The sequence below is a fragment of the Petromyzon marinus genome, chromosome 49 (genome assembly GCF_048934315.1).
Source record: "Petromyzon marinus isolate PM22_M1 ecotype Great Lakes invasive population chromosome 49, UKy_Petmar_22M1.pri1.0, whole genome shotgun sequence".
NCBI classification, from domain to species: Eukaryota; Metazoa; Chordata; class Hyperoartia; order Petromyzontiformes; family Petromyzontidae; genus Petromyzon; species Petromyzon marinus.
The window spans coordinates 2,815,779-2,959,071 of NC_133715.1; the positions used below are offsets into that span (position 1 = coordinate 2,815,779).

General features: G+C 49.7%; 1 protein-coding gene across 2 annotated transcripts; it reads right to left on the reverse strand.

Moving 5' to 3' along the window:
- Window positions 1-31,065: 31,065 nt before the first annotated feature.
- On the reverse strand, window positions 31,066-112,298 carry LOC116952967 (uncharacterized). Of its 2 annotated transcripts, none has more exons than XM_076074581.1 (7): window positions 112,036-112,298; window positions 71,107-71,355; window positions 59,640-59,759; window positions 43,482-43,719; window positions 38,662-40,007; window positions 37,932-38,060; window positions 31,066-32,208 (listed from the first exon to the last, which is right to left on the reverse strand). In XM_076074581.1, the coding sequence occupies exons 2-7, from the start codon at window positions 71,341-71,343 to the stop codon at window positions 31,222-31,224; spliced, it is 3,057 nt and encodes a 1,018-aa protein (XP_075930696.1). In that variant the 5' UTR covers window positions 71,344-71,355; window positions 112,036-112,298; the 3' UTR covers window positions 31,066-31,221. The 2 variants fall into 2 exon arrangements, with proteins under 2 accessions (XP_075930696.1, XP_075930695.1); XM_076074580.1 differs by having other exon boundaries at window positions 112,199-112,296.
- Between the last annotated feature and the right edge of the window lie 30,995 nt (window positions 112,299-143,293).

The following is a 143,293-nucleotide window of genomic DNA, read 5'->3' on the forward strand; positions in this document are numbered from 1 at the left end:
GCATCAGCGATGGTTTGATGTGGAGTGGGGGGGCTGGTGTGTGTGTGTGTGTGGAGGGGGGGCACTCCGGCAAGTGACTGACAACCACGAGATGGGTCCATTCCCACGGTGTGGCACACCTGAATGCGCGCTCCATCGCCTCGCAAATCGAAGATTTCCCACGCGGGCAGGACGTGTCGAGCTGGGGGAGTGAAGCCGCCGACGTCAAATCCTTGATTTAACAACTCACGATGCAATGAATATATTTAAATGTCGTTTGTTGCTGCTGTTGCTGTCGTTGTTGTTGTTTTTAATGTAAACGAAATGTGCATTTTCGCAACGCGTTGTGAGCGCCTAAGGCTGGCAATCACAGGCAGAGTTTGACTTCCATGTTCTGTGGGGATGGGTGGAGGGGGATCGCTTTGTCCCTCACATTAGGAATTGCGGGTGCATACAATTAATTACTTTAAATCTTAATCGTAAACCACTGAAAATTTTCTTTGGTTCTTTCGGTAAAGTCACGTAGAATGAGAATAAAATAATAAATTAATAAAATAAAATAACACAATAATATTTTATTTTATCAATTTTATTTTATTTCATCAATTTATTATTTTATTCTCATTCTACGTGACTTTACCGAAAGAACCAAAGAAGATGAATCATTGCAGTCACGAAAGCTTTACACTGAAAATGTATTCATAAATGTGTCCAGTTTGCGTGGGGGGGGGGAGCAATGTATGTTTGTTGAACTTCTTTCGCGCCGTACGTAGCCAGCCGTGGCTAATCGGAGGTGCGGGAGGAAGGCCAAGAAATTAAACGCAAAGAAAAATTGTCCTCAACAAATGAGTTTTCCAACGTGGATTTAAACTTGCGCAGACTTTCAAAGTGCTGCGCACACGTGGTGCGTTATCACATTTATATTTATATAAAGCGGAGGACGGAGGGATGTTTTTGTTGTTGTGTGACTCACATTGACGCAGCGTCGACCAGATGAGGTGATGGGGGAGGCCAGTTTGAAGTGCTCAGGGGGAATTGACTCCAAAAGTAGAGCGACATCAAGCGGAGATTTTATCACACGCGGGGGCTTGGGGTGCGGAAAGTTGGTGGTGGAGGTGGGGGGGAGGAGGTTAAAGTCGTTTTTTTTTGTTGCTGGACCATAGCGGTGGAAACGTAACCCATGAACAAATACCGAGTTGACCCAACCTGTAGAAACGATGGCTTGGTGTCGCGACAACAACTCACGCGTTCCGCGCCGTTTTTTTTTTAATCTTTTTTTACGTCAAGTTAAAGCGCTCCAAAAATAAAAGGAACACACGCAGTGTTCTGTTTGTGACGTTGAGAAATCGTTACGCGAGTTGGCCGGGTGGGTGATGAGGCTAGCACAGTAATGCCTCGACTTTTACGTCGTTTCGCAGACACGTCGTCACTTTATTGTTCACACCGCTAGCGCATGAGCGTCGCCTGAGCCCCACGTTCACGTCGCTGACAGCATCGTCGCCGTTAGACGTCTCTCGTTATCCGTCGCCTCTCAGCCTTCGCCTCCTCCACCACCCACTGCTAGAGCCCCGTACGAGGCTTTGATTGACCCCGTTTCGATATTCGTCATCGCACCTTTCGTGAACGCATCCCCGACGCAAGGTGGGGTATTGCCATAGAGCGTTATAAGAGGCAGCGATGATCAGAATCAGAATATGTATTTATACCGCAGGCGGAATCCGATGAGCTATGAAGCTCTTTTTCACAGATGTTTCGCAAACTGCATCGTGCTGTCCAGCGCGGTGGTCACCACTGAGAGCACAGAACCAAACCATCGAATTGAATTCGAGTCCCCACGCCCCAAGTTCTTTTCTCTCCGCACCTCCGATTAGCACGGTTGGCTACGTACGGTACGAAAGAAGTTCAAAACACATACATTAATTTGACGCGCGACAAATTAATTCGCTCGATGTAAAATAAAATACCGTGTGCCATTTGTACGGACGAAGCGGCCCATTTAAGTATTTCGTTTCGTGTGCTGTCACTGCTGACACGACGGCTGTGGACTACGCTGAACCGCGCTCGGATGCAGTACGGGAGATGTGCGGCCTACCACGTTGTTCCATGAATGGAAAATCAAAGATTCACCAATCTGCGACTGTGGTAAAGATCAAACCATCAAACACATCACAGGTGAGTGCGTCATCCATGCACACCCTGGCAGCATCGCTGAAATCCTTACCGCATCTACTGCCGCCTTGGATTGGCGGAAGGACCTTAACATTAAACTCTGACATCGTCCAAACAATCCATACAGCATCTACTGCTGCCTTGGATTGGTGGAAGGACCTTAACATTCAACTCTGACATCGTCCATACAATCCATACCGCATCTACTGCCGCCTTGGATTGGTTGAAGGACCTTAACATTCAACTCTGACATCGTCCATACAATCCGTACCGCATCTACTGCCACCTTGGATTGGTCGAAGGACCTTAACATTCAACTCTCTATACAAACTGTTGCTTACATGCTATACGAAAGAAGACCGCTGACGCAGGGAGGTGCATTGAGAGCTGTGCGACTTCCAAATGTAAATGTATTCGTCTCAAGGCTTGATGTCAGTCGCACAATTGGAGGGGAGGTGTGGGAGTGGGGAAAGCCAGAACTTTGAAAAGGAATTAGCTTATACAAAAGAAGAGTCGGCAGTGATTGGCATTCATCAATTTAGCAAACGCGTAGTGTCCCCAAGCAACACAAGGGGCCGAGTTTCATGCCAAACAAAATTAAGGATGAACCAGATATCATTTAAAATTAAAATAAACGTAACAATATTATTTGGGTCTTTCGATAAAGTCACGTAGATAGGTTCAAAGAAAATAACAAAAAATAATAAATTATAATAAATTATAATACATTTATTTTTAGTTCTTTTCTTTGAACTTACGGAAATACCCAAAGAATATGAATTCCTGCAGTCACGAAAGCTTTAAGTAAAGATATAATATAATATGTTTAAACTGGACTCCCATGGTGAACCGGACTTCTATGGTGAACTGGACTTCCATGGTAAACTGGACTCCCATGGTAAACTGGACTTCCATGGTGAACTGTACTCAAATGGTAAACTGGACTTCCATGGTGGACTGGACTCCCATGGTGAACTGGACTTCCTGATAAACTGGACTTACATGGTGAACTGGACTTCCATAGTCAACTAGACTTCCACGGTGAACTGGACTTCCATTGTAAACTGGACTCAAATGGTAAACTGGACTTCCATGGTAAACTGGACTCTCATGGTAAACTTGACATCCATAGTAAACATGACTTCCACGGTGAACTGGACTTCCATGGTGAACTGGACTTCGATGGTAAACTGGACTCCCATGTTAAACTGGACATCCATAGTAAACTGGACTTCTATGTTGAACTGGACTTCCACGGTGAACTGGTCTTCCACGGTGAACTGGACTTCCATGGTGAACTGGACTTCCACGGTAAACTGGACTCCCATGGAAAATTGGACTTCCAAAGTAAACTGGACTCCCATGGTAAATTGGACTTCCATGGTGAACTGGACTCCCATGGTGAACTGGACTTCCATGGTGAACTGGACTTCCATTGTAAACTGGACTTAAATGGTGAACTGGACTTCCATGGTAAACTGGACTCCCATGGTAAACTGGACATCCATAGTAAACTGGACTTTTATGTTGAACTGGACTTCCACGGTGAACTGGTCTTCCACGGTGAACTGGACTTTCATGGTGAACTGGACTTCCACGGTAAACTGGACTCCCATGGGAAACTGGACTTCTATGGTGAACTGGACTTCCATGGTCAACTGGACTTCCATGGTCAACTGGACTCCCATGGTAAACTGGACTTTCATGGTAAACTGGACTTTCATGGTGAACTGGACATCCATGGTAGACTGGATTTCCATGGTAAATTGGACTTCCATGGTGAACTGAACATCCATGGTAGACTGGAATTCCATGGTAAATTGGACTTCCATGGTGAACTGGACTCCCATGGTAAACTGGACTTCCATGGCAAATTGGACTCCCATGGTGAACTGGACTTCCATAGTGAACTGGCCTCCCATGGTAAACTGGACTTCCATGGTGAACTGGATTTCCAGTTTCAAAGACAATGCATATATTATAAGGTAATATTTCGTTTGCATGTTCACCACAATTATGTGTGGTTAATGCAGACTTGATTCCTTGCAAAAGGTATACATTTAGTGTTCGAACATCTTAACAACTATTTCTTTACCAGAAAGGATAAAATATACTCTTAGTTTTCATAAATGAGATGATTTAAGAGCGCATATGTATTCATCGACGTAAAGGGAAACATGGAACCAATACCTGTTGTTATTGGCAAACACTAACATATGGATACCACATTTTATGCCAATAGTTGGCTCGGAAGGTGGACTGCCTGGGACACGGAAGGTGGACTGCCTGGGAATACCCAGACGTTGCAGTGCTTCAGCTGAAAAGGTGACCAGGAGATTGCCACCTCAGTGTTTATCCCCTGGAACCTGTGCATTTCTCTGGGGTTTACTTGCACATAATTGAATTGTCCAAATATGTCAATCCAGAAACCTTTAAAAAAAAAACAGTCTTCGCACTCAATTGCAGCCTTCCTGGGTAAACAAATGTCTTCATTATTACTGTGCCCATTTGAGAATACATATCCTGTCAAATGTATCCTCTCTTGATTGCTTTTGTCTGGCCATCGACTAAAGACGGTCACTGCATCACGATGCGTTTCTGCGGCCGTCTGGAACGGTCTTCCTTCCGATATGAAGAAGCCACTTGAGCTATGTACTCTGAAATCATCTCGATTGAAAACTCATCTTTTTTTTAGAACTACGTTTTGTGTTCTGTTTGTTATCCTTCCCCCCGCCCGCCCCTGCCGCCCCTGCACGTTTGGCTACGTACCGGTGCGAAAGAGGTTCAACCCACATACTACGTGTACTGACGCTGTGCACGGCCAAGTGTAATCGTGCACGGCACATCGCGCGAGTGCTGCGCCCACGCACGTGGATTTTGCCGATAATCCGCAAAGGTCACGGTGGATGGGGGGGGGAGGGCGTGTCGTTTTGACTATCTATATCAGGTTATGCGACATTGCTGTTTTTTTTGTTGTTGATCCAACTGGTTCCACTGTCAGCTGGCGCCTGGGCTGTTGTGCATTTTTTACATTCCGAATGCGAAGCGATAGCGAAGCGGTACACCTCAAGCCAAAGCTACAGTATATGAGGGGAGAAGCTGCCCCCCCCCCTCCCCACTGCCAAGAGCTGGCTCAAGGATGGCATCTCGCCCCATTCTGTTCAATAAGTATTCAGAATGGTACCCCCATCCCACACCACCCCGCGTGCCCCTCCCCCCCCACGCTCCCAACAAACATTTCGAGTGCGAGAAAAAAAGCTGTCATTAAAGGCTATGTGGAAGACGAGTAAAATACTTTCTCAGGGTCATAATGTGCTCTGACTGGCTTGACTGTCTCCGTGAGCGAATGTCTGACACTGCACCGATTCAAGACCACTGGGGATCTTAGGCTTGAATCTGGGTTACGGCCATGTGTGATTAAATCGGTTCCCAAGGTATAGGCGGAGGGGCTCTATTGCCCCTCAATTTGCCAGCCTTGGGAGGGGGTGGTGGTAGGCACGGTAGTCTTGGGTGGAGAGTTGGGAGGCCACTATTGGAGAGGAGCCACTTGACGAAATGAAGGGAATGTATGGCAACTTGGGGGAGGCCTTCGCCAGCATTGAGGATTCACCAGGCTCACGATAACGCCTACAAAACAATAGACTTTAGGCCGCTCCACGACATATCCTTCTTGGCAACGAAGTCGGAGACTATTTTACTCCGTGTGTATTGCTATCAGCACGTGCATTTTATTTGTACTTTTAACACGTACAGTCAGGATTACGTTTAGCCTGGTCTATCCTGGCTAGGTAACGATATATATTGTTTTGCCCTGCACACCACATCCAGTATACCTGTTTCTACAGCTGTGGCTACTGGTGCCTATTTCCAACCTCAAATATATTCAGCGAGAAATGAAGACTCGATCTCCAGGATATCGAAATTGCAATGTACTATACATTATAGGGTTGTAACAATGCACACCAACCACCCACTCCCTTGCAATTCTGTAATCCAGTAATGCATCCCTGAGAGAACACGAAGAAGTACGTATGCTGGGCTAGTGAACTTTATTGAAGTAGAGGTGGCTGTTTGACCCAGGGGTCAGAACACTGAATTGGAACTGCTGAGATCTTGGGTTTCACTCCCGGCACCCACCTCTGATTGAAAAGGGTTCTCGAGTGCAGTGAGTTGATAATCTCAGCCCGGACATCAATGGCTGTACAACCAAACCATCGCGTTCTTGACTTAATTTGTATACATTCCAGCTTTTGACGTAGAATGCCAGAAATCGGTTTGACCGTCACGTGTTGAACATTGCTCCCAGTGCCAGATAGTAGGAGGGATAATGCTGCCCACGACCGTGGAGACAGAAGCAACTTAAAGGGATCTCAGGGGTAGCTCTGTATTATCCGCTTCCGTGGGCCGTTTGTTTGCACAAAGGACTGCGCCGTTTCGTGAGAGATCCACAACTTGACGCCGATAGCAATTTTCTGGAAAACTACGCAGGCAAACATTTGGAATGTAATATTTTTTTTACTTGCTTCCAAAGCTGTTCATCGGTTTTTTTTTTATCCCGCAGATGCATTCCCCAATACATTGTTGAAGGAGTTCAGAAAGCGGGAGGCTTCTTTGCCTCACCCCAGTATTCTTAACTAATTTTCAGAGGGTGGGGCACCTTCGCCGATAGGACATCATCGGTGTGAGGGCTGTCACACGGCCTGCCAAGGGTGTATTGTCGGGGGCAGCACATCAGGGGGCCGCACTGAAGGCCACCATTACTAGGATCAGAATTGGCACTAATATTTGGTGCATCTTCTTAGTTCTTTCGGTAAAGTCACGTTGAAGGGAAACAACAAAATACTAAAATATATATAAAACAATAAAAATTCTCACGACGTTTCGACCATAACACAAACGGTCGTCTTCCGTTTGTGTTATGGTCGAAACGTCGTGAGAATTTTTATTGTTTTATATTTATTATTTTGTTGTTTCCCTTCAACGTGACTTTACCGAAAGAACTAAGAATATGAATTACTGCAGTCACGAAAGCTTTAAATCAAAATTTGGTGCATCGTCAAGTTTTTTTGGGTCAAATCGCGTAACTGTAAATGTGGCGTAAAACCACCTCCACCCGACACAGCCAATTAGTCAGGTTTGTCACGTGAACATAATGTGCCAATTAGTTAAGTACTAATTGGCATGCTTCCGTAACTTATTCATTGACACGTTTTGTTCACGTGACACATTTTACTAATTGGCTCTATCTGGTGGAGGTGGGGACTACGAGACAAAGTTACCCGATCTAAACCCCCAAAAAACAAAACGTGACTGCGAATAATTTTGGTCGCGAAAGCCTAAGTGTTAAATTTGGTGCATCACTAAGTTTTTTTTTTGTATCAATCCGTGGCTCCATTTAAGTTGCTTGAGGCCCAAAGCTCTCTTCTCCTTTTGCCTCTTCCTCAAGTTACCACCGCATGTGAGGGAGGGCAGTGCCGTTGACGTGCGCCTACGGCGGCAATTTAAACATTCGCGCCATTAATAATTTGTGGATCGACCGCCAGTCGTTGCACACGCGACGCCAAAGATGCCTCCATGGCATCCTACGGTTAGACTTCGTCAGAAATGTCACCGTCAGCATCTGCGACCGGTCTCCTCGCGATCGAGAGGTCAGCTGGAGGGAGACGGCTGCGGTGTCACTTTGTGAACGCGATTCGCGCCCCCCCGTCCTGATGCGCAAACTCCTGCAGCAAATTGCGCAACTTCAGTCGGCGGTCGACGTTCGAGATGGACTGCGACCCTCAAAGGAATGGCGCCGCCCCCCATGGTCGCCCCTCCCCCCAACCCCCCCCCCCCACCCCTCCGTGATCCGTGGATCGAACACATCACTCGAGACGCCGGTGTATGGCAGCCAAGAGCGGTGTTATGCGAACGCTGTCGCAAGAGGTCACACGTTTGGACGCAATGGTCCGTCGCTGACTCAGCGTGGCGAATGAATGAATAAATGAAACGCATAGTCACGTTCCAAGTTTGTATTTCTATTTTTACGATGTGGGTTCTCTGAAGATGAACATGACTACCCACACACGTTCCCGCAAGCATGATTCACGTGCTGCATTTGTAGTGCACAGGTATTTATTTTGTAAGAATGTGATTTCTTTACGTATATGGAAAGCACCCTACGACACAAGCTGATGATTACCCCCATGCTGGGTTATTCTTTTTCCTCTGCTGGTGTCTGAGTCCCCACGTGAGTGCCGTCGCGGACAAGTGAGCAAGAGCAAATATTCCCACAATGCAATGTGCCGGCAAGATTATCATTTTAATTTATCGTAAAATTAGATTATTTACCGGTTATAATGTTGTTTTTAATCGTTAAAGGGCGTCTGTTGCTAAATAGCTACTGTTAGATAACAATGTATGCGCCAATTTAAAACAAACTGATCAGCATGCAAACATTACTTTGAAATGGTATTCTCATCAGGTTCCCATGATGTTACTGTGAGTGCAGTATTCAACTCTTTTTTCCATAATAGATGTTTTTTTGGGTTAGATCGCGTATATACATGCCCGTCTGAAGTTTGCCAGTGAACATCTGAATGATTCAGAGGACAACTGGGTGAAAGTGTTGTGGTCAGGTGAGACCAAAATGGAGCTCTTTGGCATCAACTCAACTCGCCGTGTTTGGAGGAGGAGGAATGCTGCCTATGACCCCAAGAACACCATCCCCACCAAGATTATACGGCTTACCAAAAATACATGAAGTAGATACACGCCTTCGTCCCATCGTCTCCACTATCAACTCCCCCACCTACAAACTGGCTCGTTTTTTGTCTGAAATCCTGCGTCCTTTCACTGGAAAAACCACCTCTGTGGTACAAAATTCGACTCACCTGGTATCGACAATCAAGGGTATTTCCCTGTCCCCAGACGACCTGCTTGTCAGTTTTGATGTAGTTTCCTTATTCACCAAAGTTCCTGTACCTGACACCATCGCAATCATTGAAGACTTGGTTCATCAAGGACTAAACACTGAGGTACCCCCCCAGGTGAGACACTGTTTAACCAATACATACTTCACTTGGAATGGAACTTTCTACAAACAAACTGAGGGCACCCCCCTATCTCCGGTTATAGCTAACATTTTCATGGAGAAATTTGAGACTGACGCCATCCAGACTGCCACTCGGCGCCCAACCTTATAGAAGAGGTACGTGGATGACACTTTTGTCATCTGGCCACATGGCCGGCCTGCTCTAGACCAATTCTTCGACCACATCAATTCCATACACCCAGCCATCAGATTTACCATGGAAGTCGAAAAAGATGACAAGCTACCGTTTTTGGATGTCCTAATAAAAAAGAGACCTGATGGTTCAATGAGCCACTCTGTCTACAGGAAAGCTACCCATACGGAGAATTCTCTCATCAAGACTCTGTACCATAGAGCCCAATGCATATCCGACCAGGAACACATAGGCAGTGAACTCAAGCACGTACACCAAGCTCTTAAGGCTAATGGTTACTCCGACTATACAATCCGCAAAGCTATAACTCAAACCATGAAGAAGGACCCTCTTGAGGAGCCTTTCAAAACCATCACTTTACCCTACATTGCTGGGATCACAAAAAAGATCTCCAAAATCTTGAATAAACACAAGATCCAGGTCTGCTTCAACACATTACATAAAATCCGTGATCTGGTTCCGTCTGTAAAAGATGTGATTCCGGACATACAGTACCCTGGTGTCTACAAACTAAGTTGCCTCTGTGGTAGTAGTTACATTGGAGAAACCAAACGCCATGTCTCGGACCGCATTCGTGAACACAAAGCAGACCTTAATCACGGTAGGACCAACACCTCGGCCGTGGCAGATCATTGTTCTAATTCAGTAGGCTCACATGACATTGACTTCTCCAAGACAGAGGTTCTTTTTAAGCCATCTGGCTACCATGAGGCTATCCACATATACAAGCACAGAGACAATTTCAACCGAGAAGATGGATTCTGGCTTAGCAATCATTGGAAGGATTTGATAAACCATTTCAGGTCTTAATTGATTGCTCACGCTTATGGTGGCTTTCAGACAGCATACATTATTTTTTTCGTCTCCCCCCTCCTCTTTTCAGAACATAGATGGACTCGTCTTTCTAAATAAACTGCCAAATCGCTGCGCGTGGCGCTAACGTTTTTTTAATAAATAAATACAACGTGTAAAATAAATAAATGCGGACCGACACTTCTTTCAAATGTTTCTTGCCGTTGGTTTTTCACACCTGATGATGACCGTTTGTGTTATGGTCGAAACGTCGTGGGAATTTTGATTGTTCTATATATATTTTATTATTTTATTGTTTCCCTTCAACGTGACTTTACCGAAAGAGCTAAGAATATGAATTACTGCAGTCACGAAAGCTTTAAATCAAAATTTTAAACCATCCCCACCGTCAAACATGGAGGTGGAAACATTATGCTTTGGGGGTGTTTTTCTGCTAAGGGGACAGGACAACTTCACCGCATCAAAGGGTCGATGGACGGGGCCATGTACCGTCAAATCTTGGGTGAGAACCTCCTTCCCTCAGCCAGGGCATTGAAAATGGGTCGTGGATGGGTATTCCAACATGACAACACACGGCCAAGGAGTGGCTCAAGAAGAAGCACATTAAGGTCCTGGAGTGGCCTAGCCAGTCCCCAGACCTTAATCCCATAGAAAATCTGTGGAGGGAGCTGAAGGTTCGAGTCGCCAAACGTCAGCCTCGAAGCCTTAATGACTTGGAGAAGATCTGCAAAGAGGAGTGGGACAAAATCCCTCCTGAGATGTGTGCAAACCTGGTGGCCAACTACATGAAACGTCTGATCTCTGTGATTGCCAACAAGGGTTTTGCCACCAAATATTAAGTCATGTTTTGCAGAGGGGTCAAATACTTATTTTAATTTATATCATTTTTGACATGCGTTTTTATGGTTTTTTGTTGTTATTCTGTCTCTCACTGTTCAAATAAACCTACCATTAAAATTATAGACTGATCATTTCTTTATCAGTGGGCAAACGTACAAAATCAGCAGGGGATCAAATACCTTTTTCCCTCACTGTAGCTCAGTGGGCCTTACCTGGTAAAATTAAAAAAACATAGTTTAGTTTATAGTTTAGTGGTGTAAGCAGGCAATTGCATGGATGCTCATTTGCCCTTGACCTGTCTATGCGTCCATAGGCAGAGTCTCGTTGACCTATCCTGTGACAAAACAAAATACAGCACAGCACTTAAAAAAAATAGGTGTTGATGGCCAAGGCTCGCAATTCATGAAGTTGTATCTCTGAAATATTAGCTGCTCTAGTTAACCGCAATGACACGTGTTACACGTAATATTATTAATAAATAAGAGTGCGTGGGCTATGTGTCTGTGTGTCCCCAGGTGAACCAGCTGTGACATTCTCTGACAACGGTTTGTCAAATAAAAGATTGCGAGATAAGAAGTTTACGCCACAAACCAACATGGAAAAAATAAACACCCCATCGCCTCGTGCGTTGATGTTCCTTCCTGAATGCATATATTGGTATACACACAGTGGGCCCGACATTCAGGCGTCAGTCAGGTGTGAGTACTACTCCGAAAGTGGACTTTGGCACAGTGGGTGAGGGTGGGGGGGATGCAATTGCGCCTCCTCCCTCACCCCCCCCCCCCCCGATCTTGAAAATGTATTTATTAAAACATGGGCATTTCATGGACCTAACAACCCACACATGGGAAGTTGTTACTGTGGGGGCTGATGCCCCCCTCCTCCTCTCCCCCTTCGACCTCCTCGCCTTCACGCCAGGCTGCCGCCGATCGAGTCATCGGCCTCCCCGCACCAGCGTCCTCTCTGTGGGACATGGCTCGTGGCTGGCTCTCCACCGCCTCACGTTATTCTACCCCCCCGTGTAAACCACCACGCACGCTGCGGGGGCTGCGGGCGCGCGCACACCCGGACCTGCTGCTCACCACGTGCACGCGCTGCACAATAGCTGTATGAATAAACACGCACCGTGTACCACGCGGCGCAGCTTCACTCGGACCCACGCTCAAATTACACACCACGCTGACGCCTTCTCCACACACACAGAAGTCACATGACGTCGGTGTTCTAGGCTAAAGTTTATTACTGGCGCGACTGTAAGCAAACCTTGCGTGGCCCGGAACCAAAACCATCCAGTGAGCAGCGTCCCAGCTGTGCCCCACCCTCCTCACCCATCTCTAACTAAGTCCTCTGGGAGCCCTCACACTATCCCTCACTCCTCTTACGTGCTCACGATTTCTCACGCACGTGCTGGGAGTTGGAGGTACGAGGGTCCAGGCGGTCCCTGTCTGGGTCGTGTCCTAGCTGCGCTCGTCAGCGTCACTCGGACGCTCGAGTGGCTGGAAGGCTGGCTGCGTCGCTCGCTGACTTCATCAGAAGACCCCACGTTGTCCTCCTCCCCCTTTTATGCCTTCCCACATTAAAGGGATCCCTGGCTAAGCTGGGCGGCCCTCTCGACCAATCAGGGTGCTTCCCTGCATTCCTCAACTTTTTGTGCCTTCCCTTCAGCCCGCTCGCTGCCTCGCCCCCCCCTTTGCCCTAGTCCATCGTCTACGTACTCGTCCTCCTCGTGCTGCCCCTCCTGCAGCTCGCTGGGAGCTCGGCTCCCCCCTGAGGCCCCCTTCCCCTGTGCTGGGTATGTCCTCATTGCGGTTCTCAGTGAGTTCGCCGTGGCCATACAATTTTAAGTTAATCCACGGCGCCGCAGTGTCATTCGGCCTGGGGGGGGGGGGGGGGAGTCTGCCAATTCCCTGGCCCTGACAAACCGTGGAACACCCCCACGAAGGGGGCTCTTGGGTAAAAACTCAGGGGGCAGGTGACCCCCCCCCCCCCCACGAGGCCCTACGTGAGTGTATTTGTGTGTTCAGAGGGGGGTGCTGGGGGAAGAGCAGCATCGGCCCCGTCGCTCGGAGGTGGCGGCGTCGCGGCCACGGAGTCAGCAGGACGACCTCGCTGCTGCTGCGGCATCACGGTGGCAGGCCCGGCTCCGACGGAGCGGCTTCGCTGCTGTGGCATCACAGTTACATCCGCTTCTGCTTGGGCAGGACACATCGTGGCTAGACGGGACGATGGGCCGATGGTCACGATTTAGCAAAGGATTGGCAGCCAAGGAATGGAACGCGTTCAGGATCAGAATATTTATTCATACTGGTGGAATCCGATGAAGCTATACAGCTCTTTTTCACAGATGTCAGTAGGGGTACAGGGTCACAACGTTACGACGACAACAACAAACATTACAAAAACCCGCGATAGGAGTGCAAAGTATAGGAAAGGTAAGCCAATCACTACAGAAAAACTAAAACAAAATATTTTTTATTTTATCAGGTAAAGCCCACTAAGCTATACAGGGTGTTTAAAATACATGGACTAAATTTCAAAGCAGTATATTTCACGATGGGAACATGTTACAATTACACAAAAGATACAAACGATTTAATGAGTTATGAAGTTTTCCTAACCATTTCATTAATGCTCTATGTGCCCTCCACCTTTTGCACGGACAACATCGAGACGATAGTTGAATTCGTCCCCAACGCCTCTCTTCTCACGTTTTACTCTGAGGTGCGTGGTCGCCCTGTGCTCTTCCCCTTACATCAACAGCAGCCTGTTTCCTCAAACTGTCGGTACCAACGACGAATGCTCTTTGACATTGGCGGATCAATGCCAAAACGCCGTTGAAACGCACGCTGCACCGCTATTACGGGTTCACTCTTCACTGCAGAACGCAAAAAGCCCCTTGTGTAAGCGAGGTCACCGTCTTGCGAATGACTGAGGCTAGGGGCTGTTTGTACGCTGGGGTCACCATCTAGAGAGTGACTGAGGCTAGGGGCTGTTTGTGCGCTGGGAGAGGCATCGAACGGTAATCATTTGAAACTCTATGCCCCGCCCTCTCTATGCCCCGCCCTCTCTATGCCCCGCCCTCTCTATGCCCCGCCCTCTCTATGCCTCGCCCTTTCAAGTGGTAAGAGTTTCATCCATGGGCGGTTCGTGGTTGCAGAGATATAGCGATTTCCAATCGGGTCTATCGTATTTAAACACCCTGTATATAGCTTATTTTTTATAAGCGACCTGGCGACAAATGATAGCTCGACAAAGTAGCTTATCACGTGGAGATTTATTTCTGCATCCTTCTACAATGTGGTTGAACGACGACACTGGTTAAGGACCTTCATTGCTTTTGGTTTATTTAAGGCGATAATGATGATGTTGAGTAGTGCGTGTTATTTGCATTAACATATAACTCTGTAATGTAACGTACATGAACGATGAGACTTGTGTCATCTTGTGTTCTGATTGATGCGAGAGCTTTGATGGGTTGCCGTGTTGAGGTCTTCTTCTTTCGTATGGATGAATAGCAGCAGGTTAAAGATGTAATTTTAAATGTCGTTATCCACGCAATTGTCTGTTCAGAAGCAAAGTGGAGGATCTCGTCAATTCTTCGTTTTAAAGTAGTGAAGACAGCAGCAGCAGCAGCAGCGGAGTGTTTACGGTGCGGTCGATAGTTTGGGATTCGTGGCTGCGCCACTCGCAGGCCGCTGAAACTTTGACGCGCAATTTTACGCACCGGGTGGGGTGCATCGGCCACGTGGCCCCTGGCGGTCCTGATTCAGTCGATGGTCGACGATTGGCGACGTGGAAGGTTGAAACCAGGGGAGGTTCGATGGTTCGGGTCCTGTACGAGGTGTTTATTTTTGACGTCGCAGCGCATGCAAAGTATTGTCGCGACGTGGAACAGAAAAAAACTGTCCACAGCAGCAAAAAAGTCGTTTCCCTGATATCTACAAAGGCGGTCTCTGGCGCTTAAATGCAAATACACGACGTTTTGCCTGCAGCAGGTTTCCCTTGTCTCTAGTCTTATCGCAACCTCTTGACTTCCTGGATCTGGTCCCGATGATGTAGTTTCACAGCGAAACGTCCTTATCTGATTGCTCACTTTGGTTACGAGGATTCTTTCTCACCTCACCGGTGAGCTGCGACACACAGTAGTTGGTGCGTTCAATGCTTGCGTGTGCGACAATTTAATTCGTTTGGCTGTGTCTGGTGATGGAGGGCATTACGACACAGATTTTTACAGATCATCATCTTCCTTATTCTTCTTCTTTCTGATTGTGTGTTTGGTGTTGTAAATAATCCCCCGGGGCCCGGCGTGGTAGCCGAGTAGAGGAGTCCACTTGTACCACGAGAATATTCGCGCGTTGTAATGGGGCAGCCATCGGTGATGTGCCCCGATGGTTTGCACCTCAGTACATTCACGGTCTGGTCAATCAATTATGAACCATAATATTAACACGTAGGCTTTCGCGACCAATGTTATTCATAAAAAAAGGTTTTTTGGGGGGGGTGGGGGGAGGGGGTTGATCGCGTAAGTAGAAATGTTTCATTAACCCGCCAAAATCGCCCGATGATGCTGGATGAAATTACCAGCGAAGCGTCGGACTCAAATTGTAAATGTTGTAGGTTTACTCTCCAACACACAGGTGTGCTTAAGTAGTAACTAATTGGCACGTTTTGTTTACGTGACAAACCTTACTAATTGTCTGTGTCGGGTGGTGGCGGGTTAACGACACATTTATATATTTACGCGATCTAACCCCCCCAAAAAAACCTTCATTATTGACCAAAATATTGGCTGCGAAATCCTACGTGTTGCAAATGTGGGTTTGAGTTCATTTTTAGCAGTGAAATGTATAGATGTATTCCCACAGGGACAGTGTACTGTAGGTGGCATGTATTATAACAGTGTTGTGTGTTAACAATTTTCTGGGTCAACCGAAAATTGGGCTTAGACGTGAACATTTTGGATGATCCGGAAATATTTTTTTTTTAAATGTGACGGACGTCACGGGAAAGTGACGGCATTAATTGTGATGTCACTTCCATTCTATTTTCCTTCAAAAGTGGTTAAGTGACGTTATTTTGATGATAGGCTTATGACACTATTGCAAAAAAATCGTTATAAAAATATCAAAAGGTTTTCATTCAAATGTTTATTTTATTGACTATATTATTCCACAGTTAAAATTACAGTATGAAAAGCTACTAAAGTCAGCACATAGACAATGCCAAGTGATTCACATCGAAGCCGTTTAAATCCGACAATACGAGAGAAGAAAATAAATGTCGGAAAAGAATTGGGCCTAAAAAATAAATCTAAAAACGGGATAGCCAAACAAAATGAAATCAGAAACCTATCCCTAGTGCATTCCCACCGAGTGCAAGGCCCGAATAGTGTGGCCCACTGCTGGCACCATGAGCGTAAGGCCCTGCCAAACGATTGGCAATATGAATCAAAACATATGGGCAATAGGCTCAATCTGGTTTGTACAAGTGGCAGTCATTTTATTTTTCTTTCTCAAAAGTATTCATCTCTGGCGTGGCGTACGCAAGCAAAAACCAAAATCTTCCCAAGGGCTGCGCACTTCTGGGAAACGTGGCTTCACTCGCAATCAACAGTTGATTGCTTTATCAGTTAATGGGATCTTTTGGACGTGGTGGTGGTGGGGGGGGTTGAATGCAAACCTCAGAATAGCCAAGGGCGCAGCTTGCAGTGTGAACGTGTTTGTTCAATTGTTGAACGCAGTTCTCGTCCTGTTACTAATCATTGCACGGCTCGGATACTGCAGTACAGCAAATATATTTGCGCTGTATGAACTATGATGAATGCATTACAAAATGTGCATCCCCGATGATAAATATGTGATCGTCTTCTGCTTTCGTAAGGCTGATGGAGGTGCAGTGCAACAACTAGAATTTCACATTCAGGTGGTCAAGCCAGATAACCGCGTCAGGAGCAGCTGAGTAAGTGTATCATCACTGTGATGTCTCCTTTCGTATTTGTGGGTCGGGGGCATTGCGTCATCACACGTGGTCACGGTCTGTTCTGACTGACCACAGCCGTGCACGACTGGAGAGTTTTTCATTTCACATGTGTGCATCAGGTATCCACATATGCCATGGTTTGTGCGGATGCGGCTTAATATTTAATTGGTAGCTTCAATAAAAATAGCTGGCGTTTGCTTATAATGTGTATGTGTTTATTGAATTACATATGGAATATAATTCAAAAATGTCTATACACTTTAAGACATGCAATAAAGTTGGAAATAAAATTAATAAACATACATCGATATATAATTGTTTTATCACAGTTGCTGAGCACAGACCCAAAGGTCCAAAACCGCAAACGACAAACAACAAACAGCCCTCGTGAAAGTATTATATATTATAAACAAAAATAGGATTCTGGAATGAATCAAGGTCAAATGAACGATCGGATAGAACTGAGTCAAGCTGTAAGAAAAGCGTTGCCACCTGCAGTGTGGTGAGTGGCTGAGTCTGTTGTTGTGACCTGCAGTGTGGTGAGTGGCTGAGTGAGTGGGTGAGTGTGTTGTTGTTGTGACCTGCAGTGTGGTGAGTGGGTGAGTGAGTGGGTGAGTCTGTTGTTGCGACCTGCAATGTGGTGAGTGGGTGAGTGAGTGGGTGAGTGTGTTGTTGTTGTGACCTGCAGTGTGGTGAGTGATTGAGTGAGCGGGTGAGTCTGTTGTTGTGACCTGCAGTGTGGTGAGTGGGTGAGTGAGTGGGTGAGTGTCTTGTTGTGACCTGCAGTGTGGTGAGTGGGTGAGTGAGTGGGTGAGTCTGTTGTTGTTGTGACCTGCAGTGTGTTGAGTGGTTGAGTGAGTGGGTGAGTCTGTTGTTGTGACCTGCAGTGTAGTGAGTGGTTGAGTGAGCGGGTGAGTGTGTTGTTGTTGTGACCTGCAGTGTGGTGAGTGGGTGAGTGGGTGAGTGTCTTGTTGTGACCTGCAGTGTGGTGAGTGGGTGAGTGAGCGGGTGAGTGTGTTGTTGTCGTGACCTGCAGTGTGGTGAGTGGCTGAGTGAGTGGGTGAGCCTGTTGGTGATGGAGGAACCATTGAGTGAACTTCGTGGGAACCATCGTAAGTCAATGATAAAAAGCGATATCCGCATGAAATCAAGAAACAACAGTCGTACAAATGTGGTCCAATTGCGCCGAGGGGGGAGGGGGGGTAAGGTATCGTCTCTTATAATTAAAACGCGCTGAGTTCTCCAAGTACGTTAACTAATTATTGCTTATGTGACCCCTCCAACTGCTCCGCAAGACATGTTATTGCAGCTCTGTTTTTTGTGTTTTAATGGATGTGGGGTTTTAATCGTCCATCTCCGTGCAAAGTGTACGACAATTGAATACAAACCATTGTGAACAACGCCTAATCAGCGTCAGCCACGGTCTACCTATCGCTGGACGCGAGGCTTTAATCCACAGCTGTCAACCCCTTGTCAGTGCCCTACCTCATTATAGACCAAGTCAGACCTTATTGGTCACCCCGTGCTCCTTATAAATCTCAACGTTAATCCTACAAAGTCGCATCACAAGGGAGAAACACAAACAAATGGACAGAAATTATTTAAAAAAAAAACTTGTGCCCGTATAGAAACGTCTGTACGTCGTATGGGCGTGAAAACTCAATTTCCCTGTACAAGAATCCGGGTAAATCATAATGGGTTGACAGGTATGTTAATCGTCCATTTTACACGTAGGCTTTCGCGACCAATATCATCCATAATATAGTATTTTTTGGGTTAGATCTCGAAAATATAAATGCAACATATTGATTTGCTTTAATCGCCCATCCCGTACGACAATCGAATACAAACTGCAAAGCAAAAAAAAACCCAATCACGAACCCTTGAATAAACAAACGCTCCCAGCATGCCATCGAATTATACCAAATAGCCCCGACGAGCCCATTGCAAATTAACGAAACAAAAACCTTGAGGGTCCTATATGCTGTGGCAGATGGATTCCATCATCATCATCATAATCCACGATCTCACGAGCGCCATTATTTCCACTTGGTTTATTTTAAGTGCGCCTTTCCTAATACTAAAGGCCCCCCCCGCCCATTAACATTTGAGCACAGTGCAATTAAAATAGTAGCTTGGTTAGTTCACATCCATACCTTTTATAACATCCATTTAGTTTTCGTCTGTAAATGCCAAGCAACAGAGGTTATGTTTTAAGTTTAAAATGTTTTGTCTTCTCTGGATGTCTTCTCTGACACATTACCTCGTTTGACTGCCACTCCGATGTTAGCCTTCGATTAGCGCGGTTGACTACGTACCGTGCGAAAGAAGTTCAACATATATACAACATACATAGCCTCCACCACCAGCCATCATCTCTTGTACATGCAATGATCGTTCTTACGAACACCCGACTTACAAACACCTAACTTACGAACGCTCGACTTACGAGCGCCTGACTTACGAACAAGCTTCCATGAAAAAAAGTTAACATTGACGTAAAATGTGAACTCGCACTTTCAAACTGAACGGTGACACTATTTTGTTCAAAGGAGCGATCCTCCTCAAGATTGAATGGTTGTGTATGTGTGTGCACATGCGCGCACGTGTGTGTGTGTGTACATGCGCGCACGTGTGTGTGTGTAAAAGTGAGTGTGTGGGGAGCGGGAGTGTAGTGGTTAGTGCGCTTCGCTACAAACCCGGCGAGCCGGGTTCGATTCCCGCTCACGGCCAACACCAGTGACGATTATCTAAACCGGTCCTAGGCCTATCTAAGTCGACTCAACCTCAAATGAGTACCTAGTACGGTGTGTAATCATCGTCACTGGGGAGACAAAGGCAGCCGGGCGTGACGTTGGCCATTCACCCCTTCGTGTACCGTGCCGGCATTCATTGGCGTTGCTCGCTAACAGCACTTGCCCCCAACAAACAGCTGATCGTTGGGGTTGGGGTGTGTGTGTCTTTCTCTTTGTGTGTGTCTTTCTCTTTGTGTGTGTGCGCGCGTGACCCGTGTGTGAGCAATTGTGGTGACTCATTGCACCTCTTCCGACAAGCAAGCCAGCATCAGGACTCAAGGTAAGTGAAAATAAAAGGTTTTTTTGTCTACTTATGTTACTCTATTTTTTGTTTTAATTACTATGCAGATTTTTTTTAACAATGTTACATGCTATTCTTTGGTTCTTTCGGTAAAGTCACGTAGAATGAGAATAAAATGATAAATTGATTAAATAAAATAACACAATAATATTCTCACGATGTTTCGGCCACAACACAAGCGGCCTTCATCAGGTGAAGGGACGAGACTGTCTGGAGGACAGCGCTGGAGTGAAAAAGCCACGCTCAGATCGCAACCTTTAAGCTGTGTGAGAAGAAACAAAGCGCCCTCAACTTTAGCAACACGGATAGCTACGGGCCCCGTTCAGACGGACGAGTTCATCCATGGTTGGAACAGAGGAGGGGGAGAGATACAGCTGCGAGGCGCTGTTATACTCCATGCTGTAAACCATATCATTAACCTTGGTGTGAGAGGTATTAAGAGTCAATGCCAGTGAAAGAGCTGCGGTCTCAGAGTCGCGGCAACTCTTCAGAAAGGTGAGAGACTCGATTAGTTGAGCCTTCTTATCCCGGAGTCTGTTGAATGATCTCAAGGTTGTGTGGAATCCCTCTCCGTAGAGGCGGTTAAATTTCGATTTAAAGCTTTCGTGACTGCAAGGATTCATATTCTTTATGCTAATGTACATTATTTATTATTAATTGTAAGTTTAACAATGGCTTCCCTTGATGTTGAACCGTAGCACATTTAATAGCACTGACCGTTATGGGCATTTAAATACGGTGCATTATTTAGTTGCGACTTACGAACACTTCGACTTAAGAATGGGTCTCAGGAACGAATTGCGTTCGTAAGCCGAGATTACCCGTAGTGACGTGTGTCCTGCCCATGTCCATTTACTACTATCAATAGTAAATATGCCATTGTCGTCCCGGTTATGTGTTCGGAATTTCCAGGGTGCTGTTAGGAGTTCCACCAACACCCAACTAACGGGAGACATGGTGGCCTTCATGGAGACAGTTGGCGATAGAGGATGCCTGTGGGTGAGACTCTTATAATGAGGCTCTCAGCAACCCAGACTCTAAATCCAACACAAAACCTAACCCTATCTGCAACCCAAACACTGACCACACCGTAAACTCTACCCCTAACTCCAACACGAACTCCAATACAAATACAAATCCTAATTCTAATCCCTAGACCCCGCCTCTGTTTGTAGTTAAGATACAAATGAGGTATCACCATTTGGATATTTCATGGTGCAGGATGTGCATCGCAACCATTACACACAGTGGTTGCCACTAATAAACCACAACGCCTGCTGATCTCAAGGACCATAAATCATCACGCAAACTCTGGCCATCCTCGCTGCGGCTCTTGGCTGGCTGTCGAATTAAGACGGTCACTGCATCACGCCCTTTCAGATGCGCTTCCGTGGCCGTCTGGAATGCTTTTCCGTACGATATTAGGAAGCCACTGGAGCTTTTCACGTTTAAATCATCTCGATTGAAAGCTCATTTCTTGAGAACGGATTTTTGCGCTTAGTTCGTTGTCCGTCCCCCGCACCTCCGATTAGTACGGTTGGCTACGTAGGGTGCGAAAAAAGTTCAACATACATATAAAGTACGGTGGGGGGGGGGGGGTCCTGGCTTCTTTGGCACCGCGCCCTCGCTTTGTGAAGGACACCGGGGTGAAGAACTTTGGCCAAGCTGAAAAGTTAACACTCCGCCTCGGTAGGGGAGCAAAATCCCTTTGCTTACGATCACACCCCAATCGCCCACCTCACAGCCCACGTGGGTCACAACCCAGGGCTTCATTCCTCACTGAATATTGGTGGTGGTGGTGCGGTGTAATCACCATTAAGCATGGGGGGAGACAAAGGTAGCTGGGTGTGTATGGTTCTGACGACGCGTTTACAAACGCACGCACACACGCGCGGTGTGACACACACACACACGCGCGGTGTGACACACACACACACGCGCAGTGTGACACACACACACGCGCGGTGTGACACACACACACACACACGCGCGGTGTGACACACACACACACGCGCGGTGTGACACACACATACGCGCGGTGTGACACACACACGTGCGGTGTGACACACACACGTGCGGTGTGACACACACACGCGCGCGGTGGGGTCCTGGGTGTACACCCATCACCAGAATGAAAGAATGGCAGACGCATCTACAGATGACTAGTCAATGGTCAGAGGGCAGATCAGCTCCACGGTAGGTCCTGGTGTCAAGGACATGGGCTCGCATCCGCTGGTCCGTCACTATGTAGTCCAGCAGATGTTCTTGCTTGGACCCGGCATGCATTCATGATGTTGTGTGGATGCGCCGATGCCAGAACAGTGTGTTGGTAATTACGAGCCCATGGGCTGCACAAAAATCTAGCAGCCTCCTACCGTTGTTATTGAGCTGATCTGGCCCATGCCTTCCAATCACTCCAGACCAGGTGCCAACATCATGACCAACTCGGGCATTGAAGTCACCCAACATGATGACTCTATCCCGAGGGGCCACTTTAGCCAGCACCTGTGACAGGAAGTCATAGAAGGCACCCCTCCATGGATGTTCGTCTTCGGTGGTGGCATAAGTAACCACGACCACCACTCCTCGCCTCCGATTGATGGGAAGGCGAGCCCAAAGTAGCCTGGGGCTTACAGCTTCCCACATCTCACCGCCACGCTCCCACGCCCCCTTCATTCTATTGTTCAGAAAAAGAGCCACACCCTGTTGTTTGGCAGCCTCCTGCCCCGAGTAGAGGACTGTCCACGACTCATGGTGGCAGGAGCCAGAACCGGTCCACCGGACCTCCTGAATGCCGCATAGATCCAGGCGGTACCGGTCCAGCTCCCGACAGAGGAGTGGCAGCTTCTCCTCCGCAGTGAGCGTTCGAACATTCCACGTGGCCATCCGTAGTGGATTTTTGTTGTTTCCGGAGCCCCGAGAGTAAAGATTCAATCTCCTGGCTTCGCCAGATGGGGTTTGGCCAGGAGACGTCATAGACACCTGTCCCCCCGGGGGCCTCCGGTACAAGCTTATTAGTTACATATTTCAGTCGTGGTTTAGTGGTAATTTATTGAAGGTGGAGGGGTTACCAGCCCCTCGCACCCGTCCAGAGCCCCAATTTAGCCACTGTGGTGGTCACAGACGCCATGAGGGGAGAGGGCCAATCGGAATTGGCCCTCCCCCCCACAGCACTGTCCACGACAGCGTTGCCCGTCAAGCACCAAGAGGAGGTAGGGGGTTGTTTTGCCACACACACTCACACACGCACGCACTCACAGAGCAATTCATAAGCGGTCACATGACAAATATTGCAATGTTGTTTTATTGGCTTACCCGTTTAACATAGTACATTTCTCTTTATTTAACGATGCCCTGTGCAAAACAATAATACTACCACACAGCCTCCGGACTCTCGTCACTGCCTCGTTCTTTCGCAAGTTAACATGTAGTACAAAGCCATTCATACACTCTGCAAAAATATAGTATCTCAATTACGTTCCAAAACCAAACAACAATCTCAGCACAAAGACGTTTCAAGTAAAACATCGACGTGCACTCGGCCCTCTGCCGACTTGTTTCCCATATTCGGAATGTGACAAAAAAGGTTATTGCCGAAAACGATTTCAACCGCGCAACACAGAACTCTCAGAAGCCACATTGCCGATGAGAAAACAGAAAAAGATACTTAGGTTGTCCAAAATGTTGATACCATCAGTCGCCCATCCTTAATTATTCCCTTAATTTGTGTCTCTTCATTCTCCCCGCTTGACTCGTTTCTTTTAAACATTCCGATGAATGTTGACTTTTGTTATTTAAAAAATATACATTTATTTCATTATTGCATGGTTTTTTTTTTCGACAAGGGGCTGTTACCGTACACTCTGGATTATAAAATTTAGATTTTTTTTTTACATCAAAAGTTGGGTGTGCATTGTATAACCTGGTAGTGAGTTAACCAACCTGGCAGTTGATTTTCTTTTTATTGAAATGGTCATATTGCTAAAGACTTAACTGCAAGGGCAGGGTGATGGGCAAAGGTTGTGCCTTGTTTTTCCTCAAAAGAACAAATCTTCCCACAATGCATTCTGCCGGAAACATATTATAACTTGACTTTTAATATAAGTGCGGTTATTTAGCAATGATACGTTTTTATCATTAAAGGGTCTGTCTGGTAGTCAACAGCTACTATGAGGTAACTATTCATATGCCAACTTTAAAAAAAATTGTCATTAAAAATGGTGTTTGAAATGTGATTATCGTGAGTCTTCATGGTGTTAAGTGCAGTCTCCAACCCTTATTAACCCTATCTCTCTGGTCTATGTGCTATGAAGGGCCCTTGCCTGAAACGTCGCTAATTATGTTAATGCGTTTAAGGCCACGGTGTTGTTGACGATGGTGTATTGAGGGGTCTTTTTTGTGTGATAATCTGGTGGGTGTGCGTGTATATGACCAAATCTGCATAGTTTGGATACCAGACAAGCTTGCGGTTTGTCTTACTTGCCGAGTGTCTTATAATCCAGAGAATGCAGTATAAACAAGGTGGCATTGCCCCCCGCAACAGGATTATAGAAGAGGATTATAGCTTAGTGAACATTACACGCTTGGCCCATCTGTAAGCAGAATATTGTGTAAGCTGAGCTTTAGAATTAATTACCAGGCTTCTGTGACCTAACACTGCAGACTTGTCAACTGGCGAAGGCACAATCATCGGCGCTCAATAGCCGTGCCTCAATCCTTTTTTGTGCAACCAGCGAAAAATCCAAAGTTTTTTTTTGTGTTACGTTACAGCGTCGCATATCCGACCGTGTCCGCATATCCACCCTGATCAATGTAACGGTCCACACCCAGTGATCGTCTCACACGCAGCGAGTGCCTTCTTAACCCAACACGTGCAGCCAAGAAGCACTCCCCATCCATAAGAGGTGTTTTTGGGTGACATGGCGTAAATATAAACGTGTCGTTAAACCCGCCACCAACCGGACGTAGCCAATTGGTAAGATTTGTCACGTGAACAAAACGTGCCAATTCGCTGCTAGTCCAGCACAGCGGCGTGTTGGAGAGTAAACCCACAACAACATTTATCATTCGAGCACCGTGACGTTTCGCCGGTAATTACAACCAGCGTCATCAGGCGGACAGCCACAGAGTTGTTTCGGTCTTAAATCGAGGGGATACCTGTGATGTCGTCACACTTGTGAGCCAATCAGGCGCGAAGGCCAGGAGGCGCGGGGATGAGGGAGTGTTCCCATTGGCCATGTTTCACCTTGTGTGTGCAAATTGCAACTATCATTTGAAATAGACGTTCAAGTATCGAAGACTAATCGCACACCCGCCTGCATCTCTCGAGTTACCCCAACGGGTCGAATATGCAACTCTCTCATTTTACACCTCAGGTTTAAACAAACAAAAAAAAATGTTCATCCATTCCCACACGCAAAAAAAAAAACCGATGTTCATTTTTCTCGCTTTAAAGTTATCGTCGCAAGGATCATAGCTGTTTGTTCAATCGAGGCTGTTACCTTCCCCAAGAAACCATTAGCAGTAATTGCACTTGTAGTTTTCGAAGCGTAATCATCTCAGCCCCAATGTTTTCGTGCGCGGGGGGTGTAGGTCGGGGGGGGGAGGTGGGGGGGGGGGGGCTCACGTTGGCGTATGCCGTCGCGTGTGGGAAGTTGTGACGGCAGCGCGGCCGGGCGGAGAGGGCCGACCGGCCGAAGGTGCCGAGCGCGTGGACCGAAGGGACGACCACGCGCCAGAGGATTGCACCAAGTCTAGTTTCCACCCAACAACAATGTCATGGACTCCACCCTGATACAATCGGCTTGCTTACCGCGTCCCATTTTTTCTTACTCTTGTACAGATATTGGGCTTCGAATAAGCTGAATGAGATTATTCTTTTTTGCAACTGTAAAAAATAAAAAAATTACTCAAGAAATGGAATGCAAGAACTAGCGTGCTCTGTGCGGCAAAAAACCCCTGGCCAAAAAAAAATATACAATTATTTGTTAATCCGTGATTGTGAATAAAATACGAGCAAAAAAAAAATAGGCGAACGACAGGGAGTAGGGCGTGGGGGGGGGTGAAGGTTTTTTTTCTTTTGGGAAAACGAATTCGAAGATGAAAAGCAACTTGGCAACGCGCCTGGGCGGGCAAGTCTTCACGATCGGTGCGCGTCGCCCGCCCGCGGGCCGGCAGCGTGCCCGCTCAGAAGAGAAGCGGATGAACGTGACCAACGAATGCCGACGAGCGAGCCAGCGAGGATGGAGGAGATGCGTGCTCCGGACTGCCGCGGAGCGCTGAACGAGAGAACGACGCGCACGGCGAGCAGAGAAGAAATGCACATCGGTGACGAGGACGACGGCGACGATGACGACACTGGCCGTCAGGGGAGGTGAAGTGGGATGGGCGAAAGGAGGAGGTTTCCAGCAGACAAGACTGGCGCTGTGGACTGGCGGTCAATGGAGAGAACGCACCCGAGACACTGACCAACGTGGAGACGGAGCGATGAGATGGGGTTTGTGAGATGGATCACGGCATCGCAATTCTGGAGGCTTTCATCAAGCAGTGGATAGACAATGGCTTACGACGACGGCGATGATGGATCCATGATTTATATCAACGACGACGGGATTTTTTTTTTTACGAGCAGCAGATACATGTAAGCAAAACAAAACGAAGATTTTAGAGATTTTTTTAAACCAACAGAGCAAGGAGAAACTTAGCGGAGTACACATTTATGGATGTGACATTCATCCGAACACACGTGGTCCGTTATTAGGGGGGGTCTTGTTGATAACATCCTCATGAAAGTTCCGGTCCGTCTTCCCGTGACAATCGAAAACAGTGCAAACGTCAACAAAGCCACGAACTGTGACATCGTCATCCATCGCCACCGCTTGGCCTTCGAGAACGTCAAAATGCAATGAACGTTTCACGAGCACGGATTTAGGAATGCGGGATAACAACCGCGTCCGCAGAGGGGTGTTCACACAAAACGGCGGACGAAAGCAGCAGCGTCATAAATAAGATTGGATTCCCTGAAATATTAATAAATATAACCTTAATCAACGACTGATAAAACGGTGACACCATGTGTACAATTGAATATACTTTTCCCACGAGAATAAACGAAAAATGTAAAATGCAGTTATTCTTTTTTAAAGTGCAGAAAGGATAAACATCCACAGTTTTCAGTAATCAAATATATATTAAGGAAGAAAGTACACAAATGGTTATGCATCAAGTACCCAACAGAACCATCCTATATAAACACAACGTTACTATGCAATGTACAGGTATCGTAGTTACGGTATGTTAAAAAAGTATACATGACTTATCTCCAACCGATATGTTAAATAAGGAGTATACCAAAGTCTGTTAACAGTCAGGAATGATAGAGGGACCTTCTGTACACCTCATATAGGTCAATCTGATCGAAGCAAGTCCATTTAATGTTCCAGAAAAATGGCAGAATACATTGGGGAAATTTTATAAAAATGTTTTTTTTTTACAAAATGTTCTCATTACTAATATATAATTGCCCAAATCTGGACAAATTTAAATCACTGCTCCCCACTATTGTGGCCAACTGGTATGATACCTTCCAAAACGGATCACAGAGGTCACATGACTACACGAGGTTGTGCGCTCTGCCAACCAATCATTGATCACCGGCACACACTTGGCAGGGCAGATCTCCATCGCTCTGTGCCACCGTAAAAATACGTTTATGGCGGCGACCCTCAGAGGAGAAGGTTGCCTTCCAAATCGCGCGTCGTGGGCCTTAAGACTGCACCATCTTTCCCGCAGCCGGGATTGGGAACGCCAAAGTTTGCAGCAATTGCAAGACGGAGGGGGGGCGGGGATGGAGGTTATTCCAGGGTAAGAGTTCAGGTGTGTTTGCAAAGGTCATGCACGAGTGTTAACAGACTTAGGGTACACGGCCACGCACGCGTTCTCTTTATGTATAACCCTGAGTTAAGACCGACAATGTTTCCCTAAAGGTACGTACAGCATCAGCCCTAAATTGTAATGCACTTCATATCAGCTTTGTTGCAATATTTAAACAGAATTCTTAATGAAACGAAGGTATTATTGCTATTTATCTTATTACCAACTTAGAGAAACAAATATAATAGTGAAAAGTATTATTTTTATTGCCCTTTTTAATTCCTAAACTATCGTGTTAAAAAGAACACCAAGATATAAATACATATATGTGTATCTGCAACACGTACCTATAAAAAAATGTTCAAAATTAACGTATAAATCTCTCGGTAAATATTACAAACCCTTTCCACTGATAAATGTCCCAACTTCGATGCTTCCGCTCCAGAAGGGCAATAATTGGCCACGTCATTGCACACGAGTACTATTTCACTCAATCTTTCATAAGCCATTGTGATTGCCACGACAGGTTGTGTTTCAGCAGAGCTTTCATCGTGTTTTCAGTCAAGGTGCCGATGTGTGATCGTGCCTTCAATTAAATATTCACACTGCTCAGCAGTGGCACAACAAGAATGCTTAGATGGGAGGGGGTGCACGCAAGAGATGAGCGTCAGTGATGTACAAAAAAAAACAAAGACAAAAATACCCCCCACCCCGTATAGCCTTAACAGACTATTTTGGGGCAAGTGCTGTTAGCGAGCACCTACGAAGGCTCACTCGGCACACGAACGGGTGGGTGGCCCACCAACACCACGCCAGGCCGCCTTTGTCTCCCCAGTGGCGATGTTTGCACACCGCACTGGGTATTCATTTGAGGCAGAGTCAACCTAGGGGAGGCCCAGGACCGGTTCAGATAATCATCACCGATGTTGGCCGTGAGCGGGAATCGAAGCTCGGGTCGCCGGATTCGTGGGACAGCGCGCTAACCGCTGCACCACCGCTCCCCAAAGACACACACATACGTGCGCGCACACACAAATACATATGATGCTACTGTTCACAGTACAGTACTTCATGTTCACCCTACGTACGGAGTTGCACACACATATACAGTATAGAACGCATATATGAAGGGTGCTCAAAGGGCTGAGAACAGAGACCAGCCCTATCCTGTAGGTAAGCCATCACACATTGCAGACTCGTACATTAACCGTGCCAAGTGCAGCTCTTTCCTGTTGGAGGGGATTGGTTTCGCATGGGAAAGTCTCCATTGTCATCTTCGTCATCGTCATCATCATCATCCTGCGCGTTTGTCACTTTGAGAAAAATAAAACAATCGCACACGCACGCAGGCGCCCTCAAGCTCCCACGGCCGTACTCGACACAGCTCGAATAAGGAACTTTTCATACCAAAAAATATATATCTAGAATTGGTATGAAATAAAAAAAATGCCTTCATGTCGGCTAGCCACGGTGAGTTTTTCAGCATCGGGCCCTCAATCGCGCTTCGAAGATTAACCCCCCCCTCCCCCAGGTTGCGATTTGCGGGAATTGCGGGAAATCGCAACCCGTGCCGTGAATCTGCCACCGGGGTCAAATGGGCGCAGCCACGGGACTCTGACCTCAAACTGGAACACATCCCAAAAGTGCCAGGGGGTTCACTCTCCCCGTGGTGCTTAAGCTCCGATTAGACGTGGTGCCTACTCCCCACACTCCTCCACTCAGAGTAGGTGTGGTGCCTACCCCCCACACTCCTCCACTCAGAGTAGGTGTGGTGCCTACCCCCCACACTCCTCCACTCAGAGTAGGTGTGGTACGTAACCCCCACCCCCCACTCCGGGAATTCAGCTATCACTTTCGGTAAAGGCAAAAAATGACCGACGCTGATATGATCAAGAGGCTTTCCCCTTTTCTCGGTAAACATTTTTGCGCAGATTCCTCAAGGAGAGTGCTGGCCGGGTAAACAGCCAATCGCGCACAACGGCGTCTGTACAACACAACAACGGCGTCTGTACAACACAACAACGGCGTCTGTACAACACAACAACGGCGTCTGTACAACACAACAACGGCTTCTGTACAACGAAACGAACGACCACGCACGGACATTCGACAGCTCAACATTCTCCCCATGAGCACAACACGACGCATCGGATCCCGTCGGAAAAAAACAATTCTGGTGCCGTGGTGTTGTTCCTTTTTGTTTAAATTGCGTGTCGTCATTTTTTCCCCTCCTCCTCCTCCTCCTGTAAACATTCAAAGCGTTCAACTTTGGTTCGTTAACGATTCCCTGCACGGTTTTTGTTTGTTTGTTATTACATTGTACACGTTCTACACCCGTTTGCATTGCATTTAGAGTTCGTAAAAAAAGTAAGTGATTTTGCAAGGCTCCAGCCGAGCAGCAGGCGTGTGTGGTGGTGCTGCTGCGCACGAGAGAAAGTGTAAACTCACGACTGCCTCCTTGTCCCGTCTCCTTCGTTTTTCCTTCATTGGTCATTCGATGTCAAGGGTGGAGCTCGGTAAGTCAACCTCAATTGGGGTGGAGGGGGCTCCCAAAGGAAAATGACATCATCGTAAAATACACAGACACAGATCTCCCGTCCTCCCAGCCCCCTCCACCACCGCCAGCCACGTGTAGCCTTAACGCGCTGTTGGGGCAAGTCCTGTCCACGAGCAGCACCTAGGGGGGAGTGGGTGGCCCGGCACCGCTCCCGGCCGCCTTTGTCTCTCCCCCCAGTGGCCATGGTTTTACGCACCGGGTACTCGGTTCGAGGCCAAGTCCCACCGGGGTTGAGCCCCAGGACCGGTTCAGATAATCGTCACCACCGGTGTTGGCCGTGAGCGCGGGGAATCGAACCCCGGGGGGTGGGGGGGGGGTTAGCGGGCTTGTAGCGCAGCGCGCTGACTGCTGCACTCCCACACTGCTCACCCACATCATCACCACCACCACCACAACAACACACAGAGACAGGCGTGCGCAGCAAAGTGGAGTTGCGCATTTCCAAATGCCTTTGCCGAGACATGCCCAGGGTGTGCAATGAGGCCACGGGCTTTGTTTTGCTTTTGATTGTTTTGTATGGAGGGGGGAGGGCGATCCCCCCCGCCCCCCCCCCCATTGACACCACTTACAAAAGGCTGTACCAATTAACCGTGCCATAATAAATGTTTGAAATCAAGAACCCCCCCCCCACCAACAACAACAAACACGAACCAACTCGCCTAGCGCTCTCGCTCCCATTCAGGACACAAATCACGCATCGGCCGGCTTATGCTCTTCCTTGATTTTGAGAGAAGACGGCGAATCCGGCAGCGGCTTCAGTCTCCAGCCGGAATGCACCGTGGGAGACCGACGTGCCAATACCGTCGCATCGTCCGTTCCTCGCGCGGCGGAGTGACGATCTGCAGCCGCGCTGCTGCCGAACGGCGAGGGTCGAGTTTGGTCCGCGGTGGTGCCGATGGCGCCGTTGTTGCCGGCGACCGGCGGCGGCGACGGCGACGGGACCGACGTTGCGCGGCGCTCGTCTTTGACGTCCGGCGGCGAGTGTCCATTGCTCTGCTGCTGCTCCTTCCGCTGGGTCAATTTCCTCGCCGGCTGCCCGTCGGCGCTCGAGAAGGCTCGGCCCTCCAACGACAGCGCCTTGCAGAACCTGCTCAGGATCCTCGCCTCCACTTGGGCTTCGACCTTGGAGTCTTCCCCGGCTCTCGCGGCCTCCTCGCTGAGGTCGAACGCTTCGATCTTCTGGTTCACCAACGCCAAGTACTCCGGCGACACGTCAGGGCGCGGGTCCTTCGGGAAGCCCGGCCGGGGGTCGGCGCCGCCGGGACCGGCGAGCTGGCCGGGGCCCGCCGCCCCGGACGGCGGATGCGCGGCGGCAGCTCCGGGGTGGAAGCTCGCGAGGGCGTCTTGAGAGGGCGCGAGCGTCGCGTAGTCGGTCGCCGCGGTGGAACGGTCGGCGGGCAGGGGGCCCCCCCTGGCTTCGGCTGACGTCGCACGCTTGTGCTGGGACGGGCAGAAACCTCTGAGGTGCATGGTCAGGCTGATCTGGTGGATGTAGCTCTGCTGGCAGCCGGGGCAGCGGTGGGGACGCTCGCGAGCGTGCAGGTGGCGGTGCTGCTTCAGGTGGATGAACTGCGTGAACTTGGCCGGGCACAGCTTGCACTGGAAGGGCTTCTCGCCCGAGTGCAGGCGCAGGTGGGTCTTCAGGTTGCTCGTGCTGCTGAAGCGCTTGTGGCAAACCTAAATCGGCCCGCCGGGACAGGGCAGGGACGGGGTGAGACGGGGCGGGGGCGGACACACGTCAGAGTCAACGAGCGAAGCAAAATATGCAAAACGTTTTGACATCAAGGTGCTGCGAAGCTTGCCAGGAGGTGGCAGCACAGCTGTGAATTCTCGAATCTATCGCCGCAGAGCTTTTGAGCGTTATCCCCTTACGTGCTTGAGTTTTCTCCAGGTGACTCCAGTTTCCTCCCATAAGCCAATGCTCGTGCATGGTACCGGCCAAACGATCGCAACGCCGGCTCGGACCGAAACCCTTCTGGGTGAATAATTGGCAATGAGCAAGAACCGCTGTCTCCTGTATTCAATAATCAGGTCCATCGTTTCTCTTGCCTCCTCACAAGGGCACCCGCGAACCCCCGGACCAGCACAAGCTGCATTCCACACCCCTCCTGCACGTCCGTCCTCGCGTTCAGCGTTGCAAAAGAGAGCGCGGTAAGAGCCGTCGCAACACAAGCGCAGGGAGCACTGGGAAACACGTGACACCGGTGAACGCGAGTGGGCGGTGGTTGCAGGCTCGTCGGCACTGCACAGCCGAGTTCCGTGGAAATCAAAAACACGCAGAGTTTATCTCGCGTTAATTGTGGGGTTATTTTGTAATAAAAAATAATATTAATAATTGCGACGTCAAGTTTTGCGTCCAACAGGTTACGTGGCTCTCAATATTCAAAATTGGCATTGCTAATTAATAATTAAATATTATTAAAAATAATTACCACCACCCCACCTATTCTAATAAAAATGTATATTGACGTATTTCTGGCTTCTTAGTGGGAATTTTATCTGCAATGTGTACGTCATTTGTTTCACCATTGTTCGCAACTTTTTACGCATGCATACGGAAAGGGCGGTCTGGTAGTGTATCCGCGCAGAGTGCATTGCGCGTTGAACCTGGTGTCCTGAGTTGGATTCCGTGGCCGGGCTTGACAAGAGTGAAGAGAGTTGTTATCTAAACCGGTCTTGTGCCACCCCCAACCCTTCCTTCACTGACCTGCAATGACGCCATGGTGGTGAGATGTTAACTACCTCGCCAGGTGTACAAGAGGTTGTGGCTTCGATCCTAACCCTGACACCTGCTGCTGTATATTTTGAGTTTGCGTGTCTCTCTCTCTACCCGTGGTCCTCGTGGATATTTCTCCGAGTCCTCTGGTTTTTCCCTCCACATTTATGAATGCGTTTATAATATTTGGCTGCTATACATTTCCACGTGATAAGCCACTTTGTTGAACTATCATTTGTGGCCAGGTCGCTTCTGAAAAAGAGCTACATAGCTCAGTGGGCCAACCCTGACGTTTGTATATTTGGAGTTTGCATGTTCACGCCGTGGTCGCGTGGTATGTATGCGCGTGTGTGAATGGGGTGTGATTGCGTGTGTTGGGGATAGATGTGTGTGTGTGGGTGTGCATGAGAATTGAGAGCGTGTGTTGCGGATGTGTCACCTTCATTAGGTACTCGCTAACAGCACTTGCCTCAACAATCTGTCAAGGCTATATGGGGAATCTTTGTCTTTGGCTGCAGATGGGGTGTGTGAGCGTATGTGGGCGTCTGCGGTTGTCACTTTTCACGATTTATTGCACTTGCGTTTTTCACAACACTCCTTTCCCATTTACGCTGGCCTTGCCTAACCCAGTTCTCCGAAGTACAAATTAGACCGCATGCTTCGCGCAAACAAAAACATAATAATAACTTTGGCCAGCAGAAAAAACATCGGAATCCTCAACAATGCAGGGCAGTGCACAGTCGCCTTTGCTTTGTCACTCATTTCAACCCACACGCTCTTGAGCAACATGACGAGTGCTCTTTAAAATCATGATGAATAGGGCATCCTAGGTGGCACAATTCTTATTCTGGTGTTTTTTTTTTATATTTCTGAGTCAGGTACAGCTCTGAGTCCCACGTCCGTCATTCATTCTTGTGCTGTGTTAAATACAACTCGGAGTTCCACCACTGTCATTCATTCTTGTGCTGTGTTAAGTACAACTCGGAATTCCACCACTGTCGTTCATTCTTGTGTTGTGTTAAATACAACTCGGAGTTCCACCACTGTCATTCATTCTTGCTCTGTGTTAAATACAACTCGGAGTTCCACCACTGTCATTCATTCTTGTGCTGTGTTAAATACAACTCGGAGTTCCACCACTGTCATTCATTCTTGTGCTGTGTTAAATACAACTCGGAGTTCCACCACTGTCATTCATTCTTGTGCTGTGTTAAATACAACTCGGAGTTCCACCACTGTCATTCATTCTTGTGCTGTGTTAAATACAACTCGGAGTTCCACCACTGTCGTTCATTCTTGTGCTGTGTTAAATACAACTCGGAGTTCCACCACTGTCGTTCATTCTTGTGCTGTGTTAAATACAACTCGGAGTTCCACCACTGTCGTTCATTCTTGTGCTGTGTTAAATACAACTCGGAGTTCCACCACTGTCATTCATTCTTGTGCTGTGTTAAATACAACTCGGAATTCCACCACTGTCATTCATTCTTGTGCTGTGTTAAATACAACTCGGAGTTCCACCACTGTCATTCATTCTTGTGCTGTGTTAAATACAACTCAGAGTCTCACGTCTGTCGTTCATTCTTGTGCTTGCGTTAATTCAAGAAGGCAGGGACTGCAAGCCACGCGGGTCACCCTTGCAGCATGGATTTCCGTCGCCAATTAAGGCCCACGTTGTAATTCAGCTTTGTTATCCCATTTACAAAAAGGCAAAGGAAGCAGTTGACAAGGAAAAATGGATTGTGTTTGTCCACAATGCCCCATCCCCCCCCAGAGGATTAAATCTTTTGGGAGTCATCAGCAAGGCACGGACACACGGCGCGAGCGATCTCTGCCGTCGCGCGCGAGTGGTGTGCGCCGTGCGAGGTAATCGCTCTCCTCGTGCCGTCGAGGCTTACAAGGTGAGCGAGCCCCTGCCGCTTCGCCAGGTGCGATCTCGCTCGGGATTGCGTGGACATGAGTGAAACCGAATGAACAACTACATGGATAATTAGCACGGAGAAACCGCCAACAATTGTGAAGAGCCGTAGAGTTCGGAGCGCTGCTGGCGTTGTGCACACACTCTCACGGTGTGCTTGAACTTCTGGAGTACATTTCTCGCGATCACAGCGGTGTGAAAGGCGCACACGCGGCGATTACACGTTGTGTCTTACGCCATCGCCTTCACAGTCCCCCTCCCCCCGCCGCCGCCCTCTCCGTGCCCCCTTAAGCGTCTCGCCATTCCCCTCCGACACGCAGGTGAAAAGATAATCAAATTTTGTCACGGCCCGAGCAAAAGTTTCTGGTTGCAAACAAATGCGCCCGGGCAGCCTCAGCCAGTCGTTTAATAACCATAAAACATCCCGCCTATCAGGATCTGGGGTTTTTTTTTTCTTTCAATAGCCCGAGCGCGCCTTAATAACAATGAGGAAGGGAGTATTTTTAGGTTGTGTTGCTATGTGCCGTTCGCCTGTGTCACCAGCACCACCACCCTCAGCCTCGAATCTTAAAACGCCTCTCAACAATGTGCGCGCGGATGTCTTCGCCAGCACGGGGCTTGCCACAACTTGCCCGCGCCATGGCGGGTGGTACCGATAACCCCAGCGACAGCAAATTGCCCGTCCTTCTACTTCTTCTTACAACGTGTGTCTGGATTTTTTTTTTTAAATGTTCATTTACCCCGGGCTCTGCTCCGGTTCGACTTCACGCTCGCGGAACGTGTGCACATTGAACATCTTTCGCACCGTACGTAGCCGCCCATGGGTGTTACCGGCATGGCACCGTTTTTTTGCCGAGCTCTTTGGTTATCAGGGCGCGCATGTCCGGCGGAAGGACTGGCGCTGGCAGTCGCCAACTTGACGACACCGTGCACAGAATTCGACGGCGAGTAGCAGCGTGCCGCATGCCACACTTTCAGTTTTTGACTTTGTTGCCCACTCGTGCCCACCTCGGGTAACATCGCGTTCAGCTCGGCGGGCCGCGTGCTCAAGAGCCAATTTTGCCTGCCGCCGTGAACGTAGTGCCGTGCGTGTGTTGATTCTCGGCCCATGGCGTAGCTATCGAGTGCGTAGGCGGTGCAACTGTGCCGGGTGCCAACGAGGAGCCCCTGTGTTGGGCTAATGAGTGGTGGAGATTGGACGAGGGGGTGGTGGGCCCATTGAATTCCTTGCACCGAGACCCACGTCAACCACGGAAAGTTTTAATTCATCATCACCATCAGAGATAATTCTATGTCCATGCTTTGGCCCTGTACCCAGCGTGCATTGTTGGGCATTTAATATGAATATTCAGATTCTTTGCAGTCACTAAAGTTTTAATATGAAGATGAAGACAGCCAGGGGTGCATGGCATTGATTCCACTTCTCACTAACGTGATTTTCCAGCCTCAATAGGTGCCCACAAAAATGGGCTGCCACTGTGATGAGATGTTCACTACCCTGACGCCAGTATATTTGGAGTTTGCATGCTCTCTCCCCGTGGTCGCCTGGGTTATTCTCTCTGGTTTTCCCCTCAACATTTTAGAAACATGCAATAAGAGTATTTGGCTGCTCTAAATTTCCACGTGATAAGCCGCTTCGATGAGCTATGGTTTGTGGCCTGGTCGCTCCTGAAAAAGAGCTATGTAGTTCAGTGGGCCTTACCTCGTAAATAATAAATTCATAAGAGGTTTTTGGGTTAGATCGTGTAAATATGTGTGTCGTTAAAACCCGCCACCACCTGACACAGCCAACTAGTAATGGTTGTCACGTAAACAGAACGTGCCAATTCGTCACTAGTACAGCACACCGGCGTGTTGGAGAGCCACAACATTTACAATCGGAGTACGACGTTTATATATTTACGCGATCTAACACAACAGAAACCTCTATTGATATTGGTCGCGAAAGCCTGCCACCAAAAAAAAAGAAAAATGTGAGTTTAAAAATATCACTTGCACTGGAAATGTGAAGGAAAACTTTGCTGGTTGTACGGTGACCTGTACCTGGTGGCGCGGCGTCTCCTGTTCTGTGTTTAAGAGCACGCAAATTAATTTCATACGCTAGACCACAGCAGGACCTACCCCCTTCAAAAAGACCCTAGAGGCGTTTTGGTTGCACCCATCGCAGATTAGCCTGACCGTGCACCTCTAAGGCTTCTGCCCGTCCCAGCACAAGCGTGCGTTGTTAGCCGATGCCCGGTGCATGCGGCGGCCCTCAAGCCACCCACGACTGTTCCCGCGGCTGCTGACTCGGGCCCTCTCAAGACGGCCATACGAGTTTCCGGCTCGGCACTGCCTCGAAAAAATTACGTGCGCATGAATAGCACACGCACGTCACTGCAAGGGACTTCTTGTTGTGGCGAGAAGTGACCGAGGTATGTGTGTTCACGTTACCAACCCGGCAACCCCCGAGTATCGATATCCGCTCACAGTTACCAACACCAGCGATGATTAAATGAACCGGTCCTGGGCCTGCACCCGTGGTCGACTCAGCCTAAAATGAGTACCTGGTGCGGTGTGTAAACATCGCCACTCGGGGAGACAAAGGCGGCCGGGCGTGGTGCTGGCCACCCCCTTCGTAGGCGGTGCTGCTCGCTAACGGCACTGGCCCCCAAAAACCTGTAAAGGCTAGGAGGGGAGAATCTTTGTCTTTTGTTGCGGGTGCGTGGGGGGGGAGTGGGGAGTGGTTGAGGACCCCGCACCCGACGGCCACGGCTGCCCCATTACCTGGCACTGGTAGGGCTTCTCTCCGGTGTGCACCAGGTGGTGTTTCTGCAGGTGAGCCAGCTGGGTGAAGCCCTTCCCGCACGTCTGGCACTTGAACGGCCGTTCGCCGCTGTGGACCCGCAAGTGGACCTGTATGGGAATTTGCGAATTAGGGAAAACAAAAAAACGCGTTAAAAATCGCGGGCGCGCACGGATCCATTTTCTTGCGTTTTTACATCTATGGAAATGTTGGGGGGGGCAACGGTGGTGCAGCGATTCCACCCAATCGCACGACGAACTTCACGAGTCCCATTCGCAGGCTCGGCCAACATTGACGGGCGAAAAATCGGAACTTTACCAGCGTGGTGAAGAACGGTCAAACAACCCCAACGAGCGGCACAGCATCAGGAGGGCCTTCATCCAGCGGGAGGATTGACAGAGGGCCAATGAGTGCGCTCATATCGTTTTTGTTCATAATGTCGCTGGATAGAGAAATTGCCAGAATCTAACCCTCCGGAGGGGGGAGGGGGGGGAGACAATTTATATTCACATCAAATCCACCAGGAGAGAATCAGAATCAGAATATTTATTTATGCGCAAGGAATCCGCTGAGCTATGAAGCACTTTTCGCAGATGTCCGGAGAGGGACGTCCGCAGGCCTGGCGTCGACCCACGACCTCCGACCGCGCGGCGCCGCCGCCAATGGCCAAACGGCGGTCACTCCGAGGGCCGTCCCACGACGCGTCCCCACCTTGAGGTTGGAGAGCTGGCCGAAGGTCTTGCGGCAGACGTTGCACTCGTAGATGATCTTGCCGTTGTGCTTGCGGAGCGGGTACGGCAGCGAGCGGTAGCCCAGGTGGTGGTGCGTCACTCGCGAACCGCCGAGCGATCGCGAGGCGCCTTCGAGGGCGTCGCCCGCGACCGACGACGACGACGACGACAGCAGCAGCAGCGACGACGACGACGCGGACGACGACGACGAGTCGGGCGACGCGGACGACGTGGCGCGGACGACGCCGCCGCCGGGCGAGCGGCGGCGCGCGCCCGCCGGGTTGCCGCCGTAGGGCGAGCGCGACGGCAGGCGGTGGACGCCGCCGCCGCCGCCCTCCGCCGCCGCGGACGTCAGCTGGAAGGGCGCGGAGGGCGAGTAGACGGCCGGGGTGCGGGCCGGCGACCCGCGGTAGGGGATCGCGTAACCGCCGGGGGCGAACGCGCCCGGCGGCGGGCGAGCGGCCGACGAGGCGTGGCAGAAACCCGCGGCCGCGTTCTCCTTGTGGGCGTGCACCGGCTGCGAGAAGGCGCTGGTGGGCGCGGGGACGAGCCGGCCCGGCTTGTGGGACGGCGCGGGCGCCGGTTCGCGGCCGGGGCCCTTGTCCGCCGGCCTCGGGTGGGGGAACATCGACTGCGGCAGGACCAGGTGGTGCGGCGCTCCGCTCTTGAGCGGCTGGCCGTACACGCGGTGGTACATGTCCGGCACGGGCACGTGCATGCCGTTGAGGGCGCCGATGCCGCCCTGCAGCAGGAAGAACTTGCCGCCAAAGTCGTGGGGGGCGCCGACGCCCGGCGGGTACGACGGCGGGAGGGGGAACGGCTCGGCGGGGTGCCGCAGGAACGGCTGGGGCAAGAACGGCATGCGGGGCTGAGCCAAGATGCCGCCGAGGCCCTCCTGGCCCGGGTACGCCCGGGCGACGTGCGGCAGGTACCCCGCCGCTTTGGCCGGAGCCGAGGTGGAGGAGACGTCGTGTGGCGTGTGCCGGCGGTGGTGGTGGTGAGCGGCGGAGGGGTACTGAGGAGACGGTAGCCTCGCCGTGAATTTGCCGGACAGCTTCGCCTGGTCGGGCCTCATGAGGTCGTCGACGCTGAACGGCACGTGGCTCTGGGTTCCCGCGCCGCCGCCGCCGCCGCCGCCGCCGTTGTAGGAGGATCCCGTGGGGTAGCGCGGGTGAGGGCACACGACGTCGCCGCCCGGCCGCTTGCCGAAGCCGACGGCCCTGCCGCCGTCCTTCTGCGCGCCGGGGCTGCTGCGCGCGTCACCGCGGCTCGAGCTTGGCCGCCGCGGCTCCATGTCCGTGGTGGGGTGGGACTGGTCGAGCAAGTCTGCGCATGGCAAGAGAGAGAGATGGGGGGTGGGGGGGGGGCGGAGAAAACAACTAAATAAAAGCGCGTTGGGATTTGGCGATTTCAAACAAACGAAAACCGCGCGCTGTAAACTTCCGCGCGACAAGCCACCTCGTTGAGCTGTCATTTGTGGCTGGGTCGCTTCCCCGGTACCGTGGCTCTGTCATCAGGATCACCATCACCATCATGCGTGGCCCTTTGCATTGCGAATACATTTATCCAGCATGCATTGTGGGTATTTGCACACATGTCAGCTGCGAGAAGACAAAGACAGCGGGGAATGCATGCCATTGATTCCACTTCTCGCTTGTGTGATTTTCCAGCCTCAATAGGTGCTCGCAAAAATTGGGTGCGACGGTGGCGAGATGTTAACTGCCTTGCCTGGTCAACAGGAAGCCGTGAGTTCGATGCAGACTCTGACACCTGCATATTTAGAGTTTGCATGTTCTCCCCGTGGTCATTTGCATTTTTCTCTGGGTCGTCCGGTTTTTCCCTGCACATTTAAAATCAACATCCGTTTATAGTATTTGGCTGCTATAAATTTCCACACGACGATAATCCACTTCTTTGAGCTATCATTTGTGGCCGGGTTTTTTTATTTTAAAAAAGCTATATAGCTCAGTAGGCCTTACCTGGAAGAAAAAAATGAGTTTAACGGCTTAGTTTAGTCAACCAACGTTTGTTGCAGCACGTTTCTATCGAGACGGAGTGAGGGAATGGTTCATCGGGGGACCATCACGAAATTTCATTAATTATACAATGCACACCTGCGTATTAATGCACCGCCGATTAGCAGGGTTGTCTACGTACGGTGTAAAAGAAGTCCAATGTACATACGTATATTTGAAACTCGTACAAGCACAAATATATATTTGTGCACAGTTATGTTTTGTAGCGTTGCTTTGAAATTCTGGACGATGGCCAGCGGGTCAAGACGAACGATGGAGCAGCAGCCAAGGGTGAGAATGCACGCGAGGGGCTCGCCCACCGCGGAGATGGAGCAACAAACCGAGCTCGTGCGGAGTTTTTTACACCCCAAGAGGAGAGAGCGATGGCCTAGAGCTTGGGGAGGCCTTCATCCAGCAGTGGATAGATGATGGCGGACAATGATGGGAGGTTTTTTTTTACCTCATCAAAATGTATTCTCAACAAATATGTGTTTAAAAGGAGTGCCATTTAGATTGTAGCCATACTCTTTGGTTCTTTCGGTAAAGTCACGTAGATACGTGACTTCACTGAAAGATACGTGACTTTACTGAAAGAAACAAAGAGTATGGATTCCTGCAGTCACGAAAGCTTCAAATCAAGACATCTGGTAGCACGAGAGAGAGAGAAGAGATAAGAGATGGCTTTCACCCTCATAAGGACTCATTGTAACAACCACAGGCGACTCGTGTAATACGGCGGCCATTTTGTACGCAGAATGTTTCACGTGGCACCGAGACAATGGAGCGTTAACATGTTATTATCGCCAACATGCTCAGGTGTATGTAACCGCTATCAGTCCGGTGTATTATATGTACATAGAGGCCCACAATTTTTAAATATTATTGACGATGGTCACCCTCAAGATCACCTATTTTAGGAAGCCACTGGAAAATCATCTTGATTGAAAACTCATTTCTTGAGAACTGCTTTTTGTGTTTAGATTGTTGTCCTTCCCCCGAACCTCCGATTAGTGCGGTTAGCAATGTCCGGTGCGAAATAAGTTCAACATCCATACATCCTTTTGGTCAAAGTCGAAAGGTCATCGCAGATAATTTGGTTCATGCTAATATACCTTACTATCACTTCCTTCCTTCTGCCAGAGTACAAAGCTTTGCATATTCAATAGCCCACCTCGTAAGTTATATATTATTACAGTGTCCCACCATCAGCCCTTAGGTGTTCCCCATGGTCTTTTCCCTCTGGGAATAAACAAAAGTGTCGATGCATTATCGATAATCTAAAGTTTGACAAGACACTTAACATTAGCTTAATGTGACTTTTTTTTACTAACCCTTGTGTAGGTGTGTGTGTGTGTACGTGTCTTTGTCCGTGTGTGGCGGTTAGTGGTTAGCGCTACGCTGCGCTATGAACCTGGCGGCCCGAGTTCGACTCCCGCTCACGGCCAACACCGGTGACGATTATCAGAACCGGTCCTGGGCCTCCTCTAGGTCGACTCGGCCTCAAATGAGTACCTGGTACGATGTGTAAATATCGCCAAGAGGGAGACAAAGGCGGCCGGCGTGGTGTTGGCCACCCACCCCCTCGTGTGCCGTGCCGGCCTTCATAGGTGCTCGCTAACAGCACTTGCCCCTACAGTCTGTTAAGGCTATACGGGGGATCTTTGTCCCTGTGTACAGCATGTATGCATGTGGGCAGTAGTTGGTGCGCTGTGCTATGAACCCAGCGACCCGAGTTCGATTCCCGCTCACTGCGAAGAACGGTGACGAATATCTGAATCGGTTTTGGGCCTGCCCCTAGGTCGACTAGGCCTCAAATGAGTACCTGGTGCGGTGTGTAAATCTCACCAATGGGGAGACAAAGGCGGACGGGCGTGGTTCTGGCCACCCACCCCCTCGTGCACAGTGCTGGCCTTCATTAGGTGCTCACTAGCAGCACTTGCCGCAACAAACTACAGTATATGCAGGCTATACGGGGGATCTTTGTCTTGTGTGTTTGATGCATACACGCTCCTGTGTATGTTCATGTGAACGATGCTTTGTGTCTCTGGAAGGCTCCATTGAGATTACGATCTCTTCAAAAGGCAGTCCTAACCAGGAAGGTGAAATGCCAATGCAAAGCTATGAAGAGTTTACTCTGTTAATGTGCAGGTGTGGAAATACTTGTTTTGCTATACGAGGGCCACATGCATATCTCTGGTCACCCATTTCATATTTTACGCAGCTTTTCCTTAATTCCCTTCTATTTGGAATACAAACTATCCATTGTTAGACACACGTGTAACGCTTGCGCAACACGGACAACTGGTGCATGTGGACGTTTTTTTTTTTAAAGTGGAATTTTGTCCTCGTGATATGACTATCACTGCGCTTAATTAAATGTGCACACAAGTACTGACCATGTCAGGCTGTGACCCAGCAATTCTTTCCGAGAGCGAATGTCGAAGCGAGGACCTGAATTACTCTCGTCCGTTGAAAAAGTCTCAAATCGGCGCTAAAATAACAATTTGGACGCAGCTTTGATCGCCAGCTGCGCAGGAACAATATGCTGCTTCACCACTCCACGGGCTCAAGAGGACCTCTTTTCCTCACTGCATATTTTTGCATCATGAATCCTCGCCGAGGGCCGTTAACCTTGCAGCCGGCGAGCCTGTGCCATGAAAGTTCAGCGTAACTACCGCTCGCCGCATCGCTCACTGCACCGCTCGCCACAGCGCTCACCACACCGACGCTCGCCGCAGCGCAACACCACGGCGCTCGCCTTGCGCCGCTCAGCACGCGCGCTCACCTTGCAGCCGGTGGTGTGCCTGGCCCATGCGCCGCGTGTACTCTGGCGAGTACCACACGAGCAGCTCGCGCCCGGGGGAGACCCCGCGCAGCGTGTAGAAGAAGACGTCGGCGCCGTGCTGGCACGCCACCAGGTTCTGCTCGCGCCGCGACCGCGCCGGGTTCACGAAGCGCATCCAGTTGCTGCGGCTCACGTCCCAGCCGTCCACAAAGTGCTGCAGCTCCCCGTGCCGGTAGATCTGGCGGACGCACGGACGCGCGGTCATGCACTCGCACCGGCCACGCCGCGCGACTTTGCGCGGGCCCGAGGATCGTAGCACCGAGCTAAAGCGTCTCGTTAATGGCGATGGCGGTGATGAGAGATCTGTTGGACGGACAGACAGATGGGTAGACGCACGCACGCACGGACGGACGGACGGACGCACGGACGCGTCATGCACTCGCACTGGCCACACTTTGTAACGTTGTGCAGGCCCGAGGATCGTAGGACCGAGCTAATGCATCATGGTGAGGGATCTGGTGGAACGACAGATGGGTAGACGCACGCACGCACGGACGGACGGACGGACACGTCTTGCGCCGGCCACGCTGTGCGACTGTGCACAGTCAAAAGCTCTCAGAACCAATTCAAAGCAGCGTGTGAGTGACTGCAGAGCGCGTGTCACTCACTCTGCAGTCTCGTGTTAAGGCGGTTACATCGCTGCCTTTTATCCAAAGTAAGTCCCGCACACAACCGCCTACGCACAATCTTTTTTTTTTTAGCAGAGATGAAGATCACCTGCCCGGCGTTCTGGACTTGTCAAGCAAGCGCTGTTAGTGAGGGCCACTTGGGCTGGCATGGCCATGAGCAAGGCGGCATGGCCCGGCGCCGGTTCAGCCGCACAGACCTCGTGCATTCTGAACCGGTGTGGGCCCACATTGTGTCAGGCACTCATTTGAGGCCGAGTTGACCTGGCGGAGTTTCAAATCGGGATTAGTGCACCACCCCACCCGCACGGGCACCTTGCTGCGCATAGCCAGGAGTTAAACCTGGAGAACTGGGTTTGTAGTTCACGCTGCGCTCACTGACCACCACTGCGATATGCTCTGCAACCAGTACACACGGACAAAGACAAAGATCCCCCGTGTAGCCTTAGCAGACTGTTGGGACAAGTGCTTTTAGCGGGCACCTATATGAAGGCCGGCACAGCACACGAGGGGGTGAGTGACCAGCACCACGCCCGACAGCCTTTGTCTCTCCAGTGGCGATGATTATATATTGCACCGGGTGCTCATTTGATTCCGAGTCGACCTAGGGGAGGCCCAGGACCGGTTGAGATAATCGTCACTGGTGTTGGCCGTGAGCAGGAATCGAACCCGGGTTCGCCGAGTTTGTAGCGCAGCGCGCTAACCGCTGGACCACAGCTCCCTTACAAGGATAGACACACACGCGCAGCTACGCATGGACACACACACGCACGGACACACGCACAGCTACACACGGACACACACGCACGGACACACGCACAGCTACACACGGACACACACACGCACGGACACACGCACAGCTACACACGGACACACACGCACAGACACACGGACACACACACATACAGCTACACACGGACACACACACTCACTCTCACATGGCTCTGCACACACACACAAGACGTGCAATTTTTGAAAAGTGGTCTCATTCAGTGCCTCACTTGAAAGGAAGATACTTAGACATTACCTCACGTTTAAAGTTAAGGAGTTAAGGACAACAGGGTTAAAAAAAAACCAGATTTTCTTCTTTTTGGTTTCTCAAAACTGCCATAATTAGGCTTTCACCTGTTTGCCAGTCACCTCTGAGTGCTTTGCCCTTCAATGCAAGCACAACAATGCAGTTGTGCCCACGCATGAGCAAAGCCCTGCGGGTGCCTGGGTGTGTTTGACTGGCATCGATAATAAAAACCAGCCCTAAGCTGATAAATCAACAGGGCGTCGCCACACACACACACACTCTCGCATTATCATCTTTGACTTTGTAATCACGATTTACGAATCCGAGGAGGCAGATTGCCATGCACACTGTAAAAAAAAATCTAAACCCTGGCTTGTTGCACTCCGTAGGGAGAGGAGAGTCCTGGTTCTGCTAACTGAAAAGTTCTGGCAAGTTGCGATCATCAACGACATTCAATGCATGCAAAAAAGCAATCAATACCTGTACGCACGGTCCCCATTCCAGTAGAAGTGAGAGGGCCTTAGCCATACATATTTATGTGCATGGTGCTTCAAAAAAATGTTAACACTTTTGATAAATTGCAACAATACCTACACGAAATGTGCTGCTGCCTCCGGGCCCTAGAGACCACCTGAAGAAGATTCCAGGCAATGTGTTGACGACGACGGCGGACAAGTGGAGCTATTAACATTACATTCGTTACCATGTTACAATGTGTTAGCCGTTTTTTCCCCATTCAAAACGATAGTCCCATGGGAGCGTTAACATTTTTTTGAAGCACCCTGTAATATGGTTGGCCAGAGACAGACGACTTTGCAGCAGCGGGCGTTTGAGCGGCGATAACGCAGTGCCGACGAGTCTCAATAACGACGAAGCCGGTCTACTTGTGCCTCACGGCTGCCCTGTCTGTTCAAATATATTCGATGGAGGCCTACGATAAGCACAACCGCATTGCCGCCCGTCAGGAACAGCTGCTACGATTTTTTGCATAGTCCACAAAGAGGGGGGGGAGGTATATGCTTTGCTGGACTCGTTTTTTTTTGCGTGTTGTGCATAACTCATGGTTTTCCGGCCTGAAATAGTTGTAGATGTTGTGATGATGTTGTGATGACGGGTTCTGCTCGTCAATTACATGTTCGACATAAGTTACGTGTATTTATTACACGTAACTTATGTACTACACAGTGTTCTCGGTATATGTAAAACAAACAAAAATAAACACCTTTAATTCGCAGGTAAAGCCCACCGAGATATTAGATATTTTTTCAGAGGCGACCTCGCCACACAAGATCGTCATGATTATGCGTGGCAATTTATAGCAGCCTCCAAATAATCCGAACGCGCGATGTTGTTTCTAAATGGGGATGGTGGCAGAATTGGAGGACCCCCGTGAATAAAAAATCCCCGAGATCGTCACGGGGAGAGGGACAGAGAGAGAAGATAACACGCGGAATCCAAATATACAAGAGGCGTCCTCGTCAGGGTCGTGATCGAATCCACGATCTCCCCCCCGCTGCGTAGCAGGCGAAGGGAGATACCATCTCACCTAGATTGAGATTATTTAGATTATTTTAGCGCTATATATTATCCAAATGATGGTGCCACTTTGTCGAGCTCTCATTTGTGGCCAGGTTGCTTCTGAAAAACAAGTGAATACCTCAGTGGGCTTTGGCCTGGTAAGATGGAGATGGTTTAGTTGTTCTATTTGTGCGTCTTGATTTGAAGCTTTCGTGACTGCAGGAATCCATACTCTTTGGTTCTTTCGGTAAAGTCACGTAGGTAGAAAATAATAATAATAATAATAATAGATCACGACGTTTCGATCGCAACACAAGCAACCGTCTTCAGGTGGGACAACCACAGCAAGAAAAAACTGCTGAAGTAGGCCTACTTTAGCATGATGACGATTGCTTGTGTTGCGATCGAAAAGTCGTGATCTATTATTATTTTTCGACCTACGTGACTTTACCGAAAGAACCAGAGTATGGATTTGTTTACCTTTCCTGTACTTAGTACTCCTATCGTGTGTTTGTGCTGTTTGTTGTTGCAACAGTCTTACCCCGTGCCCCTACTGGACATCTGTAAAAAAAAAATGTTTTATAGCTCATCGGATTCCTCCAGTATAAATAAACATTCTGATTCTGACATTAGTGTGTGTGTGTGCTCGTGTTCAATAGGAAATGATACAAAGGTACTCACAGTGTGGTCACAGACAAGTGTGGCACACTGCCCAGGTAGCGTGTTGTCACATGTCATCCAGATGCGACTCTCACCCTATATGAACGAGGACTGGGCGACATGATGGTCAGCATAGGAAAGTGTAACAGTGTTGATCTCTACTTTCTATGACCCTGTGTCCATGCTCCCTGCATTCAACAATCGGCACTTACCATGTTTTGTCAACTAACTCCCCCGCGACTCATGTGGCATTGATAGACGCTTATCCGGCAGTGGATTAGCAGCGGCCTGTAGATGTGTGTGTGTGTTTGTGTGCACACTGGTTAGCACTAATGGACATCCGTCAGGAAGAGCTTCATAGCTCATCGGATTCCTCCAGTCTAAATGAAGATTCTGATCATAAAGAAAACACATTCTGAGCACACTGCACTCTGAGCCCAGCCACCCAAGTTCGATTCCCGGCTAAGTCGAACGTCAGCAGCGAGTGATCTTTGAACAAGTCTGCGGCGGGCACCCACCGCCCCCCCTTCACCAACCCGCACTCACCAGCACGGCGAAGTATGACCAAACAACCCCCCCCCCCCCATGACCGGCGCGCTTGTAGGCAAGCCCTCCTCATGCACCAGCGGATTGTCAAAGCGACCGCACGTGGCGTTTGTGTGGTGCGTGCGCCGCGCAAACCGCGACGCGGCCTGCATTTTGTGCACGCGAAGAAATGTTTTCGCGGAACCGCGAAACGAATAAAGTGTGCGAGGCCACCGTGGCGGATGACTCTGGCACGAAAAGGAGTCGCAACCTCGAGCGCGCAACGCGGGAAACTCGAAGGCCACGTCGAAGATCATCTCGGCGGCACGCGTCTCCGCACGCAATTTACACCGCGCGGGGCGGAACGTTGGAATGAATGAACAACCCGAGCGGCTGCCGCCGATCCTCCCTCGTGCCCTGCGCTCGCAGCCACGGCTGGAGTGCGGGCGGGCAACGCGACCACCCCCCCCCCCCCCCGCCTATTCAGGGGAACGGGAGAAGCACGCTACGGAATCTCAGCGCCGGTACCGACGCTGAGATTCCGCAGCGGCGCAAGCGAAGCGATGGCGGATGCGCGGGGGGGGGGGGCGGCTTTAGCTACCTGCGAGGGGACGAGACGACTGGGGGGGGCTGCATTCTGGGGCCAGGGCGATTCGTGGGCCGTGATCTTTGGGGATGGAGCACGTTTCACCGTGGCGGTGGCGCGGGCTCATTGGGGGCCCGGAAACAGATGTTGTGCGCGTTTGGAGTGTTTGGCTACTGGTGTACATGGCCCACGTGATGATGATGATGAGCCACTTCCTTGAGCTATCATTTCAGATAGCCAGGTCGCTTCTGAAAAAAGAACTATGTAGCTCAGTGGGCCTTACCTGGTATATTTGGGACACCCCAATTATATTTGGACTCTCTCCCCGCCAGCCCCTCCACTCCTCCTTTTAATGCACAAATCACAGTGAAATGACCGAAGAGTTGCAAACGAGAGATGCAGCTGTAGTGAGATGAGAGAAGGGAAATTCTGATATTGTCAAGATGAGGGAAATTAAATAGTGGAGGGGAAGGGGTTAAAAATGTAACTCTCGTTATTATGTTTATTTGCATTTTAATATTGTTGCTGTATTACTGTGTTAATGAAAACGAGATCCCCTTGAGCTGTTTGAGACAGAAGGCTTTTGTTCGGTTTTCTTTGGCCGGGAAGCGACACATTCCAACACTATTGTGTCGTGACGTAGCAAACACGGCGGCGTGTAGCAAAGTATCGACAAGGCTCCAATTATTGCAACACACCACTCTACAGGACGTCTGGCAAAAAAACATGACCAAGCTGCAACGTGTACAAAATTCGTTGGCACGTGTCGTGACGGGTACTGTCTGTCCAGTGCTCGCCAAGCTGCATTGGCATCCTGTTCCCGAACGAATGCATTATGAGGTCGCACTTATTTTTCTACCTACGTGACTTCACGTCACTATATTATTTTCACGATGTCATTCATTCGTGGCGCAATCATAATCCCTTTCCCAAGTTACCCCACCACTACTCAACAGCTTTTGCGCAAACCTCACTCCTACGCTCAAGACTGCAGATCCACGGGTACTAGGTGCGACGCTGGCAGACAGCACATCGGGGCCTTCATCCAACAGTGGATAGAAAATGGCTGACAATGATGATTTGGATGTGATAATGATAAGATACATACTTACCTTCGTGCACAATTTAATCTGCATATAAATTAGAATTTATAAAGCTACGTCATGGGACCTTTTTTGTCAGTTTCAAATTATGAAAAATAAAAATAGGGTTTACCCTTTCTGGAAATAAACCAGGAGGTGTTGAAGATGTTCCAACACCAAACAGAAACCTCTTGCATGGAATACAGTTTACTGCATTAACCACACACGGTACTTGTGGTGAACATGCAAAACAAACAAACACGCTCTGATAATATTATATGCATTGCCTTTGCAACTGATTGGCCTACACGAGAGACAGCCTCTTTAAGGCCTAGTCTCACCGGTGTCAGACCAGAGAACGCCAAAGGAAAGGGTAAAACTATTCAAATGTTTTCAATAAAAAAAGCTTTCCTCTCAAATTGAAGGGACATTTTATTATATTTACGCATCTAAAACTAGGAACCAGTGGAGTCGCTGACGCACCGCGTGCTATGAACCGGGCGACCCGAGTTCTGATTCGCGGCTACAGCTGAGGGCGAGCGATTGTGTTAACGAACCTGGGACGCCCTCTCACCTGATCCGCACTGACCAGCTTGGTGAAGTATGGTAAAAAAAAAACATTCTGACCAACTCGGCATGGCCAAGCCCTCATCCAGCAGTGGATTTATAAAGACGCAGGGGAGTCTGTAACTCAGCGAGGACTATGCAGTTGTTCTGCTTCCAGTAACCTGTCTTATCATCGGAAGCCACTCCATTTGTAAAGAATACGTCGGAGCGTTCAAGTGATAGAACTTAACGTGGTCGGTCCTTTGTCGATCCCCGTTGCTGAATCACGCCCCCCCTCGCTCACGTTGTCAGTCATGGGGGCCGCTCAACCATACCTCTACGCGCGGGCTGGTGGTCACGTTGTGGCGAGATTGTGCGAATATTCATCATTAATTTGTGTTTCACTCCTGCTGCGGCATATTCCACTTCTGTGGACGTAGCAGTGCCCCATTTCACATCACGCAGTGCACTTGCCCCGACAAGCGCCGCCTATTTATATATTCGATTTTCCCTTTTTTAGGCTACACCATTGACGATCATGTCTTGATGAGGCCTACGACATTCGCCAGTAAAGCCTCCACACACACACACAGACACGCATACCCCAAGTTCCATTCAGACAGCTTAAGTTCCATGCATAGCGAAGGATAGAAGAGGTTTCATTTTGTGAAATGCCCCCAGCACAATGGGGCCTTTGTCACTGGAAATCAAACCTCTGAAGCGGCTATTTGCTCTTTTCATATCCTCAAAGAACAGGTTCTTCTCAATATTTTGGGCGCATGACGAGCTTCCATTTAATAGGCATCTCTTGCCGTAAAAGTCCAGTTTACCACGCTAAAGCAAATAACGCGTACAAAATGTATTACGGCGTCGTGGTAGCGCTACGTGCCACTGTGGTGGTAAGCGTGGATCGGTGGTTGTGCGAGCTCCCGCGCTACCGGTTGTCCGATCGGAGCAGCTCGGCGGGGTTGAGCCAGCGGCTCGCAACCATAAGGCTGCAGGTTCAAACCCTGGCTTGGGGGTTAACTCGGCCCATCAAACTTCCAATGCAAGGTCGTTAAAGTAAAGTACCACATTGTTGGTGGAAGGCAACAGCGGCGGTTGTCTTATGGAAAGACTTGCACCCCCCCCCTCCCAGCATAGGAATGTGGAATTTGCACCACTGGCTCTTAACATGAGATGACCACAATCTTCATGGACATCTGTGAAGAAAAGCGCTTCACAGCTCATCGGATTCCTCATCCAGTCTAGATAAAGATTGGAGCAGGAACTCATTTTCTTACTACTGGTTCAGATAACACTCGTCAATGATGTTGTCCATGGCCAACACACCCACACGGCCACCCTCCACCCCTTCACCAATCCAATCTATACTAACCAGAATGGCGAAGTAGGGTCATTACAGGAAGTACAGTTAAAAAGCGCCCTCCCCCCCCACGACTGGTGTGCAAAGGATCGATTGACAAGGGCCTTCACGTGCGTAACTTAACATTTAATTTACACGGCATCTCAACGTCACCCCTTGTCGAGCACAAAGAAATGTTAAAACGCACAAACTGCGGTCCGCGTCACCATGAGCCACGCAGACCCGGTCCTTCAAGAACCCCAAGTCGACTGCGTTTACTCTTCGACCATGCTGTCCAGGTTTTTGCGGTTGTACCGCACAGCTAAAATAAACTTTTTTTTTTACTTTACCACGTAAGGCCCCAACTGAGCTATGTTTTCAGAAGCGACCTGGCTATCGCAAATGATAGCTCAAAGAAGTGGGCTTGTCATCGTGTGGAAATGTATATAACAGCCACATACCCTGAACACACATTAATTCTAAAATGTGGAGGAGAAAACCGGATGACCAGCAGAAAACAAAAATGCACTCGACCACGGGGAAAGAGAGACACGCAAACTCCAAATATATAGCAGGCGTCAGGGTTTGGATCGAACCCATGACCTCCTATGCACTAGTCGAGGCAGTTAACATCTCATAGCCACCGTGATAAAGATGATGATGAGAGAGAGACACGCAAACTCCAAACATAGAGCAGGCGTCAGGGTCGGGATCACCAGCACAGACATTGCTTGAATTCCAAACACCACCTTGAGTCAGTCTTGCCCATTTGTGTTTACGATGGGATGGCCTGGTGATGAGAATTCATCCGCAGATAACTTTACAAACATTGTGGTGCCAGTGATGCACGATGGCCTACCTAGTTTTGAGTTGAATATCGCTGGGATTTTCTTGTCTGTTGGAGGTTTGTAAGTGAATGGCGCCTTTATGTAACAGTTTCACTTTGGCACTGTTGGAGACTTAGGGTGTGACTTGCAAGCAAGCAGCAGCAGCTCAATTCGCAATCAATGAAGACGCAAGTATTTACACCTTGCATCGGTGTCACGTGTTGTCACGTGGTTTTTCAATAAACTACAATTGGTCATCTTTGTAACAAACAACAAAAAGAGATGCCGTTTTTCTGAAGATATATCGCGGACGTGAATGGATAATTCGGCGAAGCGTGCAAGTTAAATGTCACATCGTAAATATTTGCTCGTATAGAGAGCCCTTTCTAAATCCTCACTAATCCGTGGACAATAAACATAAGGAGTGCACGTGTATATATACCTATGTGCGGAGCGCATGTATCTGTGTTTAACAAGAGACTTAAAGAGAAAGGCCACTTTCGATCCCCCCCCCCACCTTCCCCCGAGTATTTTTAAACTTTCCCCATTGTTCCGTCCGTCTCTTGGCTGTGTAAAAAGTGAAGTCAGGACGATAGAATGCTGTGGGTTTAAGAACAAAAAATTACTCTTCGAACAATGTAAGCACGATTCAAATGCCCGTGGCATCAATCCAGAAGGCAAGCGATCTGGTGCGGTGTCACGGGCGGGTGGGTAGGTACGCGTGTATTTATAGACGGGCGTTGTGTACACTCGCGCAATAAATTAATAAATAACGCCGCTCAATTCCGTTCCTCCATTCCTGCCTGGGATAAAGACAGCGGTGGTGTGTAACAAAAAAAATTGTCCAAAAAAATACTAAACAAAATCCAAGCTAGCCTCTTTTTTTATTATTCGCTCTTAAAGTGAAGAAAAAAAGTGAAAAACCTTGCCGTGGAATAAGCTCAACATTCGCTCAAAATATTTTCGGCCAAGTCAACAAGAGCTGTCAGCGGGAATTTAAATCCCGCTGTCTTTATGCAAGTATCTTGAACTTATTTTGCACCGTACGTAGCCAACCGTTGCTAATCAGAGGTGCGGGGAGAAGGACAAACTAAACGCAACAAAGAACAGTTCTAAAGAAATTTGTTTTCAATCTAGATTATTTAAAAGTTCATAGCTCCCAGTGGCTTCCTAATATGCGACGGAAGAGCGTTCCAGATGGCTGCAGAAGCGCATCTGAAAGCGCGCGATGCGGTGACCACCGCCTGTGTTCGATGGCTCGACGCTGCGAGGATGACCGGAGTGTATGTACTCGTTGGTGGATCGATGCTTTTAGTATGGGTTAGTAAAAGAGGACTTTACAAGTCCGATGATATTATTGCTTAATTGCAGTGCTTTGGTTACTCCACTGTTGGACGTGTACCTGCCGGATGACGCATTCTTGAAATGTTCCTACATACTTTTGGTTCGCTAAGAATTTGATGGCGAGCGATTAGGACGAAGCAATGTGGAAGACGGGGAAGAAAGAGGGCGTAGCGATGCAGAGAGTAGCAGTTGCGCTGGTTCGAACGTGCTTGTGCCGGACCGAGGAAGGTGTCACTTGGGTGATGCGTTGAGAGCGAGTCTCCACCAGTCCTTGATTGTACGCTGGCGTTACATTTCCAATGGCTGCCCCCCCCCACGCCTCGTGAATGCCACTCCGGAAACCCTGAGTTTACTTGATTGAACTTGAAATGAGACCAACTCCCCCACCCCCCCTCTTTCCCCCCTTTCCTTCCCCGAAGAAAATGGATCTGACGCACGTCGCACATAACGCTTCGGTCCCTCACGTCCGCGTTGGTTGTCTGTCCGAGCCGCCTATCCCGCTATGCACCACTCTCACCTGTCGCGGAAGTTGTACACCACCCCCCCCCCCCCTTCCCGTGGTTGGAGCGATACAAACATTTTACAAAAAAATAAAATGGCCGGTTGATATCGTGACTATGTCACACATTGTATGAGGCGATCGCCTATCGCTGTCGAAAATGACTTTGGGTGAACGCGTGTCCATCCAGCGCCGCTTTCGTCACACAATCGCTGTGCGGCCGCTCCGATGTCATCAACCGTTCGCCGTTTGTAAAGCAAGCGCGTACCCGGGGCAGTTAGGTTTATAGAGACATCGCGTTGACCGTTCAGAAAAAAAACGAAGCGATCTGGGACAGGACACTTTGCTGGAAGGGAATGACGGCCGGTGGTACGGGCCAGCCACAGCCAAAGGATGGGACATTCCCGGGGAGTAACCTCCAGCGGACGACCACCAGGGGGGAGAGACGGAGAAATGAAATCGGTTAATTGGCGGGAGCCAGATAGATTGCCGCGTTGCAAGACCGCGCGCGGGAGATGGCGATGGCTTGGGATCCATGTGCCAGCCGGCTCTCGCACAGTATAATGTCGTTCGCTTTGTACGACCATTATGATGTGAATGTCTGTTTGTTCAAATGAATAAGGGCCATCCAACCCCCCGTCCCCTCCCTCGTCCCACCACCTGCCCCCCCCCCTCGTCCCACCACCCCCACACAAAATATCACCCAACAAATATTTTTTTTGGCAGCGTTATCAAACATGTCGACTTTTTTTTAACCGTTCAAATCGGAGGCTCTTGAACCTGCAGTTGTTTGAGATCTTTGCGCAGACACTTAACAACGAATTCGCCTGCCCAGCGAGTGAGACACGGTGAGGGCTCGCATTGTAAAGTCGTGGAGTTTTTAGACCGTGCACGTAAACACAGGCTGTCTTCTGCTGACGTGTCGTTGTGGCTTTTTTCTTCCTCCCAAGAAGTCAAACACGAAAAAGAGCAAAAGGACGCATTTGGTGCTAGGGGTGCACATTGCTTGGGGTGCAGATGTAGTGGAGTAGGAAGGTGCGTAGTGGAAACAGCGTGATTACATGATAACACAGACATTACGGGTTATGTTGGGTCAGCCTGTAGCGAAGGCAAATACAGTACAGGTTATGTGAGGGCAATTAAGCTGGGAGAGCCAAGGACGGCTGTGATCGGTTGGTGCTGTTGCGAAGGCTGGAGGGGCGTCTTGAAGTCTGGCGAGGAACAGGTGCACGGTCACGCGGAGTGCCGTTGGGACGCGGGTTAATTAATTGGGGAGTGATGAGAGCGGGGATAAATTGGGGGGTCGGCAATTGGAGCGGGGAGTTGAAGTTGGAGAGCTTGGAGTGAACAGCGGGAATTGAAGTTGGAGTCAACGGCGGGGAGTTGAAGTGTGGAGAGCTTGGAGACAGAGAGTTGGAAGGACAGAGTTTAGGGGAGACGGAGTTGGAGACGGAGCTTGGAAAACAGCGTAGCGATAGCGGAGCTGAAGAAGAGAAGCAGCCAGCAGTGGAGAGAGCGTAGCGATAGCGAAGCTGAACAGAGACGAAGCAGTTAGCAGTGGAGAGAGCATAGTGACGGTGATAGCGGCGAACAGAGACGAAGCAGTTAGCAATGGAGAGAGCATATTGACGGTGATAGCGGAGAGCAGAGACGAAGTAGTTAGCAGTGGAGAGAGCATAGTGACGGTGATAGCGGTGAACAAAGACGAAGCAGTTAGCAGTGGAGAGAGCATAGTGACGGTGATAGCGGCGAACAGAGACGAAGCAGTTAGCAATGGAGAGAGCATATTGACGGTGATAGCGGAGAGCAGAGACGAAGTAGTTAGCAGTGGAGAGAGCATAGCGACGGTGATAGCGGAGAGCGGAGAGGAAGAAGTTAGCAGCGGAGCAAGCGAAGTAATCGTGGGGAGTGGAGAGGCAAAGGTGGCGAGCGAGTCGAATGAAGCACGGCGAGCGAGCCGTGGCGACATGGATGCTGTGAAGTATTGAGGACATGCGGAGAGTTGTAAATAAAGCGGTGTTCGAAGAAAGACAAAAGTTGTCCGAGTGAAATCGAACACTACACAAATATAACTCGTTCTGATGATATCGCTCCACATTCAATGTGTGCGCAAAGCACAGCAATGAAATATAACCAGCTCGATGGCTCAGCGGTGGAGCGAACGGCTCGTCAATTCAGAAGGTTGCGAGTTCACATCCTGCCTGGAGTTTGAAAACCACTTTTGCATGGAAGTTAACAGTGGTTGTACGTATGTGTGTTGTTGAACTTCTGTTGCACCCCACGTAGCCATCCGTGGCTAATCGGAGGTGCAAGGGGAAGGACAACAAACTAAACACAAAAAGCAGCTCTCAAGAAATGAGTTTTCAATCTAGATAATGGATAGACTCACAACTCCCGACATAGGAATATGGAATTTCCACCACTATCTCAGCGATGTACACGGAAGACGAGGACTGTCCACAATTCGCAACTTTGTTGAATGAAGCACAGCGGTGGCATATGGTGGTTCAGCGCAGCGCGCTACGAACCCGGCCACCTTCAGTTTGACCCCCAGGCCACGGGCTAACATCAGTGGCGAGCGATGTGAGAACCGCTTTCTTGCCCTCGCCTTTCTCACTTCGCCAGTCCACACTAACCAGTGCGACGTGCATAGTCAAAGAACCCGCCTTCATCTATCGGTGGCTTGAGAATGGCTGGAATTTAGTTTGGTGAGATGCGTTACTTGCGCAAGCCGATAGCAATATGTAGATGCGTGAGCGCGCGTTACACGTTTGTGTTAGCGTGCGTGCGGGTAAGTTGCAGTGAATGCGGGACTTTCCCCACAGTAAAGTTGATGGGCAACACTAAGAAGGAATTCAAATAAAATGCACAAACTTTGGTAAGGTTGTCTAGTCGATTGCTCTCCACAGTGCCGTGTTCTTGGCACGCACATACCAGCGCTGCTGCTACTGCTGTTGCTGCTTAGCCACGAACCGTGGGAGAAGCAGCCACGAACGACAAGGAGATTGTTTACGTTTTAACTGTGGTGCAGAGATTCATTGGTGCCAAAAAAACAACAGCAACAACTTAAAACCCTTTGGCACGCATACCTGAAAATACTATAGCCCTCATCGTTCATTTGAAGCTGGACAAACCGGTCTCTTTAATATTAATAATATAAATATTATAGACCTTTCCAATGAGCTATTACTCATGAACACCACTCCTATATTTTAGCAGCAGCAGTAGTTCAACACCAGAGGCAACTGAGCAATTCCCTGAGCAGGGTCCACCCCACCCCCCACAAATATGCCCTGCCTCCCCCACTGAATTTTGAGATTATGAATAATGCATGGCCTCGTATTAATTACAGTCAGTACACTGCAGAGCGATATGGTGATGCGCGGGAGATACGTTCTGGAGATGCTCATGAAGAGAAAATTAACGAACTCGCCTCGTATACAGGAGGTCGTGGGTTCAATCCCGACACTGATGCCTGTGTGTTTCAAGTTTGCGTGTTCTCCCCGTGGTCACGTGGATTTTTCTCCGGGTCCTCCGGTTTTTCCCTCCACATTTAGTAACAACATCACGCGTTTAGAGTTTTTGGCTGCTATAAATTTCCACTTTGATAAGCCACTTCGTTGAGCTATCATTTGTGGCCAGGTCGCTTCTGAAATAGAGCTACATAGCTCAGTGGGCCTTACCTTTTAAAATAAAAATAGTTTAGTTCATAGTTTTAATAGCAAACAGATCATCGACAATGCAAACAAACGTAAGAAAACGCACCAGTGTCATGAACTTATAAAGGTTATGGCGATAAGCAAGGCTAATATGTGTGGGCCAAGAGGGCTTGAAAAACATGTTGCATTTACGGGGTAGGGAATTGAGAATTGAGGGCAAGAGATCGCATGGGAGACAGGGAAGCGAGGTGCCTGGACAACACACATGGAGGTGGTTGGAGCTTCACTGGCACTGGCGAAGAGACAAGAAGAGATGGAGAAGATGAACATATCGCCGGGCCCTGGATTGGGGATGACACGCGATGACGACGATGACAGTAATGATAATGATGATGAAGATCATGATTATGACAACGACACGCAAGTGGCACGTGTGGGTTCAAGGTCAAGCACCGCCTCTCCAAGCTCTCCGCTGTCATGTCATCTGTCACCCACGACAACAATGGAATGCTCCGTGCAGACGTCTCTCGCGGTCGGGGGAGGTGGGGCCCACCATTCTTTGGTCAGTGGCCCTAACCCCGGCACGGCGAAGGAGCTTTGAGCGCTCTGCATGCTGGCGGAATTCACGTGATGCAAACACCTTGCATCACGTGACAAACACCTTGTATTCTAATCTCGGTTGGGTTTTTATTGTAACTCCTTGAATTGTCTAATCATCTGTATAGTGGATAAAGGAGTGAAGCTCTAATGCTCATCTCGCTGGCATGCCTCAGAGGAGGTTGGTTGTAGATAAAACGGCTAAAAAGTCAGGCGCGTGCCCAGCAAGAGTTTGTACGGAACAAATGCAAGTTGTGCCGATAACATTCCGCCAACAGATACGGGATTTATTGTTGCGTTATGTTACCCCCCCCCCCCACCTAACAGGGTCCATGTCCCGGTTTCAATCAGTGAGACGGCCAATCGAGCAACATGGGGCCCAACTTGTCGGTCACGTGACAATTCTCAGAGGCGGACACGATCGCCGTGCAGATAGCTCAAGGGGCCGGCTTATGACGATTGCCCCCCCCCCCCCCCCGCTCTGTCACGCATGTACGCGCGTTGAACTTCTCCCGCCGCCGCACGTAGCCAACCGTGCTCATCGGAGGTCACGGCGGAGAGCCGGCGCCGGCGAGTCGCGCCGATCAGATCTCTGGTTACGGCCGAGCCGCCTCCGATTAGCACGGCTGGCTACGTACGGCGGCGAGAGATTGGTCCGCGTACACACATGCACGGCTCGCACAAGTTCTCAAGGGCAGCGAGCGCCACGGTTCCGGGTGCCGCCGCAGAACGAGAGTACGGCGCAAACGCGATCGTCAGACGCACAGGGGAGGGAGGGGTCTGGTTTTCTTTTCCTGCTGTACGACGAACAGATACACGAGCATGCAGATGGCACACGAATCAAACAGCTACACTGACGCGCTGTTACGATGACACGTGGATAGATAGATAGACAGGTAGGCAAGAAGGCTAGCTGCGAACTATTTGAACGATTTTTATTTTACCACGTGAGGCCCACTGAGCTGTGTAGCCCTTTGTCAGAAGCGACCTGGCCACAAATGGTAACTCGACGAAGCGGCTTATCGTCCTGTGGCAAATTGATAGAAAGCCAAATACTCTAGAACCCAACATTGATTCCAAAATGCACGCGACCGTGGGGAGAGAAAAAAGACGCAAACTCCAAATATACAGCAGCAGGCGTCAGGGGTTGGATCGAACCCACGCACTCCTGCGTACCAGGCGCGGTAGTTAACATCTCGCCAGAAACACAGGTAGGCAGGCAGACCTGCCGCATATCTATGGTCGTTCCGTCAACTGCGGACTCACCCTCCAGAAATACTGCCGGTTTGCCTCCTTCGGGACTGCATCCTCGGTGTAGATGTCCCCCACGAGGGGACCGAAGCGCGTTCCCTCGGGGATGTATTCACTGCTCAGCACGCCGATGATCTGCAAATGAAGCAAGAGATGAGAGACAGCGGGGAGAGGGGGGGGGGGCAAGGCAAAGCTGCGGCCGACCGCGCAGCCACGCAGGCGCTAAGTGAAACATCGAGTGGCTCTCACGCGATGATGACCCTGGTGTCAATGAGCGTGCACGCATCTGGCACTCGGCTACGACACGAGGAGGGGGTGTGGGGGTTGAGGTCTTGCTCGACGGAGCGGGACGGTCTGCTCGCCCCACGTGGCTTCCCGAGTATCGATCGACGTCACTGCGGTTATCCGAAAGCGGCCCTGAGTCTCCCGGTTGCAGGATGCGTCGCACGCGCAACTCGCTCATCTTGCTCGAGTTGAATAAGAAGGCTAAACAATTCACCGGATGACACGTCCCAAGTCGTTTGTCCGTGCCTCCACGTGAAATATGTTGTTGTTGTTGTTGTTCTTGTTGTTTTTTTTTTAAACACGCACATCCCATCAGTCACAAAGGCCGTCTTGGAATGCGTAATTTCAGCAGTAGTGTCAGCAGTTCAATTAAATAAATTTCGGTTGTTTAATTGCTCAGTTTAAATCAATGCTGCTGAAATTATGCACTTCCAGACGGCCTTTGCAGCTGACAGGGCGTCAAAAAAGAAAAATCGTGGATTTGTTTCTTTTTTACGTGGAGGGACAGGCATGTGAAGGAGACATATAAGCCTGCGTGAATTATGTTGTTATTCCTTTTCTCCACAATGGTGTTCGTGATGATTGTGTAAACAAAAAGAACAAGCAAATGGGGTGGGGGTGTATTCATCCGGCTGCAACCACAAAACCAGCGAGCTGCAAGAGAGTTTGTGGGCAGCGTGCGGGCAAAGTCGATCGCACGCTCGCTCGTCGCGCATTGCAAACGTAGGTGACCGTCACGCAAACCAGAATAAATAAGTACGCGCCACAGTCGGTCAATTGGTGGGACACGTGTGGTGGGGTAAAATGTGGGTAAGCCCACTCTCTTCCAACATGCCCGGTTAACCTAGACGATTGGACCAAACACCCCCTCTAGAGCAGCGTCCGTCACTAGTTTTCAGGGGGGGGAGGGAGGGCCACTTTCGCCGATAAGACATCATCAGTGTGCGAGGGCCACCACACATTTGAAACCATTGTGGGGTTTGACAGCAGCGCGATGATGATGGGGTGTTGTCACTCTCTGTGTATGGTCGGTGGGCCACACGTCAGGGGCCACCAAGGCCACAAGGGGGGCCCACCAGTGGCCCGACCAGTGGCCCGCGGGGCCTTGCAGTGAAGAACACTGGGCTAGAGTTGACCCTAGCGGATGCTCTTTCCGCCAGCAGTGTTGTGAGCAAGCAATTGCAGGAGCCGCCCCTTTACCTCGGTGTGTGGAGAGGAACTAACAGTTGTGATGAACTGCAGTGGGTGGGTGTATTTGTATGTATTACCTACTAGAATCACCCAGAAATGTCTGTCCGTCCCGCGCTTGACATCACTCCACGAGGCCCACCGCCCCCTCATTAATATTCATGAGTGGGTGGATTTTTACACTAACGCACAAGGTCGCGCACTCCACATGCCGTACCCCTCTCCTCATTAATAATCATGAGTGGGTGACGTCACTCCAAATGCCACACCCCTCCACAATAATCATGAGTGGGTGACGTCACTCCAATGCTACACCCCTCTCCAATAACCATTAGGTGACGTCACTCCACACATGGGGCAACCCCCCCCCCTCATCCCCTCATTAATAATCATGAGCGGAACAATTTTTCCATTGAATATTTCAGATTTACTGCAATATACACTCGTCCTTGGACGGGCAAAAAAAGCTCGTGTGTGTATGTTGAACTTGCAGTGATGTAATTGTATTTAGGAGCCTTTAAGGGAGCCACACGCATTGCGAGGTAAAATACATGCGAGGTAAGGTGATGCACTGGCATTGCTAGCAAACGTAAAAATGAAGGCATGAAAAATATTAACCCAAACGATTTAAGCCACAGTGATTGAGTGTGCATGCAGGCATTTTTTTTTTTTACTAGACCAATGAAAATTCTATCAACAAAATAAATGAACATTTTACAGCTGTCAGATGCGTCAACCAAAAAGATCATCAAGCAATAACGATGGATGTAGAGAGAGCTGAGCATTCGGGTGCCTCTAAAAATATGCTCTTGCAAAAAGTGACGTTTCAGTTTTGTTTTTTTCCAGGGTCACGCCGTCTCAATTTGTCCCTCCTGGTGTAAAAGTCAACAGCTGAGAATCACACTCCATACTCTTTGGTTTTTTCGGTAAAGTCACGTAGGTAAAATAAAATAAAAGAAAACAACTAAATTAAATCACGACGTTTCGGAGGCAACACAAGCTTCCGTCTTCAGGTGGAATAGTCACAGCGGTCAAGTCACGTACGTCACGTACGTGACTTGACCGAAAAAACCAAAGAGTATTAATCCTTGCAGTCACGAAAGCTTCAAATCTAGAATTAATCACACTCCAATCTGTCGATGCGAACAGCTCGCTCGGGTTCCTATTCATCTCTGCGTCTATGACCCGCCGCTGCAACTCAGTCTATCGCACCGTAACGCATTGTTCAACTCCGTCCAATCAACCGGTAAATATTGAGCAACGGTCTTTCGATTCGCACTGCCTTCAGTTTAACAACAAATGGGTAAAACCGGGAGGAGGCGTGACCTTGAAAATAAAAAACTCCAAATCTGGCCGTGGCGCCCATGTGACCATACACGACGTGGATCATCTCGCATGTCTGCTCCGTTCTATCGTGAAACACCGGAATTTAAGGACTAAATAAACATTTAGAATGCATCGTGCAAGCTGCAAATATTAACCATAATACAGGTTTATTTGGGTTAGAGTGTGTAAATATATAAAGGTGTCATTAAACCGGCCACCACCCGACAGCCAATTAGTAAGGGTTGTCACATAAACAGAACGTGCCAATTCGGCACTCGCAGCGCACCGCTTGTGTGTTGGAGAGAAAATCCACAACGTTTACAATTTGAGCATGACATTTCGCCAGTAATTACAACTAGCTTCATTAAGGCAAACAGCCAGATTTGACAAACCTTACTAGTTGGCTGTGTTGGGTGGTGGCGGGTTTAACGACACATATATTTACACGATCTAACCCCAAAAAACCCGTATTATGGATATTGGTCGCGAAAGCCTACGTGTTGACTATTATGTTAATGTGCGAATTTATACACAAGGTCCAAGGGGTTTGCTTTTAACATCTGTATCCTTCGAAGGCATCCGATACAAGTCACTCAGCCTAGAATTGAACATGGCTGCCGCTACACGCATCTCACATCACGCCAGAATTTGTACAGACCAGTGCAGTGAAGTATGGGTCAAACAAGCACCAAAGCCGACACAGTGCGTGGGGAGGGGTGAGACCTTCGCCCATCCTGCACGTACGTACGTTGCACTTCTTTCGCACCGTACATAGTCAACCATGCTCATCGGAGGTGCGGTGGACCGGCGACGGGCTTTAAGGTATCAATGGTGTCATTCCAGAATTGGTAGCGCTTGGGACACTGGCAGAATGCATTCTCTTTCAGTGAAGTTAACGAAAGTAGGAGAAAGGCAACGATTTCAAAGACACGTGGGCCCGAGCCTAGTCATTAAGTTAATGACAGGCTTGCGACGGTACACTAATGCTGTGGGAATTAAATGAGACTTGTGCGATGCAGCTGGGTGCGTTGACCCACCCCGTACCCAGGGCGAAATCCATCGCGAAAGTGCGTCGTGAATTCTCCGTAACATTTAGCATCGGGCCAGATACTGTAATTATCTCCCAGGAATAGCGAGGTGGATATTAAAGTTTGAACAATTGGGTGTATTTCAGTTCAAAATACCAAGGCCCCCGTCATGAATCTTGCAAAGTCGTGAGACCTGTAAGCCCTTGAATTATTCACGCTGCCTCTTGATCGAGTTGCAGACTCTGACTCAGCGTAGGCACGAGTAAATGTTTTTGAACACACCAAAAAAAATTCCCCACAATTGCAACTCAAAATAAGTTTAGAAAAATTTACAACTTTTAATTCACCGCCCCTCGCTGCCGTTTAGGTTGTATTGGAAAATGTGTTCGCCACCCGAAGCACTGCATGATATCTACCCTTAAATACTTTTTTATGCTAAATTAAAATGTATATATATACATACGATCGTACGGTTGTGGAAATGCTTGCTACATCCAATTCTTTTTAAGATTTTCGTGTGCGACCACAGTCGTAGCGTAATGTTGGCACACGAAATTAAACAAAGTGTGGCTTTTCGCCCGTGAAAAGTGTGCGAACCGAAGCCTTGGTTCTGCAGGCTTTGCCATGCACGAAGGTTTAGCAGTGTGTTCACCTCTGCCTCCCGAAAATAGACAGTATCCACAGTCCATCGGCAAAAAACGGCCAATATTATCAAATCTGGCCACCTTTCACCTCCGTCCCTCTTCCACACTTCTGAAGGGACCCCGAGCTACGTCTGCACAGGTAGAAGAAACATAATCAAAACATGAAAACAAATATTCTTAGCTCTTTCGGTAAAGTCACGTTGAAGGGAAACAGTAAATATATTTTATAATTTTATTGTTTCCCTTCAACGTGACTTTACCGAAAGAGCTAAGAATATGAATTACTGCAGTCACGAAAGCTTCAAATCAAAATGGAAACAAATATTTTATTGTAGTAATATGGGTGCCAATAGGCATGCTGAGACCCATTTGAAGGCAAGTTGGGCCCCCCCCCCCACCCCTGTATTGCTTTCCTTTCGCTTTCCTCCGGCTACAGACTCCGACCAGAAGCGGGTCTGCATCACCGGCCCATGGCACTTCCACTCGGCCCTGTAGTGTGGCCTTGCTTGAGAAGGGGAGGGGGGGGAGGAGGGAAGACAACAGCTAATATGGGTGGGACGACACCGTTGTCGTTGTTGTTCAACGGACTTTAAACGCGACACACTAAACAGAATGAGTAACGACACCGCTCAGCTTTTGTCCACGCTGAATTCTGCTGTGGCGCAAACCATACGAAGTTTTGTACCAACACCAAAATGAATTTGAAAAGGGGGGCCTCAGCCTTTATGAGTAGGGGGCGTGGTCTTAGCCGCCTCCACCCTCACCCCCACCTTTGACGCTATGAGGCTGCTTCTGCTTCTTAATGAAGTTGCTGGCGTTTGAACGCACTGTTTTCTCATTTTAAATAAAAACAAACATGTTATATTAAATTCCGAAACTCACTTTTAAGTGTCCCCCCCAGTCTCAAAGGGCACATCGGGCAGTGCTCGTATCCTTGGGCCTTTCTGAGCTAACGTGAGACATTCCACATTTCTGTGGAGCAAGCCAATCATTGGTGAGTTTCACACGAAGTGGTACTAATTTTGAACGAACCCCCAGATTGATGGTGGGTGGTGGTGACCTTGAACTCACAACCTTAGAAACTGCAAGTTCGGGAAACTCTGACACAAGCCAGACAAATTTGTGTAACCTTTTTGCCAAACGATTCATTAAGAGGATGCTATTGCAAACAACCCCCGAGCTACATGTGGGATTAATTAACTCTGGCGCAGGTAAGTGATTTACTGATCTCCGACTGCCATTCTATTTCCAAACAACAACAAAATCATTTTCGAAGAGACGGCGTCGCACACGTCGGCGGATCTTGCGACGAAGCGCCAATCCTACGGAGTCCAAAACGTCCCAAGAGAACAAAGAGAATGGATCAGGACGGGATTCACCAGCTCCGGAAGAGAAGGACATTTCCACGCAGGGCACTCGAGACTACGCACGAGATCCTTCGTTCGTTTGACAACAAAATCAGTGGTCCCCCAACAACAAAAAGCAATGATATTAATAACCACCCCACGCCGCTCTGCGGTTTTTCATCTTTGGACATTCACGCTTGCTCAGTCACTTGTGTCTGCCCCCGCTGTGTCTGCATTTGTCAACTAAAAAGTAGAGAAGAATCTGCCCTGGTGAGACAGACAAAAGGTAAAAAAAATGTAATTCACGAGGCAGGGGAAAAGTGAAAGCAATTCTCAGCAAAGTGCATCTATCATGCTGACTGCAGTCGAGTTGAGGTTTGGTTTGTCTAAACAGAAGCTCTGCTCTCTGCCCTTTGCACTCTCACTTTTTGTACTCTTCCCCCTCCAACCGCGCGCGGTGACATCACAAAACCCGACGGCACGGCAGCGGGTTCGTCGTCACACCTTCACGGCTTCCTCGATGCAAAACTGACGACGTGGATGTCGACTCGAATGCGCTTTTGACTTAATGCTTTCGTGACTGCAGGAATTCGTATTCTTTGGGTCTTTCGGTAAAGTCACGTAGATAGGTTCAAAGAAAATAACGAAAATAACAAAAAACTACGACGTTTCGACCGCAACACAAGCGATCATCATCATGATCTTTGAACCTATCTACGTGACTTTACCGAAAGACACAAAGAATAGAATGCACTTGCGCTCCTGGCAAAATCTGCCAAGAAGTTTCTGAAGCTAGTCCGACATGCTTTCCGGGTTTTGTACTGCATGCCTCGGCAAACGATGTCCGACGTGTCGCCCGCATTCGCTTGGGAGCTCCTTCAGGGAAGTAAACGTTCTCCGGGGCACCCAGAGCGATACCTCGGACATCGGCGCCTGTACAACATGCGGTGCGGCACGACTGTGTAGGCCTTCGTGGCGGCGATGGCAACAAACGGCGGGTCAAACCGTGGGTCGGCCCGTCCCACCGGCGCGGAGCCGTGAGCCACGCAAATGCGTCCGTCCGTCCGTCCGTCCGCCCACGCTTACGGTATGTACGTGCGGCAGTGTCCAATTCCCGAGTGCCCTTTCCCTCGAGGCATTAAACGGTTGTCCCAACAAGACCCCGCGTGCGTCTACAGCACGGGGAGAGTTGTCACCCAGCACGCAGGCCGGGACGAGAGCTACGCGTGTGTCCGTGGAGCCAGGGGCGGAGCCAGGATTTTCAGCCCGGGGTGACAGTCAACAAATTTTAATTTCAAGAATGATTAGAGAGCCAGGCTGTTGAACTAGACGCCATCGGTTGGCGACACACTCTGACAATGCAGTTGCACGGAGTCCGCCAGACCGAGTGTCGTACAATTATACGCAGAGTGTTTCAGATTTTCGATTTTTTATTTTTTTTCGGGGGTGACAATTGTCTACCCTGTCACCCCCCTGGCTCCGCCTCTGCGTGGAGCCCGTTTTTGGTCGGCCAAGACACACCGCTAATTAAATTGGTGAATATCCACGTCCGAAGCCAGACGCACAGGCAGTGGTGAAGTGGCGACTGCTATTCATTTAGAGAAAACGTAAAAAAGAGAGAACATTTTCAAGGAGGCACACTGCTTTATATTTAACTTTCATCCACTTATAGACACACAACGTGTTTATGAATATTTTAGATAATGACAGATACCATACACGTCTGTCGTGTAGAAAAGATGTAGGTATACAGCGGGGGGGGGAAATAACATGTGTCTATTTGAACAAATTCTAGAAAAAAACACACACAGTGAAAATAGTGCTTTTGTTCATCCAATGCTGTAAGATGGCCTCCCACCCCCCCCCCCCCCATGGCGTCACAAGTCGTGGGGGGGCGGGGGTTATTTGACCATACTTCACCACGCAAGCTAGCCCAGGATATGCCTCCTATCTGACGCGGAATCGTGCGCTGGGTTCCTCTTTAGACCGAGTGTCCTCCTCTTGTCACAGGGAAACGCTCAAGTGCAAAGGAATTTCCACCCCCTCCCCCCCCCCCCCCAGTCGCCGGTGCTAATAATAACAGCACCTCACGCCAAGACGCATCGGCCGCCTCGTACGATCGACCGACGCACGTCACTGCGCGTCACGTGTCTTTCCGACGCGTGCGGTTCACGCGTCGATAATTTTAGCGAAAGAAAGGAAGGGGAGGGAAGTAACGCGCGCAATTTTAGGCCTTTAAGGTGCGCTTCATGACACTTTAAACAAATATTTGCCGACGTGACGCGGGGGGCGGGGGGCGGGGGGGTTTCAGGCGGATGATGGCCTGATGGCACGCTCGCGTGTCCCTGGGCAAACACGGTCCGGACTCGTGCCAACTTTGCTAAGCAGTAGGAGGCCCATTCACGAAACTCCATCTTTGATGGGGGGGGGGGGGAGGGTGGCGACATGTACAGGTGACCGAATCCAGACGATGGTCAATACCCACTGGCACATGAGATCCTTTAACAGCCACCGGAGCGCAACGGTCCCTCGATTGTTGTTGAATAAATAAGTCGACGGAAAGCATATTGACAATCGGGGAGGGCGGGGATGGGTGGGGGCGGGATGAGCCGTGGCCGAATTCCAAACGGTTGCACAGCGCTTTTGATCTATGTGTCCCACACCACCCCACACAAGCCCCCACCGCCGGCCATCCACTCCAGCTAATTCTAATGAATTCTTTAAATGTCTTCAGACACCCGAGAAGCCGCAAAGATGCTTTTCAAAGCCAGAGAGACATTAGTCGAGGTCTCATTAATTAAACATCGGAGCGGGGTGGGGCTATGGCGTACTTGGGGGCAACGCTCCAGAAACGCTTCCCATCTTCTCTTTGCTTGGAAAATCTCTCATTCCAAGTCTCCAATCCTCCTGCAATCCTTTCTCCGGGCTGCCTTCCTTTCTCAAATCACTTTCATTGTCAGCAACCCTGCAACAACTCCTACGTGCAAATTTCCTGAGCTTTTTAATTGCTTCTTCTTTGGTTTTGTTTTGGCACGAGCTCCACGGTGCATCCCCTATGATCGTGCGGTTGTTCCTCTACGAACACCGAGAAGGATGATGATGATGCAGGAGGGAATCTGACGGCAAAGTGAAATTAATCAAACAAATCTTCAGTTTCCCTTTTTTCTTCCTTCGTATGGCCGATGTAGATTCGCAGATACACGACTGTTACACACGCCTATTAAGGTCGCGTCGTTGGGGAGCAACGCCTGGACTGGTTTAGGATCAGAACGCGCGCTGCCAGGCTATCCGTTGGGTCACGTGGCCACTGCTTCCCCTTCTTCTCCTCGTACGGATGATGATGTAGATGGAGAGACTACAATCTCACATCCAGGTGGTCAAGCCCAGAAACAACCGCGTCAGGAGCAGCGGAGTGTATCGCCGTGATGTCTCCTTCGTATTTGCGGATCGGGGCCTTGTGTCTCTACAACGTCGTATGGTCCCGTTCTGGATGACCACGGTCACACACTGCTGAAGAGTTTTTTTTTTATTTTTATTTGCATTTCTGGTGTTGGGCAATGAAATATCCGTGGTGAAAACCCGTCAGGCCAAGGTGCCTCTCGTCCCGATGCTGCCAGATGAGCCGCTGTCAATGACCGAGGATTGTTAAGGAGGTTCGTGATAAATGAAAGCCAGCAAAGAGATTTGCAACTTGTTTCTTCTTAGCGTGTTTAGCATCAAAACATTTTTTTTCACAATTTTTTTATTTTACCAGGTAAGGCCCACCAAGCCATCTAACTCTTTTTTCAGAAGCGAACTGGCTATCACAAACGATGGCTCAGCGAAGTGACTTATCATCATGTGGAAATTTTTAGCAACCAAATATTCTAATCGCATGTTGCTTCTATGTGTGGAGGGGGGAAAAACGGAGGACCGGGAGAAAAATTCCACACGACCGTCGGGAGAACATGTAAACTTCAAATATACATCAGCAGGCGTCAAGGTCAGGATCGAATCCACGACCTCCTGTATACCAGGCGAAGTAGTAAACATCTCGCCACCACGGCGCCCTTGGGAAAAATACACGGACCCCAATGTAAACAGACTTCATTCATTACTGTCCACCATCTATTGTGGCACACACACAAAAGGTAATAAAATAAGCCATTTAAACCAGAAGCTTCATCATCACCAGCCCTGATCAATCCACTGCTGTATAAAGGCCTCCCCTCTAATTTGCCACCAGAATTCACGGTCCCTCTGTGCAACAATTTGCCCATCGCATCACCAATCCGCACATCGCATCACCAATCCGCCTATCGCTCCAACTACCCGGCATCCGTGCTTCTTAGACGCGGTTCCTCATTCGCCTCCCGCGTCACTCTCGACCGCTGGCAACACCACGGACGCGTCCTGCCCAAGCCCCTCTTCCTGTTTTTTAGCAACAGTTGGCATTACGTCTTTTAAACCTGCGCGTGTTTGCCAATCCAAGTGTTACCCCTTCCTGCCTCTCGGTGTAATCCCGAGCCATGCATCTGCCCGCGCGGCCACGTTTCCCAAAAGGGAGCCATGCTTTAAAGCACAATTCTTCGTGCTCGTGGAAACGTACATTTCCTTTTAAGAAATTGGGTTCAGAGGTCGAGAGCCCCATGTGGGTCAGAACCACGCTTGGATTGTGTTTATTTTAGTAAACGATCCCCAGCTGCCAATCTTGATGCCGCTCATTGCCTTTTCTCAACTAGCTTCTGTAGCCAGGCTCACTCTCCCCCCTGGCTGAGTGTAAGCGGAATATTATGAAAGCGCTAATACAAACGTAACTCTGCTCCGCGTTTAAATACGAATCCGTTCTGGTCTCCGTGCCTGTTGGCTTTCCAGACCAATGTTTCCAAGCAGCGCTTCTTTAAGGGAGCCAACGATGGACCGGTTTTACCCGTCTGGCTCTCATCGGCACAGTCAGACTTTTTAATCCAATGCCGTTTTATAACTAGACGGCATTGGCAAGAGCGCTCCACGCAAAATATGGGAACCCCAGTTGACGTATTAAAGCTGCACCGTACACACGCTCATTTAATGCGTTACTGTGGAGCATCATGGGTTAAAGCAAACGTAATAAGAAATCCGTTGAGTGTCTCCTTGTGTCAAGAGAGAGACAAAAACTCCTTGGACTCGGAGTAGAGGAGGCAGACATAACTTAGGAGGGAGGACAACAGCAGTGGAGGACTTTGGGGAACAGGGGGGGGAGGGGGGCACCTGGGCATTAGGAGGGAGCTTGGGGAAAGTTGCGCCCACTGTGGACAAGGCGGAGGCTGCCTCGGAAGATAGGAAACAATCGGGTTTACTGTGGGTCAGGGTCATAAATGAGGTCACTGGAGTTCTCTATGGGTCGTCATAGGAGTGAGGTTACTGGAATTCACTGTGGGTTAGGGGTGAGGTCACTGATGTTCACTATAGATCAGGGGTGAGGTCACTGGGGTTTACTGTGGGTCAGGGTCAAGGGTGAGGTCGCTGAGGTTCACTGTGGGTCAGGGTCAAGGGTGAGGTCGCTGGGATTCACCGTGGGTCAGGGTCAAGGGTGAGGTCGCTGGGGTTCACCGTGGCTCAGGGTCAACGGTGAGGTCGCAGGGGTTCACCGTGGGTCAGAGTCAAGGGTGGGGTCGCTGGGGTTCACCGTGGCTCAGGGCCTCACCTGTCCCGTGTGTGAGACGTGGAAGCGGAGGTTGCGTGGCAGCGTGGCCTCGGCGCGCGGCGCCGCTCCGGGTAGAGGCCCCGGCCAGGGCTGGTCCTGCACGATGTACGTGCACGTGTCCTGCAGCTCCTGCTCGGAGCGCCCGGCGGCGGCGCCGTCCTCCTCCTCCTCTTCCTCTCCCTCCAGGGGCTCGTCCAGCGCGGCCAGACGGGGCGGCTCCCGCTCACCCATCACCATGCGCCCTCACCGCTGCAGCGGCCGCAGAGATGCGGAGACAAAGAGAGACAGAGAGAGAGAGAGCGCTCGTTAGCGACTCGAGCGTCACGCGGAGAGTACGTGCGAGTGGCGTGGCTGTCGAGTGTGCAGGCGGTGCAACTGCACCCACGATCGTGGATGGACCGGGCCGGAGGGGTATAGATGCTGGACTATGAAGAGGGGGGATATTGGACAGGGAGCCACGTTTTCATTCCTCGCCCATGCCAACCACGCCGAGTCACGACATCACGTGCGGACACTCACCCATCGCTCACTCCCTCCTGTTTCATCCGAATCCCTATCATTTCATCACTATCATCATCATCATATTTACAATCACTATCATCAAAATTCGTATCACCATCATCTCCACTGTCGGCTATCATAACAAATTCAATAATCATCGTCGTCATTGTCATCATCCAGATATCGCCGTGTGGTGGCCTGGTCCAGAAGGATTCCCTCCAGGTGAACACTGCACAGGGACCCTCCTGCTTAGATGCACCCAGCAGCAGTATTGGCAGGGTTACACAGAGTAGGGGTACATCGGAGTGCGCTGTAAATCACACGGCCATTCTATCCATGCCTAGGCCAGCAACAGCCACGATCCATCATGCTACAACAACAAAATAAAGATATTGACATAAATTCCACTGCATTGCGAACGCGGGTTTGGGGCACTATGTTTATCATACAGGGTGCCCGAACGTACCACAATGGGGATTAGTTATGATATCATGAAACATTACCGTATCACCTGGATTATAAGATTATAAGATGACGATGCGCCCCAAACTTTTGCACGGTATCAATGAAGTTAGACAAATTCTGGTCATGTGCACAGGCACGCACACAGCTGCCAGATTACCAGACTCATCCCTCCCCAAGTTTTACTTTGAAACTCCAGGCTAAGAAAAGTGTGTGCCTTATACACCGGGAGAAGAGGAAGACAACCATCTTCAAATAAATTACACAGCACAGACATTTGGTAAAAAAAAACAAATCTTCGCTTGCATTGCAGGCTACCTTCCAATTACAAACACAACCAGTTTATAATCTTGAAATACTGTTTATTATATTTTTTGTAAACGTGTATTTTCTGGGATCCCTGCAATAAATTTATTTATATCTTTGCACAGTGCTCCTCTTTTTTTCTTTGACACAGCCCCGTGCCACGGCCCATTGACGTACATTCCACATTCCTCTGGACGGGGCCGAGTGATTTTAAAAGGCAAGCCCACCACTGGCGACTCACCACAACGTGGTTCCTCACTTTGACACCCCCCCCCCCCCCCGTTCTTTGAATTGGAACTCACGGAGTTCACACTCCCGTGATTTCGCAATCTCCGTGAATCCACGTGACCCAGGATGTCTCGTAAATGCACGTTAGGTTTCGTAAATTGAAATGAATTAATGAGGTTTTCAATGATAATAATGATACTGAATTCATGGCCCTTTGGTCAACCCACGACTGGTTTAAGACCTCTTCCCGATGCAATGCCGATCGTGGGGGTTGTTTGACCATACTTCACCGTGCTGGTCAGTGTGTGCGCGGTGAAGAGGGTTGCACACAGCCGTTTCAGTCATCGTTCGACACAGATGTTAGCCGTGACTGGGACTCAAACTCAGGTCGCCGGGTTCACAGTACACAATGCACCCAACACCCGGTGCTTGTACAATAAATTGCACAAATGACGCTGCAATATTACATCCACGTTAAACTGCTAATATTTAATATTTGGTCAAAGTTTAGTAAATATTTTTCCAAAAAATCATAGCTTGTACGTTTTGTTGATTTCCTATCTACTAATATTGCACAATTTGACTTATTTGAGGCTGAGCCAACCCAGGAGAAGTCCAAACCAACCTCAAAAACAATTTTTAAAAATATATAGACACACACCTGTGTATTAACAGAACATCTGAAACTTGTAACCAATATAAATACGAGCAGAAATGTATCATCGCGCACAGTTCTGTTTCGCAGAGTTGCTTTCAAATTCTGGACGATGGCCAGCGGGTCAAGACGAACGATGGAGCAGCAGCCAAGGGTGAGAATGCACGCGAGGGGCCCGACCACCGCGGAGATGGAGCGACGAACCGAGCTCGTGCGGAGTTTTTTTTACATCGCAGCAGGGACAGAGATGGCGACAGCTTCGGGAGAACTTCATCAAAGAAGTGAATAGAACATGGATGCTGCTGCTGCTGCTGACGACGACGATATACAGTCGCAATCTTGACGTCAAATGTGGCTTCGGATGAGAACTTTGTGCCCATTGTCTTCCGGAGAATGGTCTCGTCGTGGCATTTATTCCGAATAGCGAGGAAGGTTTTGACTTCTCCCGAGTGTCGTCAGTGAGATGCGTGTCCTGATCAAATCAATACCACCGGGCGACCGAGCGGTCAGGGCATTAGCAGCCACCCGTAAAACAAAAAAAAATCATTTCAATTGAATGTCATCCGAAGAGGTTGGAGCGAACGCGAGTTATCACAAAGTGGGACGCGTGGACACGCTTGCTTGCTGCTGCTGCTGCGGCTGCTGCATTGAGTGTGGAGCCACCACCGCGCGGTGCCTCCAGTGAGAGTGGAGCGCCAGGTGCGTCGCCCGTCAGGGGAAATAAAGTCTCGAGGATTATCGTCGAGGTGGCACTCACTCACACGCACGCGCAAGCACGCGCGCAAACAAAGACAAAGTTTCCCCCGTATAGCCTTGAGCAGGCTGTTGGGGCAAGTGCTATTAGCGAGCACACTATGACGGCCGAAACGGTACAGGAGGAGGAGGAGGGTAGCCGGCAACACGCCCGGCCGCCTTTGTCTCCCCAGTGGCGATGCCCAGGACCGGTTCAGATAATCGTCACTGGTGTTGGTGCCGTAGGCGGGAATCAAATCCAGGGTCGCCGGGTTCGTAGCGCAGCGCGCTAACCACTACACTACGGCTCCCACACACGCACACATACACACACACACGGAGCGTGATGAATGGCAAGCGCGAGGCGCAAAGCCACGACGCAGAGCACTGTCTCTCTCTCTCTCTGTCCCGCGAGGCCCAGCGCCTCCAATTCCTTCCTCCTCCAAGTCGTACGCCGACACAGTACGCGTGCAGACGGTCACACAACACCGCGTTTGTGTTGCCAAGAGAGCAATACCAGCAGCGGTTCCAGAGCTGTGGTTCGTGGAACCGTTGCAGAGTGCATTTATTCAGTCATTCACGAAACACCAGAGTTCCTGATGGAAGAGTTCGGTTTCCTTTTTTTTTAGGCTCGAGGGTGGTCCCGCGGATCCATGCAGGATGGTGCACGACACGCTGAATACATTGAACACCGCCCTTGCAAGGGAGGCCAGGTGTGCTTCTATCCCATGTGTGCTTGTAAAATAAGGTGCTCATTTCCCTCAACATAAGCAGCAGAATACAGGCGGGTGCTGCTCACATCAGCAATCCGCTCATGCCAGGTGTGCTTAAATCCAGCTTCTGCCGGATTTGGTTGGCGGTCGCACATGGTTGCCATACGAGCAGAATGATACTTGCCATAGAAACGTGGAATTTCCACCACCGGCACAGAGGGGCCACTCACAAAAGGTGGGAACGGATCCCACGCTCGCTGTGGAGCGGCGGCACTGTGCCGTTTGTACATAATCCCTCGCTTTCGCTCAAATCGCCCCGTCGCCAATTGTGGAATGAGACGAGGGATTGTGTCAATCGGAACGCCTCGCGGCAAGCAAGCGATGTCACCTTCCGGGTTTGCGGTAGAACAAACCCGGAAGGTGACATCGCAGATCCACTTCTGAAGTCACTTCAATAGATGCCTTCATGGAAACTATGGACATGCATTTGAATGCCCTGCGAAAGGAAATTCATGACAATCTCCATAAAGCCGATTCTTTGTTTTTATCACAACTGGAAATGAGCCAATTTAAGTAAAAACAAATTTATATTTAATGCTATGGGATATTTTTTTGTGCAGTTGTTGGAACGTTCTGGTCCATCGTGCCCCGACTGAAGATCTGTGAAAAAAGAGCTTCACAGCTCATCGGATTTCTCTCCAGCATAAATAAATATCCTAATTCTCATCATCTCGCCGCACTTCAGAACACAGTTCGATCACAGGAGGCTGAAACCCGGATTTGAACCCAGGCAGGTACTGTCGGCTCGATGCCCTGACCCCCCCTCCTCAGCCACCCGGCCACCCGTGACACTTTGACATTCACGAGAGGCGCCGTGTCTCTATTCACTAACTGGCTCTGCTCCGTGTATTTTTGCGCGAGGTGTAACTCCACCGCGCCCTTGCCCACGCGCCCACGCCGCTCAAGGGCCCGGCGTCCAGCGCGATGACATCACCGCGCGTCGACGCCGCGGGCGCTCTTTCAGAGACGACAGCGGCATGCGGAACGCGTTTAAATACACAAGTTGGGTTTGGAGATATGTTTGGGTTAAAGTTTGGGGGGCAAATGTTGTTCGTTCGGGAAAATTTTAAATTTTGCAGGCATAAACTAAAACTGTTAAACTATTTTTATACCAGGTAAGACCAACTGAGCTATGTAGCTCTTTTTCAGAAGGGACCTGGCCACAAATGATAGCTCAACGAAGTGGCTTATCGCGTGTAAATGTATAGCGGCCGAATAGTCTAAACGCATGTAGATATTTTGCTTTCGCACGACCAACCGTGTGTGAGATACAGAGCCTGGCAGACGCACAATTGCGCATCACATACATCGATCCACTCCCATTCAGTGAGACACTGTTTAACCAGGCGACAGACCATTTCGGGCCGACGTGGTGGTGAGATGTTAACTCCCTCACCTGGTATGCAGGAGATAGTGGGGTTCGATCCTGACCCTAACACCTGTAAATTTGGAGTTTGCATGTTCTCGCTTTCGTGGTGTGGATTTATTTCTGGGTCCTCCGGTTTTTCCCCGTCCGCATTTAAAAACATGTGTTTAGATTATTTGGCCGCTATAAATGTCCACACGATGATGATGATGATGAGCCACTTTGTTGAGGCTTCATTTGTGGCCGGATCGCTTCTGCAAAAGAGCTATGTAGCAAATTACAATTCTGATCCTGTTCTGCTCAATTTGGCTACAGGAGCAAAATTGTGTAAGCACATAAGCAACACTGGTTTTGAAACTTAAACCAAGGCGTTCTCCTTGACAGCATTTTTTTTTCAGTTAGCCGCCACGAACCCACACGGCGTGGGGGAGGGCCTTCATCCAGCAGTGGATCCCCACAAAAGCGCAGTGCATGCCCGTGAAACATGTTCAAGTTGGTATAAACGTTACATTTACTATTTCTACAACGTAGCTGCATCTCCTGTATAGAATTCGTGACATTTTTAATGCGTGACGTTTCCCCCCACCCCACTTCCTTTACTTTTGTTCGTAACAGAATGTAAGTCACGGTTTTTCTTCTTCTTTTCATTCATGTTTTAGGCCGGTTCCCCATTCCTGTAATGTCTCAAGCGACCACCGACGCCGAATGTCTGTAAGGCGACCTATGAGGCCACGAATGTACCTAAGATCTGTGTCGTGATCGCAACATCTGTGCCGTCGCAGGGGGTGGCCATGAACTACAGATGAACAGCTCATGGGGGACCGCCTTCCTGCTAACCTAAATAAAATCGAAATCCTGAAAAAATAACACAAACACGATGTGTCCTATTGACCCCTATGATGACTCAAACAATAATTTTTATAACTCTTGTTTCGTTACTTTCCCCGCGTCTGACTTCATGCGTGGTGAACCGTGATGAACAATGAAACGCTGTTCATCAAATTGCCGACATCAATAGCAGCCGATGGAAACGTTCCATGCAGTCGTGGCCCTTGCAGCAATGCAAAAGAACGTAAACGTCTTTCAGAGGCGGCCAAAAATGTTATTTTAAACGCGACTGATAAGCGCGGATGAAGCCGGCACACCCGGGCACATTGCTCACAATGCGTTAAAACACGTTGCGAGCGTTGCGCGCTTTAACAAGCAAAACAAAAACCCCTACATCGCACACTTTCAAGGCACCGCTAAAAAGATGAACCGCGTTACCGCGCAATTTCACAGACGTGAAAATGTTGTCGCGACAGCTCAGTGTGGCTTCAGGCTTTGACAGATGAGTCAATAAGACATCATCAAAAACATCCTTGGCACCAGGTGGAAGTGCCATTTTTATCCCGGGCTGTGATATTAATAGATCTGAGACTTCCGTCCTGCGCAGACGCTGGGAGGGGGGCACGCTCGCCCATCGCTCGCCCGTCCCTCTCCCGTCGCTCTCCCGTCGCTCGCCCATCCCTCTCCCACCGCTCTCCCATCCCTCTCCCGTCGCTCTCCCGTCGCTCGCCCATCCCTCTCCCACCGCTCTCCCATCCCTCTCCCGTCGCTCGCCCATCGCTCGCCCATCCCTCTCCCGTCGCTCTCCCGTCGCTCGCCCATCCCTCTCCCACCGCTCTCCCATCCCTCTCCCGTCGCTCTCCCGTCCCTCTCCCGTCGCTCTCCCGTCCCTCTCCCGTCCCTCTCCAGTCGCTCTCCCGTCGCTCTCCCGTCGCTCGCCCATCCCTCTCCCGTCGCTCTCCCATCGCTCTCCCACCGCTCTCCCGTCCCTCTCCCGTCCCTCCCCCGTCGCTCTCCAGTCGTTCTCCCGCCGCACCGCGTGCGCCAAAACCAACCGCAATTGACCGCCGACAAGAAGTGTCGCGTCTGGGGGTGCATCAGCGCTATTTTTAGACCGAGGGGCCAGACTACAACAAGCAAAACGAGAGCAAAAATCGACTCACGATCTGGCCCAGGGTGGAAAAAAAGCATCACGATGTAAATTGTTTATCGAAGTGAAAAATGTTTATCGGCGCAGTTCGCCTAGTTTACATTGCACACACACACACGCACGCGGGACCATTCCCAGAGTGAGTCGCGGTGACTTCTCTTGTAGCCACAGCCGGCGTCGCCGCCACAGTATGCTGCTTATTTCAACCGGTCAACCGGTCAACCGCTACATTTTTCTCCTGGTGGGAATGAGCCACCCGCTCCAGGAGAGGACACACCGTACCGACGAGTGAGTCACGCACCATGCCGCAGGAAATCGCTCAAGAGCGACCCTCTGCAAGTGACCAAACAGGGAGCCGATCTAACTGTCAATTGACCTCGTATATGGCCTATTAAAATAACTAACCAGATAACCAAACATTTTCTAAATTAGCAACAAAACGAGTAGTTTGTCATGTAGCCAACTGGCCATCGATGGACTAACAATTGATCAAGGAATGCTTTAAACAAGTAAAAAAAAGTATGCAGACTAAACGCGCTTTCATAGAATTTTAATGTCACGTGAAGTGAGATACCAAAATATAATCACGGAACTCGAATTGAACTGCTAAGATGATAAACAGACGAAGAACATTTTTGGTCGGCACCACGTAACAATAAAATAACATTTTAGTCCAGCATCCAATGAGCCTCGTGCATCAATACGCGTCACACGCTATGGAATAAAATATTCGACTTTAATTTTCACCACGGTCCATTAAAACTGAGAAACGCAATTTTGGAGGAACGACACTCCATTCATCGCCATCAACATCTTCCATAACAATTAGAATTAGATTGAGGTCACGCCTTTCAAGAGAATCTCAAAGTGCTGTACAAGAGACAGCAGCAAACATTCAGCATAATAACTCTTTAAATGAAATAAAAATAGTACAATACATGCTAGAAACCATGTTCCGAATTCACCAATCGTTCAATAAATGGCAGCGTCTGAGTTGCAAGACGTGTTTTGTCCACAGCTACACTGGAGAAAACTCAGTCACCCATCGACCGAAGCCTCTGTAACTGGCCATCCTCAGTGGCTTTTCGCTAGCGATCAAACAAAGACGGTCACTGTAACGCGCGCTTTCAGATGCGCTTCTGCAGCCGTCTGGAACGCTCTTCCTTCCGATATTAGGAAGCCACCGGAGCTATGCGCTTTGAAATCTAGATTGACAAGCCCATTTCTGTAGAACTGTTACTTCGTGTGTTTAGTTTGTTGTCCGTCCCCCACACCTCCGGTTAACACGGTTGGCCACGTGCGGTGTGAAAGAAGTTCAACATGCGTACAGAGATCTGCATCCCCAGATTGTAGAGACCTCCAGGGGACATGTGGATGCAGCATGTAGGCTGGGGCGAGGTGGTAGTACAGAGCGTTTTAAGTCAGCAGTAGGACTTTAAACGGAATCTCACGTGAAACTGCAAAGCCAAGTCGATCCACTGCTGAATGAAGGCCCGCCCCTCTCTCGCGATGCTGCGGATGTATTAAACACGCACCTGGCGCTGGCGCCTGTACGTGAGCAACGCTCTCCAGCCGGAGGTGAATTGTTGAGAGACGTTTCCGAGTTCGGCCCTATCGAGCAGTCAGCAACCCGGGGGTTCTCAAGTCAAACGTTTTCGATTTGTCCATCAGCAGCTCCCCCTGCATCCATTGCAATCGTTACGCGCGTATGCCTATGGACGTGCTCTGACGGCAGCTATATCATGTTTTTATTTATTTACTTACTTTAAACAAAACGACGATTGTCTGTTTAGTGCATTATAACCGACGGGCCCCACAGGAGCGAGCGATTTGGGTTATTGCGAATGGAGGCGAGATGGGCAAGCGAGCACCGGCGGTGTGCTCAGACGATGCCTGGGCACTTCCTTGTTGGCGATGTGGGTCCAAACGCCGCAGGCTCTGAAGTCTACAATAGAGAACGGGGACCCTTTGCTGCCACGACAATAAGGAGCCGATTGAATCGAGGAGCCGGCTCAGAGCCAGGTCTCCCGTCTCCGCACGCGCGATATTACTTCATTTACATTTTTTTTTAAGAATGTGCCGATTCACCGCGCTGTATCGCAATCTATGTGCGCACACACACACACACGCGCGTGTGTGTGTGCGTGTGTGTGCGTGTGCGCGTTTCGCTCAGTTTACTCCCATTGCGTGAACAACATCGCGTCACGAGACGAAATACTACATTCGGAAATAATAAAGAAGCTCCAACCCCCCGCTACGCAAAATTATTTTCCACAGAATTTCTCCCCCCCACCCTCCCACCGCCGTCCCCCTCTGCGACGAGTTCGTCAAACAACAATCAGAGCGAGAGGTTCACCTCTCAGAGCGAGAATTGAGGCAAACCGCAGCAGAAAACCAAACTCATTGTGACGGCTTTGTAGCGGAGTCCTCGGTGGCCAGGTCGAGGCCATCAACGGCGCATCTCTTGTTGCCCTCCCGTCATCCTGCACTGCCGCTCGGGGTAGAACTCTCCGCACTCCAACTCACAACCTCCTCCTTCTCTCTACACCGAGGAGCGGGGCCCGTGGCCACTGGTGCCCGTCGTTTCTCCGTGGCAGCCACCGCCATCCGCAATGCGGCCACCACCATCGTCATCGCCCCTTGCCGTCGCAAACTCACGGCAGCGTTCAATCGACAGCGACTTCAAAATCAACGCTTAAAGGCCTCAAACCACCATCTCCCCCCATCCACCACCACCTCCCTCGCCTGGCTTTTGAGCGACACACCGAGTTTCGCTCCGTGACTCAAGAGTCACGGTCATTTAATGTCCGTAAGATACTGGTGCGTACGTTACAAACGTTGCTTTGTTTTCATTTGCATTGTTGCTATTAACTCGCTGTACTTGAGAAGCCACTTGAATCCTGTCCACCACCGCTCGAATTCGAACCCAGGCCCTTCTCAAGTTTGTTTTTTGTTGATCGTTACGATAAGCTTGGCGGGGGGTTTCCAGTGAAATGTGATTTTTCGACGCACGCACAACGGTACCCCTGGCCGGGCCCTGCCACGGTTGGTTCGGCCCGGCCGAGCTGGATCTTAAGAAGAGAGACCGATGGCTTCATCCGCGCCCACGCTCTAAGCGCGCGATGCTCCGCACTTCACGGCACGCACGCGCAGACAAAGCAGAAAAACTAAAATGACACGGCACACTTTAACCCCGTCGGAAACCGGCGGCGCAGGTCCGGCATGCACATGGAATCTCGCCGGCGGAAGCACCGCAAGGTCGAGGGCAAGACTATATATAATACGCTGCTCACTACTTGTATTTGTTTACCCAGGTAAAGCCCACTGAGCTATGTAGCTCTTTTGCAGAAGCAACCTGGCCACAAATGATAGCTCAGCAAAGTGGCTCATCACCGTGTGGAAATTAACAGCGGCCAAATACTCGAAACGCGAGACGTTAAATCTAAACGTGACCACGGGGAGAGAGAACATGCAAACTCCAAATATACAGCGGGCTTCAGGGTTGGGATCGAGCCCACGACCTCCTGTATACCGGGCGAGGTAGTTAACATCTCGCCACCTGCCAGCTGAGCTCACGTCGTGACCCTTCAACAGCTGGGGTCACCTGACTAAGTCATCGATTACTTTCGTGCCTCGTGCTGTTTTTAGGAGGCTGTACATTACGAGCATTCACGTTCAACCATGCGCACGTTGACATTTCACTGGGTAAGATTAACCGTAGTAGGTGGTTGGTATGACTATGTCCATGCAGCTGACGCACTCCGCATGACCAGGCGCAGAATGACAATGTGCGGATTTGTCCTTTGTCCTCACCAGCCAGGATCAATCCGCTGCTGGATGAAGGCCTTATCCCAAGCCGCCGATACTCTCTCCCTTGTCGTCTCGTGTTGCGCTAAACCGCCCAGTGCCTGGCACACAAATGGCTTTCAGATACCGGCGTGGGATTATTCCATCGCCAGGATGTTGGAGGGGTGGCAGCCGGCAGCTCGGCAGAGACCTTCATCCAGCAGTGGCTTGATACGAGAGGTTTGTAAAATTGTTGTTCTATGGGACGTCATTCAGTCGACAGATTTCCATGCTAATTATCGAGATCAGTCATGCGATGAGTAACCAGGAAGTGCGAGCACAAGCGATGGAAACTCTCCGTCGCACGCTGCGCAAACTTGGGGCTGCTCAATTGAGAAATTACTTTCTGCTGCCGCTGCATTAGGAAATCGTCGTGAGCCCTGGCCACAACCATGGTGGTGTGGGAAACTGCGTATGTGTAAATAAATAAATAGCCGTGCTATTGATCTCCATTGATACCCGGATGCTTCATAAATAAGCGCACGAGTGTGGTGAAGAGACGCCGTTTTGGACTTATCGAGCTTACGGACCACCGGCCACTTCAGCAGGCGAGCTTTGCGGCCGTGTCGCTCGGCAACGGAGATGCCCTCTGGGTTGCAGGTGCCCGCTCGCTCGCACGCCTAAATCCTACAATATACACAGTGCCGAGATTTAACAAGGGCTTACCAACATCACGAACATTTTATTCCGAGCAACAGCAAAAACAACGTAAATTTTACTTGTCAAACCGCGTGATGAAGCACGCGTGCGAATTATCAGTAAATTCTGTAAAAGTTACAGTATTACATACATTTGGCACCCTCATATCTGCCTGGTATTGTGCACTTTCGGTAGCGCACAGCCACATGCACCCAGCCACTCACCCGCTCACTCACTCACGCACCCAGCCACTCACCCGCTCATTCACTCACGCACCCAGCCACTCACCTGCTCACTCACTCACTCACGCACCCAGCCACTCACCCGCTCATTCACTCACGCACCCAGCCACTCACCCGCTCACTCACTCACGCACCCAGCCACTCACCCGCTCATTCACTCACGCACCCAGCCACTCACCCGCTCACTCACTCACGCACCCAGCCACTCACCCGCTCACTCACTCACGCACCCAGCCACTCACCCGCTCACTCACTCACGCACCCAGCCATTCACCTGTTTTCTCAGTCAGTCACGCAGCCAGCTACTTACCCGGTCACTCACTCATGCACGCACCCAGCTACTCACCCTTTCACTAACCCACCTCGCTACAGTTAGCGGTCTCCGGGCCATCTATGTGGAACTCATCGCTGATGACCGTTCGTCATTTATCTCCAATTCTCACCAGATCTGTGGTTTACATGCATGTATGTACGTAGAATTTTTTTCGCTCCGTACTCATCCAAATGTGCAAATCGGAAGTGGTAGCCGACTCAATATGGAAATGTTCGGTAAAGCTTACGAAGCTTAAACCACGGGTCTGTAATAAAAAGCTGCTGACAAAATGTACCGATTCATTTAAATGCTCTTTGCTAACTAAAACATCCGTCAGATTCCTAGGAGTGACTGTCACATAAAAAAAAAATGTACCCGTAACAGAAAACATTTTACGGTCATCCTAAACTTCGGCACGAATAACAAAAAGCATAAATCAGAAAAGAAAAAAAACCCTAAAAGAATGACGGTGCTGCAATCCGCTAGCAGAACCAAAAAAAAGTGATCCATCGGTTTTATCACAGTCTGCTTTTTTTCTTTTTTTCCCCCAGTTCCAAGAAATAAAACTGCACATTTCGCGTAACAGGAAGAGATGTCCAGAAACGCCGAACTTGCGAAACGCCGCCAGTGGACTTAGCAAGCCGGTTAGTAAATTCGGAACATTAGTTGTCGCGTGCTCTCTCAGGGGGCCGGTCCGTCGCAAAACGCCTGCCGTTCAGGTACTCGCCAACAGCGCTTGCTATTCGGGGCGATCTTTGGGCTTTTGCCGTGAACATTTCATGTTTGACAAAGCAATTCAGAGCGACGCGTGTACAGACAACCGCGCCGGTTTCTAATGCCCCTCTTGCTTCACGCTCAGCAGATGATTGAGTGCCGCAAAAAGCGATGGCTCCGTGTCGCACGGGGGGGGGGGGGGGGAGCGTTCCGAGACGTACCACGTGCAGCGAGATTGGTAGGGAGACACGTAGAGGCACTGGGGGAAAAAAACGTTCCTCTCTCCATAATGTCCCTCTATTCAGTGGGGTGTGTATGAATGAAGCAATAAATTAAACGCGGCTTTATCCATAATCCAAGTTTTTTTGGGATTTGATCGCATAAATACAACCAGCCTCTCCCACCTTGACCAACACGACACTGACCAGCGTGGTGAAGTATGGTCGAATGACCCATATGACCGACACAGCATTAGAACGGCTCCATCCAGGAGGTGGATGAACAAACACTTCAACATTTTGTTCACTGGTACAATACGATTATAGGAATAAAACGGGTTTCTTTAATGGAAGGAGTTTGCAACAGTGAGATTTGTTCACAATTAATTCGCTCTTCGAAACGTGTAGAGACGTTTCTTTGGCTCGGCCATCGAACAAAGGCGGCCGTCTGGAACGCTCTTCCTCCCGATATTAGGAAACAACCGGAGCTACGCACTTTTAAATCTAAACTGACAACTCATTTCTTCAGAACTGCTTTTTGTGTTTAGTTTGTTGTCCTTCCCCCGACAACTACGATTAGCGCGGTTGGCCACGTACGGTGCGAGTCAATGCTCTGACAAAAGTAGAAAATGACAAGCAAGGAACCTCAAAGAGAGCGCCTTTAAATCACTTTATCTGCCGAGAAGAAGCGAGCCACAGTAATGAAAACCGAAACCCCCGCGAAAACGGAGCGGCGTTCTCGTGACATATGCTCCAGCTCATAGTCTCCAGACACATAAAGCTCCGGCTCATCCGTCTGTCGAGACATCAAAACCACCGCGATACCTAGGGGCCATTAACTCGAGGACAAGGGCACACAAATGCTGCCGTGCTGCAGAGCATTGGTCGTGACTGCAGCAGCGACAGCTTTACTGTGGGATTCTCGGAATAGCAGCATGTCTACAAAATCATCGTCAACACCACCGTCATTTTCAAATCGGATCGCTCATCTGTGCGATATATTGCACCAGATATAATGTCCAGGGTGTTAATGAAGGTTAATACATGTGTGCATGTTGTTGAACGTATTTTGCACTGTACATTTTTCAGTTTTCAGATTCATTTATTAGGTATAGCCCTGTGAGCCATGTGGCTCTTGACTCGGGTGCAACCGCAACAAAACAAAAACATGAACAAGAAAACATCTTAAAGTGACTACACGCAACAGAAAAATCCTGGAAAAAACAGCAAAGTCTTCCAGAAAAAAAACAGCAAAGTTTTCCAGAAAAAAACACCGTACATCAACGCTGTGTGCAAAAATCCCAATGGGATGCAAGTCAAACAATAACAACCATAAAACAATTTAGATTAAAATATTCAGGCTAACATAGCCAACCGTGCGCATTGAAGGTGCGGGCGATGGACAACAAACTTAAAACAAAAATGATTTCTAAAATAAATGAAATTTCAATCTAGATTTAAAAGCGCACATAACTCCAGTTGATTCCTCAAATTGCAATGGGCTGATAAGAACTATACACATTCATAACGTACACACTTTGTGTGCGTATAACTGTGTGAAAATTCTCGATGCTCGCTAACAGCACTTGCCCCAGCAATAGGTTAAGGCTATATGGGGATCTCTCTCTTTCAAGATGCTCCGAATCTTACGTCTATAACCCTCCACGTGTCCGCCGTGGGGATAGCGACGCACGTCAGCTGTGATTGTTTCAAATGCTTCTGTTACGTGGCGTTTAAGATCGCTTGAGCTTTCTAATTAAAACAAAATGTATCCTAAGCACAAATATATATTTATGAGGAATATGCTGCCATCATATTCTTGGTTCTTTCGGTAAAGTCACCACGTAGAAGGGAAACAATAAAATAATAAAAATATAAAACAATAAAATTCTCACGACGTTTCGACTGCAACACAAGCAATCATCATCAGGTGTGAAAACCACAGCAAGACAATTTGAAAAAAGTGGCGGGTTTTTTAACGTTAGCACCACGGAGAGCGATTTGGCAGTTATTCAGATGGACGAGTCCATCTATGTTCAGAAAAGAGGAGGGGGGAGACGAAAATAATGGATGCGGTCTGAAAGCCACCGTAAGCGTGAACAATCAATTAAGACCCGAAATGGTTTATCAAATCCTTCCAATGTTGCTGCAATCAATTAATCTGCCCAGCCGACCCCATGCGATTATGTAAACGTTAGCTTAGAGGAATAATAATTTTGAATGGAGTTGGTCCATCATCCCAACGTAGGATCGCAGAGCTTGGGGAATTGTTGGCGCCGGTTCGGGCTGCCTCTGTGGTTGGCCACGCCTGAATAATTCTCCCTTTCTCTCTCCGAGTTTGAACTTAAAACTGCACACGTTACAAATTACAAATCGTCATGATTCACAAACCCGCAGTTCAAACACGTGATTTTATTATCACGCTATAATATTCGATGATACCTATGTGGACAGGTTATATATATATTTATTTTAGAATGTTGCTGAGCACAGGTCCGAAAGGTCCAAAACATCAAGTAGCCAGCAACAAACGGCACATTGAAGTTAACAGATACGAATTAACCACGTTTATTTACATGACCAAAGTTATCATAATTGCTGTGGAAAAGAGACAATGGGGATGAAGTTTTTTTTTTTAAATGTTAATTTGAGGAGGGCAAGGGAATAGAGCAGAAAGAGAAGTATAGCGACCTGCAGCGTGGTGAGCAAATGAGCGAGTGAGTGGCTGAGTGAGGAGAGTTGCTGTGATCTATTGTATGGTGGTCGTGGTTGAACACAGCGTGGTGGTGGTGGTGGTTGTGGTTGAACACAGTGTGGTGGTGGTTGTGGTTGAACACAGTGTGGTGGTGGTGGTGGTTGTTGAACACAGTGTGGTGGTGGTGGTGGTGGTTGAACACAGTGTGGTGGTGGTGGTGGTTGTTGAACACAGCGTGGTGGTGGTGGTTGTTGAACACAGCGTGGTGGTGGTGGTGGTGGAACACATTATGGTGGTGGTTGTGGTTGAACACAGCATGGTGGTGGTGGTGGTGGTGGTTGAACACAGCGTGGTGGTGGTGGTGGTGGTTGTGGTTGAACACAGCGTGGTGGTGGTGGTGGTTAAACACAGCGTGGTGGTGGTGGTGGTGGTTGAACACAGTGTGGTGGTGGTGGTGGTTGTGGTTGAACACAGCGTGGTGGTGGTGGTGGTTAAACACAGCGTGGTGGTGGTGGTTGTGGTTGAACACAGCGTAGTGGTGGTGGTGGTTAAACACAGCGTGGTGGTGGTGGTGGTGGTTGAACACAGTGTGGTGGTGGTGGTGGTTGTTGAACACAGCGTGGTGGTGGTGGTGGTGGTTGTTGAACATAGCGTGGTGGTGGTGGTGGTGGTTGTTGAACACAGCGTGGTGGTGGTGGTTGTTGAACATAGCGTGGTGGTGGTTGTTGAACACAGCGTGGTGGTGGTGGTTGTTGAACACAGCGTGGTGGTGGTGGTGGTGGTTAAACACAGCGTGGTGGTGGTGGTGGTGGTTGTTGAACACAGCGTGGTGGTGGTGGTTGTTGAACACAGCGTGAGTGGGATGAGATACGAGACAGTCGGTTTCTGGCAGCCCGAGTCCTCAACATGGGCGGATGATTCAATGAGCGAGGTTCGCGTGAGCTGAAGCCACGGCAGGAGTGATAGAAGAGTGATAAGAAGGCAACTGACCTCCTCCGGGTGAGCACTTGGTAAGATTTTCAACACACAAAAAAACCGCACCATCCGTTAAAGTAGCTCGAGTACAAATTTAGCATTTTCGTATAAACACGCCGACGGATAACGTCCGATTTCGGCGCGTGGCGAAAATGGTTGTATTGCTTACCTCACCTCTGGGGTGCCCCAGTTTAGTTGCACTGAAGCACAGTAACAACCAAAAGACAAAAACAAAAAGAACACGTGCAATATCTACGCTAAGCAGCCCTCGGCTTCCCCCTGGCAAAACGAGCGACAGCCAGCCGACGACCGCTTACGTGAAAATATATTCGCCAAAACAAAAAAAAATGATATATAAAACGCATTTGATATAACGCCGCCATGACGCAGGTATGGCCACCCGTTGCCGGACGGTGACTCGATAGGAAATCCCATCCCCGTCGACTCTCATGGTCTTGGGCAATTTGCCTGAACGTGACCGCCACCGAGATCCCGCCGGGCAATACGCGTATCCTTCCTTCCGTACGGCGGCAGGGCATTGCGCGATGGCCCGGTGAGTAAGCACAATTGGGGGGGGGGGGGGGGGGAGTTCCTAGAAATGTTAGGAAACCCCACGTACGGCGGAGGGGTGCTGTCCGGAAATACGTGGTGTTCTAGTTTGGAAGAAAAAAAAAACCCCCAAAAATCATCAGTTGCACAATCTGCTTTCGCATCGGGACCAGAAAATGTTTCGACTTACGAGAAGTCAATACAAAGCGTCTCAGTGTGAGCACGTGTGTGGCGTTTGTCTCTTTTTGTTTTAAATCGACGTTTCTGTACGGAGTTGCACCCCCCCCCCCCCCCCCCCAGTTCCACGAGGTTTAGGTTCGTCAAAACGTCCAAGCATTGCGCGTAGCAACGGTGTCTATTGTTGAGCTTCTCTCCCCACCGTACGTAGCCAACCGTGCTAATCGCAGGTGCGGAGGGTAAGGCCGACAGACTAAAACACGCAAAAAAAAACTGTTCTCAAAGAAATGAGTTTGTCTATCTAAAATCAACTAGTTTGCCTATCTAGATTATTTAAAAGCGCACGTAGTTCCAGTGGCTTCCAAATGTCGGAAGAGCGTTCCAGATGGCCACAGAGGCTCGCCAAAGGCCGCCGCTGCGAGGATGACCGGAGCGTATGTCCATGTTGGTGTGTGGCGATGCTTTTAGTACGGGTTAGTAAAAGAGGACTTTACAAGTCTGATGATATTATTGATAAATTACAGTGCTCTGGTCGCTTCCACTGTTGGGCGAAGGTCCTTCTCACACCGTGTCGGTCGAGGGGTGAGGTTGGACCGTACTTCTCCGTGCTCGTCAGCGTAGGCTGGTGAAGGGAAGGCGCGCACACAGGACTGGTTCAGATGTCGCGCTTGCCACCTGATGTTATAGCCGTGGCTGGGAATGGAACTCTGATGGCCGGTTATTAGGTGTAGTGTGCTAACCACTTTACCACTGCTTCCCGACAGTAGAATAATGCTCATATTGTATCTGCGTTGTTTAATTTTAACTGCGTTCAAGCATAGTGGTATATTAGCAAAGATGACGGGTGAGGTTATACAAATGGGCCTTTTGTATTCCATTCGGGGTTTTTTTTCCCGAGCTCTTTGTAAAATAGCAATCACAATGCAATTCATGTTTAGCTAAAAACACAGCGTAAAATAATGACACATTACCCTCCACATTATTTAAACACACAGAGTGCACAGACGATAAGAGTTCAGTCAAATTGTAATTCTATTAAACTTTTTCCCTTCAAATTTTAAACAAACCACAGATATACATCTATATCCCCCCTCCCCCCACTCCAAAAGAGACCTTGCCGTATTTATGGATTCCGGGTTATTTTCTCACAGTGTGTGCTATCAACGGTGTCTTTAGATTTTGTAAATACGCTTGTTTTGGTGAACACACACACACACCGCCACCCTGGCTTCAGTTTCAGAGAGCTTCGATGGCTTCGCAGCGTGTTCAATGTCACTTGCAAGGAGACATTTAACTTAAAATATATATTTATTAACGTTTTTTTTTCCCCCATACTCTTTGGTTCTATTCGGTGAAGTCACATAGGTAAAAAATAAAAAAAACAAAAATCACGACGTTTCGGCCACAACGCAAGTGGCCTTCATCAGGTGAAGGGACCGTGCTGTCATGAGGACAGCGTTGGAGTGAAGACAGCCAAGCCCAGGTCGCGTCCTTTAAGCTGTGTGGGAGGAAGCAAAACGCTTTGACAAAGGAATTAGTATAGAAATGAGCACGATGTACATAGGAGGTGTATGGGCCATGATGGACCAGGAGCGGGTGGGGACCATGACGGACCAGCAGCGGGGGGGGTGGGGGGGGGAGTGAGTGGAGTGAGTGAGTGGAGTGAGTGGAGTGAGTGAGTGGAGTGAGTGGAGTGAGTGAGTGGAGTGAGTGGAGTGAGTGAGTGGAGTGAGTGAGTGAGTGGAGTGAGTGGAGTGAGTGAGTGGAGTGAGTGGAGTGAGTGAGTGGAGTGAGTGGAGTGAGTGAGTGGAGTGAGTGAGTGGAGTGAGTGAGTGGAGTGGAGTGAGTGGAGTGGAGTGAGTGGAGTGGAGTGAGTGGAGTGGAGTGGAGTGAGTGGAGTGAGTGAGTGGAGTGAGTGGAGTGAGTGGAGTGAGTGAGTGAGTGGAGTGAGTGAGTGAGTGAAATGAGTGAAGTGAGTGAGTGGAGTGAGTGGAGTGAGTGGAGTGAGTGAGTGAAGTGAGTGGAGCGAGTGAGTGGAGTGAGTGGATTGAGTGAGTGGAGCGAGTGGAGTGAGTGGAGTGAGTGAGTGAGTGGAGTGAGTGGAGTGAGTGAGTGAGTGGAGTGAGTGGAGTGAGTGGAGTGAGTGAGTGGAGTGAGTGATTGGAGTGAGTGAGTGAAGTGAGTGAGTGGAGTGAGTGGAGTGAGTGAGTGAAGTGAGTGGAGCGAGTGAGTGAAGTGAGTGGAGCGAGTGAGTGGCGTGAGTGGAGCGAGTGAGTGGAGTGAGTGGATTGAGTGAGTGGAGTGAGTGGAGTGAGTGGAGTGAGTGAGTGAGTGGAGTGAGTGGAGTGAGTGGAGTGAGTGAGTGGAGTGAGTGAGTGGAGTGAGTGATTGGAGTGAGTGAGTGAGTGGAGTGAGTGAGTGGAGTGAGGTGAGTGAGTTGAGTGAGTGGGGTGAGCGAGTGAGGTGAGTGAGGTGAGTGAGGTGAGTGAGTGGAGTGAGTGGAGTGAGTGAGTGGAGTGAGTGAGTGGAGTGAGTGAGTGGAGTGAGCGTGGGGAGTGAGCGAGTGGAGTGAGTTAGTGGAGTGAGTGGAGTGAGTGAGTGGAGTGAGTGAGTGAGTGGAGTGAGTGAGTGAGTGGAGTGAGTGAGTGAGTGGAGTGAGTGAGTGAGTGGAGTGAGTGAGTGAGTGGAGTGAGTGGAGTGAGTGAGTGAGTGGAGTGAGTGAGTGGAGTGAGTAGAGTGAGTGGAGTGAGTGAGTGGCGTGAGTGAGTGGAGTGAGTGATTGGAGTGAGTGGAGTGAGTGAGTGAGTGGAGTGAGTGAGTGAGTGAGGTGAGTGAGGTGAGTGAGTGGGGTGAGCGAGTGAGGCGAGTGAGGTGAGTGAGGTGAGTGAGGTGAGTGAGTGGAGTGAGTGGAGTGAGTGAGTGGAGTGAGTGAGTGGAGTGAGTGAGTGAGTGGAGTGAGCGTGGGGAGTGAGCGAGTGGAGTGAGTTAGTGGAGTGAGTGGAGTGAGTGGAGTGAGTGAGTGAGTGGAGTGAGTGAGTGAGTGGAGTGAGTGAGTGGAGTGAGTGGAGTGAGTGGAGTGAGTGGAGTGAGTGAGTGGAGTGAGTGAGTGGAGTGAGTGAGTGGAGTGAGTGGAGTGAGTGGAGTGAGTGAGTGGAGTGAGTGAGTGGAGTGAGTGAGTGAGTGGAGTGAGTGAGGAGTGAGTGGAGTGAGTGGAATGAATGAGTAGAGTGAGCGAGTCGAGTGAGTGAGTGAGTGGAGCGAGTGGGGCGAGTGGAGTGAGTGAGTGGAGTGAGTGGAGTGAGTGGAGTGAGTGGAGTGAGTGAGTGGAGTGAGTGAGTGGAGTGAGTGGAGTGAGTGAGTGGAGTGAGTGGAGTGAGTGGAGTGAGTGAGTGAGTGGAGTGAGTGGAGTGAGTGAGTGGAGTGAGTGAGTGGAGTGAGTGAGTGGAGTGAGTGGAGTGAGTGAGTGGAGCGAGTGAGTGGAGTGAGTGAGTGGAGTGAGTGAGTGGAGTGAGTGAGTGAGGTGAGTGAGTGAGTGAGTGGAGTGAGTGAGTGGAGTGAGTGAGTGGAGTGAGTGGAGTGAGTGAGTGATTGGAGTGATTGGAGTGAGTGGAGTGAGTGAGTGAGTGGAGTGAGTGGAGTGAGTGAGTGAGTGGAGTGAGTGGAGTGAGTGAGTGAGTGGAGTGAGTGGAGTGAGTGAGTGAGGTGAGTGAGTGAGGTGAGTGAGGTGAGTGAGTGGAGTGAGTGGAGTGAGTGAGTGGAGTGAGTGAGTGGAGTGAGTGAGTGAGTGGAGTGAGCGTGGGGAGTGAGCGAGTGGAGTGAGTTAGTGGAGTGAGTGGAGTGAGTGGAGTGAGTGAGTGAGTGGAGTGAGTGAGTGAGTGGAGTGAGTGAGTGGAGTGAGTGGAGTGAGTGAAGTGAGTGAGTGGAGTGAGTGGAGTGAGTGGAGTGAGTGAGTGAGTGGAGTGAGTGGAGTGAGTGGAGTGAGTGAGTGAGTGAGTGGAGTGAGTGAGTGAGTGGAGTGACTGAGTGAGTGGAGTGAGTGAGTGGAGTGAGTGGAGTGAGTGGAGTGAGTGAGTGGAGCGAGTGAGTGAGTGGAGTGAGTGAGTGAGTGGAGTGAGTGAGTGAGTGGAGTGAGTGAGTGGAGTGAGTGAGTGGAGTGAGTGAGTGGAGTGAATGGAGTGAGTGGAGTGAGTCGAGTGAGTGAGTGAGTGGAGTGAGTGAGTGAGTGGAGTGAGTGAGTGAGTGGAGTGAGTGAGTGGAGTGAGTGGAGTGAGTGGAGTGAGTGAGTGGAGTGAGTGGAGTGAGTGGAGTGAGTGAGTGAGTGGAGTGAGTGAGTGAAGTGAGTGAGTGAGTGGAGTGAGTGAGTGAGTGGAGTGAGTGAGTGAGTGAAGTGAGTGAGTGGAGTGAGTGGAGTGAGTGAGTGGAGTGAGTGGAGTGAGTGAGTGGAGTGAGTGAGTGGAGTGAGTGAGTGGAGTGAGTTGAGTGAGTGAGTGAGTGGAGTGAGTGAGTGGAGTGAGTGGAGTGAGTGAGTGAGTGGAGTGAGTGAGTGGAGTGAGTGGAGTGAGTGAGTGGAGTGAGTGGAGTGAGTGAGTGAGTGGAGTGAGTGAGTGAGTGGAGTGAGTGGAGTGAGTGGAGCGAGTGAGTGAGTGGAGTGAGTGAGTGAGTGGAGTGAGTGAGTGGAGTGAGTGGAGTGAGTGAGTGGAGTGAGTGGAGTGAGTGAGTGGAGTGAGTGAGTGGAGTGAGTGAGTGAGTGGAGTGAGTGGAGTGAGTGAGTGAGTGGAGTGAGTGAGTGAGTGGAGTGAGTGAGTGAGTAGAGTGAGTGAGTAGAGTGAGTGAGTGAGTTAGTGAGTGGAGTGAGTGAGTGAGTGAGTTAGTGAGTGGAGTGAGTGAGTGAGTGGAGTGAGTGAGTGGAGTGAGTGAGTGGGGTGAGTGAGTGGAGTGAGTGGAGTGAGTGAGTGAGTGGTGTGAGTGGAGTGAGTGAGTGAGTGGAGTGAGTGAGTGGAGTGAGTGGAGTGAGTGAGTGGAGTGAGTGGAGTGAGTGAGTGGAGTGAGTGAGTGGAGTGAGTGAGTGGAGTGAGTGAGTGAGTGGAGTGAGTGAGTGGAGTGAGTGAGTGAGTGGAGTGAGTGAGTGAGTGGAGTGAGTGAGTGGAGTGAGTAAGTGAGTGAGTGGAGTGAGTGAGTGAGTGAGTGGAGTGAGTGGAGTGAGTGAGTGGAGTGAGTGAGTGAGTGGAGTGAGTGGAGTGAGTGAGTGGAGTGAGTGGAGTGAGTGAGTGAGTGGAGTGAGTGAGTGGAGTGAGTGAGTGGAGTGAGTGAGTGGAGTGAGTGAGTGAGTGGAGTGAGTGAGTGGAGTGAGTGAGTGAGTGGAGTGAGTGAGTGAGTGGAGTGAGTGAGTGGAGTGAGTAAGTGAGTGAGTGGAGTGAGTGAGTGAGTGGAGTGAGTGGAGTGAGTGAGTGGAGTGAGTGGAGTGAGTGGAGTGAGTGAGTGAGTGGAGTGAGTGAGTGGAGTGAGTGGAGTGAGTGAGTGGAGTGAGTGGAGTGAGTGAAGTGAGTGAGTGGAGTGAGTGGAGTGAGTGAGTGAGTGGAGTGAGTGAGTGGAGTGAGTGAGTGGAGTGAGTGAGTGGAGTGAGTGAGTGGAGTGAGTGGAGTGAGTGAGTGGAGTGAGTAAGTGAGTGAGTGGAGTGAGTGAGTGAGTGGAGTGAGTGAGTGGAGTGAGTGGAGTGAGTGAGTGGAGTGAGTGGAGTGAGTGAGTGGAGTGAGTGGAGTGAGTGAGTGGAGTGAGTGAGTGAGTGGAGTGAGTGGAGTGAGTGAGTGCGTGGAGTGAGTGAGTGGAGTGAGTGAGTGGAGTGAGTTAGTGGAGTGAGTGAGTGAGTGGAGTGAGTGAGTGGAGTGAGTGAGTGGAGTGAGTGGTGTGAGTGAGTGGAGTGAGTGACTGGAGTGAGTGAGTGAGTGGAGTGAGTGAGTGAGTGGAGTGAGTGAGTGAGTGGAGTGAGTGAGTGGAGTGAGTGAGTGGAGTGAGTGAGTGGAGTGAGTGGAGTGAGTGGAGTTAGTGAGTGGAGTGAGTGAGTGGAGTGAGTGGAGTGAGTGGAGTGAGTGGAGTGAGTGGAGTGAGTGAGTGAGTGGAGTGAGTGAGTGGAGTGAGTGAGTGGAGTGAGTGGAGTGAGTGGAGTTAGTGAGTGGAGTGAGTGAGTGGAGTGAGTGGAGTGAGTGGAGTTAGTGAGTGGAGTGAGTGAGTGGAGTGAGTGGAGTGAGTGAGTGGAGTGAGTGGAGTGAGTGGAGTGAGTGGAGTTAGTGAGTGGAGTGAGTGAGTGGAGTGAGTGGAGTGAGTGAGTGAGTGGAGTGAGTGAGTGGAGTGAGTGGAGTGAGTGGAGTGAGTGAGTGGAGTGAGTGGAGTGAGTGGAGTGAGTGAGTGGAGTGAGTGGAGTGAGTGGAGTGAGTGGAGTGAGTGGAGTGAGTGAGTGGAGTGAGTGGAGTGAGTGGAGTGAGTGAGTGAGTGGAGTGAGTGGAGTGAGTGGAGTGAGTGAGTGGAGTGAGTGGAGTGAGTGAGTGGAGTGAGTGAGTGAGTGGAGTGAGTGGAGTGAGTGGAGTGAGTGGAGTGAGTGAGTGGAGTGAGTGGAGTGAGTGAGTGAGTGGAGTGAGTGGAGTGAGTGAGGAGTGAGTGGAGTGAGTGGAGTGAGTGGAGTGAGTGGAGTGAGTGCTGCAAGTTGCCGAGACTGGCAGGCCAATTTTGGCGGCGCGTTAAGAAAAAAACGTCGACCATTTGGATTCGCAAATCAATGGTTGGGGTGAGATTACCGCGAATTAAACAACAACAACAACAACAAACAACAACAAAAAACGCACGTGTTGTAAACCCTCCTCCACCGATTAAAAAAAAAAATTATCGCGTGAACAGAAGAAGTTCCCACATCATGGTTGCTTCAGTTGCCACCATTCTGGCAACTGCCCAATGCCACAAGTAGTCCACCGCCAGCGAAAACGTCAGCACCCAATTTCTCAACGTGTTGCGAGATCGCTCTCGCTCTCTCTCCGGTGACATCTCACCCCGTCCGCCGGTGTTGCTGAAGCGACGATGAACCGGCACGTCGCTTCACCTGACAACTCGGTTAATTGGCTGCGAAGGGCGGCGGAGGGTCTCACGACACACAATTTTTTTCGCTTGTGCGATCTCACACCCAAACAAGAAAATCGACTGAAAAAGCATGACGTTTGTGGCGAAATGCCTACGCGTTGAATTTTAATGGACGTACGTACGTGTATGGAACTTATTTCGCAAACCGTACGTAGCCAACCACGCTATATAACAATTGGTTAAAATCATCATCAACACCATCATTTTCTATCGGATCGCTCATCTGTATGATATATTGCACCCGGAAATAATATCCAGGGTGTCAAAAGGTCAATAAATATATATATGTAATTGAACTTCTTTCACGCCGTACATGGGCAACCGTGCTAAAAAAATAGGAGGTGCGTGGGGGTGAAGGTAAAACTAAAATGCAAAAAGCAGTTATAGAGAAGTGAATATTCAATTAAGCATCGGATGCATTAAGAGATGCAAAGTAAAAACAAAGATCCCCCGTACAGCCTGAACAGACCATTGGGGGAAGTGCTGTCAGCAAGCACCTTCCAAGGTCGCATGAAGGGGACTGATGGCCAGCACCACGCCCGGCCGCCTTTGTCTCCCGAGTGCCGATGTTTACACACCGCACCGGGTACTCATTTTAGATTGAGTCGACCCAAGGAAGACCCAGAACCGGTTCCGATAATTAATCCGTCACTGGTGTTGTTGACCGTGAGCGGGACTTGAACTCGGGTCGCCAGGTTTTGTAAGCGCGGTGCGCTAACTGCTACGCCATCGCTCTCCGAATTACGAGATGAGCGAGCGCACGCACGCAAACACACACACACACACATACTCTCGCACGTAAAGATCGGCTGAACACTCGCCCCTCCCGGGCCAAACTGGTGCGGCATAACCCAGCCCCTGCCGAGCGCAAGGTCGCATTGGCGTAACCTTCCGGCCAGGACAGCGCACGCGAAACTTTGCGTGCCGAGCAGTCAAAGCGGCTCCCATCGCGAACAACGTGGAGCTGGTTGCAGGTGTCGATGCACGGAATCACATTTTTTTTTAAAAAGGCATTGCAAAATGAGAGCAAGTAGGAAGAGTTCTCCCTCTACTGCACAGCGCTCAGTATTCTATACCAGCCGGTGGGAGGGCCTCTATAGTAGAGGGAGATATAGAGTTCTCTATCTACTGCACAGCGCTCAGTATTCTATACCAGCTGGTGGGAGGGCCTCTATAGTAGAGGGAGATATAGAGTTCTCTATCTACTGCACAGTGCTCAGTATTCTATACCAGCTGGTGGGAGGGCCTCTATAGTAGAGGGAGATATAGAGATCCTCATCTACTGCACAGTGCTCAGTATTCTATACCAGCTGGTGGGAGGGCCTCTATAGTAGAGGGAGATATAGAGTTCCTCATCTACTTCACAGTGCTCAGTATTCTATACCAGCTGGTGGAAGGGCCTCTATAGTAGAGGGAGATATAGAGTTCCTCATCTACTGCACAGTGCTCAGTGTTCGGTATTTTCTTCCACACCGGAACAGACGGGAGTCCCCACACATCACTCCGCCGTGCCATGAGTCCGTACTGGCAAACCTCGTACACCACCAGCAGCATCCACAAATAAGAGGTCCTTAAACGAACATTATTATCGCAGCTTTTTTTTTTGCGAGAGAGACGATGTCAGTTAAAACGCATCCGAGACAAACGGGCGGTGGTGGTGGTGGTGGGGGGGTGATCTTCAACTTCAAGGTGAAAAACAAGAGGGTTTAAAAAAATATAAAACCCCCCATGGGAAGATACGGCACACGATGAACCGCCTTGGACAGCACCTGCACAATGCGCGCCACCTGCCACACGAGCCGAGCCCGTGTGGCAGGTGCGCGATCTATTCCTGGCAAGAGGCATCATCTCGGCTCGCGGTTAATTGCGCAAGAAATCATTGTGTGTTGGTAATAGACAGCCTGTAATCCTTGAAGACAGATTTACTTGCTTGGTTTTTTTTTTGTTGCTCACCGGTGACAAGCATCTTCATTTTCTCACACGGTCCGCGATACGAAAAAATCCAGGTGCGCAACGGCAATAACAATGATGATGTGGTTGTTGTTGTTGTTGTCGCTTCAAAATCCTGCGACTGGGACGACACGAGGACGGCCGGGAAACACGCGGAGCACGAGACGCGACTCACAGAGCCGGTAGATCCCGGACCATCCACCCCATCGGCCACCTTAGAGACCCACAGATAAGGCACCGATGATGGAAGGGCAATCGCCCTCGACTGGGAGGGCACTGTGGTGGCTAGGAGATGTTAACGACCTCGCCTGGCATGCAAGGAGGTCGTGGGTTCGATCCCAACCCTGCTGTATAGGTGGAGTTTGTGCTTCTCTCCCAGTGGTCGCGTGGATTTTTCTCCGGGGCATCCGGGTTTTTTCCTCCACGTTTAGAATGGACATCAACGCGCTTCAGAGTATTTGCCCGCTACTATAAATGTCCACGCCATGAGCCACTTCGTTGAGCTATCATTTGTGATAGCCAGGTCGCTTGTGAAAAGAGCTACATAGCTGAGTGGGCCTTACCTGGTAAAATATAAAAAAAATAGTTCATAGCAATAGGATTGCTAAAGAAGAAGAATATTTCAAGAGCCGTACTGTAGCACGGACAAACTTTCCACGTACAGATATATGTACGTGGAACTTCTTTCGCACCATACGCGGCCGACCATTCGAATCGGGAGTTGCGCAGGGGAAGGACAAACTGAACACAAAAAGCAGTTTTTAAAAAATGAGTTTTCAAAAAAGATTGTTTCTGGAGGGCGATGAGTTCACCGCCCCTGATTAAAACTCAAATCCCGTGCGCTCGGCGCTTACAGACTTCTCACACTTTAAACATTTTCGTTTTTCCTGCCATCTTCTGGTCGAGCCAGACGCGGCAGTCAAAACTAAGAGTGAGCGGCGGTGATGGAAAGTAGAATCTCTCGTTTCAGGTTGGCGCGCGCGCCGGGGCTCGGACGGGAGGAGCTTGTCCACCCTTGGTTGCCTCTCAAGTTGCGTCTGAAGCTGGCTCAGACAGGCTTCGTCCTGATCACCGCTTCCAGAAGAGAGGCGAAAAACGAATTAATTAAAAACAAATTTTGCTCAATCTGGATCCACCCTCTGCCACATCGGCGGGAGCAAATCGGAAAGCCCCCACCCACACTGCCAGCAGATATTCTCCGTTGCTAAAATTAAGCAGGTAGCAGATGGGTATCTTCATTTTCCGAATGTTGAGCAACCAGTCGTGATATGTGTGTGTGTGTTGGGTTATTTGTGTAGGGAGCGGAAGTGTAGCGGTATGAACCCGGCGACCAAAGTTCGATTCCCGCTCACGGTCAACACCAGTGACGATTATCTGAACCGGTCGTGAGCCCTCCCCTTCGGTTGATTCAACATCAAATGAGTACCTGGTACGGTGTGTAGTAAACATCGCCACTGGGGAGACAAAGGCGGCCGGACGTGGTGCTGGCCACCCACCCCCTCGTGTGCCGTGCCAGCCTTCATTAGGTGCTCGCTAACAGCACTTGCCCCAACAATCAGATAAAGGCTTTACGGGGGGGATCTTTGTCTTTGCTTATTTATAGGCAGGAGCGTGTCGATTATCTTGATTCAAATACATCCCTCCACTCACGAACCGGGCACAGGATGGGTTTTAGGGAAGGTATCGAACACCGTACTTCCAGAATCGTGAAATGGCCTCACAAGAGACGTTGCAGCCACTGGCAGGACCCAAGAGTCGTGACAAAATTGGGGCGGACGCGGGAACGCGAGAATCGACTCGTGGGGGAAAAAAAGGGGGTTCCAGACGGTGAAATGCGACGACGAATCGTCAAGACACTGTTTAGGGCTGTGCCCGCAGTCGAGTTCCTGGTAGTAACCGACCCTTTGGGGTTCAGCGCGATTGTGTCTCAGCTGCTCCGATCACGCTTCTCCAGGCCATGCGAGGATCTTCCCCTAGAAAGGGGCTCCCTCACATTCCGTCGCGTCACAATTCAGCAGCGTCTCTCACGAGGACAAATAAACGAATGAAAGAAATGTTTTTTTTTTAAATAACAAAAATAACGTTGTCATTTTGGATCCCTCTGTAAATCCACCGCTGGATGAAGACATCCCTCACAACTCATTATCTTCTGTTCCGCCGAGTTTTGTTTAATACGTGTAAATGCCAGTGGTAATGCACGTAATGTCTCTGGTATGTTTTGTGGTGGAGCTTCACGCGTTGTTTTGTATGCTAATTCGCTTACCGACATTTCTCCTTAGCGTGTGTTACGCGTTATGAAAATAGCAAACTCGTCCACAATCAACAGACGATATTTGCGGATTCTCGTTGGTCGCTTTTAGAATGTATACGCGTGTATTTATTTTGTTCAAACTGAAAAAGATCAGGGACAATTTATACGGATCAACAAAAGTAACCATGAATACAACAAAAACAACCTTCCGAAAACGTAAAAGGGGAGGGGGGGGATAAGCAACGATTGGAGCCGTCCACGCCACAGAGACAAAATCCTCGAGTTCGTGTGGGTAGATGGCACGGCAGGTCACGTGGCAGGCGTAGCCACGTTGAGACCGCCTCGAAGCCCTTCTCTACGCACGTTCACGACCCGTGCCAGGAACTGCTAATCTTTTCATTCTTAATCCATAATCATATTTTAGTGTCTTTCAATAGCCAAGGATACAGTAGGAATATCAGAGGGAGGGCGAGATAGCGTGTAACACAACGTGCGAATGACATAGCGAGTCACTGCTACCTCATGATTAGGGAATGGGACCAGAGAGTACCTGGGGACTCAGAGAGTACCTGGGGGCTCCTAGAGTACCTGGGGACTGCGAGAGTACCTGGGAGCTCAGAGAGTACCTGGGGACTCCCAGAGTACCTGGGGACTCCCAGAGTTCCTGGAGACTCCCAGAGTACCTGGGGACTCCCAGAGTTCCTGGGGACACCGAGAGTACCTGGGGACTCCGAGAGTTCCTGGGGACAGCGAGAGTACCTGGGAGCTCAGAGAGTACCTGGGGACACCGATAGTACCTGGGGACACTGAGAGTACCTGGGGACTCAGAGAGTACCTGGGAGCTCAGAGAGTACCTGGGGATACCGAGAGGACCTGGGGACTCCGAGAGTACCTGGGGACTCAGGGAGTACCTGGGGGCTCCCAGAGTACCTGGGGGTTCCTAGAGTCACTTGGGATCCGAGAGTACCTGGGGACTCCCAGAGCACCTGGGGACTCCGAGAGTACCTGGGGACTCAGAGAGTACCTGGGGGCTCCCAGAGTTACTGGGGACTCCGAGAGTACCTGGGGACTCCCAGAGTACCTGGGAACTCCGAGAGTACCTGGGGGATCCGAGAGTACCTGGGGACTCCGAGAGTACCTGAGGGATCCGAGAGTCCCTGGGGACTCCCAGATTACCTGGGAACTTCGAGAGTACCTGGGGGATCCGAGAGTCCCTGGGGACTCAGAGAGTATCTGGGGGCTCCCAGAGTACCGGGGGGCTCCCAGAGTACCTGGGGACTCCGAGAGTACCTGGGGACTCCCAGAGTACCTGGGGACTCCCAGAGTACCTGGGGACTCAGAGAGTACCTGGGGACTCCGAGAGTACCTGGGGACTCCCAGAGTACCTGGGGACTCCCAGAGTACCTGGGGACTCCCAGAGTACCTGGGGACTCCCAGAGTACCTGGGGACTCCGAGAGTACCTGGGGGCTCGCCACCTTACCTTGGCAGGGGCAACAATCGGGGACAAATTATCTCAAGGGGGAGGGAAGGAAATTGTGGGGAAAACGATGGGGAGGTACGGGGTGGGGGGCAATGTCACCAAACAAGACCCAAAATAAGATAACTGAAACGCAATGTCTCGGTTTGTTGGTTTGTTATCTCCCAAGAGCAATTATTATCACTGTGTGGAGAGTAGGAAGGCGTCATGTCCATAGTCCATCCAGACTGCCGCAACTTCTGATCTTAAAGATCTAAAGTAGAGTCCCGTTTATTGCGGCATAAACAATTCAGACAATCGCGAGCCGATTCAAAATGTGCGAAAATAGTCGAAACATTGCGTGACCCATTTACACCCTTTACTGCAGCAATAAATAATTGACAATTATTTCACTTAATTTATAACTCAAATTAGCAGGAATTACAAATGAGGAACACGGTAGGAGTATTTATAACAACACGTAAAAAAATGTGCCGTGACTGCCTGAGAGAAAAGCCACGCATATAAGAGTGATAGAGCGCTATCGCTATATTCGGTGTCTAATCGAATTAATTACACTTCCTTAATCACGAGGATGTTCGGCATGGGTTGAAACTTAGGATTAATGTTTCGTATGGTTAGCAAGATATTCAAATACAACACATTTTTCAGGTATTGCAATTGCCAATTTATATTCCTAGCATGGCAATTTTATACTTTTTTCCCAATTGGAGCTCACTGTGGTTAAGTAACCATTTTTTTAGTCTAAGCTGTTAGCCTTCTGACTAATCGCAGTAAAAATGGGTGTCACATATCATTCATATCTTTGACCATTTACTTCCCAATACGGAGATGCATGCTTGGGGATTCCATTGAGACACGTGGATTGGAGAACACGTGCACATTTTGAGACGTAGTTCCAAACGTTGAGACACAGTTCCAAACTTTTGGGCCTGGGCGGGACACTTCGTGACAAAGGGCAATGACCGGAGGCCAAGAATAATCAGAATTAAAATATGTATTTATACTGGAGGAATCCGATGAGCTGTGAAGCTCTATTTCACATAGTAGAAGCCAAGGAATGGAACGCGCCCAAGAGGACGTCCACCGAAAGAGATGGAGGAATGGAATCAGCTCGTGTCCAGGTGCGATGTAGATTATAACAAACGTGGAATCGTTAGAATCGATTAGCAGCATGTGGAGGCCAACATCCAGCAGTGGATTGATCATTGCTAGTGCTGATCAAGGAGTTCCAGAGCGGTCAATTTGAGGCCTGAAAACGTAGAATTGAGGCTATGGGAAAGACTCGCACACAATAACCTAGCCTTGCAAATTATTTCACTTGGCCTCTAATACACACCACTTTACGGTCCAGCATGTGAATGTGGCTCACAGAAATTAACAAACAAACCCCCACCGCCGGAGTAGTGGGGAGGGCAATCACACTGCCCGGGCTGCCCAGCCGTCAACCTATGTACGGGTACACATATACCTATGTACACATTACACACGTCTGTGTGGACATAAACACAATGCCGCTCGTAATCTTCGTTATTGTGGGTAGCTTCACGTTTGAAGAGCCTCAGGAGGAAACAACCGCCGGCCTGCCCGACTGCCTGCGTGCGTGAGTGCGTGAATGTATATGGGTGTGCAAATGTGTGGGCAAGCGTGCGTGCGTGAGTGAATGTGTGTAGGGCGTGCAAATGAATGGACAAGCGTGCGTGAGTGAGTGAGTGAATGTGTGTACAGGAGGACGTGGAGCTGAGTGGACTTGCCGATGACTGGTACCAGCGGTGTCAAGATCGGCCTCTGTGGAGGAGGCTCGTGAAGGATGCTACTGGGCAGTTGGAGGCAGTCGCCCTCCAACAACAACGGAGGGCGGAGGAGCGACGCTCACAACAACGAGCGGAGCGCCGGGTGGCTAAAGCACAGCAGGTTGGCACAGTAGGGGGCACAGGTGGTGCATCAGCCAGTCATCTCAGTCATCTTAGTCGACCCGTGGCACTTGAGTCTGCCCCGTGACCTCCTGCCAGCGGGCGTTCGACACTTCACGTGGCCTCAAGGTGCACATGGCCTGGCACAAGCGTCGTGGTGACGTCACCGCCACTTAGTGGCGAATGGCGGTTGTTGAATGTGTGTGGGTGTGCAAATGTATGGGCAAACGTGCATGCATGAGTGGGTGGGGAGCGGTAGTGCAGCGGTTAGCGCACTGCGCTACAAACCCGGCGACCCGAGTTCGATTCCCACTCACGGCCAACACCAGTGACGATTATCTGAACCGGTCCTGGGCCTCCCCTAAGTCGACTCAGCCTCAAATGAGTACCTAGTGCCGTGCGTAAAAACGTCACCACTGGGGAGACAAAGGCGGCCGGGTGTGGTGCTGGCCACCCACCTCCTCGTGTGCCATTCCGGCCTTCATAGGTGTTCGCAAACAGCACTTTCCTCAAGTCTGTGAAGGCTATACGGGGGGTCTTTGTTTGTCTGTGAATGTGTGTGGGTGTGAAAACGTACGGGAGTGCGTGGGTTGCAAGTGACGGCAGCGATTCACTCACTGAACGACGAACCCAACCATGTCCATGGCTCGCGAACATCACGTGGGCAAGTGATATCTGAACATCAGGTCCTGTGCCTCACCTAGGTCAACTCAGCCTTAAGTGGGCACGTTGGCTAAGTACTGGTGCGGAAGGAGATCAACGTACCTGATGCGATGTGTAAACATTACAACTTGGCCTTGATAGATGCTCGCTGACAGCACTTAACTCCGTATCAGTCTGTTAAAGGCTATGTATATACAGGGGTATATCTGTGTGTGTGTGTTAGTAGACCGATAATGTGGCTGTTCGCGCGCTACGAACCCAGCGACCCGAGTTCGATTCACACCAATACCAGGTCGACTCAGCCTCAAATCAGTATCTGGTGCGTAAAAACATCGCCACTGGGGAGACAAAGACGCCGACTAATAATCACTAATCATCATTATTTAAAATAGATAATTGTACACATTCTTGTCTCGCACGTTTTTAGACAGGAATAATTATCCTACGGCATTCACTGTGTACCGAACTTACCACTGCATCACGTGGTGATGTGTATACGTGCATTGTTTAAGTTGTATGTAGTGTATAAGGTACTGTATATTAATATTCGATCGACACTGACATCAAGCGAAGCTACTTGTGTTTGTCACGCTACGTGGTGCCGATCGGCGGACTGGAGCGATTTTGCCGGATCGGTCCGGCACCACTGGATAATGTTGGAAGCAACCAGATAATCGATGATCACTCGGTGACAGTATTTGTTTTCTTGCATGATGAAGATAAAAAAAAACTGTGGGCTTTGTAGCAAACACACAACAACAACTCTGTAAACAAAAGTGTCCCCAGCCTATACAGGGTTTGTTAATGGCTCTCTCGCTGGGAATAAGCTACGTAACTTGGCTCATTTAACCAAAACGCATCATTCAGAGTGGGTGGTTTGGGGGTGGGGGGGGAAGATGCCACTTACTCATCCCAATGACTAATACGCCGCGTGTATTTTTTTTTTCCTTTACGACAGCGATGCATAGCAGAAGAAGCACGGGGCTTCTTCAAATGCTGCCCACTTTGTAGTACAACACCACGGAACGCCACTGCCCACACGCACACACAACGCCGGCCCGCAAATAACGACTGCGTTCGCTCAAGCCGCGCCTATTTATAGTTGCACACACCGTTCGTATGTGCCATCACAACCGTAGTCACCGTATTCATGTCTGTGCTTGGCAGTTTTACCTTCGATTTTTGCGATTTAAAAGGAGGCAATTATTGCACGAGATCGTTTTTTTTTTAATCTGCTTTTGGGAAATGCTGTTCACAAGGATATGATAAGATCAGCATGAATTTCACATTAATAATATCCACTGCTAAAATGAAGGGCTCCCCGTGACGTATCAGATCATTGGGGTTGTGTAACCATACCACGCTGATCAGTGCAGGATTGCTGAAATGGAGTGTGGAGCGCGCACTCAAGATCGGTTCAGACATCACTTGCCGCTTGACGTTATCCGTGGCCGGGAATCTAACTCGGGACACATGGTTCGTGGCACCACTGGGTTAGCGCGCCGGTGGGTTAGCGCGCCGGTGGGTTAGCGCGCCGGTGGGTTGGCACGCCGCTCCATAGCGAAGGCGCGTTGTACATTTGCACGAGCGAACATTGGTGGAGACGTACGGACTCACGACCAACGCATCGTTCCGTGCACGTCCCTCGTGTCTGTTTTTGTCTTGTTACGCTGCTGCTGTTGTTGTTGCAAACTCGCTGAACTCTGTAAGAAAAACAGAGCTTCCTAGCTCATCATATTCCTCCCCCAGTTCTAAAATAAAGATTCTGGTTAAGAAATGCAATTAAGATCTGTAGAGTAGAACCCCTCTTAACGGCCACTCCTGTTAACGACTGATCGCTTAACGACAGGCCTCCATAGAGCCCAATGTGTGGTGTATAGTAGTGTAGAGTATAGTGTATGGTAATGTAGCGTATAGTAGTGTAGTGTATAGTAGTGTAGTATAGTAGCGTAGTGTATAGTGTAGTGTATAGTAGTGTAGTGTATAGTAGTGTAGAGTATAGTGTAGTGTATAGTCGTGTAGTGCCTCCATAGAGCCCAATGTGTTCGCTTACCGACCATCCCCCTGTTAACGACGGGCTGTTGTAGGTACAGTAAATATTAATTCATGCATTGATTAACCACGATTCTTTTAATATTATGTGACTAGCCTTTTGCCCGTCCAAGGACGGGTGTATTGCGGTAAATCTGAAACTTGCAAGCGAAAAGCAGATGGCGACGTGATATTCATTGCATCAATTCGTGTGTAATGTGTAAGGCCGCGGTGACACAGACTTAATTAATTTAAAGGTTATAATCCCTTGTTCATAATGACGTCCTTTTTACTTCGATGTCTCAACAGCGTTACGGAGATCACGTGACGTAAGGGTGTCCATTTGGAGAACGTCACTTGTTCATGATTATTAATGAGGAGGGGGCTGGTCGACGTGGAGTGACGTCACGAGCGTTAAGTACATTCCTGGGTGATTATAGTCGGTATTACATTGTTAGTTTCTTAATGTATTAATATCCATTGTTTTAAATACGATAAAAGTACGTTTTTTGGGGGTGAAAAAGGGGTAACTTTCGATGCCATCTGAACAAACTAAGCCTGTAACGTCTCTTTTTTTTCCTGATACTCGCGTAACACCCAAATCGCTTATAAACGAACGATTGCGTGGAACCGATCAGCGTCGCTAAGCGGAGTTCTACCGTGCAGCGCGTGCACGCGTGAGCAACGTCCTTTATTTGTGCGAACGCCAACTTAAATAACGCGGTGTTTACAAAAAAAAATGTTTGGCTGTACTCGCAATGCCACGTCGAGAGAGAGAGGTGGGGGTGGGAGAGGTGGTGGTGTCTTCAGTATAATTAATACAAAGTATGATGCAGCCGCAGCAGTGTGTGCACCACGCTCAAGCCACGTGCGACTCGCGAGAGCGTGTGACAATGGTGCGTTGTTTGCACAGTGACTTCATGAACCCGATACGGATGATTTGGATCGGGCGTGAATGTTTGGGCTCAGGTCAGAGTTCTGTTGTGATATCGACGGGTGTTTTTTTTTTCGGGGAGGGGGAGAGGGGAAAGTAACGTTCATTGCAAAACGCGGAACCCTCCTCCCACGTGGGGAAGTTTGCCGTGACTTGGTTAACTTTGTCCGTCCTTCACCACCACCACTACCACTCCCCTTCTTTGTTTTACCGAGACAACTGCCGTACTGTTTACAAACAGGAACAACCGGCGCATCAGAAGCACAACACAAAAAGACGTAATTTTCATAACGAACGCCAATCAGAATTAAATAAATAGACCCCGCGCGCGTGTGTGTGTGTGTGTGTCGGTCGTATTACGGCGATATCGGTCATGCATTCAAAAACTTCACGATCCACGCCGAACCACTCAATTGCTGTTATGTGGGGTTTACGTTTTGAGGGTTTGGATTTTCTTTGTTAAACCCTACGACGCGCCAGATAAAGTTCAGTGTCTTAACAATAAACGTACACGATGGGCAATATCCACCGCGCTCTGGGTAACATGTTCACGTATTTACCGAAAATTTAACTGAAGTCCATTGTACGGGTATATCTTTTCTGTGACGAAGTAATTCCCCCCCCCTCTACCCACCCCGTCCTTAAAACATATTTATTTTTTATGCTAAGCATACACGTGTGGGGATTGCTCACATCGTAGCTTTCCCGTAAATGTTTGCGATTATTTATTTAAAAAAAAAACTTATCAACAGAAATCTTCAAAGTCATCAACGAGAGTTATGCAAATTACCCAAAATAATAATAATAATGTTTTTTATACATTTACAACTTCTTCGGGAAAAATGTGTGAATTCCCCCATCGATCCTGGTTCAACAACATTAAACACTTGTTCTAAGCTGACAAGCAACATATGTTGTACAGGGTGACCAGGAGAGGTTAAAAATTATAATAAAAGTGGAGACAATATCATGTCTATGGCTGTACGTATTCAGAAGATATATGTACAATCTTGTTTTGAAGCTTTCGTGACTGCAGGAATCCATACTCTTTGGTTCTTTCGGTAAAGTCGCGTAGTTAGAAATAAAATAAAACAAATCACGACGTTTCGGGCGCAACACAAGTGACCTTCATCGGGTGGCACCGATACAGGGGTACAGCGGTTGTGTCCTGCTGTATCGGTGCCACCTGATCAAGGTCGCTTGTGTTGCGATCGAAACGTCGTGATTTGTTTTATTTTATTTCTAACTACGTGACTTTTCCCGAAAGAACCAATATATGTACATTTAAATGTTGTATTTGTGATCGAGGGGAAGACCTATATGACTAGATAGTTGTATAGGGTTATGAAATAACTATTCATTTCCGGAACTATATGGGTCTCTGTGCGAGTCTGCGGGTCTCTGAGACTATGGGTCTTTTTGTGAGTTTGAGAGCAGTTGGTGGGACACTATCAGGACCAAACTTGGAGGTCGCTGCAATGCGGGATGGTTGGTGATGGTGGCATCAAGCGCTTGATCTTGTAACAACTCCTGCCTGTGATATTTCTCCTCATTAAATTAAACAGACACATTTAATCGTGAATACCCCTAAGAATCGTGCAATGGACAGTGAATTGGCCTGAGCGCTGTTCAAAATGTAACTTCGACAAATCCTTTGAGCGAAATTCCCAGCAGTGCCACGTAGGGAGTGGCTTAACACAAATCACGTATCTTGAACAAGCATTTAAACCGCTTTCCAAATAGCAGAATGGATGGCCAGCAACTTAAAAAAACGGAATCCTCTTCGCCCATGATACGCTGCACGCGAGTTCGAAGTTGTCACGAATTTAACTAAACTATTTATTTAACAATTAACTATGTTTATTGTAACAGGTAAGGCCCACTGGAGCCATGTAGCTCTTTTTCAGAAGCGACCTGGCCACAAATGATAGCTCAACGAAGTGGCTTACCATGTGGAAATTTACAACAACCAAATACTCTAAACGCGTGTTTGTAAACGGAGGGAAGACCCGGAGATAATTCCACGCGACCACAGGAAGAGAGAGAGAGACGCGCAAACTCTAAATATACAGCAGGCGTCTGGAACAGGATCGAACCCACGCGAGTTAGTTATCATCTCGCCACCGCCCGCAATATTCGCCAACACAACGATTACGTCCAATAAACTCCGGAAGAGCCAAATCGAAGCGTTGGCGAAAATCTGGGAACGCCGTGATTTCGGCAGTCACCGCTGGCATAAACGATTAATTCGTGGCTTTGCCGCATTATACAAACGGCGCTTTAAAAGCCTTTTTACAATGACTTACAGGGTAATTAAAGATAATAAAAGGGAAGGTTTGTTTTATTTGGACTGTCAACTACAGGTAAAACAAGAATATTTTTTTACTGGTAGGAACGAAGTTGTAAACTGAGTGTACCAGCCTGCAATAGATTAATGTGTCCGTCCGTCCCCTTTCAATACTTTAACGAAGTGAAATCTCGTGCTGTTGGGTGTATAATTTGTCCGAAGAACCCTCAACGATTTTGAGGGCAAAAAGGTGGGAAGACGCTCTCAATTTGCACAATTTTACGTAACAATGTCATAAAATTGCGCAAAATTCCAATGTTCCTACCAGCCCACCCTGCAGGGACCTGTTTTAACAATCTGACCGACGGACCTTCTTTCGGGGATATTGTGTGGTTTCTCTGCTGCCTCCAGCTTCAAGTAAAACTCATGGGACGATGTGTGGAGGATTTTCTCAGAGTGGGTCACTCTCTCACTGCACGCGTGTCTATTCGAAGTGCTATATTTTAGTCTCTCTCCTTGTGAATGATCAGTAGAAACTCATGTTAAAATAATACTAAATAGATTATTGTAAAACTTAAGGCCAGTATGATGCATTACCTCGTTCCTCATATGTATTTGCTTCCTCCATATCCAATGTACAGTATATATAAACGTGTCTGTCCGTCTCTACATGCATGTTTATTCATAACCATGGCAGTAAAGAACTGGATCTATCCTGGTCTCCACTATAGTCAATGATCAATGCATACCATAGCTTAGAATTAAACACGCGATACAAAACAATCCGTATACATAAGGTCAGTATCAGCATCTGTTCCCCTAATGCTACGACTTCCCAATAGACACACAATATGACCGTGTACAAGACATTATTATATCGCGGGACCGGCTTGAGAAGGAGGCCTTCATCCAGCAGCGGATTAAGCGTGGCTGCTGATTAATCATGATGCTAATGATGATGTAACATAGTATATTAACAATGTAAGGCTCCTGCGTATGAAAGACATTAACCCACTCACTATATGCGAGGCACACCTCGAAATATTATCTTGGGACTGGCGTATTTTATCCGGTTCCCCCCCCCGCCTCCACATTTTAGAAACGTGCATTGAGATTATTTTGATTATTTTGGCGCGACAAATGTCCAAATGATGGTGCCACTTTGTTGCGCTATCATTTGTGGCCAGGTCGCTTCTGAAAAATAAGTTAATACCTCGGTGGGCTTTGCCTGGTAGGATGGGGATGGTTTATTTTTTATTTATAATTGTTTGCGTGATTCTTTTTTAACCCATCTTGTACTTTGCACCAAATCAGTTTTTTTTGTATTGTTTGTTGTAGCGTTCTTGTCCGCCTCTTACTGGACACCTGTGGAAAAAGAGCTTCATAGCTCATCGGATTCCTCCAGTACAAATAGATATTCTGATTGTGTAGATTGCGCACAAAACGCCACGCACGTAGCAGGGTTGTTCGTGAATATCTGACAGCCTTTCCCGGCGGCTCTTAAATCACATTGAGGCACGCGCGGCACATTTGGAAGAACTCCCGCCGTCAAAGATGCGTTGCAAAGGGAAATTGTAGAGGGACCCAACACTCGCGACTCCTTACAGACTCGCTTCGCTTATTACTGAGAGCAAATATCAGGGGGAGGGGGGGATACAAATATGCCGGCTGTTATTTACGCACCCAAGTCGTTCAAATAGCAATGTAGATATCTAATTTTGTACGACCACGCGAATAATGCATGCACTGCCGGTAATGGTGAACAAGGTGATGGGACAGCCCGGCAAGTGGCCTCCTCCGCTAGAAGGGAGCCCCCCTCTAAGTAGGGGTGTTTTTGGTCTACTCATCCCACACTGGTCCAGACGTCTTGGAAGAGAAACAGGTTTTTTTTGTTTTTATTATGCAAAGTGTTCTTGTTCGGTACCAAAAAAAACCCCTAAATCCTTCTTCCTCAACAAGACGGCAAAGATACATTGTGGCGATCAATAATACACCAGCTGAGTTGATATAATAACCTTGTTACGTGCCTATAACCTTGTACGCGCAACTTGAGCAACTCAGTGACGGGGACAATGAGCCACTGATGTTACTCCGATAACATCGCAGCGAGATATGTAAACACGTGCGCACTCTTTACAAAACTAGAAACACAGCCATTAAAAGTGACGGTGAGGAGATATGCAGCACACCGCACAACGTGATCCAGGAAACCGACTGCCCCGTCCTTCGACGCGGTTCGCGTCAGTGGCGACCGACCATCACGTGGCATCATCCCTCCCCGTCCACCTTCCCCGCACGCCGACCGGCGCGGTGAAGTATGGTCAAAGCAAACCCCGCGCGACCGGCACGGCAACTGGGCAGGCATTATCGGACACAGGTGCTGATCTAAGCTCTATGCACCTATACAATATTGCCGTATGTAACAGCGCCCGGCTTAATATCAAATAAATGTTTTTTTTTAACTTCTATTAATTAGTCGATAATTGAGTAATCGAGCACAGAGTAAACTTAAGTTCTCCCCCCCCCACCCCACCACTTTGCACTCGCAACATTTATCAATGTTCTGCCACTCACTTTTTTTCCCCCCCCACTCACGCGTGAAACTCCACCGGCGGAATCGATCTCCACAGCGGGACGAGTAAATCACCAGCACGGCGGCATGGAACCGAGAGACACGATCAATTCCTCATAACTCTACCGCGACGACGACGATGACGATGACGATAGTCATAAGACTATAACTAATAGCTGCAATAAAACAAAGTATGTATTCTACATCGACGTCGCGACCATGCTGAGCGGACGTCAAATCATTGGCAGCGACACAACATAATCATTCAGCGACAGACGCCTCGACGCGCGCTCGCAACACGCAAAGGAAGCGCCTGCTGCTCATTATAGAGGCACAGTTTGGTAGCTGCTACGTACCGGTGACGAAAGAAGTTCCGACGTACAAAACCCGAGCAACATCACGCGCGCGAAGCGAGGAATATTCGCTCGGGCAGCAGCTATAGAGGAGGGGAACACCGACAAACCAGGGTTGCTGCTGCTGTTGAAATTCAGCGTTAGGTGGGAGGGGGAAAAAACTCACGTCTGAAACAGCTGTGCCAAGCTCGCCTGCCCCCATCAACTGCCCTCCCCGACAGTTCGCAGACAACTCGTCTAGCCAGAGTTACAGGCTGGGCATTTAAATGTGCAACACGCGCTCGCACGCCGTAGCTGCATGCCATTACGTCACCGCCCCTTCTCTTTTTTTGTGTTGGAGGGGGGACGAGGTGGTGGTGGGGGGGTGGTTGTTGTATCAGCTGATGGCTGGAGGTGTTTGTAATACTGTAGGGAGGGGGGGGGGAAGGAGAGAATAACACCCCAACTCCACCTCCCGTGTGGGTGGATACAGAACGGAGGAGGAGGAGGAGGGAGGTTGGCTGAAGAGGGAGGGGGTAGCTCGTGGCGGCGGGGCTTTGTTTGAAGGGAAAGAAAAAGGAGACAGACAGAGAGAGGGACGGAGGAAAGAAGTAAGTAAAGTGTACGTAGTGGCCACCCGCGGCAGTGCAAGAAGGGTGGGTTTAATGTAGGAATGTTGGGAACACAAAAGCCCCCCCCCCCCAACGTCCTCTGAGTTACAACAGCGGTGGTGATGATAATTCGATTCTATTGCGCATGATGGCAACAATATGTTCAGGAGCTAAATGCCAATAATGTCCGAGGTTTTACGGCCACGAGAGACAGCTTCAGGAGAGAATGCGTGTAGTTAAGCGATGATATTTCTCCTCCATTGAAGGCGCCACAGACCACGGCGGTGTAACTATTGGTATGATGTTGATGATGACGATAATAATGATCGGCAGGTATTTTTGTCAATCTGTAACGTAAGCATGTTGAACTTCCTTCGCACCGTACGTAGCCAACCAACCGCGCGGATGAAAGGTGCGGGGGGGTGGGTCGCGGAAGGACAACAAACGAAAGACCAAGATCACTTCAAAAGAAATGAGTTTTCAATCTCCTGCTAGATCAAGGGTCGGCAACAGAACTAACAAGAAGAGCAAAACAACTCGTACTCGTTAATACAAACCTCGATATTTCAAGAGCCGCAAAGCACTGTGGTGAATGCGAGACGGCGGTCCTCAAGAACGTGACGAAGCCACCTGACCACCACAAATGATGGCTCAATTGACGCGGCCTATCGTGTGGAAATGTATAGCAGCAAAATAATCGAAACGATCGAAACGCACTGATGTTAGCCGTGGGAGGGGATCTAACGCAGGCTACGGCGTTCGTATCGCGAGTGTGTGAACTGCCTCGCCGCCACTTCCCATACATTATTTAGACGTGTGCCTAAACCATCGGGGGCGGATTTAATGTGTCACGTAAGAGTTAGGTGTCAGAGTGCGTTGCGTATTTTGTTTGGATGTGTCCGTCGATCTGACTTGCGTGTGTCACTGCGGGGAGCGGTGGCGCAGCGGTTCGACGCAGCCGCGCGGCGAACTCGACAGCCCGAGTTCGATTCCCACGCACGGCCAACAACGGTGACGATTATTTGAAACCGGTCCTGGGCCTCCCCGAGGTCAACTCAGCCTCGAATGTATTACAGTACCTGGTGCAATATGCAAACATCGCCACCGGGGAGACAAAGGTGACCGGGCCGTGGTGCTGGCCACCCACCCCCTCGTGTGCCGTTCCGGCCTTCATAGGTGCTCGCTAACAGCACTTGTCCCAAGTCTCACGGGTACACGGGAGAGCTCTGTCTTTGTGTGTCACTGCGAGCGTGGAGTCGTCACGATGAAGTTGTTTCGTTTGCCGGGACAGCACCTTTCCTGAAGTCTCAACCACAATGTCTCGAACTCTATTAACTCTATAATTATGATGTCAGTCTATACATCATTTCCCTGCAGGGGTTGTAGCATGTTTTAATCGCACGTATGAATGTTTACATACTGTTTGGGGAGCGGTGGCTTAGTGGTTAGCGCACTGCATCGTGACATTTCCGGCCATGGCTAACATCAGTGGTGATTATCCGAACCGGTTCCGGTCCTTCCCTAGGTCGACTCAGCTTTAAGAGAGTACCTGATGCGGTGTGTAAACATCAGCACTCGGGAGACAAAGACATTCAAAGGTCATGCTTGTCACAACACCCCCTAACACCCCCATGTCAGACGTAATAGTTGCTCGCTCTCGGCTGGGCGCCACGGTGGCTAGGAGATGTTAACTACCTCGTCTGGTATACAGGAGGTCGTTGGTTGGATCCCGACCCTGACGCCTGCTGCTGCTCTATATTTAGAGTTTGCGTGTCTCTCTCTCATCATCATCACGGTGGCTAGGAGATGTTCACTACCTCGCCTGGTATACAGGAGGTCGTTGGTTGGATCCCGACCCTGACGCCTGCTGCTGCTGCTGTATATTTAGAGTTTGCGTGTCTCTCTCTCATCATCATCACGGTGGCTAGGAGATGTTAACTACCTCGCCTGGTATACAGGAGGTCGTTGGTTGGATCCCGACTCTGACGCCTGCTGCTGCTGTATATTTAGAGTTTGCGTGTCTCTCTCTCATCGTCATCACGGTGGCTAGGAGATGTTCATTACCTCGCCTGGTATACAGGAGGTCGTTGGTTGGATCCCGACCCTGACGCCTGCTGCTGCTGCTGTATATTTAGAGTTTGCGTGTCTTTCTCTCTCCCCGTGATCGCGTGGAATTTTCTCCGGGTCCTCCGGTTATCCCTCCACATTTAGAAACATCGTCACAACGCGTTTAGAGCATTCGGCTGCTATCAATTTCCACGCGATAAGCCACTTCGTTGAGCTATCATTTGTGATAGCCGCTATATAGCTCATTGGCGCTTTACTAGGCAAAATTAATTAAAAAAAATATATTTTAGTTTAATAGCTTACTTGCCCCGACAATCCGTCAAAGGCTCTACGTGGGATATCGACAAAACGTTTCGTGCACGCTATGGCCTGCACGTGGGTGTAACGAGTGGGCACGACGGAGCGGCGGCCGCTACACGGTGGCTGAATATTCCGAGAGCACAGAAAGCCATTGCCCCGGTCGTCCAGCGGGGAGGGGGAATGAGACGCGACCATCGTCTCAACATCCCAACTGACGGGTGGCACACTTTCAGGGGGGGCCCCCACCGCCGCCGCCGCCGCCGCCGCCGCGAGGATTTGGTTTCGGACAGAGATCCTCTTTTTTGTCGGGTTCAAGGCGAGTGTGTTTCAGCTGATCTTTATCAAGAGTCCTTCCCACCCCCATCCCCGGGACACACGAGGCTGCCCCGAGGCTAACGGGGCCGTGCAGCTATCATGTCACGGTACAGTATGTTTGTCGTCATTCAGCGAAATGCTGCACGAGAAAATGCGTAATTAATGGTTTGAGCGCATGTCAATTTGGACACTGGATGAAGGCCTCCGCGCGCCGTATCAGTCACGTGGGAGCTATGTCATGGGACCGCTTTTGTCGCTATCGCAGTATGAAAACATAACCGTAGGCGTTACCCTGTCTGGCAATGCAACAGGCGTTTAGATGTCCAAAAGCCAAATTCATTCTAAAAGGTATCCAGTTGGTGTTTGAACATCTTGCGGAAATGCCAGAAAGGATCAAACCTATTCTTTTTTTTCATACTTTGATATTGGGGGAAAAAAGGGTATCCCGTGATACAGCTGCTGTCCACCCCGAGCTATAACTGCTCTGATACGTGTGGCATTGTCTTTGTACTGTCCGCATTTTGGCGTTCTCTGGTCTGACACCGGTGAGACTTGGCCCTAATGAAGGCTGCTGTCTCTCGTGTAGGCCAAACAGTTTCAAAGACAATGCGCAGACATTATCAGAGTGTGTTTTTTGCATGTTCATCACAAGTACTGTGTGTGCTTAATGCAGTTAACTTGATTCCTTGCAAAAAAGGTTTCTGTTTGGTGTTTGAACATCTTAACAACTCCCGTTTTATTGGCAGAAAGGTTAAGAGCTATTCATTTTTGTTTTCATACTTGTGCGGGGTTGTTTGACCATACTTCTCACATGCAGGTCAGCGCGGGTTGGCGAAGGGATGATCCACTGACTATTCAGCTTTTACTCAGCACTGACGTGAATTAGCCGTGGCTGGGAATCAAACTCCGGTAACCGGGTGTTCACAGCGGAGGCCACTAATCAACAGCCTTGCTGCACTGCCTATAATAATAATGGGTTTTTTTGAAAATAATGTATTCAAAAGTGTTTATTAGGAGGGAGCAATTAAAAGAGGTACAGTAAGACCGAACATTCCGTCAAGGTGATTTCTACGGTAATAATTTATTTGCCCGGGCAGTGCAGCGCTTAGAGGGCAGCTCGCAACCTTACGGTCGCGAATTAAAATCCTGGCCAACAACTTCATCCTCTCCAAGCATCACTCTTGTACGAAACTAACAAAAATCGACGCAAAGTCACCCCATGGAAACGCTTCGCCCCCACGCCTTCGAATCGCGGACTCTCCGTGGCCGCCGTCAGGGTGTTTTTGAACGGATCGTCTTCTCGCGTGTGGCGAGTGTCGCGTGCAGGTGTAAGCTTGTGAGCATGCGACGGCAGTCATTGTCCAGTCCGCCGGAGAGCGGCTGTAGAATGAAGCAGTTGTTCGCGATATGTACGTGCAGTCTGTTCTCCCGTCACGCGTAGTTTTCAGAACGCGAAGTGGATGCGACGCGTTGGATGCACGAGGGAACACATTGTTTGAGAGCGCCGATGCGAATTGGACACAACGCGATCGATTGAACGGAACGGCGTCGCGCGAGTATGATTAAGCGGTTGTACGGCTGCCTCGGCGTAGCATCATCACACGAGGCAGCGGGATACTGCTGGATGCTTCTAGATGCTACCCACGCGCCTCAGTCTTTGGTCAGCCTGCGTACGCATCTCACTCGAGCGAGACACCCACCCACTTGCAGGGTGATGAGATGCCACATGGAACCATTGATGCAATGTTCGTTCAACTGGCCCAACGTTCCTTGTTTACTGGGCACCTTTAGTGAGCAGTACAGAAAGTAATGAGCGACCACGTGCCAACGTTATGCGAACATTGGACCAACGTTGGGCCAACGTTAGCATGTGGGTGGAACCATTGATCCAATATTCCATGTATCACTGGGTACCTGTAGGAGGCAGTACAGAAAGTAGGCATTTTAGTTTTCTTCTCTTAAACACATATGGGGCCATTCTTGGTAAATCCATCATCATCATCATCATAAATCCTCCCCAAGTCGCCCCACCTTGCACACTCCTAAGATCCACCTAGCACCTGCCCACGAGCTTATTCCGTCGCTGGGGCATACATCATTCGTTTTAAAATGTAGGAATGATTAAACTTACAACAAAAATCGAGTCGTGCGTGGTATTTATATATATGCTTACTCACTTCGAAAGTGGCAACCAAAGTAAAAAAAGGAAACAGAGCCAATATTCGATTCTTGCTGAATTTGAGAAACCAGTGTTATAATAGCTGTCACAGACAGATGTATGCATACTATATATAGGTATGTGTGTGGGCATGTAGTGCAATCCTCAAGGGGCTGTTTCAAAAGTGAATGAGGTCCTCGTGCTCATATGCGTAAACAAAAACAAAACTCTCCCGTGTAGCCTGAACAGACTCGTGGGGCAAGTGCTGTTAGCGAGCACCTATGAAGGCTGTCACGGCACACGAAGGGGTGGGTGGCCAGCACCACGCCCGGCCGCCTTTGTTTTCCCGGTGATGATATTTACACACCGATTTAAAGCTGAGTCGACCTAGGGGAGGCTCATGACCGGTTCAGATAACCGTCACCGATGTTAGCCGCCGTGAGCTGAAATCGCCGGGTTCGTTTCGCGCAGCGCACTAATTGCTGCACCACCGTTCCCCACCCCACACACAGACACACACACGTGTGCACACACACACGTGTGTGCACACGGGGCCGTGCACACAGACGCGGGCAAACGTGCTCACGCACGCACACCCACCATCCACAAGGGACACCAATTATTGCGCCCACGCGCGTGCCAGCTTTAATGCCCCAAGGGAGATCACAGTTATTATTTTTTTACATGTATCATTCTTCCCCGGTGGAGGGTAAAGCCACAGCTGGTTGTGCATGGAGACGGCGCGTAAACCTCTCGCCCGCATGGAAAACGGAACGCACCCCCCAAAAAAAAAGATGGCGAGCGCGCTGTGAAGGGCACCGCTTGGATTTTTTTTGCGGTTGTGTCACCGTAGAGTTCACTGATGTGTTTTGGGGTTGTGCCCCCCCCCCTCCCCAACACCGCGTGTAGTGTTGGTCGGCACGTTGTCCAAGGTTTCAGCAACAGCAGCAGCAGCAGTCGGTCGATGCAATATGCTGTACATGCGAAGGAGAACGCCAGTGGGTCAGAAGAAAAAAATCGTGTTTTAGACTGCAGGAGAAGGAATCCGATGAGCTATGAAGCTCTTTTTTCACGGATGTCCAGTAGGGACGAGTCAGCAAGTTACAACAACAACAATCACAATAACACGATAGACGTGTCTAAAATAGAGGAAAATAAAGTCACTCTGAATCAATAAATACGAATAAAGTAACCCAAGTACAAATTGCACACGTGCATCAATTCCTGCCGATTTGTCAAACGCCAAATGCAAGCTTGGGCAAGGCATCAACACATTAACAACAATAAACACGGTCCCAGGCCACAGCAAGACGACGCAATTAAATTGCACCTCCGATTTGCACATTTGCAAACATGCGTCGCGGTGGCTAGGAGATGTTAACTACCTCGCCTGGTATACAGGAGGTCGTGGGTTTGATCCGGACCCTGACGCCTGCTGTATATTTGGAGTTTGGTTTGCGGTGTCTCTCTCCGCGTGGTCGCGTGGATTTTTTTTCCAGGTCATCCGGTTGCCCCCACCCCCCCCCCGCAAGCGTTCAGAGTTTTTGGCCGCTATAATTTCCACGCGATAAGCCACTTCGTTGCGCTATCATTTGTGATAGCCAGGTCGCTTCTGGAAAAGAGCCGTATAGCTGGTGAAATTAAAAAAAAATAGTTTAGTTGAGGTTATTTATCAGTCAAATTTTGTGAAATTTGTCAAATTTGACAAACTTGGACCACGGTCGCCGGCTCACGTGACCTTTCTCTTGTGTCCACGGACCGTCACTTGGATTTTTTTATCTTCCAGTGTGAAGCAGAAGGCGCCGATCGTAATGTACTTATTTTATTGTCAATACATACACCCGGGGTATTAACCAGGACGGCCGCTGGGGTCGAACCGAATGAGAATGAACCCGCCCCTCCTGAAAAAAACAGGGGGCCCACGCGTTCGACCTCAAGCGTCGAATAAAAAAAGAAATTCGAAAACTAAAACAATCGGAGTCATAGCCAGCGCTAAGATTACCTATTACCGCAGCTCAATACCCACGCGCTGGGATTCATTGCAAGTAGTTAATTATCGCGTGAGCAACTCACCAAAACGAAATGCCTCTCAGCTTCGTTGGCACTGCAAATGTCAGGCCCGCGGCGGCAAGAGGCACCACCAGCGGGCGAGGCGCGGCACGCGCGAACTTCTCGTTGTTGTGTCACCCATCTCATTACCGGGGGGTTGCGAACTCTCGTCACGCGCCTTTCACATCGGGTGATTTAATTGAGGCGTGACTCGGGAATTCGTACCGCAAGAGGCGTGCTCTGTGTCGTAGAGCGCGCATGACTCCGCGCGACGAGAATGCACGCACGCGCGCATTTGCGTCATTTGTGCGCCTTCGTTTTTTTCGCATCCACCACAAAAACGCGTCGCGAGTAAGTGAATCGACAAAGTGGTTACCGGCGGTACACTGCAGGGGGAAATTCGGATCGCACACAACGCCCAGTGAAGGTTTGAAAAGGGAAAAACGCTGCAAGTTGTGCATGGCTACTTTGCCCTCTAGTGTACGGACTCGCATTGTCACTCGAAGGGATTACTTCTGTGATATCCGCTTTCCGCGGGGCGTTCTCTAACTCGAAGGGGTCGCACCGCTCCAACGGGTTCATCGTCACGTGACGACGGACGACAGATATATTCCATCGTTTCGTAGCATCGCTTAAATGCTATGAAATACGTGAACGTTTTATGACATCGTTTGAATGTAATTGAATATGTTAAGGTGTTAAGATTTTCAAACCCCAAAATAGATACCTCTTCTAGATTTAAAGCTTGCGTGACTGCTAGGATCCATACTCTTTGGTTCTATTGGGTAAAGTCACGTAGGTGAAAATAAAATAACAAAAAATCACGACGTTTCGGCCACAACACAAGCGGCCTTCATCAGGTGAAGGGATAGATACCTCTTCCTTAGATGCATTAACCGCATGAAAAGGGCTGCTCACCAGGAGCTCTCAATGTTCTGATACGTGTGGCATTGTCTTTGTACTGTTCGCATTTTGGCGTTCTCTGTTCTGACACTGGTGAGAATAGACCATAAGGAAGGCCGTCTCTGGTGTAGGCCAATCAGTTTCAAAGACGATGCGCATATATTATCAGAGTGTGTTTGTATTGCATGTTCACCATAAGTACGTGTGGTGTAATGCAGACTTGATTCCTTGAAACAGGATTCTGTATGTTGATTGATCATTTAACACCTCCTCTTTTATTGCCAGAAAGGGAAAAAAACTTTTTTTTTATTTTTCAATACATTGATACTGACAAGAAAGGTCCCATGTTACGTTATTAAATATGCTTACGTTCTATAACATTGTTGAAATGTTATTCAATGTGTTTACGTGTCTAGGCGCCGTCTATGCAACGAGTGGACCCGTCGGCATCCGTGGTGTAAGTAACCATGTGTGGCACGCTTGGCTACGTACGGCGCGAAAGACGTTCAATGTGCAGTCCATGCGTGCGCGAAACGGGCGACACATTCGATAATGACGGCAGGGGAACGCGCGTGCAGTCGCTCGCTCGGGGGCCGAAGCAAACGCGGAGAGAAGACAACGTGCACCCAAACACCCACTCCAAGTCCCAAACACGCGCTCCAAGTCTCAAACACGCGCTCCAAGTCCCAAACACGCGCTCCAAGTCCTAATCACGCGCTCCAAGTCCCAATCACGCGCTCCAAGTCCCAATCACCCGCTCCAAGTCTCAAACACGCGCTCCAAGTCCCAAACACGCACTCCAAGTCCCAAACACGCACTCCAAGTCACAAACACGCACTCCAGTCCCAAACACGCGCTCCAAGTCCCAATCACGCACTCCAAGTCCCAAACACGCGCTCCAAGTCCCAATCACGCACTCCAAGTCACAAACACGCACTCCAGTCCCAAACACGCGCTCCAAGTCCCAAACACGCGCTCCAAGTCTCAAACACGCGCTCCAAGTCACAAACACCCACTCCAAGTCCCAATCACGCGCTCCAAGTCCCAAACACCCACTCCAAGTCCCAAACACCCACTCCAAGTCCCAATCACGCGCTCCAAGTCCCAATCACGCACTCCAGTTCCAAACACCCACTCCAAGTCCCAATCACGCGCTCCAAGTCCCAAACACCCACTCCAAGTCCCAAACACGCGCTCCAAGTCCCAATCACGCACTCCAGTCCCAAACACCCACTCCAAGTCCCAAACACGCGCTCCAAGTCCCAAACACCCACTCCAAGTCCCAATCACGCGCTCCAAGTCCCAATCACGCGCTCCAAGTCCCGAGCACACGCTCCAAGTCTCAAACACGCGCTCCAAGTCCCAAACACGCGCTCCAAGTCCCAAACACGCGCTCCAAGTTACAAACACCCACTCCAAGTCCCAATCACGCGCTCCAAGTCCCAAACACCCACTCCAAGTCCCAATCACGCACTCCAAGTCCCAAACACGCGCTCCAAGTCCCAATCACGCGCTCCAAGTCCCAAACACGCGCTCCAAGTCTCAAACACGCGCTCCAAGTCCCAAACACGCGCTCCAAGTCCCAATCACGCACTCCAAGTCACAAACACGCGCTCCAAGTCCCAAACACGCGCTCCAAGTCACAAACACCCACTCCAAGTCCCAATCACGCGCTCCAAGTCCCAAACACCCACTCCAAGTCCCAAACACGCGCTCCAAGTCCCAATCACGCACTCCAGTCCCAAACACCCACTCCAAGTCCCAAACACGCGCTCCAAGTCCCAAACACCCACTCCAAGTCCCAATCACGCGCTCCAAGTCACAAACACGCGCTCCAAGTCAAAAACACGCGCTCCAAGTCCCAATCACGCGCTCCAAGTCCCGAGCACACGCTCCAAGTCTCAAACACGCGCTCCAAGTCCCAAACACGCGCTCCAAGTCCCAAACACGCGCTCCAAGTTACAAACACGCGCTCCAAGTCCCAAACACCCACTCCAAGTCCCAAACACGCGCTCCAAGTCCCAAACACCCACTCCAAGTCCCAATCACGCGCTCCAAGTCCCGAGCACACGCTCCAAGTCACAAACACACGCTCCAAGTCTCAAACACGCGCTCCAAGTCCCAAACACGCGCTCCAAGTCCCAAACACGCGCTCCAAGTTACAAACACGCGCTCCAAGTCACAAACACGCGCTCCAAGTCACAAACACGCGCTCCAAGTCACAAACACCCACTCTAAGACGCGCTCCAAGTCACAAACACGCGCTCCAAGTCACAAGCAGCGGTCGTTCTCTACTCTCCCGGTCTCAACGTGACACTTACCGCTCAGAAATTAAAAGAGACACTGCAATGACTTGTCAGCGTGTTCCCGTCGGATTCTTATTTGGTGCCGCTGATATTTTAGGGGCGCGCGTCTTGTTGGCGCGGCATTCACCTTGAAGAGGTGGAGATCCCGTAGATTTCAATAGGATTCTGAGTCTTATTTACATGAATGTGATGTCCACGCTTTGTTACGTGTGCGATGATGTTGCAGGTGGCTCCCGTGTTATGCTTTGCCCACTGCTCTTCGTCATCAACCGCCTGCCACTTGACAACATCTCCAGCTCCAACAACGATCAACCATGCCAATGCCGAAGACGCACCGACCGCAGAATGCCTCGGCACGACTCCTCCGCGCACACTCATCAACGAGACCTCGCGCGTCACCCCCCACACACGGATCCCCTCCGTTTGCTCCCAACCCAGTCCCAGAACCAACCGCAAGATTTCACGCAACAGCAATTTCGAGACCCTCCATGGACTCGCTCCTGCCTGTCTCACTCTGCTCCCCTTCCCGTGTGCTCTCCGCTTCCAATGGGAGGTCGCTCCTTCTCTGCTGCTGCTACACCCGGCTTTGGAACTCTCTCCCCACCGTGATCCGTGCTGCCGACTCCCTGCCTCTGTTTAGGCCGAGGCCAAGGGAGTCGGCAACGTGCGACTCCGGAACCTCGTGAGGCTCTTCACAAGGGACTGCTTCGTGGCAGTTAGTTCATTAAGGGACCCACCATGTCGCATTGCGGCTCTTGAACTATTAAGTTGTTTCTATTATTTTTTTCATTACCAAATTCAGAAAAAAATCTAACTTCTTCGTTATTTCGGTTGCCGATCCCTGGCCAAGACTTCGCTCTTCTCCTCGAGTCAAGGACGTTGTCTCCTCTCCACGAAGTGCTATCAAATCGCCGCTTACTTTAACAAAAAGGAAACCACGTCGCCTTTCGTCACCCGCGTTGCAAGCAAGTCCCGAGTTTTTGCACAGCATCCGGAGATGCGGGCTCACTCGGGGTGCCGTAGAGTCATCGCGTAAAGAAGTGTTTGCAACTAACACAAATAAAATGCACATGTACAGGCTTAAAAATAAACTAAATTAAAAGGCAAGAGGTTCCACTCACCTCTTGAGTTTCCAGAGTCCTCATCTCTACACACGGGTCGGCGAGTTGTTCCGAAAGCAGCAACAACTTTTAAAGAGGGGGGGGGGGGACGACCGGTTAAAACGCGCTCGGCAGTAGATTATAAGCCGCGGCACGAAGCCGCCACGAATTAGTCTAGACAAATGCGTTGCATTATTAATCGCGCGTAACTGTATGCTTAGCGGTTCACTGTATCGCTTCAGCACACCGCGATGGGACGGATTTACTTCGGCACGGAGAGAGCGCATCGCTCGCCCAGCGGCCGGAAAACTCGCCAGATAAAGCAAATGTCACGTACATCGAAGCGTCCGGTCATCGTCTCTCTCGTCTCCTGTCTCTCTCTCTCTCTCGTCTCTCTCTCGTCTCCTGTCTCTCTCTCTCTCGTGTCTCTCTCTCGTCTCTCTCTCGTCTCGTGTCTCTCTCTCTCGTGTCTCTCTCTCGTGTCTCTCTCCCGTCTCGTGTCTCTCTCTCTCGTGTCTCTCTCGTCTCTCTCTCGTCTCGTGTCTCTCTCGTCTCGTGTCTCTCTCTCGTGTCTCTCTCTCTCTCGTCTCTCTCCCGTGTCTCTCTCTCGTCTCGTGTCTCTCTCGTCTCGTGTCTCTCTCTTTCTCGTCTCTCTCTCGTCTCGTGTCTCTCTCTCGTGTCTCTCTCCCGTCTCGTGTCTCTCTCGTGTCTCTCTCTCGTCTCGTGTCTCTCTCTCTCGTGTCTCTCTCGTCTCTCTCTCGTCTCGTGTCTTTCTCTCTCGTGTCTCTCTATCTCGTCTCGTGTCTCTCTCGTGTCTCTCTCTCTCGTCTCGTGTCTCTCTCTCGTGTCTCTCTCTCTCGTGTCTCTCTCTCTCTCCTGTCTCTCTCTCTTGTGTCTCTCTCTCGTCTCTCTCTCGTCTCGTGTCTCTCTCTCTCGTGTCTCTCTCTCGTGTCTCTCTCTCTCGTATCGTGTCTCTCTCTCTCTCTATCTCGTGTCTCTCTCTCGTCTCGTGTCTCTCTCTCGTCTCGTGTCTCTCTCTCGTCTCTCGTCTCGTGTCTCTCTCTCTCTCTCTCTCGTGTCTCTCTCTCGTCTCTCTCGTGTCTCTCTCTCGTCTCGTGTCTCTCTCTCTCGTCTCTCTCTCGTGTCTCTCTCGTCTCGTGTCCCTCTCTCTCTCGTCTCTCTCTCGTGTCTCTCTCGTCTCGTGTCCCTCTCTCTCTCGTGTCTCTCTCTCGTCTCTCTCTCTCGTGTCTCTCTCTCGTCTCGTGTCCCTATCTCTCGTCTCTCTCGTCTCGTGTCTCTCTCTCGTCTCGTGTCCCTCTCTCTCTCGTGTCTCTCTCTCGTCTCTCTCGTCTCGTGTCTCTCTCTCGTCTCGTGTCTCTCTCGTCTCGTGTCTCTCTCTCGTCTCGTGTCTCTCTCTCGTCTCTCTCTCTCTCGTCTTGTGTCTATCTCGTCTCTCTCTCGTCTCTCTCTCGTCTCGTCTCTCTCTCGTCTCGTGTCTCTCTCGTCTCGTGTCTCTCTCGTCTCGTGTCTCTCTCTTTCTCGTCTCTCTCTCTCGTGTCTCTCTCCCGTCTCGTGTCTCTCTCGTGTCTCTCTCTCTCTCGTGTCTCTCTCTCTCGTGTCTCTCTCGTCTCTCTCTCGTCTCGTGTCTTTCTCTCTCGTGTCTCTCTATCTCGTCTCGTGTCTCTCTCGTGTCTCTCTATCTCGTCTCGTGTCTCTCTCGTGTCTCTCTATCTCGTCTCGTGTCTCTCTCGTCTCGTGTCTCTCTCTCTCGTCTCGTGTCTCTCTCTCGTGTCTCTCTCTCTCGTCTTGTGTCTATCTCGTCTCTCTCTCGTCTCTCTCTCGTCTCGTCTCTCTCTCGTCTCGTGTCTCTCTCGTCTCGTGTCTCTCTCTCTCGTCTCTCTCGTCTCGTGTCTCTCTCGTCTCGTGTCTCTCTCGTCTCGTGTCTCTCTCTCTCGTCTCGTGTCTCTCTCTCTCGTCTCTCTCGTCTCGTGTCTCTCTCGTCTCGTGTCTCTCTCTCTCGTCTCGTGTCTCTCTCTCTCGTCTCTCTCGTCTCGTGTCTCTCTCGTCTCGTGTCTCTCTCTCTCGTCTCGTGTCTCTCTCTCTCGTCTCGTGTCTCTCTCGTCTCGTGTCTCTCTCTCTCGTCTCTCTCGTCTCGTGTCTCTCTCGTCTCGTGTCTCTCTCTCTCGTCTCTCTCGTCTCGCGTCTCTCTCGTCTCGTGTCTCTCTCTCTCGTCTCGTGTCTCTCTCTCTCGTGTCTCTCTCTCTCGTCTCGTGTCTCTCTCTCGTCTCTCTCAGCGCGGACTTTGCGAAGCGGCCCCAGCTAATCGCGCGCGCCCCCAGAGAGGGAGAGGCGAGAGACAGCGCGTGGCACGGCCGGGTGAAGAGATGCTTGCCCGAGTTCTCCGAGCAACTTAAACACGAACGACGATTGCTGGAGTCGCAAGGAGTGACGCCCGTGACAATGAAATGGGGATGGCACCTCTGCTTGTGTGCTCTAAAACGTCTCCGGGTGAGACACGAAATGCGGCCAAACAAGTCTCAAAAAACTCTGGCACGTGCGCAACAAAGACCCCCCCCCCCCGTATAACGCCTGAACAGACTGTTGGGACAAGTGCTGTTAGTAGGCACCTATGAAGGCCGACACGGCACACGAGGGGGTGGGTACACACACATTTGCTATATAACGCATTGGAGGGCACTGTCAGTGTCTATAGAGCGGCACTAAGCTAAGATTAATCGACAATCATCTAGCCGTTTTGTAAGATCAAAATTAATCTCGCTGATTGCAGTAGTTAAAGACTGTATCCCCTTGAATTATAAAGCTGTGATGCCTTAGAATTAGTCTAACACCATCGAGTGCAGCGGACTGATAGTTTCAGCTCAGAAGGCCAATTACTGCACTATACACAAAAAACTGACAATTAAATTGGTTTTACACTTCATTTGGCTACAATCTGCCTCCGAGAATTACAAATATGTATGGTTTCATACTCATATGTAATTAACGTTGCTCTGTTAGCAGGGTGTGTGTGACCGCCTAATGTGGCTAAGAGGTCAATTGAAAGGATCTGAGAAGCAGTTCTGTGATAGCTGCTTCCGCGGACCCGTTATCGAGCACGGAGAAAGCTGCACCACTCTGAAGCAGTCTAGAATTGATTATATGTCTCACAACATAATGCCTAAAGCACACTCGCAATTCAATTGGGGGGAGCGGGGGGGAACAGCAACACATATCCCCACAAAAACTCCATGAATTTTATCATTTTTTTACTTTAAAGCTTTCGTGACTGCAGGGATTCATATTCTCGGTCCTTTCGGTAAAGTCACGTAAAAGAGAAACAATAAAATAATAAAACTATAAAACAATACAATTCTCACGACGTTTCGACTGCAACACAAGCAATCATCATCAAATATCCGGTGGTTTTCACACCTGACAGCGCTGTCCTACCAGACAGTCTCGTCCCTTCACCTGATGAAGGCCGCTTGTGTTGTGGCCGAAACGTCGTGAGAATGTTGTGTTATTTTATTTTATCAATTTATTATTTTATTCTCATTCTACGTGACTTTACCGAAAGAACCAAAGAAGACGTATGCGTTTGCACCGCGCTGAGATCCTGGGTTCAAATCCGTGCAGACACATGCCAATAACCCGTGTTCTAAAGCGGGTGCAATCTGATGGTCCTCAGGTGGGTCACGAACGATTACACACACACAAAAACACAACAACTTAGCGCTGAAGTTGGATGAATTCCCCGCCTCTGAGAATTAAACTACCGTGTCGGTTGACTGTGATGCATCAACAGCAATCTCGTAACAGTTAAGGAGACGAGTGTGCGCCACCCTTTAAGTAAACATGACAAATACATCATGGGACCTCCTTTGCCAGTACCAAAATATGAGGATAGGTTTTCCCCTTTTTTATGGTCTAAGAAAAGGCCTTTTGGTGCCCTCTGGTCTAAACACCGTTTTGAGACTAGGCTCAAAAGAAAGTTGTCTCTGGTGTGGACCAATCAGTCTCAAAGACAATGCCAATATATTATCAGAGTACGTTTTTTTGTTTGCATTCTGACCACAAGTATTGTGGTTAATGCAGACGTGATTCCTTGTGAAAGGTTTCAGTTCGGTGTTTTGTCATCTTTAACGCTTGTTTTGTTGCCAGAAAAAAGGGGAAAAACCTATCCTCATGACAAATGAACTTGAAGGAGCTTTCGTAGATTATGCGGAAAATCTCTTGCACAGCTGTTTGGAGACACGTGGTCTTGTGTCTCAGAACAATTCCCAAGCGATGCATCGCTTTATAGGACACTAGCTTTACTACCCGGCTTCGCCCGAGACTTGGATCCTCGTCTTGGATTCATACACGGCCTACGCGGAGGGTGAGGGGGGGATGCGTGACGTCAGCAGGCACACTGTGTGACGCTGCCGCATGCGGGTGACATCACGGATGTGACGCTCACTTGGCGTGCAAAATATATCCATTATTGTGCCCCCCCCCCCCCCGCAAAAAAATACAAAAGTCAATGTTTATACTTTTTGCATTGTGTACAGTCTGGAAGCTACCAACATGCCAAATTTCAAGTTTGTTGCATGTTGGGATGTTTAGTATACTTCCCGACATGCAACAGACTTGAAATTTGGCATGTGGGTAGTTTCCAGACTGTACACAATGCAAAAAGTATACAAGTATACTTTTGTGTTTTGGGGCGGAGGGGGCGTAATAATGGACATATTTTGCACGGCAAGTGAGCCGTGACGTCACATCTGTGATGTCACCCGAATGGGGCAGCGTCACGCAGTGTGCCTGCTGACGTCACGCATCCCCCCTCCCACCCTCTGCGTAGGCCGTGTATTAATCCAAGACAAGAATCCAAGTGTCGGGTGAAGCCGGGTAGTAAAGCAAGTTGTATATATATAAATTACACTAACATATCATTTATACGAATAATAGTGTTTACCAGCCTGATAAGTTATTAAGTTGCAATGACTTTTCAAGATGTAGTTCTCTCAACTGCGTACGTTTCTTGCACTTTGCACCCCTATAATTGTTTTTATTTTTGTTGTTTTATAGCTCATCGGATTCCTCCTGCAGTATACATACATGTGGTTCTGATTCTGTTTGACAGCCCTCTTGAATACTGCGTAACGCCATCAAGAAGCCGAAAAGGCATTGTGAACAAAACGAGGGTGTAGCGTTGCACGCAACAAAAAACCCTTCCAGAAGAATGGGCCGTTGTATGCAGACATCACAAAAGCCCACGATTAAAGACCTTTTTTTTTCTTCCAAAGGGCCACTTTGTCATCCCAGTTCCCTGCCAACATGGAAGTGCATCGCTCACGAAGGCAGCGGAGTTGCACGATGGGCCCAGAATAACTCCAAATTGTTTGATGTGAAACTTGTCTCGTACAACCCACGGATTTAATTCAGGCAAGATCTTTAAACAAAAATTCAGCCACAAAAAAACTCGTAGACAGCGCATATAAAAAAAAGCACGGCCTTTCTTTATCAGGCCGCTAGTGCTATTGACAAATGTGTGGAGCTTTTTTTTTTGCTATTTGTGTACCACTGCCAACGCAGCAGCAGCAGCATCGGCAAATAATTCGTTTAATTCCAGCCATGTCTCTCTGGGTCGGACGAAAGACATGTCCGCACAGGACACACCACATCCAGTATACCGCACGCTCTACGGCTGTGGCTAGGAGTTACGTGCCACCCACCTGTAGTGCACCTGTGACCTGGAAAATATTCGGTGACAAATGAAAGTCGGTGTACAACAAAGTGTCATAACGTTCGCGGATTATATGTTTTTGTTACGCTATTCCAACATTACATTTTGATGTAAAGCTTTCGTGACTGCAGGGATTAATATTCTTGGTTCTTTCGGTAAAGTCACGTAGAAGGGAAACAATAAAATAATAAATAAAAATATTTTTTATAAAAAACAATAATATAAAATATATTTTTTTATTGTTTCCCTTCTACGTGACTTTACCGAAAGAACCAAGAATATTTCCCAACATTGTCAAGAAAGTGTGCTATTTATAAATACAAGGTTATGATGTAAATTGGCATTTGTTCCAATGCGGAACCTTATGGTCCTTCTATTGGGTCCAAAAACATCGACTTGTAACCTCACTGCCGACTCAATTCCCGATTCCCCCCCCCCCCCCATCCTAGAATCTCACCCAGATCTGTAAGGACGCTGGCGGACATAGTGTGGAACAACGCGCACCTCTTGGGATTAACACCTCATTCGAGACCCAAACATCGCACCTCCTGGCTTTGACATTCCGCGAAGACGCTGGCGGAATCGTCCGCCGCATAAAGCTCGACAATTTTTTTTTATTTTTAACCAGCGTCGTCAGGCCCAGCGAAGCTGTACGGCTCCTTCTCCGAAGCGACCTGGCTATCGCGAATGAGAGCCCGGCGGAGTGGTGGCGCATCGCGTCGAAATGCGTGGCAGCCGAACATCCGAAGCGCGTGCGTCGGGCACGTCCTGACGTCACATTACGTAAGGCACTTTGAGACGGGCAAAAAAGGGGGCAATGGCGCTAGATGTATAAAATAAAAATGATTTTAAAAAACATACATTATTCAATAGCTGGGTAAGCATTCAGTCGAAAAACATTTAATCTACTTAGCGTCCGTATACATTGATACACCGTAGTCTTTTTTACATGCAGTCCATGTATGTATATTGATCAACTTTAATGTATGTGCATTTAGGTCTGTATATGCGTTTGGACTGTAACAGATGCCACAATAAACACTGTTCACGTGCCGGGGTTGGTAAAGCAACCCCCTAGGTGTGCTACAAGGCCCACGCATTGGAAAATCATGACTCAGGTATTTAATAATGGATAAGGAATGCAGCCGAGAAGTCGAATGTATGTATTCCATCCCTCCCAGGTGGCCAAACACGTTTGTATTTGACGAACGGCTTTCTGTGTGTGTGTGTGGGTCACTCCGTGGGGGGCGGTAGTGTAAGCGGTTAGCACGCTGCACTGCGAACCCGGCGACCCGAGATCGATTCCCGCTCGCTCACGGCCAATATCAATGGCGATTATCTGATCGGGTCCTGGGCCTCCCCTAGGTCGACTCAACCCAAAATTAGACCTTAGTACGGTGCGTAAATTTCGCCGCGAGCGAGACAAAGGCGGCCGGGCGTAGTGCTGGCCACCCACCCCCTCGTGTGCCGTAATGGCCTTCATAGGTGCTCGCTAACAGCACTTGCCCCAATAGTCTGTTAAGGTTATTCGGGGGATCTTTGTCTTTGTGTGTGGATTACTCCGTGCGGAGCGGTAGTGTAGCGGTTAGCGCTACGCTGCGCTACTCACGGCCACCAACAACAGTGACGATTATCTGAACCGGTCCTGGGAACTCCCCTAGGTCCACTCGGCCTCAATCGAGCATCCGGTGCGCTGTGTAAAAACATCACCGGTGGGGAGACAAAGGCGGTTGGACGTGGTGCTGGCCGTCCCAACCCCTCGTGTACTTTCATAGGTGCTACTCACCAACAACACTTGCACCAACAGTCTGCCGAGGCTATGTGGGGAATCTTTGTCTCGAGATCACTCTGACGAGGACTGCACAAGGTGTGTAATTGGGACTGTGTTCAGCAACGTCCATCTCTAGCTCCCCTCCCAAGAGAGCAATTTAACACTGACCCACGGCGCCATTCAAAGTTCTCCTGCTTTGGGACTGCAGATGTGTGAATTGCTTCAATGTGCATGCCTCCAGAAAACAAAGACAAAGATCTCCCGTGTAGCCTGTGACACCCTGTTGGGGAAAGTGCAGTTAGCGAGCACCTAATTAAGGCCGGCACGGCACAAGAGGGGGTGGGTGGCCAGCACCACGCCCGGCCACCTTTGTCTCCCCAGTGGCGATCTTTACACACAGCACCAGGTACTCATTTAAGGCTGAGTCGACCTAGGGGGAGGCCCAGGGCCGCTTCAGATAATCGTCGCCGGTGTTGGTGCCCGTGAGCGGAAATCGAATAAACACGCACACAACAACAACATTCGCCACTAAGTGGCGGTGACGTCACCACGACGCTTGTGCCAGGCTATGTGCACCTTGAGGCCACGTGAAGTGTCGAACGCCCGCTGGCAGGAGGTCACGGGGCAGACCCAGGTGCCACGGGTCGACTGACTGAGACGACTGGCTGATGCACCACCTGTGCCCCCCTACTGTGCCAACCTGCTGTGCTTTAGCCACCCGGCGCTCCGCTCGTTGTTTTGAGCGTCGCTCCTCCGCCCTCCGTTGTTGTCGGAGGGCGACTGCCTCCAACTGCCCAGTAGCAGCGTCCTTCACGAGCCTCCTCCTCCACAGAGGCTACACACACACTCACTCACCCATCCGACGACTCGTCAAGAACCTTGTTTGTTTTTTGTTATTGTCTTGATGAGTCTGCCAGTTACTGCGCTCCCTCGCGATGCGATGCGGTCATCAATCGCGATGCGATGCGGTCATCAATCATTGTTGCCACCGTCGGCCATGGTCGATCCACTGCTGGAAGAATGCACCCCCTAAGCTGCCAACACCTCTCAGTACCCTGCAGGATAATTACATTGGACACTTAGTCATGCCTAAATATAGATGCATCTATTAACGTATTTATTTATTTTTGCGCTCTAATTTATTTCACTCTTGTTTTCCACACCTGCATTTTTTTGGTATTTTTGCAAACATAACGCGCAAACAGTTTCACTGGCCCAAAGTCATCGCAATCGTTATCATCAGAGATGAATGTCAACTTAGAGTTGAGCCAACCAAAGTCCAGTTTTGACATGCAGTGCCTCATCAGTAGCAGTTAGGCTCGCTTGAACCCATACTGCGAATAGCCAGATGTTTATAGGAAAGAGACTGGTTTTGACATTGAGTGTCTCATCAGCAGCAGTCAGGCCCGCTTGAACCCACACTATGAATAGCCGGATGTTTATATACAAGGGACTGGTTTTGACATTCAGTGTCTCATCAGCAGCAAAGTCAGACTTGCGTTAGCCAGTGCTAGTGAACGATCAGCTGTTAACACGCAAAGACCCTCTCCGTAATAGATGCGGGGCTTCGAGCAGCACTCCATATCACGGGATGTAGCACCGTTGTGGAGAATATCAGGATTACTGTTCATAACTAAGCGGACAATATTGCCTCCTTGACACGGCTGTTCCGGGGGGTGGGGGGAGGACTGTGCCACGGAGTTGTCTCCCCGTGGCACACGGGAGTACGACGTCGTCGGCTGCTCGCTCCGTAACCGCAACTCCACCGCCGGGGTCAGCCCCGGCACCGACACGACCACGGGAAGGCGCCGCCACCGTTGTCTGAGCTAGGGGGGCATTGACTCACGTCCGTAACTCGCAGCCCGCTTACCCACCCGGGCAGCCTGCTAGGTCACGTGCCCCCCACCACCCCCGACCCCGTTTCCTAACCCCAGGCTGCGTCCCATCACGGCTGTCTGAGCCAAAGAGGCAACTTCTGTCGCTGGGATTCCGCCTCGCACGGGGACTCGCGTTGTCCCCGCCGTGTGGTCGTGGCGGTGTCGCTGACATTGGGGTCATCATCGTCACGATTGTCGTCATCATTATCACTTGTAATATCGGAATCATCATCATCATCATTACTGCCATCTCCATGATAACTCACAAGTATCATCACTGTCGTCTCCGTGATTACTCGGCGTTATCATCTTCATCATAATTACCATCACTGGCATCTTAATCATCATTGTCACCATTGTCATCATGGTCACATACGAAATAATTAATTGTTATCACGCATTATATTTAAATAATAAAATAAATTGCGGTATGTTGTCAATCCGCTGCCGGATGAAGGTCACAGGGGATGGTTTGACCGTACTTGGCCGCACTGCTTCGGGCGAGTTTGTGCGAGATGTTAACTACGTCGCCTGGCATGCGGGAGGCATAACCACTCGTTTGAGCGCGGATAGTCAAATCTCGCGGCTAAGTTAACAAACAAAATTCTCCCCCCCCCCCCCCCCCCGCTCTCTCCCAGCTCCACCTGTCACAAGGCTCTGGCTATCCTGAATCAAGGACCTAAAACGGAGCCCCACCACCACTGGGTTTGGCACAGACGACTGACCTCCCCCCCCCTCGCCCCCCCCCTCGTCCTCCTCACCCACTCTCAATAACGCTTCATGCGGTGATTTCCCCGCCGCGTTAAATTAACTATTAAACGACCAAACAGGTTTTTTTTCATTCGACCAGGTAAGGCCCACTTGAGCTATACAGCTTTTTAACAAAAGCGACCTGGCCACACAAATGATAGCTCAGCGAAGTGCCATATCACGTGGAAATGTATAGCAGCCAAATACTCTAAACGCACGTTGTTTCTAAACGTGGAGGGAAAGACCGGAGGACCCCAAGGAAAAATCCACGCGACCACGGAAAGAGAGAGAGAGACACGCAAACTCCAAATATACAGCAAGCGTCAGGGTCGGGATCAAACCCACGACCTCCTCCATACCGGGCGAGGTAGTTAACATCTCCTAGCCACCGAGGCGCCATAGATGAATGCTTCCGTTACCGAGATTCATGCTTCCTTCTCCCCGTGCTTTTTCGCAATTACGGCTACGGCCAATGGCTTCGTAATTTTCAGATAAGCCCCACGGGATGGATAAGCGCATCGATTTGGATCGATCAGGATTATCGAGCCCACGCCCCGGAGGAGCGAGCGACGATTCACCGCGTTGCAACCTCCCCACTGGGTGACGGGAATTATGGGATGTTGGCCACATTGAACGGAATTTTCAATTAGCGTCCCACCTGATGCATTTGTTTAACAGTTATCACCCCCCCCACCACTCTGCAGTAATGTAACGAGGCATGGAGCGCACAGGGGGTGCCTTACCCCCCCCTCCCCCCCCCCTTATCCATGGTGGCCAAAGCTACGAGTTGGGGGCCCCACCTTGACAAACACCATGATATTTATGTTTTTAACAAACGGTTCAAAAGAACAACAACACTTATTAAAAGCGCCCATTGGCACCGTAGATTTTCTGTCCCGCTCCTGATAGCTACAGGCCTCGCGTTGTTGTTGTTGTTTTTTGGTCACAATAAGAACAAAACATGAAAAAAAATTCCAAAAAACGCAGCGCCCTCATACAGCGCTAACTGTTCGAGACCGTGAGCGCGCGATCAGGCACGGGGAGCGGCGATATCCTGCACAATAGCCTCGAGGTGCGACCGTGCGAGAGGCAAATAAAATACTGCGGCCCCACGTGACCGATTACCGCACCAATCGCGAAGCCGGTAATGTAGTTTACCCCCCCCCACCTCCCTTCATCCGCGTTTCCGTAATTAAATTAAAACCATCGGAGTAACAACCGAGCAAAGTTTTCCTTTTCAAGATGTCGATTACTGTATACCCCTTCTGCGTCTGTTAATGCCACTACACACATTCGCGTTATGAATAACCATGACTTCTGCCGCCATCATCATCAGCAGCATAACATGGACCATCCCCAACATCAGCTATAATACAAGCCACTTTGATGAGCTATTATCAAGCGTGGCCTGGAGCTAATATCTCAGTGGTCTATACCTAGTAAATTAAAACAGCAGCAGTGGCAGCAGCATAATTCCAGCATGTTATGCCTCATCACAGTTTGCTGTAGTCGATTCATATCACAGGACAAGTCAGTGGTGGGCAGCCTACGCACAGATCGAATAGGAGGCAACACAGAGAAAAAGTACAGTATATTTTTTCAAGTAGTGTTATCCCAAACTTTCGCAGCTGCTTAAATTCCCTTTTCACACCATCAATATGTAAACTCCCCCTCCCCCCCTCGCCGGTCTGCACATGTTCACCCCCTCTACACCGTTCATCGTGCTAAGTCCGCCAATTAAATCCTAATTTTTATGCTAATTCCTTTGTCAAGGCACCTTAATTCCTCTCACACAGCTTAAAGGTCGCGGTCTGAGCTTGGCTGTGTTCACTCCAGCGCTGTCCTCGAGACAGTCTGGTCCCTTCACCTGATGAAGGCCACTTGTGTTGTGACCGAAACGTCGTGATTTATTTATTTCGTTTTTTTTTTTTTACGTGACTTTACCGAATAGAACCAAAGAGTACGCTGTAGTTGGTAATCCCCAACATCAGCCATGGTCAATCAGCTGCTGGATGAAGGTCTCCCCGAGCCGCCAACCACTCCTCAAGATGCCCCAATGTGACGACCTACCTCGCTTGCTGGTCGTAGTAATTCTCTTCCTGTTCACGGTAACATGTTCTCCTAACAGTACGCAACATTAAAAACAAACGTGTTTGTATTGCTCGTATAATGCAGTCATGTTGGATTTCTCTCAGCAATTTAATATATACACGTAATAAAGACTGTCGCATATACCCCAAATAGAATACTATATCACAATCATCAAAATTTCATCAACTCCCAGTGGGACTCCCGATGCCACCATCATCATCATCCGTCGTGGACCTGCGGTGCCACCACAATCCATCTCACTCCTCGCGAAGGCATTGAAACCATCGCTCCATCTGCACCGTGGCCGTCCGCCCGGCCACATTCCCTCCAGTGGCTGTCATTCTGTCACCGGTCTCTTACGTCCATCGACATCCCTTCGGTCGCGCTGTTCGTGTCCTGCCCAAGTCCGTGCGGTTCGTCGTTCTGCCTTTTGTTCGGCGCCTTTCATGTAAATCGCATCTCACAATTGCCGTGGAACCGCAGGGAAGCCGCAAGGCAGCCGGGCGACAGCCGGCGCCAGCAATCGCCCGAGCTCTGCAGTCCTGTAAATATCAAGATGCTTTCAGCCATTCCATGAGCGGGAAACCGGATCAACCGCAGAAAATCCACGTGAGCAAGGGGGCAACGACTACCCCATACAGAAGGGACAAATTAACCTCATGGCGGTACCACCGGGGTATCATAGTACCCCGGCTCTCGCATAATGTCCGTGACGCAGTCATTTTTAGTCTGTTGATGGTCGGCGATGCGGCAATTGACTCATCTCGACGAGCTGTGCACGATGATGCACCACTACGGTGTGTACCGTACCGCGAGCGTTCAGGGTTCCAGCGCAAGCGTCCTCGCTGCGTTTCGACATCGCAGAGTGTGGCACTGATTTCGGATTGATTGGTACCCCAGTCGCGGAGTTAAGTACACCCCTGGGAAAAAAATAGTGTCCCAGAAATAAAACATTTCATTGCCTTGGCCATTTTGTATTATTTGGAATCCCGGCGTACCGCCATAAGGATCACGTGATATTCGCCCACACTTTGCTGTACTGCATTCTCCTGGCGAGTCAGGGTATGGCACCTCAACGCCCACGGGAAGGAAGGTTCGCAGAGAAATTTAAGTTTGTTTTCTCAAACTGCCTACTTCTCTCTCTCTCTCTAAAAATTTACCAGGCTCTCGTAGGGCAATTCGCTCTTTCTCTCCCCTGCCCCTTCGGGGTGGATCTCCACACAACTCTCTCTAAAATTTACCAGACGTGCTGGGTCTTTCTCTCCCCCTGCCACCGCGGGGTGGATTTCCACACACATCTCTCATTGACATGCTAATTTCTCTGCTCCAGCAGACCCACCTCTCTCTCTATTTAAGGCCACGACACAGAGGCATTGGGTCTCTGTCTGTATATGTTGTGGTTGTTGTTGTTTGACTTGCATCCCACTGGGATTTTTTGCACACAGCGTTGGTGTACGGTGCTTTTTCAGGAATATTTTGCTGTTTTTTTTCATGGATTTTCTGTTTGCACAGTCACACATAGTCACTTTAAGATGTTTTTCTTGTTCGTGTTTTTGTTTTTTATGTTTGTTGCGGTTGCACCCGATTCAAGAGCCGAATGGCTCACAGGGCTATACCAAAATAAATGAACTGAAACTGAAACTGTGTCTCTCTCTGTGTGTCTATGTTGTGTGTCTCTCTCTGTGTCTCTTTGCTGGCTCTCTCTGCTTGTGTGTCTGTCTGTGTGTCTCCGTGTCTGTGTTTTATCTCTCTCTCTCAAATTGTGTTCTACCTGATGACCATTGCTTGTGTTGCAACCGAAACGTCGTATTCTATTATTTATTTATTTTACTTCTACACCTGACTTTACCGAAGGAACCAAAGAGTGAGAGCTACAAGATTTGGCAGCAACTAAACTGTGGCTCGTTTGTTTGATGCAAATCTGCATTACTAAGATTCTTGAGTTTAACAATAGCAGTCAAAACCCCCCAAAAATAGATTTAGACATGGACACGTAAACAGATTATTCATGGGTCATTTAAGGCAATGTATCCAATGCTGGTGATATTTTATGGTCATTTTTCCGGACATGTGAAACTAGTTGAAGAAGGAAAGATGGTGAAGGGTGATCTCTCCTCTGAGAAGTCAGTAGAGCGTATATATATTTTTTTTTAACGACGATAATAATTTCAATTTGCAGCGCACCGCACAATGTTCACTCGCGCTCGAATAGAGAGCGAGAGGATGACTCAGGGGCGCGCAGAGGAAGAACGACGGACGAGCGGGAAGGCAGCAGCCGGGCGATAAAAAAAGAGCTTCATAGCTCATCGGATTTCTCCAGTACAAATACAAATTCTGATTAGAATTCTGCTGAGCTGGCGCTACCGACAATTTCCCAAGCTCTGCAATCCTCTATATATGAAATTGCTATCGGCTAAATCACTGAGTGTTTACACAAGTGGCAGGAAACCGGAGCACGCGAAGAAAACTCATCGTTTAATTTGTTGCCCTTCCCCCGCACCTCCCATCAGCGCGGCTGGCTGCGCACGGTGCGAAAGAAGGGTCAACGAACACGCGTGTACAAAGCGCACGCGTGCGGCGGGCGCACGACTCTCTGTCCCATTGCAGATGGGAGAGAGAGAAAGAGCAGTCCACGTGCACGCTGCGCCGCCTTCGCCTGGCGAGGCGGGATGCGACTCCTCCTCGACACCTGTTGTGGTGATCTGCCAACCCTCGCCGCTGCCTTCGACAGTGCCGCACTGCAAGCCACGCGCGTAGCCGCGACCCGCCCGGATAAATTTGCAGTATGCACAACAACAAAAAAGCGTTTCGTCAATCGATGCGTGGGAGGGGCTATGGCCGCACACTTCAAAAAACTTAGCTGATCTCGTCAAGGAATATAAACGCAAACTTCGGTCATCCTCGCCAGCGGCTTTTGTCTGCCAGCCATCGAACAAAGACGCTCACCGCATCGCGCGCTTTCAGATGCGCTTCCGCGGCCGTCTGGAACGCTCTTCCTCCCGATATTAGGAAGCCGCTGGGAGCAATGCCACTTTAAAATCGTCATCTAGATTGCAAACGCATGTCTTTAAAACTCCTTGTTGTGTTTAGTTTGTCGTCCCTCCCCCGCACCTACGATTATCACGGTTGGCCACGTGTGGTGCTCAAGAAGTTCAACATTGTACTTACACACTTTGCGTGAAATGAACTCGTGTGTATAAGCCACACCAGCCAGCAAGCGCACATCTGGAGTTTTTAACAGACAAGACATTGTAACGCGCCGAAATGGCAGTTCCCATTCCGATTACAAAGGGGGTGAGGAGTGAGAAGGAGGAAGTGAGACCCCGTGGCCAGGCCCCTGAGTATAATGAGCCCCCCTGTTACGGCACCGAGGGGGGCAAATGGTCGACGCAGATAACACGCATCTACATCTCTCCTTATCAATCACTCGCAGCCCCCAACATCGCTTTTACTTATCGCAGACTTTCGTCACCTCATGCTGGAAGTAACCGAGAGCCTCATTCCTCTTTTCTCTTTGCTTTTATTTAAACAAAAAAAAAACTGCTTTGCACAATCTGCGCACAAACGTGTTAATGTCTCGTTTGTAAATCGTGGTCACGCTCCCTCGTGTTATAATCTCAGGAGCCCAGCGTTTGATATGTTGGGCCCCCAAGGTGTTTGTTGCGTCGGTGACGTGTCGTGCGTAAACGTGACCACACGGTGAGTCTGAAAATGTCTTATCAGCGCCCTCTTATGAGACCAGTCCATCGGGAATGCCCACCGAACACACACAGAGGAAGCTCTCCGGAACAACGCTGTTTTAAATCTGCCGTTTGCAAAACTGGCTCAGACCCAAGAATGGATCCCGAACGTTGCTCTACCGCTTCTCCTAGCTCGCAAGGAGAAGCGGTGGCGCAACGTTTGGACTGATATCACGTGTCCCTTCTGGAGTGTATAGAGCGTTTCTCCCTCGCGTGCGTTGATTGTATGCTGGTGCTCAGGTGTCCTCCCACATGCATACACACTCACTAATTGGCTGAAAACATCTTAATATATAGAGAACCGCAGAGCAAGTGTTGGCACCGGACCATCATCTGGCAGCCTTCCAGCTTGGCCTGTGCTTCTTCAGCGATTGTGAAATGCAATTTGCATGAACGATGCCATGTAAAATTCAACATTAGATTATTATTTCAGAAAACGGTAGGCGCTCACCAACAGCATTTGCCTTAGTAGTCTACAATATGTTTTATATTTTTTATATTTTGTCATCTTTGTAAACGGGCGTGTTGTGTTTTAATGCTTCATATGCGCATGTGGATAAATGTTTTGTCGTAACACATCTTAATGTACGTGTGTAGGAATCATTCTTTGTCGGCCGGCAATTACAATTCATCTCTCCTCGAGTCACCAATCTACGCTGAGGATAAACACAGCCGATAAAAAGACAGCGGCAATTCTCGCAAATGAATGGGTATGCCTATACCCTACGAAACAATTAGCCCCGGAAAGGAAAGCTTATTAAACTTCTCGCATTTACTCAAGCAAATGTTCAAATGCTAACAACTTAGCCCTGAGTATAATGTTGTGTCGTGCGCCACGCTGACGAGATGTGAGCTACCTCGCCTCGTCTACAGGAGGTCGTGGATTCGATCCAGACCCTGATGCCTGCTGTATATTTGTAGTTTGCGTGTCTCTCTCTCTCTCCCCGTGCTCGCGTGGATTTTTCTCCGGGTCCTCCGGTTTTTCCCCTCCACATTTAGAAACAACATCACGCGTTTAGAGTATTTGGCTGCTAGAAATTCCCACGTGATAAGCCACTTTGTTGACCTGTCATTTGTGATAGCCAGGTCGCTTCTGAAAAAAGCGAGCTACTCAGTTGGGCCATGCCTGGTAACATTTAAAATACCAATTTTTTTTTTTAAGAAATATAGTAACAATCTGACCTAACGCAATCAACTTGACCATATTCGCAAGAGCAACTGAGTCGGTTAGCAGCGTGCCCCAGGGGACACCCCAAGCGAAGGGTGCCTGCGGGTGGCACCAGCCTAACGCGTGAGTAGTAAGGGGCTCCTGCCGAGACTTCGCCTGCGAGGAGGAATCGTCGAAATAGCACGCGCGCTCTTTTCAGGAAGAGCGCATTGACGTGCACCATTGTCTAAAGTTCCCCTTGCGAAAACAACGTGAGAATTAACAACGCCCGCACCCCAGCACTTAACAATACCCCAACAACACAAAAAATAATTCCGCGCTTGGCACCCCCCAAAAAAAGAAGAAGAGATTTCTCAGAAACGACGCCGCGACAAAATTTGCCTTTCGCTTCCAGCTTCCACATTGGCGACAGAGCTGAGAATCAATGGCGGGGTTTCAGTGGGGTGGTTGGGGGGTGGACGGGGGGTGGATGGGGGGTGGACGGGGGGTGGATGGGGGGTGGACGGGGGGTGGATGGGGGGTGGACGGGGGGTGGACGGGGGGGTGGATGGGGGGTGGATGGGGGAGTGGATGGGGGTGGATGGGGGAGTGGATGGGGGGTGGATGGGGGGTGGATGGGGGTGGATGGGGGGTTTATGGGGGGTGGATGGGGGGGTGGATGGGGGGGGGGTGGATGAGGGGTGAATGGGGGGTGGATGGGGGGTTTATGGAGAGTGGATGGGGGGGTGGATGGGGGGGTGGATGAGGGGTGAATGGGGGGTTTGTTATTTTAGTCGCTAGCTAATTGGGGGCGTTCGTGCAAGGACGGCTTTAATCCGGCCAACTTACGGCCCCCGCTTTATAATTAGCGGCTACACGACTCTTAACAGACGCACACTTCGCGCGCGTCTGTTAAGGTCGCGCTCTTGCAGTAAACGACGCCAGGATTGCTCTAGGATCAGACCGCGCCGCTTCTTCCCTCGTATGGCTGATGATGTGGATGCAGAGACAACAACTACCATTCTCACATCCAGGTGGTCAAGTCGGACAACCACGTCAGGAGGGGCAGCGCAGTGGTGTCGCTCGATGTCTCCTTTCGTAATTTGTAGATCCAGGCACTGCGTCGTGATGCGTTGTACGTCCTGTTCTGGATGACCGCAGTCGCACGCTCATGGAGAGTTTTTTTTTATATTCCATTTGTGCATCGGCTACCCATCCGCATCTGCTGCTGCCATGGTTTGCGCGGCGAATGCGGTTGAGGGTGGGCCACGAGCTTAGTGGAAGCTCGAACCCGCGGGGATCTTTTGCGTGGGGTATTCCCCAGGGATGCGGGCCACTTAAAGCAATGGGTGATTTCCACCGGGCGCCGTCGGCAAGTGGTGATTTTTGTTAAATATTTATCTTCTTTTTTTGTCGGTGATCGCAGCTGAAGGAGGCCCAAGGCCCAAGGGCCTCCTTCGTGCCGTCTCGCTGCTGCGTGGCGCGTGCCCCTCTGTCCCAGAGCCGCTCCCTCCGCGGCGGTGGCGGTGGCGGTGGCTGTGGTTGTTTCGTCACCACTTTCGCCACCGTTAGGAAGCACCAAGGCTGGCAGCTTCCCTGGGGAAGTGACCTATGTAGGTCAGGCGAGTGGGTGGCCCCATCAGCTCAGTGGCAGGGTTGGCGTGGTGGTTCGCCGTGGGTCCTGGTGCAAGGAATTTCATGGAGACGCCTTCTCCAGTAACCCCCTCCCCCCCCCCCTGTCCAGTCACCCCCCTCCCCGCTGTCCAGTCACCCCCCCCTCTCTAGCCACCCCCCTCACCGCCCCCTCCACCTTTCCTGTCACCCCCCCCCCCCCACTCTCAACAGTCCCCTCTCTCTCCTTTCACCACCCCCCCCCCCTTTCCAGTCACCCCTCACCCCCCGCTCTTGATGGCCCGGCGCCTGGGCCTCTCCAGGGCGTGATCCCCGTTGCAGTTGCACCGCCTGCACACTTGATCCTTACGCCACCGGGCCCAGCTATTGCCTTCTGGAGGAACGTGTAACTGGTCTCGTTGCTGCAACGTAGCGATTTTCACCTTCAACGAGGTGCGGGGGAAGGGCAACAAACGAAACACGAAAGCAGTTCTCAAGGGTTTGTCAATCTAGACGACGATTTAGAAGTGGACAGCTCCCAGTGGCTGCCTAATATCGGAAAGCAAGAGCGTTCCAGACGGCCGCAGAAGCGCATCTGAAGGCGCGCGATGCGGTGACCGTCTTTGTTCGACGGTTACCCAAAGGCGGCTGCTGTGACGATGGCCGGAGTTTGCGTGATGGTTTACGCTCCTTGACGAGATCAGCAGGGTGAATGGTCCTCTTTAGGATTTATATTTCCTGGCGAGAGACAAGGCCAA

What these genes read in the sequence shown, in the direction of transcription:
- LOC116952967 (XM_076074581.1), bottom strand. Translation starts at nt 71,343, where the DNA reads ATGGTGATGGGTGAGCGGGAGCCGCCCCGTCTGGCCGCGCTGGACGAG. An exon ending in GCCAGCTCTCCAACCTCAAG is followed by an intron (nt 38,061 to 38,661) that starts GTGGGGACGCGT and finishes ATTCCCATACAG; the next exon opens with GTCCACTTGCGGGTCCACAG. An exon ending in AGAAGCCCTACCAGTGCCAG is followed by an intron (nt 32,209 to 37,931) that starts GTAATGGGGCAG and finishes GGGCCGATTTAG; the next exon opens with GTTTGCCACAAGCGCTTCAG.